We start from the raw sequence: 121,896 nt of genomic DNA, 5'->3' as shown, positions 1-121,896 counted from the left end.
GATAGGCTCTCCCATTGTAGTTGTCTTGAATGAAACTGGGCCCATTCCGGGGCTGGCATGCAAGAAATGACTGACCCAAGAAATGACATTGCTTTCCTCAGAAGGTTCAATTCTATCTACATACAGCTATGCCGTGTTTGCTGCCACCTGCTGGTGAACCAGGCACATTACTTGTGAACATAACAGTTGCATAACAAAATAGGAATGCACATTGTATAGGACCTGGAATAAATACACAAGATGACATGAGGTTAGACCAATAAAGACAGTAGCAGGGTGCAGAAGTGGCAACACCACTCTGGGGTGTTACACGTCTGCTTCTGGTCTGACAGAAAAGACAGAAAATCCAATAGGGTGCTACTAGAGCTCTGTACAGAAAAGAGGATGGCATATTTTTAATAAAGACCAATTTAATAAAATATTTTTAGCTCAAAATGAGTACAATGCAATAATAAAAAACTGACCCCAAAGGTGTACATAGCCTTTAATTCTTCTTTACTGTGTTATCTAATAACTGATAATATTGTATAGTTCCATAATGTTCTATAATACACTGTAATCACCCAAAGAACAAATAATTCCAGTTGCTCTACACAGAAATGCAGCATAGTTCATACATAGAGTTGAGCGAACCCAAACTGCAAAGTTCGGGTTCGTACCGAACTTTGCGAGTTCGGGTGCCCGGACCCGAACCTGGACTTTTTCACTGAAGTTCAGGTGATTTTATTATTTTCCGTTATAAAATGGTTATAACGGAAAATAATAGCATTCTTAAAACAGAATGCTAAATAAAATGTCTACTGAGGGGTTAAAAATAAAAAAAACTCACCTCATCCACTTGATCGCGCAGCCGGTATCTTCTTTTCTTCTGGACCTGCGGTGATGTCACCGCAGGTCCTGCTGAATGAAGGTAGAAGGACCTGCGTTGATGTCACAGCGTTCACCACGTGGTGAGCGCGGTGACGTCACCGCAGGTCTTTCTATCTTCATTCAGCATGACCTGCGGTGACGTCACCACGCTCACCATGTGGTGAGCGCGGTGACCTCATCATAGGTCCTTTTGCACGTCCTGAAGAAAAGAGGATACCGCTTGCGCGATAAAGTGGATAAGGTGTGTTTTTTTTTTTTTTTTAACCCCTCAGTACACATTTTATTTAGCATTATGTTTTAAGAATGCTATTATTTTCCGTTATAACCATGTCATAACGGAAAATAATAAAGTGAAGTTCTGGGCCCCATTGACTTAAATGGGGTCCGGGTTCGGGGTGAAGTTCGGGTCCCGAACTTGAACTTTGACCTTAAGTTCGGCCGAACCCGAACTTCCACAGGTTCGCTCAAACCTATAAAACTGTAGATATGTAAGAGATTCTATTCTTTTGACCTATGTTCAATGAGAGTAAATGGTATAATTTATGATCAAAGGTTACACAGCTTAATTTAATTTTTTTTTAAGAAAAACAAAACAAATAAATTAACATATGACATACATACAACTTTTATCGTACAGTTTCTCCACTATATATATTGGAGTATATTAGCAGTATATTAAATGGCTCTTTGTTATGTTATAAACATTGGTTCATTGCTATTTTATACCTAAATAAATGGACAATTTCTGGCCGCAGTCAAGATGAGGATCTTGAATTGCCTTCCACATGACTAACATCTGATATGGTATAAAACGATGCACCATTAAAAGTTCTCTATAATAACAAGGATTGAATGAATCCAGTTTGGCAGAAGGTACATGCACCCCCACTGTCCTCATGCCCATGTGTGAGGATGGGACAAGGCCAGCCTTTGCAAGACACATGCCTAGATAAACATCATCAATAGGGAACAACTGGATGTCCTGAGATTTATTGTGGATGGCATGGGCAGTATATCTGGACATGAGAATTCCTCCACCACCACAGTACATTGGGTAGGCGTTAGAAGCAGTAACTTGTATTGGTACATAATATTTGCTATTAGGTTCACGAATAGGTCCAACATTAGCTATCAGCTGACCTACAAAAAGGTGCCTATCTGCTTCATTACCACGTAGGTAGGCGACTACATTAATGGTGTTGACAAATACATCATCATCTCCATTAAAAATAAAGTTTGCTCCTGGACAGTATTCATCCAGCCACATGTGGAATAGGAACTGTTTCAGTGTCAGGTTAAAAAACGTGTCATGGAAGTCCCACTGTAGGATATCCCTATATGTTTCACTCTCAATTTTTTGAAGTTGTCTTAAATGTTTGTCTTCACGCTCATTTTTTGAAGTTCCAGAGACAAAAATTCTTCTCACATGAGCACCACCATAACTAGTTTCCTCCCCCCATGTCTGACGAATTACAGCTCTTCTTTCGTAGTTACCTGGAGAAGATTTTATGGCAAGTAGAAGGAAGATGTCTTTTGACAGTGCTGCACCTCCACACTTCTTTGGCGAGTTAAGGATCTGGGGAAAGCTCCTGCAATGCCTATACCGCAGGAAATCCTGAATATGTGCTGGTAGATTTAAAAAACCTTCAATACTTTCCATGGTTTTGTTCTCCTGGCATTGTGGGAGCCACACAAGTTTTTTTATCACAGTCGGAGCAACAGTAAGGTGGGATGGAATGACAGGCTTATGATCCTTTTTGTTCAAAGTTAGTGGTTCATCTCTATCTTCACCTTGATACATGATAAATAGAAGTCCAGCAAAACCCACACCTAGAAGGAGAACGCTCTCCAGCTTAATAAACGATAGCCTCATAGTGACACTCTACAATAAAAAAACAAAAAAGCAAGTCACATAACAGGATTCTAGGTGTATAAACATTAAGACCTAGGTTACAATTTGTCTTTTTGTAGTGCTACTGACTGATTTTAACTATTGAGTGACAGCTGTAGTCCACAAGATTACATACTGACCAATGTATTACTTTGGGCTTCAGCCGTGGCTCAATAGTTAAAGTGTCCCTTCTCTATTCTTAAAAAATAAAATAAAAAAATTGATATATCATAGTGACATTTCAAAGGTTTTTATCAATGGGTGTCCAAGTGCTGAGACACCCACCAATTGCTACAACAAGGAGACAGAAGAGCTCACACGAGTCCTCTCTGCAGGAGACAGGCTCAATACAAAATCTATGGGGCACATTTATCATGCTAGTATAATTGTACACCTATTTTTGTATCCTTTTTTTAAAATTTTCTTCAATGTATCCTGCGATTCTATTTGGGTCGATAAGTTTGTTGCCATTCTTTTTAGATTGGCTAAAGGTGTGTCGTAATTTGGAATCAAGGAAGATACGTTTTAAGTGGCGAGTGCCGCAATCTTTATTTTCTCTTCCACATTATATTGTTGTGTCATAATTAGTGATGTCGCGAACATAAAATTTTCAGTTCGCGAACAGCGAACGAGAACTTCCGCAAATGTTCGCGAACTGGCGAACCGGGCGAACCGCCATAGACTTCAATAGACAGGCGAATTTTAAAACCCACAGGGACTCTTTCTGGCCACAATAGTGATGAGAAAGTTGTTTCAAGGGGTCTAACACCTGGACTGTGGCATGCCGGAGGGGGATCTATGGCAAAACTCCCATGGAAAATTACGTAGTGGACGCAGAGTCGGGTTTTAATCCATAAAGGGCATAAATCAACTAACATTCCTAAATTGTTTGGAATAACGTGCTTTAAAACATCCAGTGTGTGTATACGATCAGGTATGATGTTGTATCGATCAGGTAGTGTAAGGGTTACGCCCGCATCACAGACATTGACAGACCAAACTCCCCTTTTAATGCACCGCAAACAGTTCATTTGCACAACCGCAAACTCCCCATTTGCACAAGGTTGGATACCAAGCTAGCCACGTCCCGGTGATGTCATTGAAGGTTTCTTCCTCCACCCAGCCACGTACAACACCAAGGGTCCCCGAAAGGTCAATTGAATTGATTTTTCGAACGGGGAGATGGTTAAAAAAACGCTGGCTCCCTCCCCTTTGTTTTTATCCACGGTGACTGCGTCTGCGCCGTGCAATTTACTGTCACACCCGATATGAGTGGTATTTTCTGTAGTACTATTCTCATCAGTTTAATCCCTCTAACGTCCCCAATCTGGGTGCCATTTATTGAATAGATTTTTCGAACGGGGAGATGGTATCAGTGGTTGGCACTGGCAGTGGGCACACTACAGTCAGTAGAAGCGGGCCTGACACACACTGGCAGCAGGCAAGCAACTGAAATTACACTAAAGTGTAAAAATTAAATGCCTTATTTATCGGCAAGCTACTGTGCCACCCGGTATGAGTGGTTGGCACTGGCAGTGGGCACACTACAGTCAGTGGAAGAGGGCCTGACACACACTGGCAGCAGGCAAGCAACTGAATTTAGACTACTGTCTAAAAATTAAATGCCTTATTTATCGGCAAGCTACTGTGCCACCCGGTATCAGTGGTTGGCACTGGCAGTGGGCACACTACAGTCAGTGGAAGCGGGCCTGACACACACTGGCAGCAGGCAAGCAACTGAATTTAGACTACTGTCTAAAAATTAAATGCCTTATTTATCGGCAAGCTACTGTGCCACCCGGTATCAGTGGTTGGCACTGGCAGTGGGCACACTACAGTCAGTTGAAGTCGGCCTGACACACACTAGCAGCAGGCAAGCAGCTGAAATTACACTAAAGTGTAAAAATTAAATGCCTTTTTTATGCAAAGTCCTGTGCCAGCCGGTATGAGTGGTGGGCACTGGCAGTGGGCACACTACAGTCAGTGGAAGTCAGCCTGACACACACTGGCAGGCAACTAACCTTAGATTAAAGTGTAAAAATTAAGTGCCTATTTTTTAAGCAAAGTCCTGTGCCACTCGGTATGACAGGGGTGGGCACTGGCAGTGGGCACACTACAGTCAGTGGAAGTCAGCCTGACACACACTGGCAGGCAACTAACCTTAGATTAAAGTGTAAAAATTAAGTGCCTATTTTTTAAGCAAAGTCCTGTGCCACTCGGTATGACAGGGGTGGGCACTGGCAGTGGGCACACTACAGTCAGTTGAAGTCGGCCTGACACACACTAGCAGCAGGCAAGCAGCTGAAATTACATTAAAGTGTAAAAATTAAATGCCTTTTTTAAGCAAAGTCCTGTGCCAGCCGGTATGAGTGGTGGGCACTGGCAGTGGGCACACTACAGTCAGTGGAAGTCAGCCTGACACACACTGGCAGGCAACTAACCTTAGATTAAAGTGTAAAAATTAAGTGCCTATTTTTTAAGCAAAGTCCTGTGCCACTCGGGATGACAGGGGTGGGCACTGGCAGTGGGCACACTACAGTCAGTTGAAGTCGGCCTGACACACACTGGCAGGCAACTAACCTTAGATTAAAGTGTAAAAATGAAGTGCCTTTTTTTTAAGCAAAGTCCTGTGCCAGCCGGTATGAGTGGTGGGCACTGGCAGTGGGCACACTACAGTCAGTGGAAGTCAGCCTGACACACACTGGCAGGCAACTAACCTTAGATTAAAGTGTAAAAATTAAGTGCCTATTTTTTAAGCAAAGTCCTGTGCCACTCGGGATGACAGGGGTGGGCACTGGCAGTGGGCACACTACAGTCAGTTGAAGTCGGCCTGACACACACTGGCAGGCAACTAACCTTAGATTAAAGTGTAAAAATGAAGTGCCTTTTTTTTAAGCAAAGTCCTGTGCCACACGGGATGACAGGGGTGGGCACTGGCAGTGGGCACACTACAGTCAGTGGAAGTCAGCCTGACACACACTGGCAGGCAACTAACCTTAGATTAAAGTGTAAAAATGAAGTGCCTTTTTTTTAAGCAAAGTCCTGTGCCAGCCGGTATGAGTGGTGGGCACTGGCAGTGGGCACACTACAGTCAGTGGAAGTCAGCCTGACACACACTGGCAGGCAACTAACCTTAGATTAAAGTGTAAAAATTAAGTGCCTATTTTTTAAGCAAAGTCCTGTGCCACTCGGGATGACAGGGGTGGGCACTGGCAGTGGGCACACTACAGTCAGTTGAAGTCGGCCTGACACACACTGGCAGGCAACTAACCTTAGATTAAAGTGTAAAAATGAAGTGCCTTTTTTTTAAGCAAAGTCCTGTGCCACACGGGATGACAGGGGTGGGCACTGGCAGTGGGCACACTACAGTCAGTTGAAGTCGGCCTGACACACACTAGCAGCAGGCAAGCAGCTGAAATTACACTAAAGTGTAAAAATTAAATGCCTTTTTTATGCAAAGTCCTGTGCCAGCCGGTATGAGTGGTGGGCACTGGCAGTGGGCACACTACAGTCAGTGGAAGTCAGCCTGACACACACTGGCAGGCAACTAACCTTAGATTAAAGTGTAAAAATTAAGTGCCTATTTTTTAAGCAAAGTCCTGTGCCACTCGGTATGACAGGGGTGGGCACTGGCAGTGGGCACACTACAGTCAGTGGAAGTCAGCCTGACACACACTGGCAGGCAACTAACCTTAGATTAAAGTGTAAAAATTAAGTGCCTATTTTTTAAGCAAAGTCCTGTGCCACTCGGTATGACAGGGGTGGGCACTGGCAGTGGGCACACTACAGTCAGTTGAAGTCGGCCTGACACACACTAGCAGCAGGCAAGCAGCTGAAATTACATTAAAGTGTAAAAATTAAATGCCTTTTTTAAGCAAAGTCCTGTGCCAGCCGGTATGAGTGGTGGGCACTGGCAGTGGGCACACTACAGTCAGTGGAAGTCAGCCTGACACACACTGGCAGGCAACTAACCTTAGATTAAAGTGTAAAAATTAAGTGCCTATTTTTTAAGCAAAGTCCTGTGCCACTCGGTATGACAGGGGTGGGCACTGGCAGTGGGCACACTACAGTCAGTTGAAGTCGGCCTGACACACACTAGCAGCAGGCAAGCAGCTGAAATTACATTAAAGTGTAAAAATTAAATGCCTTTTTTAAGCAAAGTCCTGTGCCAGCCGGTATGAGTGGTGGGCACTGGCAGTGGGCACACTACAGTCAGTGGAAGTCAGCCTGACACACACTGGCAGGCAACTAACCTTAGATTAAAGTGTAAAAATTAAGTGCCTATTTTTTAAGCAAAGTCCTGTGCCACTCGGGATGACAGGGGTGGGCACTGGCAGTGGGCACACTACAGTCAGTTGAAGTCGGCCTGACACACACTGGCAGGCAACTAACCTTAGATTAAAGTGTAAAAATGAAGTGCCTTTTTTTTAAGCAAAGTCCTGTGCCAGCCGGTATGAGTGGTGGGCACTGGCAGTGGGCACACTACAGTCAGTGGAAGTCAGCCTGACACACACTGGCAGGCAACTAACCTTAGATTAAAGTGTAAAAATTAAGTGCCTATTTTTTAAGCAAAGTCCTGTGCCACTCGGGATGACAGGGGTGGGCACTGGCAGTGGGCACACTACAGTCAGTTGAAGTCGGCCTGACACACACTGGCAGGCAACTAACCTTAGATTAAAGTGTAAAAATGAAGTGCCTTTTTTTTAAGCAAAGTCCTGTGCCACACGGAATGACAGGGGTGAGCACTGGCAGTGGGCACACTACAGTCTGTGGGCCTGCAGCTCCTCACACACAGGCAGGCCAGGCAACTGCAATATGTATATAAAGGAAAAAAAAAAAGCAGACTAATGTTGCAGCCCTAAAAAGGGCTTTTTGGGGTGCTGTCAGGACGCTGTCCTTACAGCAGAGATCAGATGAGTCTTTCAGGACTGGAGTGGACACTGAATTCACTAGCCTAGCTATCGATTTCCCAATTAAATCAGCAGCAGTTACAGTCTCCCTCCTCTCACTAAGACTGCAGCTTCAGAATGAATCTAAAATGGATGCTGTGCAGGAGGTGGGAGGGTCTGGGAGGGAGGGTATGCTGCTGATTGGCTGGAATGTGTCTGCTGACTGTGAGGTACAGGGTCAAAGTTTGCTCAATGATGATGTATAGGGGGCGGACCGAACATCGCATGTGTTCGCCCGGCAGAGGCGAACGCGAACAAGCTATGTTCGCCGGGAACTGTTCGCCGTCGGATAGTTCGGGCCATCTCTAGTCATAATTTGTATGTGTCATTTATGGCCGCTGTGCATTTAGACAGTTGCAAATGTAATGTATTAGAAAGTCACATTTTTGAAAGACGCAAATATATTTTAAAAAGCTGCATGCATTAATTTTTTTTTTGCGACTTCACCATGATCTGAGTCACAAAAGATCTAGGAGAAGCAACATACACCAGCCAGGAGCTGGTGGAGTTTTGAGCACTTTTACAAAATCACATTCATGTGTGTAAAAAAAAAAAGTCGGAAATACATAAATCACACTTTGCCAGTGAAAGAACACTTAGCCCCATCAATGAAACAAATGGAAAAAATTAACATGCACAAATACCATCTAAAATCTTAGACAAGTTGCAATCATAATAATAAATGCGACTAAAGAGAAATGTCTGCCCAACACACATGAAATACGACCAAAACATTTGCAAATCGCCATGATAAATGTGCCCCTGTGAGTTTGTCTCCAGTCTGTCTCCTGCAGCGAGAAGAGCACGCTCTGTGTGAGACCTTCTGTCTCCTTGTTCTAGCAATCAGTGAGGGTCTCAGCATTTGGACACCCACTAATATCCAAGCTTTTTGTTTTAAGTACACAGACACTTTAAACATCTTTTTAAGCACTTTAAGTAGTTGTTTAGTCCTAGCCTAAAATGGTTTCCCACCATTTTCGATTTTTGTTTCCAGCTCCAGTGGCTTCCTTAAACTGCTGATCCGATATTGAAGGCCTGTCCAGGTCTTAAATATCAAAAAGGTGGTAAACCCCTTTAAGAAGTAAAAAAAAAGCACAAAATGAAAGTACTGCTGCATTATTTCAATAAATGGCAAATAATACAGACTTCTTGAAAACACAAAGGATTTATTTTAAATATGTGGAACGACAGGAGAAATGCATCCACACAGAAGGTACATGCCCGTTGCGAGATATGGGGCAAGCGACTGAACCATGCCTGGATTTTGAGCCTAAAATCTTTGGTAGAAAACCTTCATAAATCATTTACATCTGAAAGTCATATCTCCTTTTACTGACACGCAATGGCAGCCACTGTTTGTGGACCAGCTTCAAAAGCCCTTCACAAATATAGGTTTGGTAGAAAAGCCAATCTTTTTAATAAAATTACACTAAAAGACTGTAAATATGATAAAATAAGACTCACAGGAACTAAATACAAGAATTATTTGGCATAGTTAATAGACCAGAAGTTGTCAGACTAACCTGACTTGAGTGGAAGCCCGGACAGAGGGGCGGCTGTGGATGTAGTGTTCTTGGATTTTGCATACTGTCACCAATGGCGTAGCTATAGGGGAAGCGGCTGCATTGGGGCCTGATCTCAGAAGGGGCCCACCCAGGAGGAGGACTAAAAGACTTTATTGTTAGGGTCCCCTCAACAGTATTATACAATGACAGTATATACAGTGACAGTATACACAGTAACATGACATACACTATATACATGTAGGAAACAGATGGACTGGCTGCTGAGTCTCATCTGTGAGAGCAATCTTGAGTGGGGGTTGCATGGGAGGAGAGGGTTTGCGAAGAACTTGCAGGGGGAAGGTGGGGCTAGCATTCAAAAATTTGCTACCGTGTCCAGAGAGTTGTGGTGAATGCTTCCTATTGCGAATAGTAACATAGTTTATAAGGCTGAAAAAAGACATTTGTCCATCCAGTTCGGCCTGTTATCCTGCAAGTTGATCCAGAGGAAGGCAAAAAAAAAAAAACCCTGTGAGGTAGAAGCCAATTTTCCCCACTTTAGGGGAATAAAAAATTCCTTCCCGACTCCAATCAGGCAATCAGAATAACTCCCTGGATCAACGACCCCTCTCTAGTAGCTATAGCTGTAATATTATTACACTCCAGAAACACATCCAGGCCACTCTTGAACTCTTTTAGTGAACTCACCATGACCCCCTCCTCAGGCAGAGAGTTCCATAGTCTCACTGCTCTTACAGTAAAGAATCCTTTTCTATGTTTGCGTACAAACCTTCTTTGCTCCAGACGCAGAGGATGTCCCCTCGTCACAGTCCTGGGGATAAATAGATGATGGGAGAGATCGCTGTACTGACCCCTAATATATTTATACATAGTAATTAGGTCTCCTCTGTCGTCTTTTTTCTAAAGTGAGTAACCCTAATTTTGATAATCATCCGCGCAGAGAGAGAAGCAGCGCTGGCCATGCGGGGACCAGGTAGCAAGGCAAGTATATTGTGTGTGAGGGGCCGGGCATATGGGGGGCATTTCAGGGGTCAGATAACCCCTTTAATAGCACCATTTCTATTTTTGCAGATGACACTAAGCTATGTAGTACTGTACAGTCTATGGAAGATGTCCATATACTACAAGCTGACTTCAAGACTCTGTGTGATTGGACATCAACTTGGCAAATGAGGTTCAATGTGGACAAATGTAAAGTGATGCATCTTGGTAGTAATAATCTCTGTGCTTCATATGTCCTAGGTGATGTAGCACTGGGAGAGTCACTTAGGCTACGTCTACACGACGACATTTGTCACGCGACATTTTGTTGCACTAATGTCGCGCGACAATTTTTATAATGGCAGTCTATGGTGTCACACTGCAACATGCAACATACTGCGACGCAACAGTCACAGAAAATCCATTCGAGATGGATTTTTCTGCGACTGTTGCATCGCAGTATGTTGCATGTTGCAGTGCGACACCATAGACTGCCATTATAAAAATTGTCGCGCGACATTAGTGCAACAAAATATTGCGCTACAAATGTTGCAGTGTAGTTGTGCCCTATCTGTCATCGTGTAGACGTAGCCTTAGAGAGAAGGATTTGGGTGTCCTTGTAGATGGTAGATTAAATAACAGCATACAATGTCAATCAGCTGCTTCTAAGGCCACCAGGATATTGTCATGCATTATATGAGGCATCGACTCGCGGGGCAGGGATGTAATATTACCACTTTACAAAGTGTTGGTGCAGCCTCATCTGGAATATGCAGTTCAGTTCTGGGCACCAGTCCATAAAATGGACGCTCTGCAGCTGGAAAAAGTACAGAGGAAAGCGACTAAACGTATAAGGGGCATGGAGAGTCTTAGTTATGAAGAAAGATTAAAAGAATTGAATTTATTTAGTCTTGAGAAGAGACGTCTAAGGGGAGACATGATTAACCTATACAAATATATAAATGGGCTATACAAAAAATACTGTGAAATACTGTTCCATGTTAAATGCCTTCAAAAGACAAGGAAGCACGGCCTCCGACTGGAGAAGAAAAAGTTCAGTCTCCAGAAGCATCAAAGCTTCTTTACTGTAAGAACTGTGAATGACAAGTGAAAAGTAAATGACATTAAAGGGAATCTGTCAGCTGGTTTGAGCATATTCAGCTGTCACCATTGCCATGTACAATAAACTACCTCATTTCCTGCAGTAGTCTTCTTTCTTCTTTTCATGGTTTCATTTTGATAAAAAAGCACTTTTGGTGTTATGCAAATGAACCTCCAAGGTGCCCAAAGGGGTCTTATTCTTCATCTCTTGAGCCCAGTAACGCCCCCCTGCAGTGCCCATCCCACCTTAATTTCGAGCCCAAGCACATCTACATATTATGAAATATCGTCCCACAGCCGAGGTCAACAGCGCCGCCCCCTCCGCTACGTCAACTAATACATTCAAGCTACACCCCTGGCTTCTTTCTTTCGCCAAGCCCAGTTACACTTTTGAAGCGGTTGCCCTCAGGAGCTATTCGATTGCACAGGCGCAGGCAGTCGGCGGTGCTGCGCCTGCGTTGGATTTCCAGTGGCCGAAAGAAAGAAGCCAGGGGTGTAGCTTGAATTAGTGAAAAGGAAACGTTCCAGCACACAGGTAAATCCACACGGTTGTTCGTCTTTTTTGGTCTTCAAAATAAAATCACATACAGCATGTATCTACACCCACCACCGCGGATGGTTAACATGTTTCGGACCTTACATGGTCCTTAATCATAACCTGTTCAGAGTGAGTGTCCACAGGAGTATATATTCCCCCACCCCCCTCATTGGGTGGATACAGTATAGAGGTTCCACCCCTCCTGGAGGCACACCCTTAAACACCTTCACCTGTCATAGAAAAGTAAGAAAGTTTGAACACATAAATACCAACCTCACTCACAAGCCATATGTATCTGTATAACACAGATGGAATATTTGCAGAGGAACATATAATTAAAAATACTCAAAAAAACTGCAGCATAATACCCAGCCTGGAACAGCCACAATAAATCATGTGGACTAAAAAACGCACACCATGTGAACAGGCTTCACATGGTGCACAAAAATCTCCATACCAGGTCCATGGTGGGAATGCACAGGTACTTTCTATGAGCGTATGACATATATACAAATGGCCTGTACTGCAGTTGTTAGATACATATAATTTACATAACCACCATGCATTACATTAAATTGAATACCATTCCTGTAGAAATTCCTCAAAGATACACAGGGTTTATAGGAAAAACACTACTGGTAATAATGTATTAATTCTCTCCTAAGGTTCAATCCCATCGGATGACATGTTTTTAGCCTAAACATCCAGAAAGCCTCCCATAGAAGGATCTTATTTTTTTTGACCCCTGCTCTGGGAGAGGGTGTCACTTTTTCAATAACATAAGCCCTGAAATTGTCTACTCTTCTGTTGTGTACCCTAATGAAGTGACTCGCTGCACTGGAGATCCCGGTAGCCAGGGGGTTGGAAATGTAGTTAAGATGTTCCCGTAGTCTAACCTTAAGTTGCCTCCCAGTGCTGCCGACATACATAAGATCACAGCTAGAACATTTGATTATATAGATAACTCCCGTACTGTTACAGTTTATATAGCTCTTAATAGAAAACTGTTCAGTATGCATGGAGTTATCAAAAGTGGTGGTTGGATATGCGTAATTGCAAATTTTACAGGGATGCCCTCCACACCTACTAAACCCCTGATACTTCATCCACGTTGTCCTAGTCTGAACCCCAGACGGGGTAAACAAAGATGGAGATAGTACATTTGCTAAATTACTAGGGCGTCTGGAGACAATCCTACATCCATTTTTTAACAAGTTGTAGCAAAGATGATCTTCATATAAGATCGGGAGGCACCTTTTGATAGCCTGTTCAATTTGAGGGAATTGTCTACTAAAGGTGAGAACCAATGTCTGTTTGTCTGGGGCAATCGACTTCTTTTTGTGACCATATCCCCCATCATCCTTTTTAAATAACAAATTCTGCTCTAGATTTGTTTTTAACTATATTTAAAGCTCTGGTAAGCATCCAGTTTGCATAGGCCCTTTGTTTTAAACAATCCCAAATCACCTCACATTCCCTCCAGAAAGACACATCTGTACTACAATTCCTACGGGCCCTCATGAATTCGCCCACCGGTATAGCTTTAACGGTATGACCCGGATGGTGACCATTAGCCCTTTATATCGAATTGCTAGAGACTTCCTTGTGGAAAGTCTCCGTCATTATAACTTGGCCAGGTACACCTGTTAATTTTAAATCCAAAAAAGGAATGGACAAAGCATGAAACTGGTGGGTGAATTTCAAATTATAGGGGTTATCATTGACTTATGCAATAAAGTCTGGTATGGCAGACACATCGGCCCTCCAGATGAGGAGCAAATCATCGATGTATCTGCCATACCAGACCACAGAACCAGAGAAAGGATTGTTCTCCGAGAACATAAACCGCTCTTCCCAATATGCTACATCTAAATTAGCAAGGGATAGTGAATACCTAGCCCCCATTGAAACTCCATTCACCTGTAAATATTTTTTTTTTATTAAAGACAAAATAATTAGTAGTCATATGTAGTGATGTAACTTCTACTATAAAATCTATAAATTCCGGTGAATAGGAGCTGGATCTGTGTAGGTGGTATTCCAGCGCTAACAGGGCTATATTGTGCGGTATCGAGGGGTACAAGGAGATCACATCTAATGTGAGCCAAATGTATTCTTTTTCCTAAGGTTGATCAAAAAATGCCCTTAAAACATCAGAGGTATCTTTGACAAAACTAGGTAATCTCCTGACCAGAGGCTGGAGAATAGCATCCAGCCACTCTCCCGGCCTCTCAGACAGAGAACCGATGCCTGACACTATGGGACGGAGGGTATATCTTTTTGTGTCTTTGGTAACGCATGTATGATAGGTGTGACGGGCTTGTCCACATACAGGAAATTGTACTCACTATTTTGGGGAAAAAAAACTGTCCCTCCCCCAGGGCCGGTGCAAGGATTTTTGCCAACACAAGCAAAGCTAAATTTTTGCGCCAACACAAGCAAATGGTGATGGACCATGTGACGGACCATGTGATGAGCGTAGTGACGTCATCAAAGGTCCTATTCCTCAAAGAAGAAGACAGAAGAGATGCCGGCTGCGCGAACAAGTGGATTAAGGGGAGTTTATTTATTTTATTTTTTTAACCCCTTCAGCCCTATTGTACTATGCATTCTGTATTCAGAATGCTATTATTTTCCCTTATAACCATGTTATAAGGGGAAATAATACAATCTACACAACCTTGTACCCAAACCTGAACTTCTGTGAAGAAGTTCGGGTCTGGTCTGGGTACCACATTCAGTTTTTTATCACGCGTGTGCAAAACGCATTGCACCCGCGCGATAAAAACTGAACAACGGAACGCAATCGCAGTCAAAACTGACTGCAATTGGGTACCTACTCGCGCGGTTTTGCCGCAACGCATCCGGACCTTATCCGGACACGCTCGTGTGAAAGAGGCCTTAAGCTGTGTAGCTTGAATGTATTAGTTGACGTAGCGGAGGGGGCGGCGCCGTTCACCTCGGCTGTGGGACGATATTTCATAATGAGTAGGCGTGCTTGGGCTAGAAATTAAGGCGGGATGGGCACTGCAGGGGGGGCGTTACTGGGCTCAAGAGATGAAGAATTATGCCCCTCTGGGCACCTTGAAGGTTCATTTGCATAACAGAAAGCGCTTTTTTGTCAAAATGAAACCATGAAAAGAAGAAACAAGACCACTGCAGGAAATAAGGTAGTTTATTGTACATGCCAATGGTCACAGCTGAAAATGCTCAAACCAGGTGACAGATTCTCTTTAATGCTTATAGAAATGTGTAGAAATCTGAGTCTCACTTCCTTCTGGGATTCACGTCCCCACCTATACCTTGGTTGAACTTGATGGACTAGTTTCTTTTTTCTACCATATTAATTATTTATCTAGTTAATATTTAGTATAATTAAATATTCTGCTATTCAGCGGACATTAAACATGTATCCGTCATATTTTTATCAGCATTTGAATTTTATTAGAACCTAAATCAGGCTTGTTTAGACTAGTTCTAAAGAATTAGAAGTAAAGAATTATCTAGCAGAAGATTTTGCAACTACAGATAAAAAGTTATGATAGCACTTTGTGCAAGAATAGTGACTCAAATTACTCAGGATGTGGTGAGAAGATAAAACAGTTAAGGAGTATACTAAAGCCAATGTAAATTAAACTTGTAAGGCCTGCTGCTGTTTTTAGATCTAGCAGGCTGTTCCCGGCATTGCCAGAAGCTACCGCATCTCACCATTTATCCCAACTGTCCCTTATCAGCAAATAGAAGCTTGCAGTTCCATAACAACTGATCACAGGTTTTAGCAGTTTGCAGGTCCTTAAATATTCAGTCATATGACGTATAACAGCACAACTACACTGCTACATGCATGGGGGGCAGGGGCCACAATTAAACAGATGGGCGCTGTGGAGTTCACTGTAAAAGGGGCAGGCACTGCGGAGGTCACTGTTAAAGGGGCGGTCACTGTTAAAGGGGCGGGCACTGTGCAGGTCACTGTTAAAAGGGCGGGCACTGTGCAGGTCACTGTTAAAGGGGTGGTCAATGTTAAAGGGGCAGGCATTTTGGCATAATGGTACGTCATGGTGATCGGGCGGGCACCTGAGCGGTGCACACCCGATCACTGCAGGGGTCCGGCAGTCCCTGGTAGTAGGGCTCCTGCTGTATCTGCCGGCATCACTGTTTAAAGCGATGCTGGTGGATTAACCCCTTCTATGCTGCAGTCAGCGCTGACCACGACATAGTAGTGGTTTGCGGCGGGGGAGAAGGAGCGCATCGAGTCTCCGAGCTGCTTTGGCGGGGACCCGATGCATGACAAGACAGCCCGATGCCGTGCAGAGGCTGCCCAATGCCTTGCACAGCATCAGGACCTGCCTTCTACGGGTGCCCAGGAGATCCAGCCTCAAGCTGGGTCTCCAAGGCAACCTGTTAGTGTATGACTCAGTGTCATACACTAACAGGCAATGCATTACAATGTCTTAGTCTGTGCCTACTTCTGCTCCATGTTATAAGGCTTAGATGTTTTCATATTTATCTGTGAGTATCCCAGAGCTTTCACCATGCGTCCGCTCCCTTCAGTGGTTGCCCCTGGATTTAGCTGTTGGAATTCTTAGCTCATTCAGCATCATGTGTGTCCCGACTATCTTCTACACATATCTCCATACTTGATTTTTGGTATGCTCAACTGCACTTTCCTCCTTATCAACTTCTATATATATATGTGGGGCAAACTCCAGGCCCTGGCTTTTTTCCTTATATATGTCAAACTCATATGTCTGTGGGTAAGGGTCTACCCTATAGTTGGGAACTATTTGTACGCATTTTATTTTTATTTATTTTTTTATATTTAGTATGCGTCTGCTTGAGCATCCCAAACTGCATTCAACTAGGCTAATTTATTTCCACTGCATTATTTGGCTCACCTCAATAGTGTCTCCCACTTCTCTCCCCAAATACATGGCCTTGATATGTACGTGGCGCTCACTAGACGTGTACAACAGATACATGAGGCCTTTATGGGATTAGACATCCTCTACCAAATGGCCTTCATTGTTGTATTTTTCTTTTTTCTTACTAGGTCTTGCCGTAGAGTAGGTTGCTCTATTTTTACTGAATTATATTGTTTACTATTTTGTTATTGTATATTTATGATGTTATTTTCATTTTCTTTCTTCCTAGGTGGGGATCATGCTTACAGGAAGGACGAGTATGTGAACCCCTCATTCAGGCCTCTCGGGGATATACTGTTAAGCAGGTAAATCCATTTTGTTTCTTCCTGTTGGAGTTTTTTATCTATATCTCCTTTGCGTGGGCCTGATTTTACCTTCATCAGTCCCCAAAATTTGAATTCTGTGTTTTGATTCTTATGCTTTTCTCTCATATGTCTGGCCAGGCTAGTGTCTTCTCCTGTATTGATGCTGCTCAGGTGTCTTGAAATTCGCCTTCTTAGCTCCTGGATAGTCTTCCCGACGTATAATTTGGGACATTCACATCTAATGACGTATACTACCCCCTTTGTCTTACAGTTGATGTAATCTCTAATTTCGTAATTTTTTCCATCCACTGGGGTTGTGAAGGTTTTTGTGACCTTCATGCGGCTGCAGAAAGTACAATCCCCACAGGGATATGATCCCTTATGGGACAGCCAGGTAGTTTTTTTGGCTATTCCGTGGGGTTGATAGTGGCTGTGAACCAGCATTTCTTTCAAGTTTTGTCCTCTTCTGTATCGGCCTGCAAGATGTGCCAGTGCCGTCTCAGAATTTGTTGTATGACACTATGTTCTGTATCATATGTTCCTATACACCGTATAATTTTCTCTCCCTCTTTTGTTTTTCCTATCTGCCAACAGATCAAATCTTCCTATCTTCCTGGCTTTATTGTAGGCTCGATGTAAGCATTTTTTGGAGTACCCTCTATCATAAAAACGTGAGTATAAAATGCTGCATTCTTTTTGGAATGCTTCCTCGGTGGAGCAATTCCGCCTGGCCCTAAGGTATTGCCCCACCGGGATTCCTTTTTTGAGGGAGTCAGGGTGGAAGCCTTGCCAGTGCAGCAGGTTGTTGGTAGACGTTGATTTACGGTATATTTCAGTTTGGATTCTGCCGTCAGGTTGCAAAATTATTTTGAGATCCAAGAAATTAAGTGTACTCCTATGTATTTCGGCTGTGAACTTCATGCCAATCTGGTTGTCATTCAATTGACAAACAAACTCATGAAATTGTGCTTCAGTGTCATCCAAAAAATTAGAACGTCGTCAATATAACGACCCCAAAATAATATGTGCTGCGTGTACCTCTCCATAGTGTCCGTGAAAACTATACTGTCTTCCCACCACCCTAAAAATAAATTAGCAAAACTTGGTGCACAAATCGTGCCCATAGCGGTGCCAGTGACCTGTAAATAATATTTACCATTAACCATAAAGTAATTGTGCTCCGACAAAAACGTTAATAGTGAAATAACAAAACTATTGTGCTCGTGATACTGTGTCCCTTTTGTGTTCAAATAATATTGTACTGCTTGTATGCCCAAGTGATGTTGAATACTTTTGTAAAGTGCCTCAACGTCAAGGCTTGCTATAAACGTATGTGAATTTACCTGGATCTCCTGCAACCTGATGACAGTATCCTTGGTGTCCCTAAGATATGAGGGTAGTGTCTTAACAAATGGGGAGATGACCTGTTCCACATACTCACTGATACTTTCACATAGACTCTGGTTACCAGAGACAATGGGTCTCCCTGGGATTGGTTCCCTTTGTTTGTGAACTTTAGGAATAGCATAAAAAGGTTGCTATGGTGGGTCGTGGTCTGTACATGACTTTGTACTCTTCCTTTGTGATTAGATTACGATCTTTGGCATTTTTCAGGAGTTTTTTTAGTTCCAAGACATATTTTTCCGTGGGGTCTGTTCTTAACTCCCTATAGGTACTGCTCTCATTAAGGAGAACCATTATCATTTGTTCATAGTATTTTCTTTCCAGTAGCACAATGTTTCCTCCTTTGTCCGAAGGTTTAATGACTAAGTTGTCATTACTTATTAGATCTCTCATAGCTGTCTGCTCTTCCATAGACAAGTTGCTATGCATATTCCTTTTAGGAGCTTTAATTTTTTGTAAATCTCTAGTGACCACATCAACAAAGGTTTGGATATTTGCATATTTCCCAAATGGAGGGGTAAATCTGGACTTGGGAGTTAGCGTACTAAATGGCGGACTGGGGGCTATTAGTTTGCCTTCTCCTTCCCTCAGCAGGGACTCAAGTGTATCAACTGCTTCCCTCTCGCGCCTCTGTATACTCGCTATTTCATGCTCACTGGAATTAAATTCCTTGTGTAGTGCCAGTTTCCGGGCAAATAGGTTGATGTCCTTAACCCACAGGAAACAGTTAAAGTGCGGTGCTGGGGTAAAGGAGAGGCCTTTTTGTATAAGACTAATATGCTCAGATCTGTTCTATCTCAGTTTTGTTAATAATCTGCATTGCCCCCTCATAAGTTGCATTCCGTACTGGATTGGGGTCTATATTCCCTTCTCCTACCTGTGGTGCTCTTAATATCATATCTTTTGATTGTAGCCCCATTTCTCTCTGTCTCGTAGTTGTACTCCCATTCCTAGCCCTAAAAAAAACCCTGTGTTGTATTTTGGGGTAGTGGGCCAATGTTTGTTGATGTGGACAAGGAGGATGATTGCGGATATTGTGGAAATTGTGAGTACTGTGCTTGCAAATTTTGCACTGGTTCTTGAATTGTTGTCCATGCTGTATTCACAATCGAACTCTGGTTATTATTGGAGGTGGGATTCCTTTGAGGATTTTCTCTGTGAGTAGGGTAGTTTGTTTTTAGGTTTACGCTTGGTGTTTGCTGTAGTTTGGGTATAGCTGCCCTCTATTTCGGAGGTCTCTGATTCTGATATATCCGTATACTCTCTCCAATTTTCCCTTTGTCTGAATGGGAATCATCCCCCTTGTTTTCTGGGATAAATATTCCCGGTATCAAAATCTTTTTTATCCCGGTTATATTTCCTATGATTCCGTTCTTTAATTTCTCCCTGATCCTTATCACGCCCCTAAGTGAATCCTATAGGAATTACGTCACAAACAAAAGGTCTTATAAAAAGGTAGCCGGGAGGCGGACACGCTCACACTCTGCCCTAACCCCTGAAGACGCCGGTACTCGGCGAAACATGTCGGTGGGCAGTGTGAAGCTCTAATTTTAAAACAGCACATCACAGCCTAGTACTATAGTGTCAAGAAATCACACAGTGCCTACACACTACACTGGCAGCGCGCAGCCAGTTAGGCACTAGTGTGTATCTGCCTAGTAGCAGGCAACCTGGTCAGGTGATATCCTGACAGGGCAATTCAACTGATACAAAAGGCCAGTGATTACTGGAAGTTTTAATGATTCAGTTATTAACATAAGTATTATTAGCAACAAATAATAAAAGTTAAGTCTTAGTTATTTAGGTAGGTGCAGGATTAATTAAAAAGGCGTATGCCCCCCAAAATAGTACCAATCAAACCGTCCCCTCATCCCACAAAAAATGAGACCCTATCTAAGACAATCGGTCAAAAAATAAAAAAAGCTATGGCTCTCATACTATGGAGACACTAAAACATCATTTTTTTGTTTCAAAAATGCTATTATTGTGTAAAACTTAAATAAGAAAAAGTATACATATTAGGTATTGCCACGTCCATTATGATCTGCTCTATAAAAATATCACATGACCTAACCCATCAGGTGAACTCTGTAAAAATAAATAAATAAAAACTGTGCCAAAATTAACAATTTTTTGGTCACCTTGCCCCATAAAGTGTAATAATGAATGATCAAAAAATCATACGTACCCAAAAATGGTACCAATAAAACTAGCAGCTTATCCCACAGTTTCCAAAATGGGGTCACTTTTTGAGAGTTTCTACTGTAAGGGTGCATAAGGGGGGCTTCAAATGGGACATGGTATCTAAAAACCAGTCCAGCAAAATCTGCCTTCCACAAACCATATGGCGTTCCTTTTCTGCTGCGCCCTGCCATGTGCCCTTACATCAGTTTACGACCACATGTGGGGTGTTTCTGTAAACCGCAGAATCAGGCTTGTGGCGAAACCAACCTCGCCACTGAGTTTTGGAGGGGCCTGGCTACTAGCCTCTTGCCCCAGGATTATGGGCCCTCTCATCAGCCAGGCCTCATTTGTTCACAAAGGACTTGGACTAACTTGAACTCTCACCCCCACGAATTAGACAAGGGTTCAAGTTAGTCCATTACGTTTGGTAATTGTATTTTGTGGATTGCGTCTCAGACAATGCTCATTGTATTTTGTTTATTGCGTTACAGACAGAGGGAAGGGGATTTTGTGTACAATTGCTGGGGAGGTTTGAATACTGTAAATGCATGTGACTGGCTGTTTTTACAAAACCCTGTGGGTGGTGGCCTTGTTGGAAGAGGTGTATAAAATGCTTGTGTGTTAGAATAAAGTGGTTGCTTTTATACCTTCATTAAGTTTTGGCTCATGTTTGGGGAATGCGATAACTACACTCTTGGGGATTGCTATATCACAATACTCCCCTGAGTATAAGCTCTTGTAAGAGCTTGTTCATGGTTCCTGCTCTCTGGATGTAGGAGAGGTTCACCCACTGGAAGCTGAAGCCCAGTCTTGGGTCCAGCGTGGGGGGAGGACGGTGAGACCCCAACCAAGCTGCGGCGGTTCGTGGGGTCTGCAGTGCGTACGGTGTCAAGTGGAGTGCTTGGAGTCTGGAAGCACTAGGAGCATATATCGACGGAGGTACCCGGTCGGGGTGCTAGGCGTTCCGTTACATTGGTGGCAAGCAGTGGGATGGCGTCCTAGTGTGAGGAGAAGCAGCTCGGAGACACCGTTTGTGGAGTATATTGAGGGCAACGCTAGTATCCGTACAGCGCCCCTGGCTACAGCAATATGGATGCCGTTGGTTCCTGCACAGCATTCCATGAGGAAGATCACCTGGATTACAGGGATGCCGAGCGGAAAGGCGTATGGCACCAGGCCCTGGAGGACGTGCAGCGTCGGAGGGGTGAGAGTCTTCCCAGTGAGGAGCAGGGATTGCGAATGCGATTGGCGCTGCGACTACCTCTACTGGGAGAGTAACCATTGATGGAGTGGGTGTCAGAGCTTGAGACACTGGTATGGCTGGATGACGCTTACCAAGCACTATGGTGGGACACAGTACGACAGGCTCCATGGATGGAGGAGTACGCCAAGCCCGAAGGGGAGGAAAATAATTGCCCTGGTTTATTGTGGGAGTCTTTTGAAGACATTGACTTTGGGAGCACAGAAGAGTCTAGATTTTGGGACGTTACTGAATACAGGTGGGACTTGCACAATTGGCCTACAACTAGTGGGGTGAGGGCAGATCTGACCTTTCTGGTCCAAAGGGAGTGGGAACTGGAGCAAGATTATCAACAGTTGTTTCGCTCCATTCAAGCCCAGCGCAAGATTCAAGACAGTTGGATACCAGGCCCAGACCTGCAGCCCTACCCCTGGCAAGTCACAGCTGAGGTATCCCCTACTTCCTCACCAACTGTGGAGGTAGGGGACTTCATAGACTGGTACGGGGAGGAACCCCAGTCGGCAGGTGCAGATGGGACCGCAGTCTCTGCACCAGGCCTACCGGGATACTGGACGGCCGGTACGGATCCCCCACCAACCCTGCAGGAATGCCAGGAGGAGGAGGTAAACGATCCCTCCTCTCACAGCTGATCCGCAACAAGGTCCTGGGGGCAGGATTCCCTGACCCCATCCCAGCGGAAGAGCTGGCATCTGGGCAGAGCGCAGTCTGCCTCTGCCCTCCCCTATCCTCGTGTCCAGAGGCTGACTCCCCACTGGCTACCCCAGCGGAAGAGCTGGCATCTGTCCAGAGCGCAGTCGGCCTCTGCCCACCAAGTACCTACAGCTCCAAGGTAGAGAACCACAAGGAAGCAAGGAGTTGCAGATGCCCACTCAACAGCTGGGGACATACAGAACAGAGCCAGGCCCCAAAATTCAACAGGTACAGTATTGGGTTGTGGTTGGACTGCCAGACTAACTCAGGTACTGACCGTGAGGTCAGGTATCTGGTTAGTCTTCCCTGGGAGGGGGAGATGTGTGGCGAAAGCAACCTCGCCACTGGGTTTTGGAGGGGCCTGGCTACTAGCCTTTTGCCCCAGGATTATGGGCCCTCTCATCAGCCAGGCCTCATTTGTTCACAAAGGACTTGGACTAACTTGAACTCTCACCCCCATGAATTAGACCGGGGTTCAAGTGAGTCCATTACGTTTGGTAATTGTATTTTGTGGATTGCGTCTCAGACAATGCTCATTGTATTTTGTTTATTGCGTTACAGACAGAGGGAAGGGGATTTTGTGTACAATTGCTGGGGAGGTTTGAATACTGTAAATGCATGTGATTGGCTGTTTTTACAAAACCCTGTGGGTGGTGGCCTTGTTGGAAGATGTGTATAAAATGCTTGTGTGTTAGAATAAAGTGGTTGCTTTTATACCTTCATGAAGTTTTGGCTCATGTTTGGGGAATGCGATAACTACACTCTTGGGGATTGCTATATCACAATACTCCGCTGAGTAGAAGCTCTTGCAAGAGCTTGTTCCTGGTTCCTGCTCTCTGCATTTAGGAGAGTTCACCCACTGGAGCCTTGTCGTAGGTCCAGGGTGGGTAGAAGACGGCGAGACCTCCACCAAGCTACGGCAGTTCGTGGGGTCTGCAGCGCTGACGGTGTCAAGTGGAGTGCTTGGAGTCCTCTGGAAGCACTAGGAGCATCTATCGACGGAGGTACCCGGTCGGGGTGCTAGGCGTTCCGTTACAAGGCTTATAAATATTTAGTTTTGTTTGGCTGTTAACCCTTGATGTGTTAAAGAAAATAATTGATTAAAATGGAAAATCTGCCAAAAAAAGTGAAATTTAGAAATTTGATCACCATTTTCCTTTAATTCTTGTGGAACACCTAAAGGGTTAACAAAGTTTGTAAAATCAGTTTTTAGTAACTTGAGGGATGTACCGTAGTTTATACAATGGGGTCATTTATGAGGGCTTTCTACTGTGTAAGCCCCACGAAGTGACTTCAGACCTGAAATGGTTCTTAAAAGTGGGTTTTGGAAATTTTCTTAGATTCTAAACTTCTATGCCTTCTAACGTCCTAAAAAAATAAAATGACATTTACAAAATGATGCCAACATAAAGTAGACATATAGGGAATGTTAAGTAATAAATGTGTTATTAGGTATCACTTTCTGTTTTAAAAGCAGAGAAATTAAATAAAATTTCTAATTTTTCAAATTTTTTGGTAAATTTGGGATTTTTTCATAAATAAAGATAAAATATATTGACTCAAATTTATGACCATCATGAAGTACAATGTGTCACGAGTAGAGTTGAGCGGACACCTGGATGTTCGGGTTCGACGGGTTCTGCCGAACTTCGGAAAAAAGTTTGAGTTCGGAACCCGAACTTGACCCCGAACCCCATTGAAGTCAATAAGGGCCTGAACTTTTGAGCACTAAAATGGCTCTAAAAATGTCATGGAAAGGGTAAGAGGGCTGCAAATGTCGTCAAAATGTGGTTAAGAGCATGGCAAATGCTCTGCAAACAAATGTGGATAGGGAAATGACTTAAAATAACATAAAATACCTAAAAATAAAAAATAATAATCTTGATCTAGGAGGACCAGGTCCATATGGAGTAGGAGGTTGAGGAGGCGGTGGATGTGGTGGTATAGGTGGAAGCGGTGGTGGAGGAGGAGGAGGTAGTCTACACTGCTTTTTGGTTTTAAATTTTATTTTTAAAATTAGGGTACACCCCAAAACATTGGGAAATATAACTGTGATAACCCCCTCCAGTCGTGCTAAACACACGTTCAGACAATACACTGGCTGCAGGGCAGGCCAGCACCTCCAAGGTAAAAGGTAAAGGGCAAGCTCAGGCCATGTGCCCAATTTGGAGACCCAGAAGTTGCAGGGGCTGACCCCTGTCAGTCAGTTCGTGTAGGCGTGTGCACACTTAGTGCCCCACCATGTCGCACGTCCCCGTGATGTTCACGTTCCAATTTGATAGCTGCTCTATCAACTTTCGATGTTCTTTTATGCACCTACCATGGTGATCACGGGTGGAGGGGAATCAGGGTTCCAGGCCAAAGAGGGAGCGTTAGAAAGAGAGACCACATCCAAAGTAGGATTCACTTTTTCAAATTAAAAATTATAGAGTTGAAATATGGGAGAAATTATTAAAGCGTAAAAGTGTGACAACTTTTCAAAGTTTAAGCATTGAATGAAAGGATGTGGCGCGCATGAATTACTGAATAATATATTTAATTTTATTCCCTGTCACCTATGCATAGCAGGTGTTTATTCAAGTCTAAAATTGTATAATGTCAACCCAAGAATGTAACAGAAAAATTATTGAAATTTATTAAGCTGTCAACTAGGTAGAGGAGGGGTATATTACACCCAAAAATTTGTGAATTTCACCAGAATATATAACTGACATATTTTTTTTTGTTTAACCTGTCTACTAGGTATAGCAGTGGTACTATACACCCAAAAATTGGTGAATTTCACCAGAAAATGTAAATGACAAAGTAAACACACGTTCAGATAATACACTGGCTGCAGGGCAGGCCAGCAGCTCCAAGGCGTAAAGGGCAAGCTCAGGCCATGTGCCCAATTTGGAGACCCAGAAGTTGAAGGGGGCATGCCCAATTTGGAAACCCAGAAGTTGAAGGGGGCAGACCCATCATTTAGTACGTGTAGGCGTGTGCACACATACTGCTCCAACATGTTGGTGAAATGCTGCCTCCTGCTAAGACGTTCCATATCAGCTGGTGGTGCTGGTTGTTGTGGCGTGCTGACAAAGCTTTTTCACATTTCGGCCATGCTAACCCTGCCTTCTGAGGTGCTGGCGGTGCCCCAGCTGCATTGGCGACCTCTTCCTCGTCCTCTGCCTTCACCTTGTGCTTCCAATGTGCCCCCGCTGTCAGGTGGGAATGCCACCAGCAGCGCGTCTACCAGCGTGTGCTTGTACTCGCGCATCTTACGATCACGCTCCAGTGAGGGAACTAAGGATGGTACATTGTCCTTGTAACTGGGATCCAGCAGCGTGGCCACCCAGTAATCAGCACAAGTTAGAATGTGGGCAACTCGGCGGTCGTTGCGGAGACACTGCAGCATGTAATCGCTCATGTGTGCCAGGCTGCCCAGAGGCAACGAAAAGCTGTCCTCTGTGGGAGGTGTATCGTCTGTGTCCTCTGCATCCCCCCATCCACGCACCAGTGATGGCCATGAGCTGGTCTGTGTGCCACCCTGCTGTGAACATGGTTCCTCCTCCTGCATCTCCTCCTCCTCATCCTCCACCTCCTCATCCTCCAGAACTGTGCCCTGGCTGGACAATCGTGTACCTTGGGTTTGTGGGTGCAGGAACCCACCCTCGGAGCCACTTGGGAATGACTGGCTGGAAACCCTACGAAATGATCCCTCTTCCTCCTCCTCCGGTGCCACAGCCTTTTCCATCATCGCCAGGAGCGTTTTTTCAAGGAAGCATAGAAGTGGGATAGTAACGCTGAGAACGGCGTTATCGGGACTGGCCATGTTGGTGGAGTACTCGAAACAGCGCAACAAGGAGCACAGGTCTCGCATGGAGGCCCAGTCATTGGTGGTGAAGTGGTGCTGTTCCGCCGAGCGACTCACCCGTGCGTGCTGCAGCTGAAACTCCACTATCGCCTGCTGCTGCTCGCACAGTCTGGCCAGCATGTGCAATGTGGAGTTCCACCTTGTGGGCACGTCGCATATGAGGCGGTGAGCGGGAAGGCCGAAGTTACACTGCAGCGCTGACAGGCGAGCAGCAGCAGGGTGAGAACGTCGAAAGCCCCGCACTTTATGCAGCAGCTCTGACATATCGGGGTAATTTTTAAGGAATCTCTGCACCACCAAATTCAGCACATGCACCAGGCAAGGGATGTGCCTCAAACCGGCTAGTCCCAGAGCTGCTACGAGATTTCGCCCATTATCGCACACCACCAGGCCGGGCTTGAGGCTGACTGGTACAAGCCACTCATCCGTCTGTTGTTCAAGGCCCGTCCACAGCTCCTGCGCGGTGTGCGGTTTGTCCCCTAAACAGATACGTTTTAAAACTGCCTGCTGTCGTTTACCCCTGGCTGTGCAGAAGTTGGTGGTGAAGGTGTTACGCTGACCGGATGAGGAGCTGGTAGAGGATGAGGAAGCAGAGTAGGAGGAGGAAGCGACAGGAGGCAAACTGAAGCGCCCTGCAATCCTCGGTGGTGGAAGGACATGCGCCAAACTGCTATCCGCCTCAGGCTCAGCCGCCACTGCATTTACCCAGTGTGCTGTTATGGAGATATAACGGCCCTGACCGTGCTTACTGGTCCACGTATCCGTAGTCAGGTGCACCTTGCCACAGATGGCGTTGCGCAGTGCACACCTGATTTTGTCCCCTATTTGGTTGTGAAGGGAAGGGATGGCTCGCCTTCAAAAGTAGTGGCGGCTGGGCACGACGTACTGTGGGACAGCCACCGCCATAAGGCCTTTAAAACTATCCGTCTCCACCAGACGGAATGACAGCATTTCAAAGGCCAGTAATTTAGAAATGCTGGCATTCAGGGCTAGGGATCGCGGGTGGGTAGCGGGGTACTTCCTTTTCTTCTCCAGCGTTTGGGATATGGAGAGCTGAACGCTTCCGTGGGATATTGTGGAGATGCTTGGTGACCCAGGTGTTGGTGTTGCTGGCAGATCCTCTGTTTGCGGGGTGGCAGGTGGCACTGTCACTCCAGAGGTGGATGAAGAGGCCGTGACTGCAGCAGAAGAGGAAGCAGAAGGAGCCAGAGACCTTTCTTGGTTTTTGAGGTGTCTACTCCACTGCAGCTCGTGCTTTGCACTTAAATGCCTGGTCATGCAGGTTGTGCTCAGGTTGAGAACATTTATGCCTCGCTTCAGGCTCTGATTGCACAGCGTGCAAACCACTTGTGTCTTGTCGTCAGCACATTGTCTGAAGAACTGCCACGCCAGGGAACTCCTTGGAGCTGGCTTTGGTGTGCTCGGTCCCTTGCTGCGGTGGGCAGTAGAAGGCGTACTGTCTAGAGGACGGCCACTCCGCTTTTGCACCCTGCTCCCTCTTCTGCTGTGCTGGTGGCTCTGTGCGACCACCGCCTCTTCCTCCGAACTACATAGGTCACTCGCATGATTCCATGTGGGGTTGAGGACCTCATCGTCCTCCACATCATCTTCCACCCAGTCTTCACCCCTGCCTACCTTGTCAGTCTGCACACTTTTGAAAGCCCCAGCAGTTGGCACCTGTGTTTCGTCATCATCCGAGACGTGCTGCGATGGTCCTCCCATGTACTCATCTTGAAAGATAAGTGGTTGGGCATCGGTGCACTCAATCTCTTCCACTTCTGGGGGCAGGGCTAGGTGGATGTCCCTGGGAAACCCTGCTAACAGAGTCATCAAAAAGCAGAAGAGACTTCTGCATGACTTGGCGCTCAGACTGCTCGGCTGATTTGCAAGGGGGTGAGGTGAAAGACTGATGGACATCGGCTGCAGGTGCCAATTGTGGTCTTTCAGCAGGAGACTGGGTGGGAGACAATGTGAAGGAACTGGATCCACTGTCAGCAACCCAATCTACTATCGCCTGTACTTGTTCAGGCCTCACCATTCATAGAGCAGCATTAGACCCGACCAAATACTGCTGCAGGTTTTGTCGCCTACTCGCACCTGAGGAAGGTGTTTCACTTGTGCGTGTAGCTGGCACAGATCGACCACGTCCTCTCCCTGCAACAGGAGCTCCACCAGCAGCACCACGATCTAAGGTATACAATCCGCCAGCTATCTATCAGAAAAGAAAAAATAGATAGTAAGAAAACGGCAGGGGTATCGACAATCACATGACACATAAGGGAAGGTAATCAATACTAGGCGCAGCAATATATATTTTTAGCGCAACCTGCGCTAAATAGCTTCCAATTGTTTGGCCGCTGCAGACAGCGACATTATCTGCACTACATCTCCTGTGTAACGTGTGCGCAGCCTAGAAATATCTGTGACATCCAGTGTACTTTTTCCGTAGACTGTGTCCGCTGCGGACAGTTACATTACCTGCGCTACATCTCCCGTATAACGTTAGCGCATCCGAAATATCAGTGATATTCAGTGTAATTTTTTTTGCCACTGGTGACAGCGACATTACTTGCGATATACCTCCTGTTTAACGTGTGCGCATCCTAAATATCAGTGACATTTATTCAGTGTAATTTTTTATTAGGAGGTGGTAAAAAAAGCGACATTACTTGCGCTATACCTCCTGTTTAACGTGTGTGCATCCTAAATATCAGTGACATTCATTCAGTGTGAGATCTCATGCCCTGATTAACAAACTCTGGAGCATCCACAGTCAGAAGATGACGGTGGGGAACGGCAATTAGTGTTTCATGAGGTGGATGATGATGAGACAGTTGCCAATAAGTCAACCGCAATTAGTGTCTCAAGAGGTTCATGATGAGGATGAGACACAGTTGTCAATAACTGAGGTTGTTTTTAGGTCAACAAGTCAGGATGATGACCAGAGTGAGGAAGTAGAAGAGGAGGTGGTGGACGATGGGATCACTGACCCAACCTGGGAAGGTGGCAAGCAGAGAGAGGACAGCAGTACAGAGGGGGAGCAATCTGCAGCACCACAACAGGCTGGAAGAGGCAGTGGGGTGGCAAAAGGGAGAAGGCGGGCCACACCGAACAGGCCCGCAACTGTTCCCCGGAGCAACCCCCCTTGCAGCAATCTCCCTTGCCAAGGGGTAGGTGTTCCACAGTCTGGCGCTTTTGAGGAAAGTGCGGACGATAAAAGAATTGTCATTTGCAACCTGTGCCGTACCAAAATGAGCAGGGGTGTGAACACTAGCAACCTCACCACCACCAGCATGATCCGCCACATGGCATCAAAGCACCCTAATAGGTGGGCCGAACACCTGGGTCCACAACCAGTGTTTGCGGAGGTGCTCCATTTAATATTGTATGCAGGTGGGGGCCGTGTAATATTGTATGCAGAGGGGGTCCGGTTTAATATTGTATGCAGGGGTGTGTCGTGTAATATCTTATGCAGGGGGGGTCGTGTAATGTATGCAGAGGGGAGGTCCCCTTTAATATCGTATGCAGGGGGGTGTCGTGTAATATTGTATGCAGGAGGGGTGTCATGTAATATCGTATGCAGAGGGGGGCCCCTTTTAATATTGTATTCAGGGTGGGGGCCCAGTTTAATATTGTATGCGGGGGGGGTCATGTAATATTGTATGCAGGGGAGGGCTTCTAATATTGTGTGCAGGGGAGGGCTTCTAATATTGTGTGCAGGGGGGAGGGCTTCTAATATTGTTTGCAGGGGAGGGCTTCTAATATTGTGTGCAGGGGAGGGCTTCTAATATTGTGTGCAGGGGGAGGGCTTCTAATATTGTGTGCAGGGGGAGGGCTTCTAATATTGTGTGCAGGGGAGGGCTTCTAATATTGTGTGCAGGGGGAGGGCTTCTAATATTGTGTGCAGGGGAGGGCTTCTAATATTGTGTGCAGGGGAGGGCTTCTAATATTGTGTGCAGGGGGGAGGGCTTCTAATAATGTGTGCAGGGGGGAGGGCTTCTAATATTGTGTGCAGGGGAGGGCTTCTAATATTGTGTGCAGGGGAGGGCTTCTAATATTGTGTGCAGGGGAGGGCTTCTAATATTGTGTGCAGGAGAGGGCTTCTAATATTGTATGCAGGGGGAAGCTGTAATATTGTTTGCAGGGGGGGAGGTTGAATAATTTTGTATGCAGAAGTGTGGGGGCTGGGTAATATTGTATGCAGAAGGGGAAGGTGTAATATTCTTTGTAGGGGGGTGCCACTGCAGTGCAATATTGTGTGCCGAGGGGGTGCTGTGTAATATTGTATGTGGGGGGGAGGCTGCGTAATGTATGCAGAGGGGGGCTGTGTAATATTCTATGCGGGGTAGAGAGCTGCGTAATGTATGCAGAGGGGGTGCTGTGTAACATTGTATGCGGGATGGGGCTGCGCAATATTGTATGCAGAAGGGGAAGGTGTAATATTCTTTACAGGGGGGTGGGGGGTGCCGTGTGATTTTGCATGCCATGCAGAGGGGAGGGTGCCGTGTAATTTTGTATAGGGGGGGGGGGGGCTGTGTAATATTGTATGCGGGGAAGCTGCGTAATTTGTGCAGGGGGGGCGTGTAATATTTATGGAGGGGAGGTGTAATATTGTATGCAGGGGGGGTGCCGGTGCCGTGTCATTTTGTGTGCGGGGGCTGGGGGGATGCGTGCTGTGTAATTTTGTATGCAGGGGCGGGGGTGCTGTGTAATTTTGTATGCAGAGGGGGGGTGCTGTGTAATTTTGTATGCAGAGGGGGGCGGTGCAGTGTGATTTTGTATGCAGGGGGGCGGTGCTGTGTAATTTTGTATGCAGAGGGGGGGTGCTGTGTAATTTTGTATGCGGGGGGGTGCTGTGTAATTTTGTATGTGGGAGGGTGCAATGTGATTTTGTATGCAAGGGGGGTGCAGTGTGATTTTGTATGCAAGGGGGGTGCAGTGTGATTTTGTATGCAGAGGGGGGGGCTCTGTGTAATTTTGTATGCAGACGGGGAAGCTGTGTAATTTTGTATGTGGGGGGGGCAGTGTGATTTTTGTATGTGGGCTGCTATCTGGGAAGGCCACATTGTATGTGACATGTTTTACTGAATACAACAAGTTTTCAGTATGTTCTCCGCATATTTATTCATATATATTTTCTACTGTACAAGTCGAAGTGAAAGCTGCCGGTTTTACTGTTTTTAATAAAAACTTATTGTTGAACAAAAAAAAAATTTCTATATATTTTTGTTCATTTCTCTATTTTTTAGGCTACTTTCACACTTGCGGCAGAGTGATCCGGCAAGCAGCTCCGTCGCCGGAACTGCCTGCCGAATCCGGCAAAACATATGCCAACTGATGGCATTAGTAAGACTGATCAGGATCCTGATCAGTCTTAAACATGCCTGATCAGTCCAAAAAAATGCATTGAAATGCCGGATCAGTCTTTCCGGTGTTATCTGGCAAAACGGATCCAGCATTAATTTTTTTTCACCTTTTTTTCGGTCTGCGCAGGACGGATCCGGCATTCCGGTATTTTGAATGCACTAATACATTCCTATGGAAATAAATGCCGGATCCGGCATTCAGGCAAGTCATCAGTTTTTTTTTCGCCGGAGATAAAACCGTAGCATGTTGCGGTTTTATCTTTTGCCTAATCAGTCAAAATGACTGAACTGAAGACATCCTGATGCATCCTGAACGGATTACTCTCCATTCAGAATGCATGGGGATATGCCTGATCAGTTCTTTTCTGGCATTGAGCCCTTTTGACAGAACTCAGTGTCGGAAAAGAAAAACGCTAGTGTGAAAGTACCCTTATTAATTTGTAGTTTTTTTTGTTTTTTTATTTTTAATTGGCATTCTTCTGTATTCTAGGCGCTTGTATAGCTGTGCATAGAGATAGGCGCAGACGTCTATAATAGTGTCGAGCGAAGCGAGCTTCAGATGCTTTATCCAAAGTTGCTTCATTTAGAACTTCGGAATAATACTGTACGGAGCCGAAGTAAGTTATTCACGAAGTTGCGTGAGACTTCATTGAATAACTCAGGTAATTGATTTTTAAAGTGGAAAAACATTTTAAAACTTTAAACTGAACTCAGCTTCGGTTCAGTGGTACTAGACAGGACCGAAGCCGATTTCAGTTTCAAGTTTTAAAGTGGTTTTCCACTTTAAAAATCAAACTACCAAAGTTATTCAATGAAGTCTTGCGTGACTTCGTGAATAACTTACTTCAGCTCCTTGGAGCCCATACATTCTAATACTGTACGGGATGAATCACTGTACAGTATTATTCCGAAGTTTTAAACGAAGCGACTTTGGATGAAGCATCTAAAGCTCACTTCCCTCGACACCAACAATGGCCTAACAGACACGCACATTACACCGCCCTGCGGATCTGTGAGGAGCAGCATTTACTGCTACAAGGGGACTCCCTGTACAATGCTTTAACCCCTTCCTGACCACCCAGCGTAAATATACCTCGGTGGGTGGGTATTTAAATATGGCGGCCGCTTGCGGGCACCATAGCTGCTGGGTGCTGTTTTAAGCAGCAGACACCTGGGGCTAATGTATGTGATTGACGATAACATTGATTGCATACATTTAACCCCCTCAGGTGCCTTGGTGAAATGTGACCATGCATCGGCTCCCCCTAATTACCCTTGGTGCTCCTGAATGATCCAAGGCTGCAACAGCTGTCTTCCTATGTAGACCCTACCTGTGCATTGAAGACTATTGGGGGAACTATAAAAAAAAATAAAAAAAAAAAATATATATATATATATATATATATATATATATATATATATATATATATATATGATTTTTTTTTTTTTTTCATATACACACACACATATAATATATATGCTTTTGCATAGCTGTCACTGCATGCAAAAACACCCATATTATTAAAATATTTATCCTATTTGGCGAATGGCATAATGTAAACAAAAAACATCAAAATCACTTTTTGTCATCTCACCTTCCCAAAAGAACAGGTCAGTTTTATCTCATAGGGAACGCTGTAAAAACAAAACCCATATAACTATATAAATGTGGTATCACTGTAATCGTACTGACATGTTATGAAATTCGTTCACGCTTCGTTTGGTCATAAAAGCAGAATTGCGTTATGGATTCAGTTACCACGGACCATAACGCAATTCTATGACGGAATGCATAACGGAATGCCTTTAGAGGCATTCCGTTATGATAGAAGTCTATGGGCTGCAAAATGGATCCGTCCCATTTCCGTTATGCAGGAAAGGAGTCCCCTGCACAACAGAAACAGGACGGATCCGTTTTGCCATAGACTTCTATTATGACGGAATGAATAACGGAATGCCTCTAAAGGCATAGAATTGCGTTATTGCGTTATGGTCCGTGGCAATTCTGCTTTCACCAGCAAACGAAGCATGAACGAATTTCAAAATATGAAATTCGCTGATCTCTAGTTGTAAAAACAAAACCCATAAAACTATATAAATATGGTATCACTGTAAGGCCTCATGCACACGACCGTTGTTGGGTTCCGTGTCCGTTGTTCCGTTTTCCGTGATTTTCTGCGGACCCATTGACTTTCAATGGGTCCGTTGAAAACTCGGAAAATGCACCGTTTTTCATTCGCGTCCGTGATCCGTGTTTCCAGTCCGTGAAAAAAAAAATTACCTGTCCTATTTTTTTCACGGACAACGGTTCGCGGACCCATTCAAGTCAATGGGTCCGTGAAAAAACACAGAGGCACACAAGATTGTCATCCGCGTCCGTGATCCGTGTCCGTTTTTTCCTATCATTTTCAAGGCAAACTTGACTTCGATTTTTTTTTCACTTTTCATGTCAGGTGATCCTCCAAAAATCAAGGAAGACACACGGAAAAAAAAACGGACACGTATCCCGGAACAACGAAACCCCGTTTTGCGGACCGGGAAAAAACACTGTCGTGTGCATGAGGCCTAATCGAAATGAGCCAGAGAATGAAGAGAACAGGTCAATTTATCTCATAAGGAACACTGTAAAAACAAAACCCATAAAACTATATAAATGTGGTATCACCGTAATGGTACTGACCTGGAGAATGAAGAGAACAGGTCAGATTTATCTCGTAAGGAACACTGTAAAAACAAAACCCATAAAACTATATAAGGGCTCATGCACACGAACATGATAACCCCTTTAACCCCTTCCCGACATATGACGTAATAGTACATCAGGATGGCAAGTGACTTGCAGCATTTTTAAATACTATTACGTCAAGGTGATCGGGCGGGCACCGGAGCAGTGCGTGCCCAATCACTGCAGGGGCCCGGCAGTCCCTGATAGCTGAGCCCCTGCTGTATCCGCCGGCTTTTCTGTAAAAACCTATGCTGGCGGATTAACCCCTTCTATGCCGCGGGCAGCACTGACCGCGGCATAGAAGGTGCATGCAGCGGGTGAGGTAGCTCATCGTGTACCCGCGTTGCTATGGTGGGGACCCGATGGGTGACAAGGCAGCCCGATGCCATGCACAGGCTGCCCAATGCATGGCATCGGGACCTGCCTTCTACGGGGGCTGAGGAGATCCAGCCCCAGGCTTGTCTCCTAGGCAACCTGTTAGTGTATTACTCAGTGTCATACACTAACAGGCAATGCATTACAATACAGATATATTGTAATGCATTGCAGAGGGGATCAGACCCTCAAAAGTGAAAGTCCCAGAGTGGGACAGAAATGAAGTTTTTTTTATTTAAAAAAAAAAAAAAAAAGCCCATTTCTCCTGATTTTATAATAATAAAAAAAAAAAAAAAAAAAAAAGGGAAAAAACACATTAGGTATCACCGCATCTGTAACGACCGACTCTATAAATATATCACATGATCCACCCCGTCCGATAAACACCATAATTTATTTTTTTAACTGTCTAAAAAAGCCATTTTTGTCACCTTACATCACAAAAAGTGCAACACCAAGTGATGAAAAAAAGGCGTATGTCCCACAAAATGGTTACAATAAAACAGTCGCCTCATCCCGCAAAAAATGAGCCCCTATATAAGAAAATCACTCAAAAAACAAAACAAAAAACTATAGCTCTCAGAACATGGAGACATTGAAACATCATATTTTTTGTTTCAAAAATGCTATTATTGTGTTAAAGTTAAATAAATTAAAAAAGATACATATTGGGTATCGCCGCGTCCGTAACAACTAGCTCTTTAAAAATATCACATGACCTAACCCCTCAGCTGAACATCGTAAAAAAATATATATAAAATGTGCCAAAAAAAGCCATTTTTTGCCACCTTACATCATGGAAATTGCAACAAGCGATCAAAAAGGCGTATGCCCCCCAAAATAGTACCAATCAAACAGTCACCTCATCCAGCAAAAAATGAGACCCTACCTAAGACAGTCGGTCAAAAAAAAAAAGCTATGGCTCTCAGACAATGGAGACACTAAAATATAATTTTTTTGTTTCAAAAATGCTATTATTGTGTAGAACTTAAATAAATAAGAAAAAGAATACATGTTAAATATTGTCACGTCTATAACGATCTGCTCTATAAAAATGTCACATGACCTAACCCCTCAGGTGAACGCTGTAAACAGAAATAAATAAAAACTGTGCCAAAACAACCAATTTTTTTGGTCACCTTGCCCTATAAAGTGTAATAATGAATGATCCAAAAAATCATATGTACCCAAAAATGGTACCAATAAAAACGTCAACTCTTCCTGCAAAAAACGAGCCCCTGCATAAGAGGATCGGCAGAAAAATAAAACAAATATGGCGTTCAGAAAATGGCGACACAAAAATATAATTTGTTTTTTTCAATGCTTGATTAGGTAAAACTGAAACAAACAAAGAAAGTAGACATATTTGATATCATTGCGTCTGTAACAACCTGCTCTATAAAAATAGCACATGATCTACCCTGTCAGATGAATGTTGTACAAAATACAAAATAAAAACAGTGCCAAAACAGCCATTTTTTGGTTACCTTGCCTCACAAAAAAAAATTAATATAGAGCAATTAAAAATCATATGTACCAATGAAACTGGCCCCTTATCCCTTAGTTTCCAAAATGGGGTCTGTTTTGGGGAGTTTCTACTGTAAGGGTGCATCAGGGGGGCTTCAAATGGGACATGCCATCTAAAAACCAGTCCAGCAAAATCTGCCTTCCAAAAACCATATGGCGCTTCTTTTTTTCTGCGCCCTGCCGTGTGCCCTTACATCAGTTTACGACCACATGTGGGTTTTTTCTGCAAACTGCAGAATCAGGGTAATAAATATTGAGTTTTGTTTGACTGTCAACCCTCGATGTTAAAGATAAAATGGATTAAAATGGAAAATCTGCCCAAAAAGTGAAATTTAGAAATGTCATCTCCATTTTCCTTTACTTCTTGTGGAACACCTAAATGGTTAACAAAGTTTGTAAAATCAGTTTTGAGTAACTTAGCGGTGTAGTTTCTACAATGGGGTCATTTATGGGGGGTATCCACTATGTAAGCCCCACAAAGTGACTTCAGACCTGAACTGGTCCTTAAAAATTTTAAGAATTGCTTCTAAAATTCTAAGACTTCTAACGTCCTAAAAAATAAAATGACATTTACAAAATGATGCCAACATAAAGTAGACATATGGGGAATGTTCAGTAATAAATATTTTATGAGGTATCACTTTTATGTTTTAAAAAGAGAGAAATAAAAATTTAGAAAATTGCTAATTATTCCAAATTTTTGGTAATTTGGGGATTTTTTTATGAATAAAGGTGAAATATATTGACTCAAATTTATGACTATCACGTGTACAATGTGTCAGGAGAAAACAGTCTCAGAATGGCCTGGATAATTAAAAGCGTTCCAAAGTTATTACCACATAAAGTGACACATGTCAAATTTGCAAAACATGGCCTGGGCAGGAGGGAAAAAAACTGGCCCGGGGTAAAAGGGGTTAATCATGTTTGATTGCAGCACTGAATGCGTTCTGGCTAGAGATGAGCAAACTTCTGTTTTAAGTTCGGCATCTAAAGTTCGGCTTCCGGTTAACGGAGGATCCAGATAGGGATTCCGAATTCCGTTGTGGTCCGTGGTAGCGGAATCAATAATGGCCATTATTGATTCCGCTACCACGGACCACAACGGAATTCGGAATCCATATCAGGATCCTCCGCTAACCGGAAGCCGAACTTTAGACGCCGAACTTAAAACAGAAGTTCGCTCATCTCTAGTTCTGGCGGCATCCGCGATACCCAGAACAGTGCCATCTTGTATGGAAGAAAAAAAAGAGACCAGGCGGCATCATATACAGTATGTGAAAGTATTAAAAATACTAATAATCAATAAAAAAAACATCCACAGAGCAGACAGACATAATGAGAAGAGACGCATCAGGTATGTGCTAATCTGCCAACAGAGAAAGTATAAAATACTAATTATCAGTATAAAGCATCCACAGAGCAAACAGAGATCATGAGAAGAGATAGTTAGTAAGAGCTAGATAGATTTAGAGAGCAAAAATAGTTGGGGTCTGTGGGGGTTTTAACTCAGTCACTGTTCACACACACAGGTGTCAATTTAGTCTTCACCACAGGCAGAGTTTATTCCAACAAACAATAACAAACATGTCCAAGCTTTAGCTTCAAGCTTTCTTCAGCCCACACATATTTGATAACATAAAGTCCCACACTTTGGGTTCAGTCCAAGCAGGGTAACAAAACAGTAGAATCTCACCACTCTTTGGGATCTTTCTGAGACCAACTCCCAGCCCAGCTTGTTTAGCTTTCAGATGACCCATCCACACTTGAACTCCCTAGCTGAGATCTCCCCAGCCTCTTTAACCACACCTTTAGGAAAAAACCCTGCATGGAGTACAGAAGTGACCTGTCCCACCCAAACTCTCTGGTCACTCCTAAAACCCGGACCCAAAATCCACTTTAATCAAAACCTCCCAGCAACCTAATGTTACTGGCGTACTACTTCCCGGGTATTATATGACTTACCGACCATCCACGATTCTCCCCTCTAGGTTATTACATAACCTCCCCCTCTGCCCAAAGCCGAGGGGCTGGGCACCTGTTGCCATAAGACAATGTACACTCAACAGGGCATCTGCATTTCCATGCAATTTCCCGGGCCTGTGTTCTATATAAAAATGTAAATCTTGTAATGTCAGAAACCACCTCGTTACTCTGGCATTATTCCCTTTCTTCTCAGACATCCACTTTAGTGGTTTCATGATCCAAAACTAATCTGAACTTGCTACCAAGTAGATAATATCTAAGGGAGTCCAGTGCCCCCTTTATCGCCAAGCATTCTTTTTCCACAATAGAATAATTTTTCTCGCAGGGGGTAAGTTTTCGGCTCAGGTATAACACAGGGTGTTCTTCCCCCCCTAACCTCTTGGGACATTACAGCGCCTAGGCCTACCTCTGAGGCATCTGTCTGAACTATGAATTCCACACTAAAATCTGGGGCCACTAACACTGGCTGCTGGCGCAACTGTAGCTTAAGCTTGTTAAATGCCTGTTCTGCTTCTGGGATCCACCTAGTCATTACTGACGTTGTACCTTTTGTAAGCTCCGTTAGCGGGGCAGCTATTGTGGCAAAATTCGGTACAAATCATCTGTAATAGCCCACTATTCCCAAAAAAGCTTTTATCTGTTTCTTCGTAAGTGGACGTGGCCAGGTTTGAATTGCTTCAACTTTGTTGATTTGAGGTTTAAAGGGTTTCTAGCACTTCGTTTCACATAATTAGCTGTCAGACACTAGCTATCCGCTAGTGTCTGCTCTGCCAAACCATCCTAATATAATAGCTTTTGGGGCAGCCGTTTTGCTTAAAAAAAGAACTTTTATTAATATGCTAATGAGCCTCTATGTGCTATGGGGGCGTCATTAGCACCTAGAGGCTCCGTCTACCTTCAGAAACTGCCGCCGCCCAGCGCGTCCCTCCAGCCCGCCCATCTCCTCCTGAATGCGATCCTCCCTGTGAGCGCCTGTATTCGGCGCATGCGCAGTGAATGTCTGACCGCTTCCCTGCTCAGACATCTCCACTGCGCCTGTTCCTCGGAGCACTATGACATCATCGCGCAGGCGCAGTGGAGATGTCTGAGCAGGGAAAGGTATTTTCAAAGGTCTAGCTATTGTGGTGGTGGCATTTTGGTTAACGTAGGCCTCTTATCAGGACAAAGTAGTGATATCCCCCCCGGATTTTCTGATTCCCCCCCCCCCCCCTCCATCAACATTAATCCCCCCTACCCCCCTCCCCCCCCCCCCCAAAAAAAAAAAAGAACTCCCAAAAACCTTTGGTCTCTAAAGTCAGGAAAACTTCCTGCTTCCCTTATTAGGGGAGACCCGCTTCTGAACCTTACCAGCAAAAGGGACATATTAAAGTAAAACGAGATAAGTGTCCCCCTTAGTAGCAACCATAACATAGTATATAATTGTACTTGTTGAGCAACACAGATCATATCAGTCTTACATTAAAATCGACTCAACTCAACTAGGCGGATTAAGTACTGAATTGAATTTCCCGCCATTGGGCGATAGCAGCAGAGAGCTGCCACTTGCCCATCATTATATACTTAAAATGGAACAGTAGTAGTAAACATTATCAGGTAAACCTACACTCTGAGCATAAAAACATTATTATACCAGTTTTATATTCAATTCAACCAGGCGGTTGAGGTAACGGTCCTTCCCGTCGGCGGACCATGGTCTCCACCATCTGCCAGCTGACGGTCACCCGCCATTATGTCCTTCCAACTAGAACAGTATTGAACAGTTTAGGTTTATAGTGTCGCTCCGAGGTAAATAACATTACTAGTCCAGTGTAGTACTGGAAGATGTAATACTTATCCCCCTGAGAGGAACCTTTTCAACCGCTTAGCCTGCGTCTCGAGGGTTTGCAGAGATAGCTGGCCCTTCTCGGTGTCCTGGTGCCGAGCCGGTATTTGCATCCATCGCCGCATTTCTCTTGGTTGTACGGAACGGGGTGTCCTCTGGAAGTGTGATCACCAGCAGCGGCTTGCGTCCTTGACTGTGGTCCGTCAGGAAATGCTTCGCCTCTTCAGGTGATTTATATGTAGCTGATGATCCGTCTGGTAAGAAGATCTTTAAGATGGCAGGAAATAGCAGGGAGAAGCGCATTTGGTTCTTATATAAAGCAGTACATATAGGAGTAAAGGCTCACCTGTGTCTCGATACCTCTGAAGAGAAGTCACCAAATAATAGGATACGATGACCGCTTAACATCACTCCGCCTCCTTGTTTGTAGGCTCTTAAAATGGCAGCTTTATCAGAATAGTCCAGGTATTTGAATATCACTTGACGGGGTCGGTTACCTCGGTCTGATTTGCTTGCCGCCTGAGCCTGGTGGTATGCCTTGGCCCACTGTGTGCGCTCTCTCGACTTTGCAGTGGGACGGTAGGCCCAATGACCCTGGTAAGTCGACTTTGCATATCTCAGTGAGCTCTCTCGCTGATATCTGTTCTGGTAAGCCCACTAAACGTATATTGCTCTTCCTGGAGCAGTTTTCAAGATCATCAATCTTGCTCCATAGTTTTGCATTTTCAGATACTGCTCGTGAGAGTTGGTTAGTCATCACCTCGTTTTCGGACTCGACTGCCGCTAGTCTGGTTTCTAGATTGTCCAGGCGCGTGGTGTGATGCGCTACTTCTGTCTGGAGAGCCGCAAAGGACTGCACGACTGTTGAGGAGAAAGCTTCCTGGAGATCAGGTATTATGCGGGACGCAACTTACAGTGCTAAATGTTTATAGTCTATATTAGACTTGCCTTCCTCTGTGTCTGTTCTGACGTCGCTCTCATCCGGAATGTATGGAGGCTGTGTCCCTTCGTCTTCCTCAGGTCGCACCGCCATCTTGGGCGCCATTGGCGCCTTCTATGATCTCGTTGTGTTTCTTTGTTTTGCTTCCCATGGAAAATACGAATCGGTCCAAAGACTGGGGTCTGTCTGATTGCAGTATTATCCCGACTGCTCACGGTTCTGAGCAGTCCGTGTGGCAGGGTAACTGGTTGTTGGAGGCACGGAGCTACTAGCGCGTGCTGCCTTTCATGCTGGCACCGGAACAGGAAGTCACTCTCCCAAGTCACTCTCCCAATCTTGGCTAAAGATGGTGATATCATCCAGGTATGCAGCTGCATACTTTTTGTGAGCGCCCAAGATCCTGTTCATAGCTCTTTGGAATGTAGCTGGGGCACCTTGTAAACCGAAAGGCATCCTCACATATTGGAAACACCCCTCAGGCATGGAAAAAGCAGTTTTTTCTTTAGCGTCCCTTGATAGAGGGATTTGCCAATACCCTTTCGTCAGGTCAAATGTAGTGATATACCGAGCAGGACCTAACCTCTCAATGAGTACGTCCACTCTTGGCATAGGGTAGGCATCGAACTCCGAAACCTCATTGAGTTTTCTGTAATCATTACAGAACCGCCATTCTCCAGATGGTTTTGCCACCAATACTATCGGACTGGACCACCCACTCCGGGACTCCTCAATCACTCCTAGCTCTAGCATCCTTTTGATCTCTTTTGACATAACTTCCTTACTGGCCTCAGGAATTCTATAGGGTTTTTTATGTTTACCCGAACATGTGGTTTTGTTCGAACCTCATGCTCAATAATATAAGTGAGGCCTGGCAAATCTGAGAACAGGTCCCTATTCTGTTGTAGCAGTTCCTTGCATTGCTGTTTTTGTGATTTGGACAGGGTCAAACTAATCTTATAGATTTTTTTGATTGGGTGACTAAAATAATAGATGGCGGAGGTGCAGCAGACATCGCTTATCTGGACCTTAGTAAGGCTTTTGATACTATCCCACATAGAAGGCTTATCAATAAATTGCAGTCTTTGTGCGTGGACTCACCTATTGTTGAATGGATTAGGCAGTGGCTGAGGGACAGACAACAGAGGGTTGTAGTCAATGGAGTATATTCAGACCATGGTCTTGTTACCAGTGGGGTACCTCAGGGATCTGTTCTGGGACCCATATTGTTTAATATCTTAAATCAGCGAAATTGCAGAAGGCTTCGATTGTAAGGTGTGTCTTTTTGCTGATGTAACAAAGATTTGTAACAGGGTTGATGTTCCTGGAGGGATACACCAAATGGAATGGATTTAGGAAAACTAGAGGAATGGTGAAAAATCTGGCAACTAAAATTTAATGTTGATAAGTGCAAGATAATGCATCTGGGGCGTAAAAACCCAAGAGCAGAACATAAAATCAGTGATACAGTCCTAACCTCAGTATCTCAAGAAAGGGATTTAGGGATCATTATTTCAGAAGATTTAAAGGTAGGCAGACAATGTCACAGAGCAGCAGGAAATGCTAGCAGAATGCTTGGGTGTATATGTAACATCCCAGAGTATGTCACTAAACTCTTTCTCCCCGCTACAACATGTTAGGTGTACATTTATTGTCATCTTGTGTAATCGAACATTGCATCTTTCTGTATATGTATTTTCTAGGCCTGTTGTATGTATTTTGCTGTAATTTCCATGTGCACCAGCAGGTGGCAGCAGTATGTAGCAGGACCTTATCCAGTTTATTATTGCTAGACTGGAATAGTACATTCCAGTCTAGCTCCCCCCTCTTTGAGCAGAAGTGGGCTGGCCCATGTCCTGTCTCATGGGGACGAAGGAAAGTTCTAGTTAGTGTACCAGCCCCCCTGCTTGGGGTAGGCTGCTGTAATGACCGGCGTCACGCAAAGGGAGGGAAATGGGAAGGCCCTGTCCAAGGGAGAGGGAAAGATGGTGACCCCTGACTCACCTTGCGGCTGGCACCTGACTGCCCTGACGTCCCTAGACGGGTTCCTCACCCGTACGCAGATCACGTGCCTAAACCCTGGCTTTCCCTAAGATGAGCCCTATGTAGTGAACGGGGGGGATCACTAGTCCGCACCACTGACACTAGAGGAAAACACCAAGGAGAGGACAGACAATACAGACAAAACATATAATCCCAGGTGGGCGAAAACAGCAGACCACCAAGGCCCAACAGGGATCCGGAGGGTAACGTTCTGGAACAACAACCAAGGAACACAGCCACACAGCTCCAGTGGGTCAGTATAGAAGTCCAGGCAGGAAGCTCTATATCTGGCAACCAGAGAAGTGAGAGATGGGAATATAAGGAGGTTGGGATTGCTGGACAAGAAACAGCTGAGGAGGAGAAGCTACGGATCCCTGAGTGAGCCAAAAAGGATTGCAAGGCAAACCCAGAAAGCTACCATTAATAAACAGCACTGTCTTTAGACATAGAGCGCGCAGCCACCCGCTGTGACTTCCTGACCCCGGGTATAACAGAGTCAGGCGTGGCTCTTGACACCCTCGTGACAGTACCCCCCTCTCTACGAGGGGCCTTCGGACACTCAGGACTAGGTCTCTCAGGATGAGAGGCATGAAAAGCCCGAACTAACCTGTCGGCGTTTACCTCAGACGCTGGAACCCACATTCTTTCCTCGGGACCGTAACCCCTCCAATGCACCAGATATTGAAGAGAGCGGTGGACCCGACGAGAATCAACAATTTTGGATACTTGAAACTCTAGATTACCATCCACAACAACAGGAGGAGGTGACGGTTCTAGAGGTGGAACATACTTCTTGAGTAACGACTTATGGAAGACGTTATGGATTTTAAAAGTGAGGTAGCTCCAGGCGAAAAGCCACGGGGTTACTGAAGGCTACTATTTTGTAAGGGCCAATGAACCTAGGACCCAGTTTCCAAGAGGGAACCTTTAATTTAATATTCCTAGTAGACAACCACACATAGTCATTCACTCCTAGGTCCGGACCTGGGGACCGTCTCTTATCAGCCATGCATTTATATTTACCTCCCATATTTTTCTAATTAGCTTGCACTTTCTGCAATACAGAAGAAAGATGACGAAAAACGTTCCTCTTCGGGAACCCCAGAAGACCCCCTCTCTTTGAAAGTACAGAATTGGGGATGAAAACCATATGCACCAAGAAATGGTGACTTGCCAGTAGATTCCTGACGGCGATTATTTATGACAAACTCGGCTAACGGTAAATATGATGACCACACCTCTTGGTTTTCAGACACAAAACATCTTAGATATTTCTCAAGGTTTTGGTTGGTACGCTCAGCCTGTCCATTCGACTGAGGATGGAAAGCTGAGGAAAAGGACAAGTGTACCCCCAAACGGGAACAAAAAGCTTTCCAAAATTTAGAAAAAAACTGGGTTCCCCGATCCGAAACAACATCGGAAGGGACCCCGTGAAGCTTCACGATTTCACTGATGAATACCTGAGCAAGAGTCTTAGCATTAGGTAGTGCGGGTAACGCAATGAAGTGTACCATTTTGCTAAACCTGTCCACTACTACCAAGATAACTGTTTTACCCGCAGACAAAGGTAAGTCAGTGATAAAATCCATTGACAGATGTGTCCATGGCCTATTGGGAATGACAAGTGGCAATAAAGACCCTGCAGGACGTGTATGAGAGACTTTCGCGCGCGCACAAGTAGAACAGGAAGACACAAAATCCATTACATCCTGACGCAACCTTGGCCACCAAAAACGACGAGACAATAGCTCCAAGGTTGCTTTACTACCCGGGTGCCCAGCAAGTGCCGAATTATGATGTTCCTTTAATAATTCGAGACGCAGGTTTAACGGTACAAACAATTTCTCTGAGGGGCAAGAGACCGGGGCGTCCCCCTGGGCCTCTAACACCTTCCCCTCCAGAACAGAGTGTACCGCAGAGACAACCACTCCTCTTTGTAGAATGGGTACCGGATCACTCACATTACCCCCTCCAGGGAAACAACGAGATAGTGCATCTGCCTTGGTATCTATTGCATTTTTGCCCCAGGACGATAGGTAATAACAAAGTTAAACCTGGTAAAAAATAGCGACCACCTAGCTTGTCTAGGGGTGAGACGCTTAGCTGATTCGAGGTACAGATGGTTTTTGTGGTCCGTAATCACAGTGACGGGGTGGATTGCCCCCTCTTAAAAGTGACGCCATTCTTCAAACGCTAGTTTAATAGCTAATAGTTCCCTATTGCCAATATCATAGTTCTTCTCTGCTGCAGATAGTTTTTTTTTAAAAGAACGCACAAGGACGCCATTTGCCAGGAGACGGACCCTGAGACAGCACAGCCCCCACTCCCACCTCTGACGCATCAACTTCAACAATAAAAAGGCTGGGAGACATCAGGTTGGATTAGTACAGGTGCCGAGGTAAACCTCTCTTTTAGAGAGGAAAAAGCAATTTTAGCGGCGTCAGACCATTTAGAAAAATCAGTCCCCTTCCTAGTCATGTCAGTAAGGGGTTTTACAATCACCGAATAATTTTTAATGAACTTTCTATAGAAATTTGCGAAGCCCAAGAACCGTTGCAGTGCTTTGAGGTTCTCAGGAAGATCCCAATCTAAAATTGCCTGGACCTTCCTAGGAACCATACGGAAACCTGATGCAGATAATAAATAACCTAGGAACTGTATTTCCTGAACGGCGAAGACACACTTTTCAATTTTAGCATATAATTTATTCGTCGTTGGACCTGCAGTACCTGTCTGACATGCACCTGATGTGTTTTCAGATCAGACGAATAAATTAAAATATCATCTAGGTATATCACCACAAACCTGACGATAAGATGACTAAAAATGTCATTAACGAAATGTTGGAAGACAGCAGGAGCATTGGTCAGACCGGAAGGCATGACTAGATTTTCATAATGCCCCTCAGGGGTGTTAAAAGCTGTCTTCCACTCATCCCCTTCCTTGATACGAATCAGATTGTAGGCCCCCCTAAGATCAAGTTTGGAGAACCACCTAGCACCCGCAATCTGATTAAACAGGTCAGGAATGAGAGGAAGAGGGTATGGGTCTCGGATGGTTATCCGGTTTAATTCGCGAAAATCTAGGCAAGGACGCAGGCCCCCATCTTTCTTTTTAGCGAAGAAAAACCCTGCAGCCACGGGTGAAGAAGAGGGTCTGATGTGTCCCTTAGCCAAGCTCTCGGAGATATAATCTTTCATGGCTTGTCTCTCCGAACCAGAAAGATTATATAACCTGGTCTTGGGTAATATTGCACCGGGAATCAGGTTAACCGGGCAATCATAAGGACGGTGAGGTGATAACTTCTGGCAACCCTTTTCAGAAAAAACGTCCACAAAGTCTGAAACAAATGTAGGTAGGGTAGCTATGGAGGCGACTAAGCAATTGCTATTTAAGCAATTTTCTCTGCAATGCTCACTCCACTCCAATATCTCCCTGGCCTGCCAATCCACCACTGGATTGTGCTCTACCAACCAGGGAAGACCCAACACCACAGGAGTGGGAAGCCCCTCCAGAACATAACATGAAAGCCACTCGTTATGGTGGTCCCCTACCCGAAGGTGTAAGTTATGGACAATGTGAGTGAGGTTTCTCTGAGACAGAGGAGCAGAATCAATAGCGAATATGGGAATAGGTCTCTGTAGCGTACAGAGAGACAAACCCATAGTGTGGGCAAAATGGGCATCTATCAAATTTACTCCTGCTCCACTGTCTAGAAAAAAAGAAATAGTCTCCGTCTTAACACCAAAAACAACAACCGCTGGCAACACAAATTGCGATGTTCGTATGGAGGAAACGTATACCCCCCGGCTGACATCCTCCACACAGCCTGGGGTTAGTAGTTTTCCGACGGTCTTTTGTTTTTGAGAAAGGAAGGGCAGACATTAATAAAATGACCCCTCTCCCCACAGAAGAAACAAACCCCACGCCTACGGCGAGCCTCAGGAGGACGGACCTGACGAGTAGTTCCTCCTAGCTGCATAGGCTCGTCTAAGTCCGTACAGACTAACTGCTGCTTGGGAGGGGTTACCAGTTGCTCCGGATTTTTCAATCTGTCCCTAAGACGTCTATCTATCCTGATAGAAAGGGACATAACCGCATCAAGGGAAAAGGGAGTCTCATACAGCGCAAGCGCATCCTTAATCCTTTCGGATAACCCAGAGCAGAACTGACTCCTGAGAGCCGGGTAGTTCCACTGGGTATCCGTAGCCCACCTACGGAACTCTGAGCAATACTCCTCTACTGGCCGCCCTCCCTGTAGGAGTCTCCGTAACTTTGATTCAGCCAGTGCGATTCGGTCAGGGTCATCATATATGAGACCCAAGGCCCCAAAAAATTCATCCACTGACCGGAGAGCCTGGGAATCAGTGGGTAAAGAGAACGCCCAGGATTGCGGGTCCCCCTGAAGCAGGGAAATAACAACCCCCACCCGCTGTTCTTCATTACCAGAGGAGTAAGGGCGCAGTTTAAAATATAATTTACAGGCCTCAGTTTAAAATATAATTTACAGGAAGAGCAACCTTGGGTTCCGCAACAACCTGGTTACCTGTAGCAACCGCTGGGCTTGCGGTCTGTAGCAATTGCTGCTGTTGCTGGAGGACCGACGCCTTCAATCCTGACACCTCCAAAGACAGGCCTTGAAGTTGCTTTGACAAAGCAGCAATTGGATCCATACTGGATTCTAAGTAGGTAGAAAGAAAAAGTTTTTTTTTGTTTTTTTTTGTTTTTTTTTACCTACACAAAATAAGGGCCAGATATAATGTAATGACCGGCGTCACGCAAAGGGAGGGAAATGGGAAGGCCCTGTCCAAGGGAGAGGGAAATATGGTGACCCCTGACTCACCTTGCGACTGGCACCTGACTGCCCTGACGTCCCGAGACTGGTTCCTCACCCGTACGCCGATCACGTGCCTAAACCCTGGCTTTCCCTAAGATGAGCCCTATGTAGTGAACGGGGCGGTGGGATCACTAGTCCGCACCACTGACACTAAGAGGAAAACACCAAGGAGAGGACAGACAACACAGACAAAACATATAATCCCAGGTGGGGGCGACAACAGCAGACCACCAAGGCCCAACAGGGATCCGGAGGGTAACGTTCTGGAACAACAACTAGGGAACACAGCCACACAGCTCCAGTGGGTCAGTATAGAAGTCCAGGCAGGAAGCTCTATATCTGGCAACCAGAGAAGTGAGAGATGGGAATATAAGGAGGTTGGGATTGCTGGACAAGAAACAGCTGAGGAGGAGAAGCTACAGATCCCTGAGTGAGCCAAAAAGGATTGCAAGGCAAACCCAGAAAGCTACCATTAATAAACAGCACTGTCTTTAGACATAGAGCGCGCAGCCACCCGCTGCGACTTCCTGACCCCGGGTATAACGGAGTCAGGCGTGGCTCTTGACACCCTCGTGACAATAAGTGTATTGATAATTGGAAAGAGAAGTTGTTGAAGGATAATAATAGGCTGGTAATTGGTAATGCATCAGCAGACTGTGAAGATACTAACCTGTGTTATCTATAAGATCTTCCAGACAGGGCTCCAGTATTGGATTAGATCCAATGATGTTTGCAAAAATAACCTTTCCAAATTGTATGTTCTGATGGTTTAAAATGTGCCTGCAGTGATTATTCCCATGATGCTAATTGGAAGTGTCCAATCCTATCAATCTAAGGTTGCACCAATTCTAAGTCCTTATTCAGATATGAGTAAAAGTTTGAGGAACATTTGGGACAGTTGAACGTCCTGTGATGGATTGCTTTACTTCCCCTGCCTGAACATTCCTGAAATAAGAAAAGCAAGGCAAAGGAAATGGGGGAAGGGGAATTATATAGAATAAGTGGCGATGTGTGTAACACTAAACTAAAACCACATGGCATATAAGATGATTTGAATTTTAACAAAATGACTGTATGATTATAACATGTATATTGTCTTACAGCGACAGACCATCAGCAATTCTGTGTGTGGTGTGGCTATCTGTTTCCAGGAAAGCTGTGTTTGTCTGTGCTGCAAATTTTGGAATGTAACAAAGAAATTGGGTGATTGGGTGAAAGATACATGATTCAGTGGAATGTGAATGGGTATGGCTCTGAGTTGTAAGTGGAATTGAAAATGTACGAAGACTGAGATGTTTTTAGCAGAGCTGTGTGTGCAATTCAGTTTTTATGTGTAAGGGCGTGGTTATGAGTTGTTTGTGAAAATGGGTACATGAAAATGTGAATAATATGCGCATTGAGAATTTTATTTTTCTTGGAAGTTTTTGGTTTTTATTGGTACCAACAGCATTGATCAAGCTGTACATTTTTATTTATTGAAGTCAATGAAAAGTTTTTATGGGCGCTTTGTGTGTTCATGCCTGTATTGTCAAATCTGTTCGTTTCAATGTTTGCAGTTACGTGTTACATGTTAAGTGTTGTGCTTAACATCAGAGCTCTGTTCTTATGGACAGCTGGGATACTAATGATTGACAGAAGGAGGACCACAGCGTCCGACTAAAAGGGGTGGACTTAGATGACTCAGAGTGGGAGGAAGGAAGTGTGAGCCTTCTATGTGAATTAATGGGGTTTTGAAAAAAAAAAAACAACAACTTTAAAAACTGACTCACTACCACTCGAGACCATGGACAGGGAATACATCACAGATAATGTATTTAGCATTATACTAGATTGCCCAGTCAGCCTATTAGGGAAAGATTTGTTCATTAAGCTCGACTTGCAGGTATCAGCGAAGAATCAGGACATAGGAGTACACTCAGATCTCATTCCAATCTCTACACCAGTGTCACTGATTCTTGCAAACATACAGGACCACCCAGAACTCAATAACATTAACCCTGCATTATGGTCTTCAAATGAATATGACACAGGATTCATAGATTGCACACTTTACACAGCTACTGTGAAACCAGGTGTCATCTCAGTGTTCCAGAAACAATACCCGCTGTCAAAAGAGAAACTTGATGCACTTAGGCCAATGATAGAAGAATTCCTACAAAAGGGAATCCTGGAAGAGGTGATTTCACCCTACAGCACGCCCGTGAATCCAGTGACAAAGGCAGATGGTGCTACCCGCTTTGTACAGGATTTAGGGGCCATCAACAACATCATTGTGCCTATAGCCCCTGTTGTACCTGATGTCACTCAATTATTATCTGCCATTCCAGCAGACGCTGTTTGGTTCAGTGTGATAGATCTGAAAAATGCATTCTTTTCTATCCCAGTTGATAAGATAACCAGACTACTTTTTGCTTTTTCCTTTGACGACGTCAACTGACCTGGTGCAGAAATGCCCCAGAGATATGCTGATTCACCTGTAGTGTACAGCATAGTCCTCCAAGCGATGTTAAAACCATGGTACTCCCCCCCCCACAAAGTGACACTTAAGAAAATGCAATGGTGTAAAATGCTGGTTGAATACTTGGGCTTTGTCCTCACAAAAGGTGAAAGGAGAATCAGCGCAGAAACAGTCCAGTCTATTGCGGGTTTGGTCGCCCCGCACACCAAGAAATAAATGTTATCTTTCCTTGGTATGATAGACTACTGTAGACAATGGATTCCTGATTGCTCCTATTATGACAATGTTTTGAGGCAAGCCACTCTGGAAGAAAATCCAGATTTGATTAAATCGTCTTCTGAAATGTACAATGCATTTGATTATCTGAAATGTTTACTCATGTCGAGTCCAGGGCTGGGCCTCCCTGACTATAATATGCCCTTCCACATGTTTGCACGCCGAAATTGTAAAACCATGGTGGGTGTACTGACACAAGAAAACGGAGGCAAGTTGCGTCCTTGTGTGTTTTTCTCAAAGGTAATGCCCACCCCTGTTCAAGGGATGCCGGCATGTCTGTGTTCTCTTGCAGCCTGTGCTATGATGGTAGAGTCGGCAACTTCTTTCACAATGTGACATTACACCATTCTGCACACCACTCATGATTTTGTAGACCTACTCAAGGGCATCCACACTCAACACAGCAGGCAGCTGAGCTCATTGCACTCACTAGAGCATGTATTCTACATACTGATAGACCTGTCACCATCTATACTGATAGTAGGTACACACATGGGGTAGTGTGGGACCATGGTATGATTTGGCAGAGGAGAGGATTCACGGCAGCAGATGGTAAGGATCATGTCTCACAGGGCAATGCACTGGCAGTTAATGTGGCGAAATGAGTGGCCAAATGCAACCTCACAGGTTTGTGTAACCATTGGGAGATGCCATGTTTGGCACCTCCAACCCCTGAGATATTGCAAATGCTTACTGATCTTCAGTGGTATGCCACTGAACAGGAACAGTAAGACTGGTGTTATTCAGTATTGCAGAAAAATCCTGAGATAGGATTAGTCTGCAAAGAGGGGAAGCTATGCATTCCCCAACACAGTGCTTCCATCTTAATAGCACATTTCCACGGAGTAGGACATAAACAGCATTGAGATACTCATGGGTAGGCCTTTCCCCACACCATGGGCAAGACGCCCCCTGGTAGTGCAGGAAGGGGACTTGGACCTGATCAGAGAGGAGTAATAATCTGATCAAGGTCCTCAGTAAAACTGAAGAATAAGTTGCTTGTAAGTCTCCTTCTCTTTCACAGGAACCAACCCGTCCATTCCGGGTAGGCGACCAGGTGATGATCAAGATCTTAAAGAAGGGAAAGGAACCAGGAAGCTTCACCTACGGACCACCTACCGAGGTAGTCGCAATCATCAGAACAGCAGTCCTCACTGAACAGTCGCCCACATGGATCCACGCCACAAGGATTAAGTTGGTGAAGAAAAGAGAGGTACTAACGGAGGCAGACAGCCTTGACCTCGAAGAAGATACAGAAGGGGTACTAACGGAGGCAGACAGTCTTGACCCCCAACGAGATGACGCAGTCGGGAAATTCCTCGAGATGGCTGAGATGCAGTGCCTTAATAATTGCAATTTTGTGTCTCCTACTTACTGTCCAATGGCTGTGGAACAGACAGACATACCTGAAAACAGAATGCAGAGGGGAAGACAATCTATGGAAGACAAAGGAGAACTTATGGCTGTACCTGGCCAAAACTCTGAACTTAACTGACTTTTGTCTCCGAACCACTTTATCTGCATTTAACATTTTGGAGACATGTCTGGTAGCAGTCCCCACCCCAGTAGATGTATGGGCGGGGCTCCTACGTTCCCAATGGAATCACACAGATTTGGAGGATCATGATGTTAAATATGGATATGTAAATCCTTATCATGCTTGTTATGACTGTCCTACATTTGAGACTCTGCAAAGTAATATGATATAAATAATTACAGGTCTTGTCACAGCAGCAGGAATATGTTACAAGTTCTCCTGTGATGAGACACTATTGCCTCCCTGCATACAAGCAAAAATGCAGAATAAGACTAATCCAAATATTTGTGGTAGAGATTTAGGTAGTTGTAAAAAGATAGTATCAGGAAAGAATATGCAATGTAATATTACAAAAACAGTACCATCCCTAGACAAACATGTACCTCTACCAGCAGGATGGGTATTGGCCTGTGGGAATACTAGTTACACATACATACCGGCCAATATTACAGAGGGACCCTGTACAATAGCTAGGTTGACATTAGCAATGATACCACTATTCCCAGCAATGCAGACACGACACACGAGAGACACTTCCCTACAGTTACCAGAAAATTGTGATTATAATGTGAATCTCCTCTCTAGAGGAGAATACATGAGGTTTAGGGGTATCTATGATAGGAGTACCAGGTTTGGCCATATATAACCACAGGACAATATCAAAACTTGCCTGTTTTATGGTAAAACAGATAAATGTCACTAGTGCAGTTCTGCAAGATATGCTGCTGGATATACAATCATATAAAAAGGCTATCTTACAGAATAGGGCAACTATTGACTATTTATTGCTCCAACATGGTATAGGATGCTCAGCGTTCGCAGGGATGTGTTGTTTCAATTTATCAGACCACTCCCGTGGAATAAAAGATAAAATAGGCCAACTAGAAGAGATGATTAAACATATAAAACAGGATGGTGACCAAGGTTGGTGGGACTGGCTTTTTGGCTGGATACCGGACTTTGGTCAAATAAGATATGTTTTAGGAGTGGTACTCGCCGTGGTCGCTGCAATAGTGTGTCTCTGCTGTTGTCTACAGTGTGTGCCCTCCCTTCTTGCCGTATGTAAAAATGTGGCCGAAAGAGGGGTACACTCAACATTCCTCTATACTCCGGTAGAGGTAGAAGAGGTAAACACAACCTCAACAAAGCCTGAGGATTATACTCCTGAAGGGTATATGGAATACCTAAAGACTTACAAGCAAACCAAGGGAGAACAGAGAAAGAACCATATAGTATAAGGTATATATATATATATAAGGTTCTAAAGAGGGGATTGATGGAATATAAGTAACTCCATTTTGTCCTTTCAGCAACGTACATTACATTTGGCCAGTGCACTTACTAAATTTCCCTTCCCCCTTTTGGAATGTGAGAAACTTCCTGTGCGGTTTCAAGATACCCATACATTCCTTAGTTTGTAAGTTTGAACAGTCTTACCTTATAGGGTCATCTTGGCTCAAATGCATGCTGGCCTATGTGTGTATACCTGATTGGTCAAATGCTGTTACCATGAGTCATCTATTATGTTAATGCAGAGCTCATGTGTGATCATACTATAGGTCAAACTAATGCTAACATATGATTGGATGTCAAGGAAGCTCAACCCCCTCTATTATAAAACTGTTTGCCAACTGTGAAATAAACCAGAATGGATTAGAACTAGACATGTGTTCATCTGATTCATTCTCCCGGTACCGGAATAGATTTAATTCAAGCTGATCACCAAAATCATGTGTCAGGGACACGTTAGGCAAAAGAGTCTATATTGCCTTACAGTTTCACATCTCTATATACAGTGGTGGTGGTGGTTACACATCACTGCATACAGTATACAGAGGGTCATACATCTCTATAAACAGTGGTGGTGGTGGTCATATATCACTGCATACAGTATACAGAGGGTCACACATCTCTATATACAGTATACAGTGGTGGTGGTCATATATCACTGCATACAGTATACAGAGGGTCACATCTCTATATACAGTATACAGTGGTGGTGGTCATATATCACTGCATACAGTATACAGAGGGTCACACATCTCTATATACAGTATACAGTGGTGGTCACAGATCACTGCATATAGTATACAGAGGGTCACATCTCTATATACAGTGGTGGTGGTGGGGTCACATATCACTGCATACAGTATAAAGAGGGTCACACATCTATATACAGTATACGGTGGTGGTGGTGGTCACATATCACTGCATACAGTATACAGAGGGTCACACATCTCTATATACAGTATACGGTGGTGGTGGTCACATATCACTGCATACAGTATACAGAGGGTCACACATCTCTATATACAGCATACAGTGGTGGTCACAGATCACTGCATACAGTATACAGAGGGTCACATATCTCTATGTACAGTATACAGTGGTCACATATCACTGCATACAGTATACAGAGGGTCACACATCTCTATATACAGTGGTGGGGGTCACATATCACTGCATACAGTACACAGAGGGTCACACATCTCTATATACAGTATACAGTGGTGGGGGTGGTCATATATCACTGCATACAGTATACAGAGGGTCACACATTTCTATATACAGTGGTGGTGGGGTCACATATCACTGCATACAGTATACAGAGGGTCACATCTCTATATACAGTGGTGGTGGTGGTGGTTACATATCACTGCATATAGTATACAGAGGGTCATACATCTCTATATACAGTGGTGGTGGTCATATATCACTGCATACAGTATACAGAGGGTCACACATCTCTATATACAGTATACAGTGGTGGTGGTCACATATCACTGCATACAGTATACAGAGGGTCACACATCTCTATATACAGTATACAGTGGTGGTGGTCACATATCACTGCATATAGTATACAGAGGGTCACACATCTCTATATACAGTATACAGTGGTGGTGGTCACATATCACTGCATACAGTATACAGAGGGTCACACATCTCTATATACAGTATACGGTGGTGGTGGTCACATATCACTGCATACAGTACACAGAGGGTCACACATCTCTATATACAGTATACAGTGGTGGGGGTCACATATCACTGCATACAGTGGGTCACACATCTCTATATACAGTGGTGGGGGGGTCACATATCACTGTATGGGGGGGACATATCACTATATACAGTGTGCAGGAAGGAGAGGGCACAGATTTACAGATGAGACCAGTGACTGCTGCTATCACTGACCTTAGCCATATTGACAGCTCAGAAGGGGTTAAACTGTTGGTCTGGCTGTAATAGTCCCTAGTCTCCTGGGTTGTGGGAGAACATGCACAATACATAGTGTCAGGTAACATTAAGGATGAACCATTCATATACTGGTGGCTGTTACACAGGAATGAACCACTGGGCTTCTATAGTGTCAACAAAAGTCAGACTGCAATTGTGCTTGCAGAGATATCTTGCTCGACGCGTTTCTACACACAACTTAATTGTTGGTTCATCAGGAGCAAATCACTAGGTCAACTGTCACTACCGAATGTCACCCCCCTCACACTGGGTGTACAATAGAGCGACAGAGGACCGAGTGACATCTGACTATAGATGAGCTGCACGCCACTGATGTCGTGTGTGCAGCACTAGAATAGATCTCCAAGACCACTGCTGCTGCTAAGTATTCCCCCACCCACTGGGTGCAGCGACTAACAGGGAAATCAGGAGTATCTAACTTAGAATTTAAGCTGCACGCCACTAATGTCGTGCATGCAACAATAAGCCTCCGGCATGTGTGGCCGTAACCCACGCGTAGCGCGGACTTGTTTAAATGGAGGAAACTCGCATTGAGTAACCAATCGAGAATAGAATACGTCACCCGACTGCGCACCATTCCTTCCGTCACAGTCAGATGACGCACGATCCATCATCTCGTCAGTCCAGGACTAAACAGAAGCCTGGCTCCACCTACCCATGAGCGTCACTCATAGGGAGGGGGAATGACCGATGACGAATACCTTCTCCCTTCACTGCATTAGTCAATACAACAGGAGGGAGGAACTATAAGGTCTGTGACGCACGCTTGGGTTCAATATTGAACGGGGACATTAACTATATGTAGATACATGATACTACATCCAAATTCCTAATACCTACAACGGAGACCAGAATCTGGCCCCCGCAACAGGCAACAAGGAAAAGGGGACAAAGAAATACGGAGGATATATTAGGAAACACACACCAAACTACCTAGATGGACAAAAGATTATTATTATTGTCCAAAGATATAACGTTGAAAGTATGATTTTGAAAATATAACAGGGACGCAATAGTCATATTCGCAAATAGATATATCACATCACATAGTATATTATATGATATAACACTATATGATATAATATATATAATAGAGAGTGAGAAAGCTATCCTTAATGGGAATTCATTCAATAAAGCAGGCATATGAAATAGCATCATTGAGGCCATTAGGTTTGACAGTATTATTGGTGAATATCCACTGTGCCTCTTTTTTAAGCAACAGTGTATCGATATCACCACCCCTGGGTCGTGGCCTGACATGTTCTATTCCTTGGAATTTAAAGCAGTCCAAATCACCAGGATGAAAAGTGGCCACATGTTGTGCCACAGGGGTATCTCCAGCATTTTTAATTTTTAGGAGATGCTCACCTACGCGCCTCCTGAATTCACGTTTGGTTTTTCCTGTATATTGTATACCACAGATACAGGTGGCCAGATATACCACCCCGACTGTCCTACAATTAATGAAGGACTTTATGGAATACTCATGTCCTGTGGTCGTGCTCTTGAATTTTGTACTTTTCCAGATAGCTTTACAAGCTATGCAGTTGCCACACTGATATGTACCGTTAGGTCGGTTGGCCCCCAGCCACGTGGGATCCCTAGGGGTAGTAAAGGCACTGTGGACCAGCCTATCCCTAATATTTCCCCCGCGTCTATATGTAATCATGGGGCGACTACCTACTAGGTGACCAACATCCGGATCAGTTTTTAAAATGTCCCAATTTTCAGTGAGCAACGCACGTATCTCACTACTTGCTGTATCAAAAGTGCCAATTATTCGTGTCTGTGCCTCATTAGATGTTTTATTCTTGGGATGCAGAAGTTGCTCTCTATTACATGCTGATGCATGTTGGTATGCTTCCTTCAGAATTGGTTTCGGATAGCCCTTTTCCGTAAACCGTTTTTTGAGGTCATCAGCCGAGGTCTTAAAATCACACCATTGAGAACAGTTACGTCTCATTCTAAGGTATTGTCCCTTAGGGATGCCCCTCTTGAGTGGGTAAGGATGTCCACTCTCCCATCTCAAGAGGGCATTGGTGGCTGTTGGTTTTCGGAACACTTTTGTTTTGATATAACCAGAGGGGTCAATCTCAATTGAGAGGTCCAGAAAAGTGATCCGTTTCTCATCACTTTCTGATGTAAAAAACAGGCCCAAGGAATTGATGTTCAATCTTGACACAAAGTCCAAGAAACTTTCCTTTGTGCCTTTCCACAGAATGAGAATGTCATCAATGAACCTCATCCATAATAATATGGACGAGGTCCATTGTTCCATTTCCTCGTTGAAGACAACCTCTCTCTCCCACCAGCCCAGGTAGAGGTTGGCAAAGGTAGGGGCACAAGGACTACCCATTGCCACCCCCCTGAGCTGGCGGTAGAGAGAACGGTCAAACAAGAAAATGTTGTTATGTAGAATAAAGTTCAACAGTGTGATCACAAATTCATTATGTTCATAGAATTGTGACCCTCTTTCCAGTAAAAATGCATTGGCTGCCTCACAGCCACGCTGATGTGGGATGGAGCTATATAAAGCTTCAACATCCAAACTGGCAAGTAGGGTGTCTATCACATCTGATGTCATTTAATCCTTTGAGAACATCCATCGAGTCTCTCACAAAAGATGGTAGGCTGGATACAAATGGTCTCAAAATTCTGTCAACATAGACACTAATCCTTTCTGTAAGGCTACCAATACCCGACACTATCGGCCTCCCCTTTAAAGGGTTAGTCTCCTTATGTATTTTGGGCAGACTATAAAAGGCCGGTAGTGTCGGGCAGGTGGGCATAAGATAAGCTAGTTCATTTGCACTTATCAATTTACGCCATTTTGCCCTACTAAGAATCTGGCCTAGTTCCTTCTTATAGGCCTCAAGGGGGTTCTGATCCAATTTCGTGTAACAGGTGTTATCGTCAAGAATCCTCCTACACATCTGAACATAGCAAAGGACATCAAGAACAAATATATTGCCCCCCTTATCTGAGGGCTTGATTATAACAGTGGGATCTTGTAGTTGCATTAACGCCAACTGCTCATGTTCAGACAACTGTTCTCAATGGTGTGATTTTAAGACCTCGGCTGATGACCTCAAAAAACGGTTTACGGAAAAGGGCTATCCGAAACCAATTCTGAAGGAAGCATACCAACATGCAGCAGCATGTAATAGAGAGCAAATTCTGCATCCCAAGAATAAAACATCTAATGAGGCACAGACACGAATAATTGGCACTTTTGATACAGCAAGTAGTGAGATACGTGCGTTGCTCACTGAAAATTGGGACATTTTAAAAACTGATCCGGATGTTGGTCACCTAGTAGGTAGTCGCCCCATGATTACATATAGACGCGGGGGAAATATTAGGGATAGGCTGGTCCACAGTGCCTTTACTACCCCTAGGGATCCCACGTGGCTGGGGGCCAACCGACCTAACGGTACATATCAGTGTGGCAACTGCATAGCTTGTAAAGCTATCTGGAAAAGTACAAAATTCAAGAGCACGACCACAGGACATGAGTATTCCATAAAGTCCTTCATTAATTGTAGGACAGTCGGGGTGGTATATCTGGCCACCTGTATCTGTGGTATACAATATACAGGAAAAACCAAACGTGAATTCAGGAGGCGCGTAGGTGAGCATCTCCTAAAAATTAAAAATGCTGGAGATACCCCTGTGGCACAACATGTGGCCACTTTTCATCCTGGTGATTTGGACTGCTTTAAATTCCAAGGAATAGAACATGTCAGGCCATGACCCAGGGGTGGTGATATCGATACACTGTTGCTTAAAAAAGAGGCACAGTGGATATTCACCCTTAATACTGTCAAACCTAATGGCCTCAATGATGCTATTTCATATGCCTGCTTTATTGAATGAATTCCCATTAAGGATAGCTTTCTCACTCTCTATTATATATATTATATCATATAGTGTTATATCATATAATATACTATGTGATGTGATATATCTATTTGCGAATATGACTATTGCGTCCCTGTTATATTTTCAAAATCATACTTTCAACGTTATACCTTTGGACAATAATAATAATCTTTTGTCCATCTAGGTAGTTTGGTGTGTGTTTCCTAATATATCCTCCGTATTTCTTTGTCCCCTTTTCCTTGTTGCCTGTTGCGGGGGCCAGATTCTGGTCTCCGTTGTAGGTATTAGGAATTTGGATGTAGTATCATGTATCTACATATCGTTAATGTCCCCGTTCAATATTGAACCCAAGCGTGCGTCACAGACCTTATAGTTCGGAGGCTTATTGTTGCATGCACGACATCAGTGGCGTGCAGCTTAAATTCTAAGTTAGATACTCCTGATTTCCCTGTTAGTCGCGGCACCCAGTGGGTGGGGGAATACTTAGCAGCAGCAGTGGTCTTGGAGATCTATTCTAGTGCTGCACACACGACATCAGTGGCGTGCAGCTCATCTATAGTCAGATGTCACTCGGTCCTCTGTCGCTCTATTGTACACCCAGTGTGAGGGGGTGACATTCGGTAGTGACAGTTGACCTAGTGATTTGCTCCTGATGAACCAACAATTAAGTTGTGTGTAGAAACGCGTCGAGCAAGATATCTCTGCAAGCACAATTGCAGTCTGACTTTTGTTGACACTATAGAAGCCCAGTGGTTCATTCCTGTGTAACAGCCACCAGTATATGAATGGTTCATCCTTAATGTTACCTGACACTATGTATTGTGCATGTTCTCCCACAACCCAGGAGACTTGACACACTATATATTGTTTCAATCAGGTGCATTCAGTTTGGATGTCCATTTCTTCCCATTGCTGGTAAAGGATTATACCAACATAATATACTCCTTATATTTTGGAGTTCTAGTGGTAGGAGTGTTAGTAGGGATCAGCATCATCAGTCTGAGATACCCCCCTTCACTCTACCAAGCCTATTTTGTAGAGAATTTTAATATAAAACAATAAACTGTTTTTAACGTACTTTATCTAGGCAGTAAACATGTAATAGTCCCTCCCAGAATTCCAGAGGAGCATATATGGCCTATAAATCTCCTCACACTGATTAAGGCGCTCTCCCTAAGGAGAGTTAGTTCCCCCTGACCCAGACTTAGGCCTCTCACCCAGTTAAGCCAGTACTCTCTGCTCTGCACTGATGAGGGGCAATCACCCCGAAACAGCTGTCTGCAGATGAGGTTCTGGCTTATTTAATATCCAAGTCATGTCTCAAGGCTTATTTTAAGAGCTGAACATTGACTTATAGAATAGCTGCCTTACATCTGGTGGCATTAGAGGCAGAGCTTGTTAAGAGCTCATTTGCATCCCTTCCCTCTCTGGCTGTAATAAACATGTCTGTGATAACATCGGGCCATAAACAGGACAGACACTTTTGGGATTGCTCACAGTTTGTGTTCCACAGCACCTTCCTGGCTCTGCTACATCCTCACATACAGCAGTAGCCTCTCAGTACAGGAGACAGAGTGGATGGAGTCTACAGACAGTCAGCTTCCATCAGCCATCACAGCTTCTCCTCACAGTCTCCCTTTCTCCTGCAAAAGTTTCTTTATTTCTGCTTGAATCTTCCTGCTAAGCCTCTCCAGCCCTGCACAGCCAGGAGTGTCAGTTACAGAAGGAAAGCACATCTGATACAAGCTTTAGGACCCAGGGAGCAGCACACTCCTTCAGGCATGGACAAGTTTGCTCCTCCATGGCACCTGTAGCTATGAACCAGACCACAAGCTGTGAGAGCAGGACAGGAGGGCGCGTGGCTGCCAACAGCAGGAAAACCAGGCAGATCTGCTTAAGGGTACTTTCACACTTGCGTTTTTCTTTTCCGGTGTTCTAACAAAAATCCTTACTCGTGAAAATACCTTACCCCTCGTGACTTCCGGGGGTGTGCTCTTCAGCGCAAGCGCACTACCACGGCACAGGTAGGGTAAAATTACACCGCGCGTGCGCCCTCAGGGGTAAGGAGATCTGACGGTCTTTTCTCCTCACCCTCACACTGCGCACGCGCGGATTGTGAAATCTCCTTACCCTCACAAGGGTTCGGGTCATGCCCCCCAATATGCTGCACCCCCCCCCCCCCCCCCCCGAGTGCTGGGAGCAAAAGAAGATTTCACAATCCGCGCGTGCAGATACACCCCCGGAAGTCACGAGGGGTAAGGTATTTTCACGAAGTAAGGCTACTTTCACACTTGCGTTGTTCTTTTCCGGCATAGAGTTCCGTCCTAGGAGCTCTATACTGGAAAAGTACTGATCAGTTTTATCCCCATGCATTCTGAATGGAGAGTAATCCGTTCAGTTTGCATCAGGATGTCTTCAGTTCAGTCGTTTTGACTGATCAGGCAAAAGAGAAAACCGCAGCATGCTACGGTTTTCTCTCTGGCGAAAAAAACTGAAGACTTGCCTGAACGCCGGATCCGGCATTTTTTCCCATAGGAATGAATTAGCGCCGGATCCGGCATTCAGAATACCGGATCCGTCGTTCCGGCATGCGCATGCGCAGATCGGTAAAAATGTACAAGACGGATCAGTCGGTCCGCATGACAAGCGGAGAGACGGATCAGTCCTTGCAATGCATTTGTGAGACAGATCCGCACCCAGAGCCGTCTCACAAATGCTTTCAGTCAGCGGCAGATCGGCGGATCCGGCGGGCAGTTCCAACGACGGAACTGCCCGCCGGATCACACTGCCGCAAGTGTGAAAGTAGCCTAAAGTTAGAACACTGGCATAGAGTTCTGTCCTAGGGGCTCTATACCGGAAAATAACTAATCAGGTATATCCCCATGCATTCTGAATGGAGAGTAATCCGTTCAGGATGCATCAGGATGTCTTCAGTTCAGTCTTTTTGACTGATCAGGACAAAGATAAAATAACAGCATGCTACAGTTTTATCTCCGGCCAAAAAAACTGAAGAAGAGTTGCCTGAAGGCTGGATCTGTTTTTCCGGATGACACTGGAAAGATGGATCCGGCGTTTCAATGCATTTTTTCTGACTGATCAGGCATTTAGACTTACAGTCTTACAAATGCCATCAGTTGGCATACATTTTGCTTGCCGCTGAGGTGAAACGCGCGTCGAGGTCTTGCGCTTAGGGCCTTCACATCTCTCCTGGGCTAGATTATGTCTTCAGGTACGTCCCCAGGTTAGGTGTGTCTATTAAGACACCACCATACACAGTACTCATATTAGGCCTATGATATTGACTAGGCTGTGTTATATACCATCATTATGCTGTGTCCATAGACTAGGCTGTGAATATATTACTATCATGCTACTTATATACATGTTGTCTATGGTTACCACGGATGCAGGCTATGGATCTCACAAATATCCAAGGGATCATTTTCTGATACACCGTGGTACAGTTGTAGAATGCCCTATTGGGGTGTCTGACACATGGTATTATCTTTTGTGGTACATCAATTGGGCGGTTGTGAGATACAGCGTATGGCCTGGTATCCGGAACGTGCCTACTAGCTCTGTGGGGATACATGGTTGTCCAGTTGAGGGAATGCCCTTCGCTTCTCTGTTTACCTTTTCCATCTTGCCCTTTTTTCTTCATATTTTTATATGCAATAAAGTTGATATTATTTTTGATATATTATTTCCACTGGTTCTTTTGTTATGACATTGTGTGCTGTCCCAGGTGGAGTGTTGAGCTGTCGACTATAGACAGAGAGGTTTTGTAGGTTCGCAAGTGTGAAAGTAGCCTAAGAAGATATATTAGTAAGTGTAATATCTCCCTACTTTCTTTACAGTTGTTATAAGTGCTAACAAAGTGGCCAGCCCCTTTAATGTCTAATACAAATACAGGAGTCGGTGCCCAGGCTATATGACCGGAAGCTGCGATCAGCTGCAGCAGTTAACCCCTCAGGTGCGGCACCTGAGGGGTTAACTGCTGCTGCTGATCGCAGATCACTGTCAGAGGCAGGGTGCCGGCTATGCGATTCTGCGCCGACACACCCGCCTCCTGTATTAAACGTTAATTATCATTGGTGGCGCAGAACGCCCTCCCACTATTAAAAACATTGGTGGTGCAGTGCGCCCTCCCCCCCACCCCCAGTATTAAAAACATTGGTGGCGCAGTGTGCACCCCCCCCCCACAGTATTAAAATAATTAGTGGCAGTGACCACAGGGTCTCCTCCCCCCTCTTCATTGGTGGCAGTTCCGATCGGAGCCCCAGCAGCGTAATTGTGGGGCTCCGATCGGTTACCATGGCAGCCAGGATGCTACTGAAGCCCTGACTGCCATGGTAAGCTCCCTGCTGCTGTGTGTACAAAGCCATGGGCAGCAGGGACAGTGTAAAGTCCTATTCACCTTAATAGAGCTCTATTAGGGTGAATAGGACAAGGGATTAAAGATCCCAGGTTCTAGCCCCTAAGGGGGCTAATAGTTATTAAACAGTAAAAAAAAAAAAATATTAAGTATAAGTCACCCCCTTTACCAATTTTACATATAAAATATATGAATAAATAAATAAACATATCACATACTGCCACGTCCAAAAAGTCCAAACTATTAAAATATTAAAATAAAAAAAAATCCTATGTGGTGAACGCCGTAACAGAATATTTAAAAAAAAAAAAATGAAAATGCACAGAATATCGGTATAAGTTATCGGCTATTGGCCTGAAAATTCACAGGTTATCGGTATCGGCTCAAAAAAAATCAATATTAGTCGATCCCTACTATAGAGATAACAGTGTCTCAGAGCGAGCGCGCTGTCTGTCCATCACTCTGTTGCTAAGTTGCAGAACAGCCCAGAAGCGTTCTACATTTCATCTATCATAAGATGACAGATGGCACTGACGATCTGTATCGAGGTACATCGCTATTGTGAGCGAACGGTGGCCGTAAACCCTAGAAACGAGCATTATATAGGATGAATTTAAACAAGCAGAAGAGGCAATATCAACAATGAATGTACATTAGGGCGCATTCACACGACCGCAGTGTTTTGCCCATGTGCGTTCTGCAATTTGCGGACCGCACATGGCCGCAACTATAATAGAAAATGCCTATTCTTGTCTGTGATTGCGAACAACAATAGGACATGCTCTATGAAAATGAATGGGACAATTGAAATGAATGGGTCCGCACTCATTCTGCAAAATTGCGGAACAGATGCGGACTCATTCATACGGCCACCTGAATGAGCCCTTAGTAAGTGGATTATATTAACTTTATGTAAGTGATAAATGTCATTTTCACAAGATAGATGTAAAGGGGTGATGGGTCCGCCTGTCAGTGCTCAGACCATACGTCATCATGTACTGTGACATACTGAAGCAGAGCATGATCCCTTCCCTTCAGAAACTTGGCTGCAGGACTGTATTCCACCATAATAACGACCTCAAACACACCTCCAAGACGACCACTGCCTTGCTAAAGGAGGTAAAGGTGCTGGACTGGCCAAGCATGTCTCCAGACCTAAACCCTATTGAGCATCTGTGGGACATCCTGAAACGGAAAGTGGAGGAGCACAAGGTCTCTAACATCCACCAGCTCCGTTTTGCTGCCAGCGGTTTAGACATTAATGGCTGCGTGTTGAGTTATTTTGAAGGCACATCACATTTACAAGTTATACAAGCTGTACACTGACTACTTTACCTTGTATCAAAGGGTCATATCTTCAGTGTTGTCCCATGAAAAGATATAATAAAATATTTACAGAAATGTGAGGGGTGGACTCACTATTGTGAGATACTGTAGATGAATGGAACGGTTTTGCAGTCGCATAATCTCATAATTTAGAGTCATATAAACAATTTCACAATAAAAAAATATGGTATGAGCTGGAAGTTAATAATTAAATGCTTCTTCAATGTTATCTATTGTTTGACCTATTAGAATTCATTTTCTTCTACCTTTGCTCCACAGACGGAAACGCTATCACGCCACGCCTATAAGTGACCTTTGAGAAAGAACAGCCAGTGTACTTGGATTATTGTGAAAGTCTCCTTTTGATTTTGTGATATAAAAATAAGAAATCTAAGACAATGGGGCAGATTTCCTAATCCTGTAGACGGCGTAAGCTAAAGACAGGTTGTCTAGATCTGCACCAGGTTTACAACAGGGGCTCAGAGGGGATGATGAACCTGGTACAGGGATAGATCCTTATCTGACTCTATACCAACCATTGGCTGGCTTAGTTTGAGACAATTATACAGCAGAATTGTGGTGCAATTTTGGAACAAATGGTACATCTTAGACAATGGCCTCTTGGCAAGCAAGGCACACTGGATTTTTCTAAAACTAGATGCGCCAAATTGTAAAATTTGGCTCAATTTAAGACAATGTCTAGGTGCACTCACATTAGTAAACAGGAGACAATAAAACTATGGCACCGTCTGTTTACTCTTTAGCCATCCCCTCCCTTTCCCAATTCTTGCATAAAACAGTAAACAATATAAAATAAAAATAATTGATATCACTGCATCCAAAAATGTCCAAAGCATTAACTTGTTAGTGACTGCCAATAAGCCTTTTTACGGCAGTCACTAACAGGCTGTAGGCTAAGCTGCCACCTTTTTATGACGGCCCAGTCTATGTGCTGTCGGGTCTCCCATGCAGTTGAGAGCAGTAGCTCGGTTCTCTTATGACAGCCAGGGTTTTGCTCTAATGGCTTGGAATGGCACTTCTTCTCAAAAGTGACCGTGGCATCTAAGGGTTTTAGAAGGACGGAGCTCCCTCTCTCAGGCATTGTGGGGCGCCGATGTCTTAGTATGGCAGAGGTGCTGCCTGATAGTATAGAATCGTATATTGATATTGCTAGAATTGTACTGACCCAGTTATGTTATTTAAGGCAAAAATTGCAGTATGGCTGTTTTTCTCATCACCTCAAGGAAGCATTAATAAAATGTAATCAGTAAGTTATGTGTACCCCACAAAGCACAAAACAAGCCCTCATATAGCTATATCGACCGAAGAAAAAATAAAGTTGTAGCTCTTGGAATGCGACAATGAAAAAAAATGGCTTGTTCCCTAAGGCCCAAAACAGGCTGGTCAAGTACCTGCTGCATTCAAGTGAATGGAGTGAGTACTTGTAATTACACTGTGCCACTGCTCCACAGGAGATGAGGCGTAGTGAAAAGAGCACAAAGCGGCGTTCGCATGGAGAGCCACCTCCTCTTTAAACAGTTGATCGGTGGGGGTGCCGGGTGTTGGACCCCCGCCGATCAGATATTGATGACCTATCCTGACGAAAGGTCATCAATATTAACATTAATGGCTGGATAACCCCTTTAAGTGTACCCTAAAGCAGTCTGCACATGTCGGTAACCGCACATAAGATGTGGATCTGGACTTTTGGTGCAGATTAGATGCAGTTTTGCAGCAGATCTCATCTTTCATTGGAAAGGGTGAAATCCGTAGCTAAAACTGCAAATATAATTGACATGCTGCGGATTTGGAAATCTACACTGGAGGTTAATTTCCAAATGGAAAAAAATCTGCAAAATGTACATGAGATTTGTGTAATCTCTTACACTTTGCTAGTACTGTACTATGCTACAGGTTTTTCTGTGTGAGAATCCGTGTTGAAAAAAACCGCAAATATTCTACAATGTGTGCAGCTGGCCTAAGGGTGCTATCAAAAATAGGCATTTGTAGCATTTTTCCTGTGGGTCCCTTCACACGCAAATTTGTTCTGGCATTTTTTGCTCACTAAAAAAAGGCCACAAAAGGTTTTTTTTTTTTGGGAGGGGGGGGGATTTTTTCCTTATGGAGGAGATCTAATAATGCCAAATAAAATAAACTAAATTGCATATTACTCGGACACAGCTCATCTGAAAATTTATTTCCTGAGCATCTCCTACTAATGGTCTGTGAACCCAACAGACCTATAGACTTCAATGGGTATTTTTGCTCCGGATCACGGACCAAAGTAGTGCATGTGATTTATCCATGGACCATGGTCAGTGGAAAACCACTGATGTGTGAACATACACATTAAAATCAATAGACACGTGTTCTGTCCATGGAAAATGTGGATAGAAGGCGTCAGTTAAAAAACAGAAATGTGAACGAGGCCTAATTAACAAAAATGACCGTAGCAAAAAATGCTTGTGTGTCGTACGTTTCATACGGTATTTCCCATAGACTTTCAGCTTTTGGAGCTGGGGTTTTTACATAAAAAATAAAAAAAAGACAAAAAAATAAAACTAAAAAATAGCAGGTGCCTTAACCACCTTAGCCCCCCTAGCTTAAACACCCTTAATGACCAGGCCACTTTTTACACTTCTGACCTACCCTACTTTCAACATTTATTGCTCGGTCATGCAACTTACCACCCAAATGAATTTTACCTCCTTTTCTTCTCACTAATAAAGCTTTCATTTGGTGGTATTTCATTGCTGCTGACATTTTTACTTTTTTTGTTATTAATCGAAATTTAACGATTTTTTTGCAAAAAAATGAAATTTTTCACTTTCAGTTGTAAAATTTAGCAAAAAAAACGGCATCCATATATAAATTTTTCTCTAAATTTATTGTTCTACATGTCTTTGATAAAAAAAAAAATGCTTGGGTAAAAAAAAAAATGGTTTGGGTAAAAGTTATAGCGTTTACAAACTATGGTACAAAAATGTGAATTTCCGCTTTTTGAAGCAGCTCTGACTTTCTGAGCACCTGTCATGTTTCCCGAGGTTCTACAATGGCCAGACAGTACAAACACCCCACAAATGACCCCATTTCGGAAAGTAGACACCCTAAGGTATTCGCTGATGGGCATAGAACTTTTTATTTTTTGTCACAAGTTAGCGGAAAATGATGATTTTTTTTTTTTTTTCTTACAAAGTCTCATATTCCACTAACTTGTGACAAAAAATAAAAACTTCTATGAACTCACTATGCCCATCACGAAATACCTTGGGGTGTCTTCTTTCCAAAATGGGGTCACTTGTGGGGTAGTTATACTGCCCTGGCATTCTAGGGGCCCAAATGTGTGGTAAGTAGTTTGAAATCAAAATCTGTAAAAAATGGACAGTGAAATCCGAAAGGTGCTCTTTGGAATGTGGGCCCCTTTGCCCACCTAGGCTGCAAAAAAGTGTCACACATGTGGTATCTCCGTACTCAGGAGAAGTTGGGCAATGTGTTTTGGGGTGTCATTTTACATATACCCATGCTGGGCGAGATAAATATCTTGGTCAAATGCCAACTTTGTATAAAAAAAATGGGAAAAGTTGTCTTTTGCCAAGATATTTCTCTCACCCAGCATGGGTATATGTAAAATCACACCCCAAAACACATTGCCCAACTTCTCCTGAGTACGGAGATACCACATGTGTGACACTTTTTTGCAGCCTAGGTGGGCAAAGGGGCCCACAGTCCAAAGAGCACCTTTCGGATTTCACCGGCCATTTTTTACAGATTTTGATTTCAAACCACTTCTCACGCATTCGGCCCCTAAAATGCCAGGGCAGTATAACTACCCCACAAGTGACCCCATTTTGGAAAGAAGACACCCCAAGGTATTTTGTGATGGGCATAGTGAGCGGAATACCTTGGGGTGTCTTCTTTCCAAAATGGGGTCACTTGTGGGGTAGTTATACTGCCCTGGCATTTTCCAGGGGCCCTAATGTGTGGTAAGTAGGTAAATGACCTGTGAAATCCTAAAGGTGCTCTTTGGAATGTGGGCCCCTTTGCCCACCTAGGCTGCAAAAAAGTGTCACACATGTGGTATCGCCGTATTTAGGAGAAGTTGGGCAATGTGTTTTGGGGTGTCTTTTTACAAATACTCATGCTGGGTGAGAGAAATATCTCGGCAAAAGACAACATTTCCCATTTTTTATACAAAGTTGGCATTTGACCAAGATATTTATCTCACCCAGCATGGGTATATGTAAAATGACACCCCAAAACACATTGCCCAACTTCTCCTGAGTACGGCGATACCAGATGTGTGACACTTTTTTGCAGCCTAGATGCGCAAAGGGGCCCACATTCATTTTATGAGGGCATTTTTAGACATTTGGATCCCAGACTTCTTCTCACGCTTTAGGGCCCCTAGAATGCCAGGGCAGTATAAATACCCCACATGTGACCCCATTTTGGAAAGAAGACACCCCAAGGTATTCAATGAGGGGCATGGCGAGTTCATAGATTTTTTTATTTTTTTTGGCACAAGTTGGTGGAAATTGATATATATTTTTTTTTTCTCACAAAGTCTCCCTTTCTGCTAACTTGGGAAAAAAATTTCAATCTTTCATGGACTCAATATGCCCCTCACGGAATACCTTGGGGTGTCTTATTTCCGAAATGGGGTCACATGTGGGGTATTTATACTGCCCTGCATTCTAGGGGCCCTAAAGCGTGAGAAGAAGTCTGGAATATAAATGTCTAAAAAATTTTACGCATTTGGATTCCGTGAGGGGTATGGTGAGTTCATGTGAGATTTTATTTTTTGACACAAGTTAGTGGAATATGAGACTTTGTAAGAAAAAAATAATAATTTCCGCTAACTTGGGCCAAAAAAATGTCTGAATGGAGCCTTACAGGGGGGTGATCAATGACAGGGGGGTGATCAATGACAGGGGGGTGATCAGGGAGTCTATATGGGGTGATCACCCCCCTGTCATTGATCACCCCCCTGTAAGGCTCCATTCAGACGTCCGTATGTGTTTTGCGGATCCGATCCATCTATCAGTGGATCCGTAAAAATCATACGGACATCTGAATGCAGCCTTACAGGGGGGTGATCAATGACAGGGGGGTGATCAATGACAGGGGGGTGATCAGGGAGTCTATATGGGGTGATCACCCCCCTGTAAGGCTCCATTCAGATGTCCGTATGTGTTTTGCCGATCCGATCCATGTATCAGTGGATCCGTAAAAATCATACAGACATCTGAATGCAGCCTTACAGGGGGGTGATCAATGACAGGGGGGTGATCAGGGAGTCTATATGGGGTGATCACCCCTCGTCATTGATCACCCCCCTGTAAGGCTCCATTCAGACGTCCGTATGCGTTTTGCGGATCCGATCCATCTATCAGTAGATCCGTAAAAATCATACGGACATCTGAATAGAGCCTTACAGGGGGTTATCAATGACAGTGGGGTGATCAATGACAGGGGGGTGATCAGGGAGTCTATATGGGGTGATCAGGGGTTCATAAGGGGTTAATAAGTGACAGGGGGGTGTAGTGTAGTGTAGTGGTGTTTGGTGCTACTTTACTGAGCTACCTGTGTCCTCTGGTGGTCAATCCAAACAAAAGGGACCACCAGAGGACCAGGTAGCAGGTATATTAGACGCTGTTATCAAAACAGCGTCTAATATACCTGTTAGGGGTTAAAAAAAAATCACATCTCCAGCCTGCCAGTGAACGATCGCCGCTGGCAGGCTGGAGATCCACTCGCTTACCTTCCGATCCTGTGAACGCGCGCGCCTGTGTGCGCGCGTTCACAGGAAATCTCACGTCTCGCGAGATGACGCATATATGCGTTACTGTGCGCAGGGCTGCCGCCTCCGGAACGCGATCCTGCGTTAGGCGGTCCGGAGGCGGTTAAAAGCCACCAAAACAATAAAAAAATAAATTACAAAAATGCTATTAAAAACTAATGAATGAATGCACCCTAAGAAAAAAATGCCAGCTCCTAAAATTCTATGGCACCTATGAAATTCTATGGTGTTTTTGTTTTGTTTTTAACACAGCATGGTGAAGGAATGGCACTTACTTTCAGGGATTTTTTTTTCCATCCTATTCTCTATAGGGAAAAAAAAAAAAACTATCTGAAAAATGCCATTCAAAAACACTAATACATAGCGGCGTCGCTACAGGGGGGTAAAGGGGGCAATTGCAGGGCTGTGCACAGCGTGAGGGCGCGGTCAGTGAGTGATGCAAAAGGGAAAGAAATTTAATGTGTATATATTCCATCATAATAATATATATTAAAAAAAATATTATTTTGTAATTTCATAAAATATCAAAAATACCCAAATAGGGAGGGACGACCAAAAAGTTGTATGTGCCCCAGTAACCAATGGTTATTAAAGTGCTAAGTGCCGAAATGTATACATTAACATATATACTGTACAAACAGTGAGCAATAATGATGGGAAACAGGAGGAAGAAGTCCACAGTTCAATAAGTCCTGCATTCCTGTGTCGTCGAACCTTGAAACCTTCATGGCACTCACAGAGCGGCACGGGCATGGGGTCAGGCCAGGGGGGGGGGGGTGACTGTGTCTGTGAGTCTGAGTCACACACAGTCAGATTGCCGTAGCAGCAGGACAGATGGGTAGGTGATCACTGATGAGCCCACTAGAGCCAGAGTGCACGGCATAAATGTGTTTAAAAAAATGTATTACACAAACAACAATCATAAATGGAGGAGGGGGGGATGGTGACTGTGACATGATGGGAGGGGGGACAATGTCTGTAGTCTGTAACATGGGGATGGGGCTAGGGCCATACAGGGGGGGGGTGATGTGCCATGGGGGGGAAGAAATGTGACACAATAGGGGGTAATGATGTGATCATGATGTGACACGAAGGGGATGATGTGACATGGTTTGGAGGGGGAGAAATGTGACATGGATGGAGGGGGAGAAATGTGACGTGGATGGAGGGGGAGAAATGTGACATGGATGGAGGGGGAGAAATGTGACATGGATGGAGGGGGAGAAAATTGACATGGAGAGCTGATGTGACATAGATGATTTGACATGGAGGGGGAAAATGTGACATTGAGGGGGAAAATGTGACATGGAGGGGGGAAAATGTGACATGGAGTTGATGTGACAGAGGATTATGTAAAAAGGAGGGGGAGAAATGTGACATGTAGGGGGGAAATGTGACATGGAGGGGGAGAAATGTGACATGGAGGGCTGATGTGACATAGGGGGGTGATTTGACATGGAGGGGGAGAAATGTGACATGGGGGGCTGATGGCTGACATGGGGGTATGATGGCTTACATGGGGGGCTGATGGATGGGGGCTTATGGCTGACATGGGGGGCTAATGGCTGACATGGGGGGCTAATGGATGACATGGGGGGCTAATGGATGACATGGGGGCATGACGGCTGACATGGGGGGCTGATGGATGGGGGCTGATATCTGACATGGGGGTCTGATTGCGAGTCTGACCTGAGGTGTAATGGAAAATATTTTTTTCTTATTATCCTCCTCTAAAACCTAGGTGCATCTTAGAGGGCGAAAACTACGGTCCTCAAACCAGCAATTGTCTGAAGCAGAGAGAAGATACCAGGACCACACAAAGGAGAAGCCAGCTGCTGCAGATGGGACCAGGGCTAGGTGAGCTGCGAAAGGGGGGGGCGCCAAAATGTAGCTTTGCTTGTGTTGGCAAAAATCCTTGCACCGGCCCTGCATCCACAGATGCCCCCATAAGGCTTATTGCACACGACAGTATATTTTCACGGTCCGCAAAACGGGGTCCCGTTTTTCCGTGATCCGTGACCGTTTTTTCGTCCGTGGGTCTTCCTTGATTTTTGGAGGATCCTCGGACATGAAAAAAAAGTCGTTTTGGTGTCCGCCTGGCCGTGCGGAGCCAAACGGATCCGTCCTGAATTACAATGCAAGTCAATGGGGACGGATCCGTTTGACGTTGACACAATATGGTGCCATTTCAAACGGATCCGTCCCCATTGACTTTCAATGTAAAGTCTGGAGTCCCTTTTATACCATCGGATCAGAGTTTTCTCCAATCCGATGGTATATTTTAACTTGAAGCATCCCCATCACCATGGGAACGCCTCTATGTTAGAATATACTGTCGGATATGAGTTAGATCGTGAAACCTCATTTCCGACAGTATATTCTAACACAGAGGCGTTCCCATGGTGATGGGGACGCTTCTAGTTAGAATATACTACAAACTGTGTACATGACTGCCCCCTGCTGCCTAGCAGCATCCGATCTCTTACAGGGGGCCGTGATCAGCACAATTAACCCCTCAGGTGCGGCACCTGAAGGGGTTAATTGTACTATCCTATCCCCCTGTAAGAGATCAGGGCTGCCAGGCAGCAGGGGGCAGACCCCCCCTCCCCAGTTTGAATATCATTGGTGGCCAGTGCGGCCCCCCCCCCCCTTCCTCCCTCTATTGTAATAATTCGTTGGTGGCACAGTGTGCGCCCCCCCCTTCCTCCCTCTATTGTAATAAATCGTTGGTGGCACAGTGTGCGCCCCCCCCCCCCCCTTCCTCCCTCTATTGTAATAAATCGTTGGTGGCACAGTGTGCGCCCCCCATCGGCCCCCCCTCCCTCTATAGCATTAACAACATTGGTGGCCAGTGTGCGGCCTCCCATCTCCCCCCCCCCCCGATCATTGGTGGCAGCGGGTTACTAGCAATAGTACAATAGTAAAAGATTCATACTTACCTGGGAGCTGCGATGTTCGTGTCCGGCCGGGAGCTCCTCCTACTGGTAAGTGACAGTTCATTTAGCAATGCGCCGCACAGACCCTGTCACTTACCAGTAGGTGGAGCTCCCAGCCGGACACGAACATCGCAGCAGCCACCAGCAGGTAAGTATGAATCTTCTACTATTGTACTATTGCTAAGTAACCATGGCAACCAGGACTGTAGTAGCGTCCTGGTTGCCTGTAGTAGCGTCCTGGTTGCCATGGTTACCGATCGGAGCCCCAGCGATTAAACTGGGACTCCGATCGGAACTCAGCTGCCACCAATGATGGGGGGGGGGAGATGGGAGGCCGCACACTGGCCACCAATGTTGTTAATGCTATAGAGGGAGGGGGGGCCGATGGGGGGCGCACACTGTGCCACCAACGAATTATTACAATAGAGGGAGGGAGGGGGGGGGCGCACACTGTGCCACCAACGAATAATTACAATAGAGGGAGGGGGGGGGCCGCACTGGCCACCAACCTATTATTACAATAGAGGTGGGGGGGGGGCCGCACTGGCCACCAATGATATTCAAACTGGGGAGGGGGGGAGGGTCTGCCCCCTGCTGCCTGGCAGCCCTGATCTCTTACAGGGGGATATGATAGTACAATTAACCCATTCAGGTGCCGCACCTGAAGGGGTTAATTGTGCTGATCACGGCCCCCTGTAAGAGATCGGGTGCTGCCAGGCAGCAGGGGGCAGTCTTGTACACAGTTTTTAGTGTATTCTAACTAGAAGCGTCCCCATCACCATGGGAACGCTTCTGTGTTAGAATATACTGTCGGTTCTGAGTTTTCACGAAGTGAAAACTCAGCTATGAAAAAGCTTTTATGCAGACGAGTCTTCGGATCCGTCTGTATAAAAAGTAACCTACGGCCACGGATCACGGACACGGATGCCAATCTTGTGTGCATCCGTGTTCTTTCACGGACCCATTGACTTGAATGGGTCCGTGAACCGTTGGCCGTGAAAAAAATAGGACAGGTCATATTTTTTTCACGGCCAGGAAACACGGATCTCGGATGCGGCTGCAAAACGGTGCATTTTCCGTTTTTTCCACGGACCCATTGAAAGTCATGGGGTCCGCGAAAAAAAACGGAAAACGGCACAACGGCCACGGGTGCACACAACGGTCGTGTGAAAGAGGCCTAACAGTGTGTCTTCCACAGATCCACCATAACAGTGCGCCTGCGCACTGACAAGAGACAGAAAGCAGGGGAAAGAATCTGCGGAAGCAAGCAGAGGACGGCACAGCAGACGACTGAATAGCTTCTTTTGTAAGTAAATAGTTTTATTATAAATGTATCCCTGCATACCGCAATTCTCTCGTATTTTGAAATCTTATTTATATATACTTAATTTGTTTTTGCCGCCCCCCCATTTTTGACTGTGGTATCTTTGTGCCCCCCCCTATATATTGTTCCTAAAGTCGCCACTGCTAATACACAAACATAATACAAAATGTATGTGTATGCAGAAATAATTCTAGTGTTTTTTAATGGCATTTTTTTAGTGGTAACATAATGACAGAGCAAATCTGTGTATGTAGAAAGCCTAAAGCCTATTTCAATTGAGTGATACAAATTGTGTCAGGATGTGGTCAGGGAAAAACTGAAGGTTTTGCACGCAAGTTCAATTAGTTTTGTCTGTGATTGCGTTTTTTTCTGTCTGGATTCTATGCTTGAAGAAAAACTGAAGACTAACAATCTGCATCTACCAACCATCAGTGAAAAATACATTGAATCGGAAGACGTCCGTTTTTCAAGCAAGTCCCAGTCACATCTTTGGAACCAGACCTACGTGAAAAATGCACAATATAGAACATGCTGCGATTCTTCCTGAATGCAAAGATGATGCATGAAAAATGACGGTTATGTGCACAGACCCATTGACAAGAATGGGTCACGACTCTATGCTATGCTTTTATTACATGCATTTCATCCAGACGAAAATCTCGCTTATGTCAGTGTTATCCAATATATTCCAGAACTGTAAGGCCCCTTTCACACGGGCGAGTTTTCAGCGTGGGTGCAATGCGTGAGTTGAACGCATTGCACCCGCACTGAATCCCGACCCATTCATTTCTATGGGGCTGTGCACATGAGCGGTGATTTTCACGCATCACTTGTGCGTTGCGTGAAAATCGCAGCAAGCTCTATTTTGTCAGTTTTTCACGCAACACAGGCCCCATAGAAGTGAATGGGGCTGCGTGAAAATCGCAAGCATCTGCAAGCAAGTGCGGATGCGGTGCGATTTTCGCGCACGGTTGCTTGGAGACGATCGGGATGGGGACCCGATCATTATTATTTTCCCTTCTAACATGGTTATAAATGGGCTGGAGGGGTTAAAAAAAATAAAATTATAATTTAACGCACCTTAATCCACTTGTTCGCGCAGCCCGGCTTCTCTTCTGTCTTCATCTGTGATCAAAGGTCCTATTCCTCACAGATGAAGACTGTCAGCTGCGCGAACAAGTGGATTAAGGTGAGTTAATTATTTTTTTTTTTTTTTAACCCCTCCAGCCCTATTGTACTATGCATTCTGTATTCAGAATACTATTATTTTCCCTTATAACCATGTTATAAGGGGAAATAATAACATCTACAGAACACTGAACCCAAACCGGAACTTCTGTGAAGAAGTTCGGGTCTGGGTACCACAGTCAGTTTTTTATCATGCGCGTGCAAAACACATTACACCCGCGCAATAAAAACTGAACAACGGAACGCAATCGCAGTCAAAACTGACTGAAATTGTGTACCTACTCACGGGGGTTTGCCGCAACGCATCCGGACCTTATCCGGACCTTATCCGGACACGCTCGTGTGAAAGAGGCCTAAGGGTTACATAGCATCATAAATCAATATAATGCTATACAACCCTGGCAGTGCTGGGAGTTCAGGGTGGGTGATGCGCTGCGAGTCCGCAGCGTAACACTCGCTAGTCTAAAAGCGGCTTTAGGCTGGTTTCACATGGGCGTTGCGGGGAAATGTGCGGGTGCATTGCGGGAACACTCATGATTTTTCCGCGCGAATGCAAAACATTGTAATGCGTTTTGCACTCGCGTGAGAAAAATCGCGCATGTTTGGTACCCAAACCTGAACTTCTACACAGAAGTTAGGGCTTGGGATCGGTGTTCTGTAGATTGCTATTATTTTCCCTTATAACCATGTTATAAGGGAAAATAATACATTCTGAATACAAAAAATAGCGCTGGAGGGGTTAAAAAAATTAATAATAATTTAACTCACCTTAATCCAATTGATCGCGGAGCCGGCATCTCCTTCTGTCTTCATCTTAGCTGTGTGGAGCAACAGGACCTGTGGCGTCACCACCAGTCCTGTTCCTCCACACAGCTAAGATGAAGACAGAAGGAGATGCCGGCTCCGCGATCAAGTGGATTAAGGTGAGTTAAATTATTATTATTATTTTTTTAACCCCTCCAGCGCTATTTTACTATGCATTCTGTATTCAGAATGCTATTATTTTCCCTTATAACCATGTTATAAGGGGAAATAATAATGATCGGGTCTCCATCCCGATCGTCTCCTAGCAACCGTGCGTGAAAATCGCACCACATCCGCACTTGCTTGCGATTTTCACGCAACCCCATTCACTTCTATGGGGCCTGCGTTGCGTGAAAAACGCAGCATATAGAGCATGCTGCGATTTTCACGCAACGCACAAGTGATGCGTGAAAATCACTGCTCATGTGAACAGCCCCATAGAAATGAATGGGTCGGTATTCAGTGCAGGTGCAATGCGTTCAACTCCCGCATCGCATCCGCGCGGAATACTCGCCCGTGTGAAAGGGGCCTTAGGCTGATGTCACTCACAGGTTTGTTTGGCATTTTAGATAATTTTTTTACTGCCATTTTTGCTGCATTTTTAGTCAGCGCCACAAGTTACATGGAAGTCTATGAGAAATATTACAAGCATTACACGTGCACATTTTTTTTTTCTACTGGCGTTTGACATTTGAGATGCATTTTTGTGCCAAGGCATTTTCTGAAATTGCAGCAAGTTTTGGGTGTGGTGTTTTTCGCCCTCATTATCTGGCATTTTTGTCTCATAGACCCCAATTGGTTTTTATGTCCTACTTTAAAAAATGCTAGTGGCAATGTGTGTTCCATTTCTTTTTTTGTGCTAATTTTCTATACTACAGAGGAAATTACCATATTTTTCGCTCCATAAGATGCACTTTTTCCCCCAAAAAATGGAGGAAAAAGGGCAGTTCATTCTATGTAGCAAATACTAATAAGCCCTTCCATTATGGAAGCAGGTGAACAGCGCTCTGGGTGCTGGCTTTACTCACCAGTCTTCTGATGGCCTCATGCTGTGTCCTGACTGTGCACAGCATCAGGACATAGTGTGCATAAGCGCGCGCTATGACCTGACGCTCTCAGACGTTAGGTCACAGCACAGTGCTGCAGGAAAAGCGCACTGGATCTCCCAAGTGGCAGCGCCGTCTAAAGCTGCAGAGGTAAGTTCTTAAATTTTTCTCTGATCTGAGGTCTGATGAAAAATATTTTTTTCTTATTTTCCTCCTCTAAAACCAAGATGCATCTTATGGTCAGGTGCGTATTATAGAGTGAAAAATAAGATACAGTACATTATATGAGGGTGGTGGGGGTTCAAAATACATTCTTATAAAAAAATAAAATAAGAATTAATGATAAAAATACCATTAAACAGCACCAGGTTCTCAAACACACTGGGGAAGAAATACTAATACTGGCGCTACAAACAGTATTAAATAACTTGGTGCAAAATGTGCCAAATTTATTAAGACACAGGCCTCTTAATAAATATGGCATATCAGACAGTAGTCCGTGTACCAGAAATTCAAATGTAAGCCAGCTGTGAACTGGCGTAGATTACACCTAAAATTTATGCCACTTTTAGGCAGAGCTGTGTGAGGCCACGTCCTTCTTCATCGCCCCCTCATTCCTTTCCATTTTTTACATGTGGCAAAAAGAGTAAAAAGTCGCAAATTATTGTGCAACTATGGTGTGTGCCATAATTAGCAAATTTTTTACACCATAACAGTTAAAAACTTAATATTCCTCACTGTTTGACCAAAATGCCACAAAACCACCTAAAAAGGTTATAAAAACTGATTTGGTTTTACACATGGCTTAAAAAAAGCTACAGTTTTCGTGGCAGTTTTTCAGAGCCAAAATTCAAAAGGGACGGGGAATATATAAAGTCCTCTACTTTTCCATCCTGCTGGATCCATTCATGGCTTTGGTTAAAACAAACAGCATAAAAAACTGCCTTTTTATTTTTTTGTAACGCCATATATGAAACTACCCTTTGCGTGATAATAGTTTCAAATAGCTACCCAGCATGAACATTTGCAGGGACTGAACAGCAAAAGATACTTCATATCCTTTACACAAATCCACACAGGTAGACAGGCATCTGATTACTCTACAATGTAAATGCAAATCTTGTGATCGGCAGTCACTGCATACTTTAAAAATGTTTGTGTCCTTGTAAAACTAACTATCATGCACACTCTGCTTGCCTCGACTTACGGCTTCTTCACATTGGCATTGTTTGCCCTAAATCAGTATACAATAAACACAAATGCAATGTGTACAGGTACTGACAGAACAGAGCACAATAAATCCACTAAAAGCATACCGTTGTTACTTACATGTTACTTGCTGCACTCTGGACTACTCTGGGATCTTGTCTGCTCACGTACTTTCATCCACAGAAGAAAAAAAGCAGACAAACTTCTCTCAGTGTCCCCAAGCCAAATCTAAAATGCTCAGCCTGACTGGTTTAACAACTAGCAGTCGCCAGAGATGGTAAAATCACACACCTATAGGAGGAGCTTTGTACTGCTTGAAAACTGGTCGTGCCGTGCCCATCCTGGACCGATGCAATTTCTAATACAAACAGATCAATTAATATTTGGGTTCAGATGAGATATAAACACCTTCATGACGAAGATCTGACTACTACACTAGTCTACACCTTTACCTGGATCATCAGTCACTTTCTACAGAATTGGAAGGGAGACATAGGAGAAGGTTTATCTCGAGGAGAATTTTTATCTCCTTTGTGACTGAACTTAGTGACCAAACATTTATCTTTTTATTGCTGTTGCATTCCAAGAGCCATAACTTTGTTATTTTTCCGTCTATATAGCTGTATGAGGGCTTGCTTTTTGCGGGACAAGTTGTCGTTTTTAATGTCCCCATTTTGGGGTACACATAACTTACTGGTTAACTTTTATTAACTCTTTCTTGGGGGAGAAATGGGGGGGGGGAAACGCACACCTCTGGCATTGACTTTTTTCATTTTAAATTTTGCATCGTTCTCTTTGTGGCATAAATAACTGTAATGACCAGCGTCACGCAAAGGGAGGGAAACGGGAAGGCCCTGTCCAAGGGAGAGGGAAAGATGATGACCCCTGACTCACCTTGCAGCTGGCACCTGACTGCCCTTACGTCCCTAGACAGGTTCCTCACCCGTACACCGATCACGTGCCTAAACCCTGGCTTTCCCTAAGATGAGCCCTATGTAGTGAACGGGGCGGTGGGATCACTAGTCCGCACCACTGACACTAAGAGGAAAACACCAAGGAGAGGACAGACAATACAGACAAACATATAATCCCAGGTGGGCGACAACAGCAGACCACCAAGGCCCAACAGGGATCCGGAGGGTAACGTTCTGGAACAACAACCAGGGAACACAGCTACACAGCTCCAGTGGGTCAGTATAGAAGTCCAGGCAGGAAGCTCTATATCTGGCAACCAGAGAAGTGAGAGATGGGAATATAAGGAGGTTGGGATTGCTGGACAAGAAACAGCTGAGGAGGAGAAGCTACGGATCCCTGAGTGAGCCAAAAAGGATTGCAAGGCAAACCCAGAATGCTAACATTAATAAACAGCACTGTCTTTAGACATAGAGCGCGCAGCCACCCGCTGCGACTTCCTGACCCCAGGTATAACGGAGTCAGGCGTGGCTCTTGACACCCTCGTGACAGTACCCCCCTCTCTACGAGGGGCCTCCGGACACTCAGGACTAGGTCTCTCAGGATGAGAGGCATGAAAAGCCCGAACTAACCTGTCGGCGTTTACCTCAGACGCTGGAACCCACATTCTTTCCTCGGGACCGTAACCCCTCCAATGCACCAGATATTGAAGAGAGCAGCGGACCCGACGAGAATCAACAATTTTGGATATTTGAAACTCTAGATTACCATCCACAACAACAGGAGGAGGTGGCAGCGGTGACGGTTCTAGAGGTGGAACATACTTCTTGAGTAACGACTTATGGAAGACGTTATGGATTTTAAAAGTCTGAGGTAGCTCCAGGCGAAAAGCCACGGGGTTAATGATGGCTACTATTTTGTAAGGGCCAATGAACCTAGGACCCAGTTTCCAAGAGGGAACCTTTAATTTAATATTACTAGTAGACAACCACACATAGTCATTCACTCCTAGGTCCGGACCTGGCGACAGTCTCTTATCAGCCATGCATTTATATTTACCTCCCATATTTTTCAAATTAGCTTGCACTTTCTGCCATACAGAAGAAAGAGATGACGAAAACCGTTCCTCTTCGGGAACCCCAGAAGACCCCCCCTCTTTGAAAGTACAGAATTGGGGATGAAAACCATATGCACCAAGAAATGGTGACTTGCCAATAGATTCCTGACGGCGATTATTTATGGCAAACTCGGCTAACGGTAAATATGATGACCACACCTCTTGGTTTTCAGACACAAAACATCTTAGATATGTCTTAAGGTTTTGGTTGGTACGCTCAGTCTGTCCATTCGACTGAGGATGGAAAGCTGAGGAAAAGGACAAGTGTACCCCCAAACGGGAACAAAAAGCTTTCCAAAATTTAGAAATAAACTGGGTTCCCCGATCCGAAACAACATCGGAAGGGACCCCGTGAAGCTTCACGATTTCACCGATGAATACCTGAGCAAGAGTCTTAGCATTAGGTAGTGCGGGTAACGCAATGAAGTGTACCATTTTGCTAAACCTGTCCACTACTACCAAGATAACTGTTTTACCCCCAGACAAAGGTAAGTCAGTGATAAAATCCATTGACAGATGTGTCCATGGCCTATTGGGAATAACAAGTGGCAATAAAGACCCTGCAGGACGTGTATGAGAGACTTTGCGCGCGCACAAGTAGAACAGGAAGACACAAAATCCATTACATCCTGACACAACCTTGGCCACCAAAAATGACGAGACAATAGCTCCAAGGTTGCTTTACTACCCGGGTGCCCAGCAAGTGCCAAATTATGATGTTCCTTTAATAATTCGAGACGCAAGTTTAACGGTACAAACAATTTCTCTGAGGGGCAAGAGACCGGGGCGTCCCCCTGGGCCTCTAACACCTTCCCCTCCAGAACAGAGTGTACCGCAGAGACAACCACTCCTCTTTGTAGAATGGGTGCCGGATCACTCACATTACCCCCTCCAGGGAAACAACGAGATAGTGCATCTGCCTTGGTATTTTTTGCCCCAGGACGATAGGTAATAACAAAGTTAAACCTGGTAAAAAATAGCGACCACCTAGCTTGTCTAGGGGTGAGACGCTTAGCTGATTCGAGGTACAGAAGGTTTTTGTGGTCCGTAATCGCAGTGACGGGGTGGATTGCCCCCTCTAAAAAGTGACGCCATTCTTCAAATGCTAGTTTAATAGCTAATAGTTCCCTATTGCCAATATCATAGTTCTTCTCTGCTGCAGATAGTTTTTTAGAAAAGAACGCACAAGGACGCCATTTGCCAGGAGACGGACCCAGAGACAGCACAGCCCCCACTCCCACCTCTGACGCATCAACTTCAACAATAAAAGGCTGGGAGACATCAGGTTGGATTAGTACAGGTGCCGAGGTAAACCTCTCTTTTAGAGAGGAAAAAGCAATTTTAGCGGCGTCAGACCATTTAGAAAAATCAGTCCCCTTACTAGTCATGTCAGTAAGGGGTTTTACAATCACCGAATAATTTTTAATGAACTTTCTATAGAAATTTGCGAAGCCCAAGAACCGTTGCAGTGCTTTGAGGTTCTCAGGAAGATCCCAATCTAAAATTGCCTGGACCTTCCTAGGATCCATACGGAAACCTGGAGCAGATAATAAATAACCTAGGAACTGTATTTCCTGAACGGCGAAGACACTTTTCAATTTTAGCATATAATTTATTCGCCCGTAGGACCTGCAGTACCTGTCTGACATGCACCTCATGTGTTTTCAGATCAGACGAATAAATTAAAATATCATCTAGGTATATCACCACAAACCTGCTTATAAGATGACTAAAACTGTCATTAACGAAATGTTGGAAGACAGCAGGAGCATTGGTCAGACTGAAAGGCATGACTAGATATTCAAAATGCCTCTCAGGGGTGTTAAAAGCTGTCTTCCACTCATCCCCTTCCTTGATACGAATCAGATTGTAGGCCCCCCTAAGATCAAGTTTGGAGAACCACCTAGCACCCGCAATCTGATTAAACAGGTCAGGAATGAGAGGAAGAGGGTATGGGTCTCGGATGGTTATCCGGTTTAATTCGCGAAAATCTAGGCAAGGACGCAGGCCCCCATCTTTCTTTTTAACGAAGAAAAACCCTGCAGCCACGGGTGAAGAAGAGGGTCTGATGTGTCCCTTAGCCAAGCTCTCAGAGATATAATCTTTCATGGCTTGTCTCTCCGAACCCGAAAGATTATATAACCTGGTCTTGGGTAATTTTGCACCGGGAATCAGGTTAACCGGGCAATCATAAGGACGGTGAGGTGGTAACTTCTGGCAACCCTTTTCAGAAAAAAACGTCCACAAAGTCCGAAACAAATGTAGGTAGGGTAGCTATGGAGGCGACTAAGCAATTGCTATTTAAGCAATTTTCTCTGCAATGCTCACTCCACTCCAATATCTCCCTGGCCTGCCAATCCACCACTGGATTGTGCGCTACCAACCAGGGAAGACCCAACACCACAGGAGTGGGAAGCCCCTCCAGAACATAACATGAAAGCCACTCGTTATGGTGGTCCCCTACCCAAAGGTGTAAGTTATGGACAATGTGAGTGAGGTTTCTCTGAGACAGAGGAGCAGAATCAATAACGAATATGGGAATAGGTCTCTGTAGCGTACAGAGAGACAAACCCATAGTGTGGGCAAAATGGGCATCTATCAAATTTACTCCTGCTCCACTGTCTAGAAAAAAAGAAATAGTCTCCGTCTTAACACCAAAAACAACAACCGCTGGCAACACAAATTGCGATGTTCGTATAGAGGAAACGTATACCCTCCGGCTGACATCCTCCACACAGCCTGGGGTTAGTAGTTTTCCGACGGTCTTTTGATTTTGAGAAAGGAAGGACAGACATTAATAAAATGACCCCTCTCCCCACAGAAGAAGCAAACCCCACGCCTACGGCGAGCCTCAGGAGGACGGACCTGACGAGTAGTTCCTCCTAGCTGCATAGGCTCGTCTAAGTCCGTACAGACTAACTGCTGCTTGGGAGGGGTTACCAGTTGCTCCGGATTTTTCAATCTGTCCCTAAGACGTCTATCTATCCTGATAGAAAGGGACATAACTGCATCAAGGGAAAAGGGAGTCTCATACAGCGCAAGCTCATCCTTAATCCTTTCGGATAACCCAGAGCAGAACTGACTCCTGAGAGCCGGGTCGTTCCACTGGGTATCCGTAGCCCACCTACGGAACTCTGAGCAATACTCCTCTACGTGCCGCTCTCCCTGTAGGAGTCTCCGTAACTTTGATTCAGCCAGTGCGATTCGGTCAGGGTCATCATATATGAGACCCAAGGCCCCAAAAAATGCATCCACTTACCGGAGAGCCTGGGAATCAGTGGGTAAAGAGAACGCCCAGGATTGCGGGTCCCCCTGAAGCAGGGAAATAACAACCCCCACCCGCTGTTCTTCATTACCTGAGGAGTAAGGGCGCAGTTTAAAATATAATTTACAAGCCTCACGGAACGTCACAAATTTATCCCTTCCCCCAGAAAATCTGTCAGGAAGAGCAACCTTGGGTTCCCGCAACAACCTGGTTACCTGTAGCAACCGCTGGGCTTGCGGTCTGTAGCAATTGCTGCTGTTGCTGGAGGACTGACGCCTTCAATCCTGCCACCTCCAAAGACAGGCCTTGAAGTTGCTTTGACAAAGCAGCAATTGGATCCATACTGGATTCTAAGTAGGTAGAAAGAAAAAAAAATTTTTGTTTTTTTTTACCTACACAAAATAAGGGCCAGATATAATGTAATGACCGGCGTCACGCAAAGGGAGGGAAATGGGAAGGCCCTGTCCAAGGGAGAGGGAAATATGGTGACCCCTGACTCACCTTGCGGCTGGCACCTGACTGTCCTGACGTCCCTAGACGGGTTCCTCACCCGTACGCCGATCACGTGCCTAAACCCTGGCTTTCCCTAAGATGAGCCCTATGTAGTGAACGGGGCGGTGGGATCACTAGTCCGCACCACTGACACTAAGAGGAAAACACCAAGGAGAGGACAGACAATACAGACAAACATATAATCCCAGGTGGGCGACAACAGCAGACCACCAAGGCCCAACAGGGATCCGGAGGGTAACGTTCTGGAACAACAACCAGGGAACACAGCTACACAGCTCCAGTGGGTCAGTATAGAAGTCCAGGCAGGAAGCTCTATATCTGGCAACCAGAGAAGTGAGAGATGGGAATATAAGGAGGTTGGGATTGCTGGACAAGAAACAGCTGAGGAGGAGAAGCTACGGATCCCTGAGTGAGCCAAAAAGGATTGAAAGGCAAACCCAGAAAGCTACCATTAATAAACAGCACTGTCTTTAGACATAGAGCCCGCAGCCACCCGCTGCGACTTCCTGACCCGGGGTATAACGGAGTCAGGCGTGGCTCTTGACACCCTCGTGACAATAACATGATGACTCTCTGGTCAGTACGATGACAGAAAAACGATGGGTATAAATGTTTTTTAAGTTTTATTACTTTTCCACAATAAAAAGCTTTTTTTCAAAAAATATTATGTTTTTGCATTGGTACATCCTAAGAAGAATAACCTTTTTATTTTTATTTTGACAGAGTTGTTTGGGAACTTTAGTTTTTGCAAAGTGACTTGTAGTTTTCGCTGGTATCATTTTGGGGTACATAAGACACATTATCCGCCTCCGGACCGCCTAACGCAGGATCGCGTTCCGGAGGCGGCAGCCCTGCGCAGAGTCACGCATATACGCGTCATCTCGCGAGACGCGAGATTTCACTCAAAGCCGGCCCGTGCATCGCGGGCCGGCAAAAGTTAGAGGACAAGTTCGTCATCAGCCTGCCAGCCAATGATCGTGGCTGGCAGGCTGGCGATTTTCAAAAAAACAAATGAAAAGCCAGATAACACATCATATTAGTAAATATGATGTGTTAAATGGCTTGTCTGCTCCTCTGCTGGTCCTTTTCGTCGGTTGGTTCCAGCAGAGGAGCAGACATCACAGTGAGTAGCACCAAACACTTCACCTTAGCCCCATATCACCCCCATCACCCGAATTAACCCCTTGATCACCCCTTGATCGCCCCTGTCAATCACCTAGTGAAAGGAAAAAAGTGATCAGTGTAAACTGTCACTTTTTTTTTCACTGGTATTGACTGTTAGGTTTTAGGATAGTTTAGGCCCCTTGGTTAGGTAGTTTAGCATCAGTTAGCGCCCAGCCCACCGCACCGCAGTCACTGATTCGCTGATTAGCGTATCGCTAATCAGCATTTGTACTTTTATAGTATCTGTAAGTGATCAAAACTGATCACAGTCAGATCTATAATTGTATTAGTGTCACCTTAGCTCGCCCTCCACCCAAAATGCAGTGTTTGCCTGATCAGGCCTGATCGGTCGCCCACACGTGCGTTCACCCACACCCGCCCCGCCGCAGTGACAAAAAATATATATTTTTTTGATCACTGCACAATAACTTTCCAAGCGCTCCGGCGATAAAAAAATCAGTTTTGATATTTTTTATCAACCGCAGCGGCCTCCGGTACTTCGCTAGCCTTCCCTTTGTAAGACAGGCTTGCTTTTTTTCTTGTGTAGTCTCAGGGAATACCCCTAAATTTAGTAGTCCAAATGTCAAACAGGGGGTATTCTTCTGAAGAGGCCTACAGGATTCTGACCCAGTCGGATGAGAAATGGGAACCCTCATCTGACGAATCTAGCGGGTCAGAATATGAACCTGTAGAAAGCAGTGGCAGTCTGACCCAAAGTTCGAACGAGGAGGTGGAGGTCCCTGATAGAACCAGGCGTACCCGGCCCTGTGTCGCTAGACCACAGGTTGCGCAGGATCCGCTTCAAGAGCAGCAGAGTGGGGCTGGCGCTGTCGGATCACGTGGTGAGGCATACACCAGCAGCACAGCCCTCCCTGGACCTAGTACCAGCACTGCCGTACAACATGGTGAAGTGGCGAGCACCAGAAGGGCAGTTGAAGCTGGTACGGTGGCACGTGCAGTAGTTACCCCGTCGCAGCCACCGCACAGACAGGCCCGTAGAGCCCCTAGAGTCCCTGAGGTGCTGGCAAATCCTGATTGGCAGTCACCAACTTCAGCCGCACCATTAGTTCCCCCTTTCACCGCCCAGTCTGGAGTTCGGGTTGAGACAGCTCAGATCGGTTCGGCCCTGGGATTTTTTGAGCTGTTCTTGACTGCGGAGCTCTTGGACTTAGTCGTGGCAGAGACAAACCGGTATGCCACACAATTTATATCCGCCAACCCGGGAAGCTATTATGCCCAGCCTTTCCGGTGGAAACCAGTCCAAGTTTCCGAAATTAACATTTTTCTGGGCCTTCTCCTCAACATGGGTCTAACCAAAAAGCATGAATTGCGGTCATATTGGTCCACGAACCCGATTCATCACATGCCCATGTTCTCTGCTGCTATGTCCAGGGCACGATTTGAGGCCATCCTGCGTTTCCTGCACTTTAGCGACAACACCACCTCCCGGCTTAGAGGCCACCCAGCTTTTGACCGGCTCCACAAAATTCGGCCTCTCATAGACCACTTCAACCAGAAATTTGCAGATTTTTCTATACCCCAGAGAAAAACATCTGCGTAGACGAGTCCCTAATACATTTTACCGGGCGCCTTGGCTTCAAACAATACATCCCAAGCAAGCGCGCCCGGTATGGGGTCAAATTGTATAAGCTCTGTGAAAGGGCCACAAGCTATACCCACAAATTTCGGATCTATGAGGGAAAAGATCAGACCCTGGAGCCGGTCGGTTGCCCTGACTACCTGGGGAGCAGTGGGAAGACAGTCTGGGACTTGGTGTCACCCTTATTTGGCAAGGGGTACCATCTTTATGTGGACAATTTATACACAAGTGTGGCCCTCTTCAGGCATTTGTTCCTAGAACAGATTGGCTGCTGTGGCACCGCGCGAACTAGTCGCGTGGGCTTCCCCCAACGGCTCGTTACCACCCGTCTTGCAAGGGGGGAGAGGGCTGCCTTGTGTAACGAAGAACTGCTCGCGGTGAAATGGAGAGACAAGCGTGACGTTTACATGCTCTCCTCCATTCACGCAGACACGACAATACAAATTGAGCGAGCAACCCGTGTCATTGAAAAGCCCCTCTGTGTCCACGACTATAATTTGCTCATGGGAGGGGTGGACTTCAATGACCAGATGTTGTCTCCATATTTAGTTTCCCGACGCACCAGACGCTGGTATAAGAAGGTGTCTGTATATTTAATTCAATTGGCTGCATATAATAGTTTTGTTCTCTACAGTAAGGCTGGGAGAACGGGATCCTTCCTCAAATTTCAGGAAGAGATCATCGAGAACCTCCTGTATCCAGAAGGTTCCGTGGCCCCATCCACCAGTGTAGTTAGCCGTCTACACGAGCGACATTTCCCCAGTGTCGTTCCTGGTACCTCAACCCAACCGTCACCCCGAAAAAGATGTCGTGTCTGTAGCAGGAGTGGAATAAGGCGTGACACCCGCTATTTCTGTCCTGACTGTCCTGACCACCCTGCCCTATGCTTTGGAGAGTGTTTCCAGAAGTACCACACACAGGTACACTTAGCATAGGAATTGAATCTCACAGGACAGGCACACAGGGCTATTAGGGCCCTTTTACTCACAGCTGCTGCAAACCTCTCCTTTTACCTGGGATAAAGTGCATAATGTACTTCGCCACATCTTTGGGCGATTTGCGCTTTGCACATTGTCCCATGGGGAAGGAGAGGTTTGTCCTATAAAAGGTAACAAAAAAAAAAAAAAAAGTTAATAAAATTTATTGCGTTGCGGCCTGGTTTTTTCATTTTTTTTTTACCTTCCAGGTGGACCAACCGGTCGACTAGCTGCAGCACTGATGTGCATTCTGACAGAAGCATTGCGCTGCTGTCAGATTACACACAAGTGGGTGTTCCAAAATGGGGTCACATGTGGGGTATTTATACTGCCCTGGCTTTTTAGGGGCCCTAAAGCGTGAGAAGAAGTCTGGGATCCAAATGTCTAAAAATGCCCTCCTAAAAGGAATTTCGGCACCTTTGCGCATCTAGGCTGCAAAAAAGTGTCACACATGTGGTATCGCCGTACTCAGGAGAAGTTGGGGAATGTGTTTTGGGGTGTCATTTTACATATACCCATGCTGGGTGAGATAAATATCTTGGTCAAATGCCAACTTTGTATAAAAAAATTAGAAAAGTTGTCTTTTGCCGAGATATTTCTCTCACCCAGCATGGGTATATGTAAAATGACACCCCAAAACACATTGCCCAACTTCTCCTGAGTACGGAGATACCACATGTGTGACACTTTTTTGCAGCCTAGGTGGGCAAAGGGGGCCACATTCCAAAGAGCACCTTTCGGATTTCACCGGCCATTTTTTACAGATTTTGATTTCAAACTACTTACCACACATTTGGGCCCCTAGAATGCCAGGGCAGTTTAACTACCCCACAAGTGACCCCATTTTGGAAAGAAGACACCCCAAGGTATTCGCTGTTGGGCATAGTGAGTTCACAGAAGTTTTTATTTTTTGTCACAAGTTAGTGGAATATGAGACTTTGTAAGAAGAAAAAAAAAAATAAAATCATCATTTTCCACTAACTTGTGACAAAAAATAAAAAATTCTAGGAACTCGCCATGCCCCTCACGGAATACCTTAGGGTGTCTTCTTTCCAAAATGGGGTCACTTGTGGGGTAGTTATACTGCCCTGGCATTCTAGGGGCCCAAATGTGTGCGAAGTAGTTTGAAATCAAAATGTGTAAAAAATGGCCGGTGAAATCCGAAATGTGCTCTTTGGAATGTGGGCCCCTTTGCCCACCTAGGCTGCAAAAAAGTGTCACACATGTGGTATCTCCGTACTCAGGAGAAGTTGGGCAATGTGTTTTGGGGTGTCATTTTACATATACCCATGCTGGGTGAGAGAAATATCTCGGCAAAAGACAACTTTTCTAATTCTTTTATACAAAGTTGGCATTTGACCAAGATATTTATCTCACCCAGCATGGGTATATGTAAAATGACACCCCAAAACACATTGCCCAACTTCTCCTGAGTACGGAGATACCAGATGTGTGACACTTTTTGCAGCCTAGGTGGGCAAAGGGGCCCACATACCAAAGAGCACCTTTCGGATTTCACCGGCCATTTTTTACAGATTTTGATTTCAAACTACTTACCACACATTTGGGCCCCTAGAATGCCAGGGCAGTTTAACTACCCCACAAGTGACCCCATTTTGGAAAGAAGACACCCCAAGGTATTCGCTGTTGGGCATAGTGAGTTCACAGAAGTTTTTATTTTTTGTCACAAGTTAGTGGAATATGAGACTTTGTAAGAAGAAAAAAAAAATAAAAAATCATCTTTTTCCACTAACTTGTGACAAAAAATAAAAAGTTCAATGAACTCCCTATGCCCATCAGCGAATACCTTAGGGTGTCTTCTTTCCAAAATGGGGTCACTTGTGGGGTAGTTATACTGCCCTGGCATTCTAGGGGCCCAAATGTGTGCGAAGTAGTTTGAAATCAAAATGTGTAAAAAATGGCCGGTGAAATCCGAAATGTGCTCTTTGGAATGTGGGCCCCTTTGCCCACCTAGGCTGCAAAAAAGTGTCACACATGTGGTATCTCCGTACTCAGGAGAAGTTGGGCAATGTGTTTTGGGGTGTCATTTTACATATACCCATGCTGGGTGAGAGAAATATCTCGGCAAAAGACAACTTTTCTAATTCTTTTATACAAAGTTGGCATTTGACCAAGATATTTATCTCACCCAGCATGGGTATATGTAAAATGACACCCCAAAACACATTGCCCAACTTCTCCTGAGTACGGAGATACCAGATGTGTGACACTTTTTGCAGCCTAGGTGGGCAAAGGGGCCCACATACCAAAGAGCACCTTTCGGATTTCACCGGCCATTTTTTACAGATTTTGATTTCAAACTACTTACCACACATTTGGGCCCCTAGAATGCCAGGGCAGTTTAACTACCCCACAAGTGACCCCATTTTGGAAAGAAGACACCCCAAGGTATTCGCTGTTGGGCATAGTGAGTTCACAGAAGTTTTTATTTTTTGTCACAAGTTAGTGGAATATGAGACTTTGTAAGAAGAAAAAAAAAATAAAAAATCATCTTTTTCCACTAACTTGTGACAAAAAATAAAAAGTTCAATGAACTCCCTATGCCCATCAGCGAATACCTTAGGGTGTCTACTTTCCGAAAAGGGGTAATTTGTGGGGTGTTTGTACTGTCTGGCCATTGTAGAACCTCAGGAAACATGACAGGTGCTCAGAAAGTCAGAGCTGCTTCAAAAAGCGGAAATTCACATTTTTGTACCATAGTTTGTAAACGCTATAACTTTTACCCAAACCATTTTTTTTTTACCCAAACATTTTTTTTTTATCAAAGACATGTAGAACAATAAATTTAGAGAAAAATTTATATATCGTTAAATTTCGATTAATAAAAAAAAAAAGTAAAAATGTCAGCAGCAATGAAATACCACCAAATGAAAGCTCTATTAGTGAGAAGAAAAGGAGGTAAAATTCATTTGGGTGGTAAGTTGCATGACCGAGCAATAAACGGTGAAAGTACTGTAGGTCAGAAGTGTAAAAAGTGTCCTGGTCATTAAGGGTGTTTAAGCTATGGGGGCTGAGGTGGTTAAAGGGGTTGGTCACTTTCCGGCTACTGTTGATCAATGTGTTTATAAGGTAACTATATGGCACTTACTAATACAGACTTTGTTGATATTCTGTGCTATTTGCTATATTTCATAAGCCCTTGTTGACCAAATCCTCTGTGCTTCCTGCATAGAGGTCCTGTCCATAAGATGGCTGCCAATAGAGGGTCATGTGACACATCACAAAGCCTCCTCCACTCTAACACATTGCACGAGCACTAAACTCCCCACAGTGCAAGTACAGATGGCAGGTGCCGGGGATTTGAATGGAGGAGGCATCAGATGGAAGGTCATGTGACCAGGCAAATTACCTCCATCAGCAGCCATCTTATGGACCTCTGTGTGGACAGCACAAAAGACTTTATAAATAAGTGGGCATACCTTATAAAATATAGAAAATAGTGCAGAATTTCAACAAAGGCTATATTAGTAACTGCCATATAATCATCTTACAAACACATTGTTTAACAGTAGTGGCCAAAACCTTTAATTGCGTTTTTATTTTAGTTTTTTCTTTTTAACTCTGTTAACATTAGACAGAGCTATTGTCACGGTAGGCGAGGGAAGGGAAGCAAACCAAACATAAAATTAAACAAAACAGCAGGCTAGGCCTCACAGCTAGGGAACAGGAAAGGTCAGCTCCTGACTATCCCTGAGCCTTTCCCTGACTGCTACCAACATGAACAAATCTCGATGGTAGAAGTGTTCATGCACTCCAACCTAAGCCCTTTCTGAAACTGACACAAACCCTCAGCTAGGGAGCAGGCGAAAAGACAACCGGTTCCTTTCACAAGATGAAGAAATCAGCATCTACCTAAGGCCTAGCCAGTACAAACAACAGAAGGGAAGGAAAGAGGACTTAACTGAAGACGAACAGGGAGCAGGAGATCCACCAATCACCAGCAGAGATCTCCAGAATAAACTATAAACCGCAAGGGCTATAGTGAGAGGCAGGTGTAAATAGCATCACTAACAAACTAATGAGCAGAACCTGTGAGGAGGTGGGATCCTGCCTAAAGCCACAACAAAGCAATCTGTCAGATAGATCTTCTCAGATCACTCACAGGGCAGGGCGTGACAGCTATTTGAGGGCTTTATTTTTGTGGGATGACTTGTAGTTTTCATTGGTACCATGTCAGGATACATAAGACATTTTGATTGCCTTTTTATTCCATTCTTTCTGTGTAGTAAAAAAAATATGGAAATTCTGACATTTTTTTTTACACCATTCACTTGCTTTGTTACGGATGCAATAATACCAAATATAAGGAAGGGGTTTATTTTCAATATTTTTTCCATTTTAAGGCCTCTTGCCCACGACCACATGCCCTCCGAGATATACGGTCCGTGAGCAAGCCATATGTCCAGGAGTGGCATTCATCGTGCGCATGGGAGCACACAGCATCCTAGATTACAATGATGCTGTGCACGTCTGGCCACCCGCGGGACTATTGTCCCGCACTCATAAGATCATATGAGTGTGGGACAATAGCCCCGCGGGCAGCCGACGTGCACAGCATCATTGTAATCTAGGATGCTGTGTGCTCCTGTGCGCACTATCAATGCCGCTCCGGGACATATGGCCCACTCATGGACCATATATCTCAGAGGGCATACGGTCGTGGGCAAGAGGCCTACAATTTTTTTCAGGACTAAGGCCCCCTTTCAGACGAGTGAGTTTTCCACGCAGGTGCAATGCGTGAAGCGAACGCATTGCGCCCGCACTGAATCCAGACTCATTCATTTCAATGGGTCTGTGTACATGAGCGTTGTTTTTCACGCATCACTTGTGCGTTGCGTGAAAATCGCAGCATGTTTTATATTCTGCGTTTTTCACGCAGCCCTGGCCCCATAGAACTGAACATAATCGCAGACAAAACTGACTGAACTTGCTTGCAAAATGGTGCGAGTTTCCCTGAACGCACCCTGAACGCATCCAGACCTAAACCGTATCGTCCGTGTGCAAGAGGCTTAAAGCCCCTTCCAGACGAGCATGAGCGGATTAGGTCCGGATGCGTTTAGTTAAAAATGCGCAATTTCGCAAGAAAGTTCAGTCAGTTTTGTCTGTGATTGCTTTCAGTCGTTCAGTTTTTATCTCGCGGGTGCAATGCGATTTGATCCATTTTCACGCGCGTGCTATAAAACTGAAGGTTTACAAACAACATCTCTTAGCAACCATCCGTGAAAAAACACATCACATCCGCACTTGCTTGCGGACGCGATGCGATTTTCACAAAGCCCCATTTACTTCTATGGGTCATGGGCTGCGTGAAAAACACAGAATATAGAACATGCTGCGATTTTCACGCAACGCAGAAGTGATGCGTGAAAAACAGCGCTCCACAGCCCCATTGAAATGAATGTGTTCGGATTCAGTGCGGGTGCAATGCGTTCGCCTCACATATTGCACCCGCGCGGAATACTCGCTCGTGTGAAAGGGGCCAAAAGGTGGATGTTTTTTTCTGGCTGTTTTCACCCAGTCAGTATTTGATCAGTTATTGTGAGCCAAAACCAGGTGCGGGTCTAAAGCACAGAACAAGTCCACATTTTTCGACTATACTTTCTCTCTATGTAAGCTTCACTTCTGGTTTTGGCTCACAATGACTGATGCAGCACACTAACCAAACAAATGGCCTTACTTGTTTTTTTTTTTTACAAATAAAACTTTATTTAATTCCTATTTTTACCACTTAAATGGTCACTAATGTTTCACATAACTTTGCCGAAAACAATAGTATAAGCTACCCTAAAGACGGCCATACAAGTACAATATACAGCATGTGTCGGCTATCTGTCACTTCTGGCTCTGCCATACACATTCGGCAGGGAGAAGGCCGTTGCCAGACACCACTGGCAGAGGCTTATCTCCCACAAGAACAAAAGAATGGGGTTAAAATAGGGTCTTCACATGATTCTTCTCTCCCCTGACATCATCTGTCGGGTGAGAGTCGGGAGCTCTCCATACACATTGTGCTGTTCCTTTCATATTGAATTTCTGCACTGTATTATTTCTTGTTTTACCTATGTTGTTTAAGTCTATTGTTCTCTGCTGCCATCTGCTGGCCGGAATTTGTATGCTGCACGCCTTCGTTCTTGTTAAATAAAGTTTTTTCTCTGGGCGTGGTTTTAGCAGCCTTGGGCCTGGTCACTTCCTGTAGCCTTTTTTAGTGCTGCATTTCTTTGTGACTGGAGACACACACCTTGGCTTGTGAAGGCATCAGTTTTTGACCAGCAGTTGCCTCAGCAGTTAGCCTCAGAAAAGACATCCACATGACAGCATCTACTGCATTCCTGTATTGCATCACTGTATGTCACTGCTCTGGATCAATAAACCCACGTTTGATTGCATCCTCATGTCCACGTCTGGATCCATCTAACCTGAGCGTCTGCCGGTCCGGTCTGCTCCACTGCTTGGATACGAAGGTAGGCCAGTCACAAAGTCATTATCAGTTACACCTTCATTCGCCTTCACAGGGCTCCAGACGGCGACCAAAATGGTCGCCAATGCGACTTAGAATTGCAAAATGGCGACAAGACTTTGTAGTCTTGTCGCCATTTGCGCCTAGAGCCTCCGCTGCTCTGCCGCTTTAAGAAGAACGGCATTTCATCCAGCAGGCAGGCAGCAATCCAATAACAGAGCTCCGCACAGTATAGAGCTCTGTTATTAGAGAGGAGGCTGCTGATTGGTCAGTATCAGTGTGCTGCTGTACCATTGGATGCTCCTCTCACACCCCCATTCGCCCGCGCTGAACACAGCAGCAGCTTCAGAGTCATGAAGACAGGGAGCCGCTCCATAGAACAGAGGTTAGCTTGAGAAGCCACAGACTGTCACAGTCTTCCCTGCGCTGCCGCTGATAAAGGCTAATCCTTATCGTCTTTACAACCCTGATAACACTCAGGGGGCCGCTGCTGGTGCTCCGTGTGAGCTCCCTGCCTGGGCTCACAAACATTCTTAATAAGGGAATAAAAGGGTTAATAGGAGCCGCTGGTCAAGACCCTAAAAAGCCAGTGAACCATATCTCTTTCAATAGTCCGTGCTTAGTAGGAGGAGAGGTTATCTCCTGGAGGTTATCTCCTCCTCCTAAGACTTTTGAAAGAGATATGGTTCACTGGCTTTTTAGTGTCTTGACCAGCGGCTCCTATTAACCCTTTACATACTTAACATTAGCAAGTGGTGAGATGACTGATGATCACCTCACCACTTGCTAATGGCTGCTGCTGCCCAGTATTCCCCCCGCCTACCTACCTACCTACCTAACTTTCTCTGCACATCTCCTATTTTATGCTAAAGTGGGGGGGAACCTTTTCTGGTGTGAGCCTGATAAGTGTGATTGTGACCAGTTCCATCAGTTGGCACACGTGCAGCGGTATGAGGGAGCACTCTGCCATTTGTACAGCCTACGATGCGGAGATGCCACCACGCTGGGGAGGCTCAGGTGTGGCTGGCAGTGAAGGTGTTAAGGCTGCCGGTCGTTAAAGTAACGTTAGGCTGATATAAGGGGCAGCCGCGCAGCCCACCTGCTCCTTGCAGGACTCTGATCATGCACCCTCCCTATCCGCCCTTCCCAAACTATGGGCCCACTTACTGGCTACAGCCCCCCTACTACAAACCCAAGGGGCCCTACTGGAAGCCTCCCTACAAGGGGGCCCATGAAGTCTGCCCTTCTCTTTAACTGCCTGGATAACTACCGGATATGGGCTCAGCTGTAGGCCTTGCTCAGCCAGCTGGGGCCGGAGCTGGGACTGAGCCGCTCTTACACCAAAGTAGTAGGGGTTCAGGTGAACCCCAGAGTGGACGCATCTGTTCAGTGTTCACTGGGGCCCCGTACGCTGAAGAGCCGCAAGGGATGGGCCCTACTGTGCCATGCCACACCTGGGCAGCATGCCGGACTGCGTAACGTCACCCCAGTCCGCTTTCCCCGCACTGTAGCCAGACAAGTCTTTTATTATAATTATATGTATTTTACATTTGGCGACTAAAAAATTCATTTGGCTCCTAAATTTTTCAGATTAGGAGCCAATGGCTCCTTGAGATTTTTTTTTGTCTGGAGCCCTGCTTCATGTGGGGACAGAACAGTCAAAAACTGCCTTAAAGCCTTATACCCCAGTCAATACCCGTCTGAATGTCCTATGCCCGGCTACAGATCCCCTCAGAGCCCAGCGCCACACTCAGGAACCTCCCCTGCAACAGGCCCACTCGCAGCAAATCTGCCCAGCAACAGTGCACGTCCCATAAGCCTAAGGGGAAGCACGGCGTGTCCGCTGTAGATATACTCTCGCCTGGAAGTCCTCCACTACTCGCCAAGCCACTTTCTACATCCCATATTAACCCTTGCTCGCATGATATAAGAACTGTACACGCACGCGGGGCCTCCCTCAAACCAAAACCCCGCAATTCACTCAAAACACCTTGGGAAACTCATCGGGGTGCCTCATCTGAGCCGCACTGCAATTTTCAGCCCCCAATTCAAAAGTTCGATTTCTTAAAGAGACAGCGCACCTTAAATCAAAATGTCCAAAAAGGACCTTGTACAGTTCCCCAGTGATGAAACAAAGCAAATGCAACCTGATACTGATCATTATGAAGAGCTGGAGGTAGAAACCACACTTCCAGCAGACCAAGTCACGCGACCAAGGAGCTCTCTCAAACCAACTATAAAGATCACAGAAAACTATCACACCATGAAAGATGAGCTATGTGACAACCTGGAAGAGCTATGGGAACGAGTTTCCTCCCTCATATCAGGACTTAAGTCCTCCTCAGGCGATGCCACCAGTTTACAAGTCGCCGTCGGGCGGCTGAACGCAGCCCATGAAAGATACAAGAGACTGTCCACAAGGTATATAACCTTTCTAAAAGACTCTAATATTGAAGAAGCCCCGTCAGAATTGTGCAAGGCAGAATCAATAGACAGACAAAGAGACGCCATGGTGCTGGACGCTAAAGATAAAGTGGAACTCCGCATCTCTCATTTGCAAGAAACTAGATCACACAGATCGCATTCATCCAAAAATTCCTCGCGGTCCTACAGATCATCATGCTCTAGAAGCTCCACCCTGAGCGAAAGATTACTAGAGGCCCGCATAAATGCAGAGCAATCCAAAGTGAGGCGTTCCTTCACCGAAAAAGAAGTCCTTGCGAGGGCAGAGGCACAGACGGCGGCCAAGAGGGCAGAAGCGGAAGCCAAGAGGGCAGAAGCGGAGGCTCGAATAAAGATCCTTGAATCAGAGAGGGAAGAGGAAATTGCATTAGCAAAAGTAAGACTACTTGAGCAAGCATTGAGCCAAGGCCTTGATTCAGTCTGCTTACCACCAGAGGAGATAGACGATCCAGCTGATCGCACCAGTGACTACGTACTGAAACAGTTATCTGCACCACCCCCAGTGTGCAGTACTGTCCAAGCCAACAACACTGAAACCTCCAAGTCAGCTCTACCTGCAGGTCCAGTGACACCCACAGCACCCGAGCAATCCAATAACAGTCGCCCAGATGCGCCCTCTCAAGGGCAGTTATTACAGCAAGATGGCTACCAGGTGTTTCCTGGCCTACGTCCACAGCTCAAGCAGCAGTCATCAGAATCTACAGAGGCTAGACCACAGCTCAACCCTGCAGCAACATCATTCTACCCGGAAGCATCTCACCCTTTCACGCCACGCAACCTATACGCCCCAGGGGCATCACAAGTTGTCATGGCAACAAGCAGTGAGAAATCAGATATGTCTGAGTTTGCCAGGTTTATGGTGAGCAAAGAGCTAATTAACACCAGTCTCTCAAAATTTGATGACCGTGCGGAGAGCTACAGAGCCTGGAAGGCAACCTTCAAAGCTGCCATCGCCAACCTCAACCTAACCGCAGAGCAGGAGCTCGACCTCTTGATCAAATGGCTGGGCCCAGGCTCCACAAATCGCATCAAGAGCCTTAGAACTGTCTATGTGGGACAAGCAGAAGCAGGTCTCGCTGCAGCCTGGCAGAGACTCGAACGCACCTTTGGCAGTGCAGAAGCAATAGAGAAGGCACTATTCAGGAGACTGCAGAACGTCCCCAAGATCAGTCTCAAGGATGTCCACAAGCTTCAGGATTTAAGTGATTTGCTCATGAAACTGGAGCTCGCCAAAAGAGACCCTCGTCTGTCCGGGCTGTGCTACCTGGATACAGCCCATGGGGTGAACCCAATCGTCGTGAAGTTACCATACAGCCTGCAAGAGAAGTGGACGGCATCAGTCTCAAGGTACAAAAGAGTGCATGACGTCACTTTTCCCCCATTTATTCATTTCTGCAGATTCATCGATGAACAGTCCCAGATGAGGAATGACCCCAGCCTTGACTTCCTGGAGTTCAATACTACAGCCTCAGTGACACCATCATCAAGGTATGAAAGTATTGTGCATAAACACAGAGACTTTAAGAGCAGCGTGAATGTTAGAAAGACTAACCTACCATCATCTGCAGTACCCACTGGTAGACAGTACACTACCTCATCAGGAGACAAGGCCTTCAATCGTGAATGTCCCATTCATAAAAAACCACACTCACTGAACAAATGCAGAGGATTTAGATCCAAAACCATACAGGAGCGCAAGAAAGTCCTCACCGAGCTTGGGGTATGCTTCAGGTGCTGCGCTTCATTGGAGCACATGGCTAAGGACTGTAAATCCATTATCAAGTGTGAGGAGTGTCATAGTGAAAGACATGCCTCAGCTATGCACCCAACTCCACTCACAAGGGATTCACCTGCTGCTGTCACCACCAGTCCTGCTCAAAGTCATGGCGGGGAGCCCCAGAACCACGCTAACACAGCCACTGCTGTTTCCTGCTCATGCTCGGACGTATGTGGGGAGGGCCAGAGTGAGAAATGTTGTGCCCGCATATGCCTAATCAAGGTCTACCCGGAGGGGCTACCAGAAAAGGCAGTAAAAATGTATGCCATCATTGACGACCAAAGCAACCGCTCCCTAGCAGGACCTAAATTCTTTGAAGCCTTTGGACTAAAGGGACCGTCAGAACCCTACATCTTAAACACCTGCTCGGGTCGCATAGAGACTAGCGGCAGGAGGGCACAAGTATTCATCGCTTGTTCCGTCAGTGGAAATACGGAAATACCTCTACAGACGCTGATCGAATGCGATCAAATACCCAACCATAGGGATGAGATTCCTACCCCGGAAGCTGCATTTCACCATCCACACCTAAGGCACCTAGCCAACGTTATCCCACCTATGGACAACAACGCAGAGATTCTACTCCTGCTTGGCAGAGACAATCTAAGGGTACACAAGGTGCGTCAACAGTGTAATGGTCCCAACTATGCACCATATGCCCAGAGACTGGACTTGGGATGGGTAGTCATAGGAAATGTATGCTTGGATCAACCAAGAATCCGCTCTTTCAAAACGTACGTGCGTGGAGATGGACGCACAACTTGCATTAAGCCTTGCCCTCTTCACTATGAGGTGAAAGAGAAGCCTCCAGACCTCATACAACCACCTGACGACATTCCTCCCTTTGCCGACAACTTGGGAAGATTAGTCTTTCACACAAGCAAGGACGATGATAAAGTAGCTTTGTCAGTAGAGGACAGAGAATTTATCAAGATAATGGACAATGAGTTCCTTAAAGACGAAACCAATCACTGGGTTTCTCCAGTACCCTTCCGAGCTACCAGGGTGAGACTCCTGAACAATAGGGAACAAGCTCTGTCTAGATTTAACTCTCTTCAGCGTACCATGAACAGTAAGCCTGAGATGAGAGAACACATCGTTGCCTTTATCGACAAAATATTCCGCAACAACCATGCAGAACCAGCTCCTTCCTTAGGGAAGAACGACGAGTGCTGGTACTTGCCTTCATTTGGAGTGTATCACCCACGGAAACCTAATCAAATTAGGGTTGTTTTCGACTCAAGTGCCAAACATCAAGGTGTATCTCTTAATGATGTCCTTCTCGCAGGTCCTAATCTGACGAATAACCTAGTTGGAGTGCTGATGAGGTTCAGAAAAGAGCTCGTTGCCATCACCGCTGACATTGAACAGATGTTCCACTGTTTCGTATTCAGAGAGGACCACCGGAATTTCCTCAGGTTTCTGTGGTACAAGAATAACGACACCAACGCAGAGATGGCAGAATATCGTATGAGGGTACACGTATTTGGAAACAGCCCTTCACCTGCCGTGGCAACTTACGGCCTTCGGCGCACTGCATTAGAGGGAGAATCCAAGTACGGTAAAGACGCCAGAGACTTTGTAGAAAAGGACTTCTACGTAGACGATGGACTCAAATCACTACCGACTGAAGAAGCGGCTATCGATCTGCTTAAAAGGACTCAAAGTATGTTGTACCAAGCTAAACTTAGACTACACAAAATTGCTTCAAACAGCCTGGCCGTTATGAGGGCCTTCGAATCAGGCGATCATGCACCAGGATTCAAGGACATTAACTTGGGACTGGACAGTCCACCTGTGCAGAGGAGCTTGGGCCTCAGATGGGATCTCTCAGCCGACTCCTTCGGTTTTCAGATAAGTTGTGCAGACAAGCCATTCACAAAACGAGGCATCCTATCAGTAGTAAACAGCCTATTTGATCCGCTGGGATTTGTAGCGCCCATCACCATACAAGGTAAATCTCTACTGAGACAGTTTTTTTGAAACAGTCAAGGATTGGGATACCCCACTTCCCTCCGAGAAAGAGCAAAAATGGGAAACCCGGAAGCGATCCTTGTGTGCCTTGGATGAGATCCACATCCCGAGATGCTATATTAAAACTTCACTTTCCTCCAGCATAAAGAAAGAACTCCACGTGTTCTCGGACGCCTCCACGGAGGCCATCGCAGCGGTTGCCTATCTGAAAGTCACAGAACCCAACAACCAAAATCACGTTGGATTCGTCTTTGGTAAGGCTAAGTTAGCCCCCAAGCCAGATCATACTATTCCCAGACTGGAACTCTGTGGGACTGTGTTGGCAGTGGAGATTGCGGATTTCGTACAACAAGAACTGGGTGTCGACATCGCCGAAGTCCAGTATTACACCGACAGTAAGGTCGTTTTAGGATACATCCACAATCGGACCAAGCAAATTTATGTGTACGTTAGTAACCGCATAGAGAGAATCAGGAGGTCCTCCAAACCTGTACCATCCAAACTTAATCCAGCAGATCATGCCACTAGGCCTATGTCTATAGGTTCCTTTACTAACTCTACTTGGCTTGCAGGTCTAGAGTTTCTGCTTGGAGAGGCAGACGAATGTGTACAGGAAGTTTTCAGCATCCAGGATCCGGATAATGATCCAGAAATCCACGCTGAAGTTAGTGCATTAGTCACTGGAACAAAGCAAACTGCCAGCTTCAGTTGTCAGCGCTTTGAACGTTTCTCCAGTTGGACGAGACCCATCGAGAACGTCCCTGATGGGTGAACAGGACTATATCTAGCTTCGCAGATCTTCTCCATTCCAAGTTGGAAAACAGGACTATCTATGTTTGCATTCTAACATATTTTCTTTTACAGGTTGTTTATATTTTATGGACATTCGTCATAGTGAAATCCCCTAAGTGAATTTCAGACGGGGAGTGTGCTGTTCCTTTCATATTGAATTTCTGCACTGTATTATTTCTTGTTTTACCTATGTTGTTTAAGTCTATTGTTCTCTGCTGCCATCTGCTGGCCGGAATTTGTATGCTGCACGCCTCGTTCGTTGTCTATAAAGTTTTATCTCTGGGCGTGGTTTTAGCAGCCTTGGGCCTGGTCACTTCCTGTAGCCTTTTTCAGTGCTGCATTCCTTTGTGACTGGAGACACACACCTCGGCTTGTGAAGGCATCAGTTTTGACCAGCAGTTGCCTCAGCAGTTAGCCTCAGAAAAGACATCCACATGACAGCATCTACTGTATTCCATCACTGTATGTCACTGCTCTGGATCAAATAAACCCACGTTTGATTGCATCCTCATGTCTATGTCTGGATCCATCTAACCTGAGCATCTGCCGGTCCGGTCTGCTCCACTGCTTGGATACGAAGGTAGGCCAGTCACAAAGTCATTATCAGTTACACCTTCATTCGCCTTCATGTGGGGACAGAACACACATTAAAGGGTAACTAACATGTTTTCATTAAAAAAAAGGCAATTTTAGCATATGTTACTGATGCAGCAGCATTATGCATAAAGCAATCTTTAGTTTCTTCAGATACTGCTGTTTTCCTTGAGTTTTTCCCTTAGTTACGGCTGTGTAAACATTTACAATATGAGGACCTTCTCAAGATGGCTCCTTTGCCAGTTCTCTGAGGCCAAAACTGCTTTCCCTCACTTCCCATACACACTTGGTGTAGCCAGCAGCTCCATGCCAGCCAATCAGATTGGATTACTGAGAGACACGCCTCCTCACTCTGAAGCCTAATGCAGGTGTTCTGTCAGAAAACCTTACCTCGTCAGATTCCCTTATCCCACGTGACTTCCGGGGGTGTGCGCCTCCGCGCAAACGCAGTACCAGGGCATGGGTAAGGTAAAATTACAGTGAGCGTTGACTCATAGATGAGCGCACGGACAACACGTGTGTGTGCTGTGAGGGTAAGAAGATTTTACAATCCGTGCGTGCGCAGTGTGAGGGTAAGGAGATTTAACAAGACAAAAGACCGTCAGATCTCCTTACCCCTGAGAGCGCACGCACTGTGTCCGTGCGCGCGTCCATGAGTCAACGCTCACTATAATTTTACCTTACCCAAGCCCCGGTACTGCGCTTGCGCGGAGGCGCCGTGCCGTGTTATTGGCTTGCGCGGAGGCGCACACCCCCGGAAGTCACGTGGGGTAAGGGAATCTGACGAGGTAAGGTTTTCTGACAGAACACAGGCATGCAGTGTGAAGGACCGCCCCTCCGTCTTCCTGGATTTTTAGCCAGAGACGGACAAGCCCTAGTAACTGTCTTTTAAGGGAGCAGTGGAAAGGGACAGGGGACATTAACCCCTTAAGGAAACAGCCTTATTTCACCTTTAAGGACCAGGCCATTTTTTGCAAATCTGACCAGTGTCACTTTAAGTGGTAACAACTTTAAAACACTTTGACTTATCCAGGCCATTCTGAGATTGTTTTTTCGTCACATATTGTACTTCATAACACTTTTTGGCAAATTTTTAATTTTAATCAATTTTTTCCAGTAACAAAGCAAGGGTTAACAGCCAAACAAAATGCTATATTTATTGCCTCGATTCGGTAGTTTGCAAAAACACCCCATATGTGGCCGTAAACTACTGTACTGGCACACAGTAGGGCGTAGAGGGAAAGGTGCGCCGTATGGTTTTTGGAAGGTAGATTTTGCTGGACTCGTTTATTTACACCATGTCCCATTTGAAGCCCCCCTGATGCACCCTTAGAGTAGAAACTCCATAAAAGTGACCCCATCTAAGAAACTACACACCTCAAGGTATTCAAAACTGATTTTACAAACTTTGTTAACCCTTTAGGTGTTGCACAAGATTTAATGGAAAATAGAGATACAATTTCAAAATTTCACTTTTTGGCAGATTTTCCATTTATTTTATTTTTTTCCAGTTACAAAGAAAGGGTTAACAGCCAAACAAAACTCATTATTTATGGCCCTGATTCTGTAGTTTACAGAAACACCCCATATGTGGTCGTAAACTGCAGTACGGGCACACGGCAGGGCGCAGAAGGAAAGGAATGCCATACGGTTTTTGGAAGGCAGATTTTGCTGTACTGTTTTTTTTGACACCATGTCCCATTTGAAGCCCCCCTGATGCACCCCTAGAGTAGAAACTCCAAAAAAGTGACCCCATTTTAGAAACTACGGGATAGGGTGGCAGTTTTGTTGGTACTAGTGTAGGGTACATATGATTTTTGGTTGCTCTATATTACACTTTTTGTGAGGCAAGGTAACAAGAAATAGCTGTTTTGGCACCGTTTTTTTTTTTGTTATTTACAACATTCATCTGACAGGTTAGATCATGTGGTATTTTTATAGAGCAGGTTGTCAAGGATGCGGCGATACCTAATATGTATCCAATTTTTTTATTTATGTAAGTTTTACACAATGATTTCATTTTTGAAACAAAAAAAATCATGTTTTAGTGTCTCCATAGTCGAGAGCCATAGTTTTTTCAGTTTTTGGGCGATTATCTTAGGTATGGTCTCATTTTTTTGTGGGATGAGATGACGGTTTAATTGGCAATATTTTGGTGTGCATATGACTTTTTGATCGCTTGCTATTACACTTTGTGATGTAAGATGACAAAAAAATGCCTTTTTTTTTTTTACGGTAGTCATCTGAGGGCTTAGGTCATGTGATATTTTTATAGAGTCGATACGGACGCGGCGATACCTAATATGTATACTTTTTTTTATTTATGTAAGTTTTACATAATGATTTCATTTTTTAAACAAAAAAAAATCATGTTTTAGTGTTTCCATAGTCTAAGAGCCTTAGTTTTTTCAGTTTTTGGGCGATTATCTTGGGTAGGGTATGATTTTTGCGGGATGAGATGACGGTTTGATTGGTACTATTTTGGCGTACATGCGACTTTTTTGATCACTTTTATTACCTTTTTTGGGAAGTAAGGTGGGCAAAATTTCAATTTCCTCATAGTTTTTATTTTTTTATTTTTATGGCGTTCATCGTGCGGGGAAAGTAACATGACCGTTTTATAGATTAGGTCGTTACGGACGCGGCGATACATAATATGTGTAGTGTATTTTATTTTTTTATTTTTTATTCAGAGATAAATGTTTTGTTTTTTTTTATCTTTACTTTTTTCACTTTTTTTTACATTTTTTTTTTTTACCCAGACCCACTTGGTTCTTGAAGATCCAGTGGGTATGATGTCTGTATAATACAGTACAGTACACTATATAGTGTATTGTACTGTATTTTACTTACACTTTGAACAGATCTATGCCTTTAGCACAGATCTGTTCAGCACCATGGACAGCAGGATGCCTGAGAAGGCGTCCTGTTGCCATGGGAACCTTCCCCATCTAGAGGAAAAAAAGGAGACAATGCAGCAGCACTCTGCAAATCAGACAAAGTACAACAATGCTTACAAAAATTATGGTGCTAATACTACGCTTATTTATAAAAGCGAGATGCTTGGTCAATGCATTTTGTACAAAATCATCTAAGCCTGTATGCCAAACGTCAAGGCGATCTCTGTTACACGGGTCCTAACACTAAATACTACCTGTTATGCGCCATAATGACCGCCATAAAATTCAGGGAGTGTTGGACCCACATGCGTGTTGGATCCACTCTGCCTTTTTCCATTTTTTGTGCAAAAATGGCCTCCATTACAAGGGATGCAGGTACCAACATGCATACTGAGCCCACTCTATACCCTTCCTGGTGCTAGACAGCTTCCAATGAATGCAGTGAGAGCAGGCCACAGCTATAGAGTGGGCTCAGCATGCATGTTGGTACCTGCATCCCTTGTAATGGATGCATTGACCAAGCATCACGCTTTTATAAATAAGCGTAGTATTAGCACCATAATTTTTGTAAGCATTGTTGTACTTTGTCCGATTTGCAGAGTGCTGCTGCATTGTCTCCTTTTTTTCCTCTAGGTCTTTGCCATGGTGGCGTGCACCTGCGCACTGGGAGGTGCTGACTAACCCCTCCTTTTTTTGAAACCTTCCCCATCTGCCACAACTGAGCAGACGGGGAAGGGGAAGGAGGGAAGCTCCCTCCCTCCCTCTGTGACCTCATCCTGTCTGGGGGCTGCAAAGGCACAGCAGCCCCCCGATGGAAGAGGGAGGGAGCTCCCTGACTGTTAACCTTTTCCATACAGCGGTCCGTACGGACCGCGGTATGGAAACGGTTAAACGGCTGACATCACAGATGTCAGCCATTTATACCAGAGTGTCAGCAATGTGCTGACACTCTGGTATAACCACTGGACGCCAATGAATATTCAAGAGGAGGCGGGCGGGGGATCGCGATCCCGCCTGCCGCACCGCCCGTCTCCCACACCGCCCGCAACCCCCCACCTGCACCACCCGCCGGCATAAAATCATTCAGGGGTGCAGGGGGGGTGAAAAAAATCTATATTTCCATTACGCCCCATGACAGCACCTGTGAGAGATCCTCCTCCTTCCGGACAGGAAACAGGAACTTCCCAGATCTTTAAATTGGTCCCATGCCTTCCACCTTCAGTTCTTTCCTGTTTCCTGTCCAGGGACAGGAGGATTTCTTTCCAGGTCTATTTTGTGGCTGCAGGACCTCTAGGGTTAAGACGAAACCTAGTGGAGGTACCTGTCGGCGTAAGTCTCCACTAGGAGCCGCTGAGAAGTCCGGCGTCTGCATTTTCTTCCCTTCTTCAGAGCCATGGGGGGATGCCTGGGCTGCCTCGTGTCCCTGCCTGCCGGCGAAGTCGCGGCATGAGGGGGGAGCTGCGTCTTCCCTCTCATTGAGGCTGGCTGTGCTGGACACGCGCGTCGCGCCGGAAGTGACGCGTGCGTTCCACCGGCCGGAAGGGGAGGAGCTAAAACATGGCGGGCGCTGCGCGGCCCATTTGAAAAAGGGAACGCCGGCCAGCCAGCGTCGAGGGAGTAGCAGCAGGATCGACTGGCACAAGCGGCACCTACAGCCCTCGATTGCCCCCCTTTACACAGCACGATAATGCAGGAAGAAGGGGATGTACAACAGCGCACCGACAGACAGGAGCAGCTTTTGGAACCCAGCATGGTACTCCTGGGGGTAAGAGGGGTTAACCCCCACCATCTCCCTTTGGGGAGTTATTATTTTGGCCAGGTTAAACTGATGGGATGTTTTATTAAATGCAGGCTAAAGAGGCCCCAAGGAAAGCTTCCCACAAAAGAGCTAAGGAGTGTGGAATCTGCAAGAGGAAGTTGGATTCATCTTACTCCAAGACATGTTGTCAGCCATGTCTGGATAAGTTAGTGGCAGAGGAGTCGCCATCTTTATTACAGAGTATCCAGAATTTAGTAAAAAATGAAGTCCGTTCGTCCGTAGAGGAGCTTAGAAAATCCCTGCCTAGCTCATCCAGGCATAAGAAGGCCCAGGCGGTAGCGGAGGATACTACGGACTCCGAGTCTGAGGAGGGCGCTATTGTAGACTCAGATTCCTCTTCCGAGGATTTGACAGGGAAGCCGTTGTTTAGAGCTGAAGATACGGACCTATTATTGAAGGCGGTTAGATCCACGATGGAGCTGGGGGAGGAAAAGGAGTCCAGGTCTAGACCAGAGCTGATGTTTGAGAGCCTTAAGCCCAAAAGGTCTAGAGTTTTCCCCATTCAGGACTGTATAAAGGACCTGATTAAACGTGAATGGGAGAAGCCCGATAAAAAATTCTTTATCCCTAGAGCGGTCAAGAGAAAGTACCCCTTTGATGATCAGGAGGTCTCAGCTTGGCAGGAGGTACCAAGGGTAGACGCTCCTGTAGCTAAAATAAATAAAAAGTCAGCCCTTCCGTTTGAGGATCTAGGGTCCCTTAAGGATCCCATGGACAAAAGGGCTGACGCATACTTAAGGAAGAATTGGGAAGCTTCCACCTCTGCCTTTAAGCCAAATATAGCAACTACCTCGGTGGCTAGGTCATTAAAGCTCTGGTTGGAGGAATTAGAGTCTCATATAGAGAATAAGACTCCTAGGGATCAGCTGCTTGAGGCAATACCAACTATGTCCAGGGCAGTGGACTTTATTTCTGATGCCTCTGCTGATGCATTGAGGCTTTCCGCTAGGGCGGCTGCCCTATCCAATTCAGCCAGAAGGTCCTTATGGTTGAAAGGGTGGAGGGGCGACGTAGCTTCAAAATCTAAGCTTTGCGCCTTGCCTTGCCAAGGAGATTTTTTATTTGGATCAGCCTTAGATGACATTTTAGATAAGGCATCCGATAAAAAGAAAGGATTTCCAGCACCGTCCTTTCCTAAACAGGGGAAGCCATTTCGGAATAATGAAAGAAGGAAGGCTTTTGGGGATCCAAAGAAAAGGAGGGAGTGGAGATCTGATAAATCAAAAAGTGTCCTGTTTAAACCCAGACCTCAAACATCAGGTTCCACTCAACAATGACGCCAGACCCCAGGTGGGCGGTCGTCTTTCTTTATTTTTTCCAGCCTGGCGAAATATTACCGCAAGCGCCTGGGTAAAGGATATTATAAAGGAAGGCTATCGCCTAGACTTCAAGAGACTACCACCCAGGACATTCAAAGTTACTTCTTTAAATCAAAATTCTCCAAAACAGGTGGCACTTTCGGAGGAAATAAACAACCTCCTGGGAAAGGCAGTCCTTGTCCCAGTCCCCATGGACGAACAAGGAGAGGGTTTCTATTCAACCCTATTTCTGGTCCCCAAGCCCAACGGTACGTTCAGACTGATTATAAATTTAAAAGGTCTCAACCAGTATCTGTCCTACCAGAAGTTCAGGATGGAGTCCATCTCCTCCACGGTCCTCCATCTGTTTCCCAACTGCGTGATGGCCTCAATAGACATAAAGGACGCCTACTACCACGTGCCCATCCATCCCTCGTCCCAAAAATACCTGAGGGTGGCAGTGAAGATGGGGGAATCAATCGTCCATTTACAGTTCAGAGCACTTCCTTTTGGGGTATCACAGGTGCCGAGGCTCTTCACAAAGCTGATGGCGGAGGTAATGGCGGAAGTAAGGAGGTCGGACATCATTATAGTCTCATACCTGGACGACCTTCTCCTGGTAGGGCAGTCCCCAGAGCAGTTGAAATCTCACATACAGAAGGTCCTGGGGATCCTCATGAGCCTGGGCTGGTTAATAAATTGGGACAAATCATCCCTGATTCCAACATCCAGATGCGTTTTCCTCGGCATCCTGTTAGACTCTCAGACTCAGAAATCTTATCTTCCAGCAGACAAAAAGGAGGGGATTCAGCAGAAGATCAGGTCTTTCAGCAAGGTCAAGGAAGTCCCCTTAAGAAAAGCTATGTCTATTCTGGGTCTGATGACGGCTTGTATTCCGGCTGTGAGGTGGGCCCAATTCAGGTCCAGAATACTGCAACGGCTCATTCTATCCAAATGGGATGGGAGGTCGCTATCCCTGGATCACAAGATTGTGGTCCCGGGTTCAGTAACCCGGTCCCTAGCTTGGTGGCTAAAGGCTTCGAACCTCGGTCAGGGGGTAGAGTGGGTGAGACACGATCCCTTGATAATTACCACCGACGCAAGCCCTTGGGGATGGGGGGCCCATTCAGTTTTGGGGTTTTTCCAAGGTCCTTGGTCAAGAGACCAGAGTGCTCAGTCCCAAAATGCCAGGGAATTAAGAGCAGTCCTGTGCGCACTAGAGAAAAGTCTCCCTTTTTTGTCCCAAAAGCATGTCAGGATCCTATCAGACAACGCCTCGGTGGTGGCTTATATAAACAAACAAGGGGGGACAAGATCCTATCGACTAATGGAGCTGGCATCCAGGATTTTCTTGTTGATACAGAGGAAAGTTCTGTCCCTCTCAGCGGTGCACCTGAAAGGCTCAGAGAATCACCAGGCGGACTTTCTCAGCAGACACAGATTCAGTCAGGCGAATCGGTGTCTGAATCAGGAAGTGTTTCACCAAATACAGGCCCTATGGGGATCCCCTACGATAGATCTATTCGCCTCAGTGGAAAACAAAAAGTGCAAAAAGTTCTTTTCTCTCAGCAGGGAGGATCAGTCGATAGGCACAGATGCGCTCTCACAGTCGTGGGGGAAAGGCCTAGTCTATGCGTTTCCTCCCATCAGTCTATTGCCCAGAGTGATCCAGAAGATCAGAGGGGAGCAGGCGACGGTGATACTAATAGCACCATTCTGGCCAAGAAGAGTCTGGTTTGCTTGGTTGAGGAGACTATCAATAGCCGATCCTTGGGTGCTTCCGGAAAGACAGGACCTATTATATCAGGGCCCTCTACATCATCCGGAAGTCAAGAACCTCCACCTGACGGCTTGGATTTTGAGAGGACATTCTTCAGGTCTAGAGGCCTATCAGAACAGGTCATCGGGACTCTCCTAGCTAGTAGGAAGAAAGTCACCTCCGAAATCTATCTGAGAGTATGGAAAACCTTCCTTCGGTTTGCAGGTCCAGGCTTAGACTTGAGCTCACCCAACATCCCGTTAATTTTGAACTTTTTGCAGGGAAGGCCTTAACAAAAAGCTTAAACCCAGCACTCTCAAGGTGCAGGTCTCAGCTCTGAGTGTCCTGTTTGACTTTCGATTGGCTACTCATCCTTGGGTCAAAAGGTTCATTAGTGGGTCCTCTAGACTATGTCCTATAGTTAGATCTAAGTCAGCCCCCTGGGACCTTAACCTGGTTCTTTCTGCTCTTACCAAGGCTCCGTTTGAGCCTCTGGGGGACATCCCCTTAAAGATGTTGTCCTATAAGACCGTATTTTTAGTGGCCATTACATCTGCCAGACGAGTAGGAGAGCTGTCCGCCTTGTCCTCTTCCCCACCATATACTCAGATTCTGGAGGATAGGATTGTTTTCAAACCAGACCCTGCATTCCTGCCCAAAGTAGTGTCTGTATTCCATAAGTCTCAGGAAATAGTTCTCCCTTCCTTTTGTCAGGACCCAAAGAATGAGGGAGAAAGATCCTTTCATACTTTAGACGTTAGAAGGTGTGTCTGTGAGTATTTAGAGTCTACAAAGGACTTTAGAAAGACCCCGCAACTCTTTGTTCAATTTCAGGGTCAGAACAGGGGCTCAAAGGTTACAAGCCGTACCTTAGCCAGATGGATCAAGAGAGCGATAGGTTTGGCATATTCACTATCAGAGTGTCAGGTCCCTTCAGATTTTTCAGCCCATTCTACCAGGGCAGTAGCCTCTTCCTGGGCAGAAAAATGGTGTGCTACTATAGAACAGATCTGTAGGGCTGCAACGTGGAGTTCTCCCTCTACGTTTTACAAGCACTACAGGTTGGACCTTTCATCTGTGCAGGATATGTCTTTTGGGAGAAAGGTGCTGCAGGCTGTAGTCCCTCCCTAATAATTATCTAGTCTAGTCTCTCACAGGTGCTGTCATGGGGCGTAATGGAAATACTTCAATTACTCTTACCGGTAATATGTTTTCCATGAGCCCATGACAGCACCTACATAATTCCCTCCCTTATTTAAAAAAAAAAAAATATATATATATATATATATATATATATATATATATATATATATATATATATATATATAATAATAAGACTTTTATTTATAAAGAATGATGATGGGAAAAAAGAAAAAAAAAAAAAAAAGAGAGAAGGAGAAATTTACTCTTTAGTATAGTGCCAAAGAAGAGATATGCCTGGCATATATTTGGCGCAGAGTTTTTTCTATTATGTTTTCTCGCCTATGTTGTTAGTTTTTACTATATATAGGTGCGTTGCTGGTCCCAGGAATCTTGTCAAATACTGAAGGTGGAAGGCATGGGACCAATTTAAAGATCTGGGAAGTTCCTGTTTCCTGTCCGGAAGGAGGAGGATCTCTCACAGGTGCTGTCATGGGCTCATGGAAAACATATTACCGGTAAGAGTAATTGAAGTATTTTCGGCATATTAAGGTTTCTGATCCCGCGGTCAGGGACCGCGGGGATCAGAAACTGCAGAAAGCGCAGCAAACCACAGGTCTGAATTGACCTGCAGTTTGCTGCGATCGCCGACACGGGGGGGGTCACGGGACCCCCCCGCGCATTTAGCCGAGGTGCCTGCTCAATGATTTGAGCAGGCACCTTGCTCCGATCACCGCCGCCCGGCGGTGATCGGACCAACGCATGACGTACCGGTACATCATGTGTCCTTAAGGAGTTAATGAGGTTGTCCGGTCCCAAAATCAAAATTCTTTTTATGTGCTTCTAACACCCCTCACCATGCATACATATGCCCCCAATACCTGTTTTTCATGTCCAAGCTTTCCTTCCCCCCCTGGAAGACGTCACATAAGGCTACTTTCACACTAGCGTTCGGAGCGGATCCGTCTGATGTTTCATCAGACGGATCCGCTCCGATAATGCAGACGTTTGCATCCGTTCAGAACGGATCCGTCTGCATTATTACTTAGAAAATTTTCTAAGTCTGAAAGTAGCCTGAACGGATCCGTCCAGACTTTACATTGAAAGTCAATGGGGAATGGATCCGCTTGAAGATTGAGCCATATAGTGTCATCTTCAAGCGGATCCGTCCCCATTGACTTCCATTATAAGTGTGGACGGATCCGCTCGCCTCCGCACGGCCAGGCGGACACCCGAACGCTGCAAGCAACGTTCAGGTGTCCGCTCACTGAGCGGAGGCTGAGCACTGGCAGGCGGATACATTCTCAGTGGATCCGCCTCCACTGAGAATGCATTAGGGCCAGACGGATGCGTTCGGGGCCGCTCGTGAGCCCCTTCAAACGGAGCGCACGAGCGGACACCCGAACGCTAGTGTGAAAGTAGCCTTATCCTGGCAGATCTGTTTACTTTCTCCCCTGCTTGTTTTGTTTAATACATAACTTAGAGGACCTTTCACCGATTATTACACTATGAACTAACTATACAGACATGTAGAGCGGCGCCCGGGGATCTCTCTGCACTTACTATTATCCCCGGGCGCCGCTCCGTTCTCCTGCTATGCCCTCCGGTATCTCTGTTCCCTAAGTTATGGTAGGCGGAGTCTGCCCTTGTTCTTCTGTAGCGCTGGCCAATCGCATTGCAGAGCTCACAGCCTGGGAGAAAATAACCTCCCAGGCTGTAAGCTCTGCGCTGCGATTGGCCAGCGCTACAGAAGAACAAGGGCAGACTCCGCCTACCATAACTTAGGGACTGGAATCTCCGCCTACTATAACTTACTGAGCGGAGATACCGGAGGGCATAGCAGGAGAACGGAGCGGCGCCCGGGGATAATAGTAAGTGCAGAGAGATCCCCGGGCGCCGCTCTCCATGTCTGTATACTTAGTTCATAGTGTTATAATCGGTGAAAGGTCCTCACTACACAAGCCTGGCTGCACTGCACAGAGATGAGTCACAGGCTGGACACGCCCCCCACTCTGCTCTGCCTGCAGCAGCCACACCCACTACAACTCCTGTGTCTTTCTACACCCATACATGAATCTACTTCTCATCCAGTGTCTAAATCCCATTACTGACTGTCCACAGGCTCTGCCCTCATGTGTATCTAATCCTATCCTGTGTGATACAGCCTGCTGAGCGGTGTATCGAATTCCATCACTGACCGTCTTCAGGCTCTTCCTTCACCATCTCCAGAGTGATAAACAGCTGGAATCAGCAAGCGTATCTAATCACATCTGTATCTAATCCTATCCTGTATGTGTGCCTGATACACATCCTATTGTGTTCGATACTGCCTGCTGAAGTGTGTATCTTATCCCATTTTGTATGATGCTGCCTGCTGAGCTGTGTATCTAATCCCATTTTGTATGATACTGCCTGCTGAGCTGTATATCTAATCCCATTTTGTATGACACAGCCTGCTGAGTGGTATATCTAAGGCTACTTTCACACTTGCGGCAGGACGGATCCGACAGGCTGTTCACCATGTCGGATCCGTCCTGCGGCTATTTTGCCATGCCGCCGCTCCGTCCCCATTGACTATAATGGGGACGGGGGCGGAGCTCCGGCGCAGCACGGTGGTGCACGGCGAAAGGCCGCCGGACTAAAATTACTGCATGTCAGGCTTCTTAGTCCGGCGGCTTTCGCCGTGCACCGCCGGAGCTCCGCCCCCATTATAGTCAATGGGGACGGAGCGGCGGTCCGGTGGCACGGCGAAATAGCCGCAAAACGGATCTGACATGGTGAACAGCCAGTCGGATCCGTCCTGCCGCAAGTGTGAAAGTAGCCTAAGCCTATCTTGTATGATCCTGCCTGCTGAGCTGTGTATCTAAACCCTTATGCACACGATCGTATCCATTTTGCGATCCCATTGAGTTCTATGGATTTGAGGTCCTCATTTTGAAGACCAGAATAGGACATGTTCTGTCTTTACTGGAACTGACATACGGATGTAAAAAACACACTGATGACGTCCCTGTGCTTTCCACATCCGTATGTCAGTTCTGCGAAAGATAGAACATGTCCTATTCTGGTCCTCATAATGCAGATCTAAAACCCACAGAACTAATGGGGCTGCAAAAAAATGTGAATCGCACACGGACAGTAACCTTAATTAGTGGATCTGCAACTTGCAGACCGCAAAACAGATACGGTTCTGTGCACGAGCCCTATCACTTATACTCAGCGCCCATAACAGTGACGTCCACAGTGCCCCCATAACAGTGACGTCCACAGTGCCCCCATAACAGTGACGTCCACAGTGCCCCCATAACAGTGACGTCCACAGTGCCCCCATAACAGTGACGTCCACAGTGCCCCCATAACAGTGACGTCCACAGTGCCCCCATAACAGTGACGTCCACAGTGCCCCCATAACAGTGACGTCCACAGTGCCCCCATAACAGTGACGTCCACAGTGCCCCCATAACAGTGACGTCCACAGTGCCCCCATAACAGTGACGTCCACAGTGCCCCCATAACAGTCACGTCCACAGTGCCCCCATAACAGTCACGTCCACAGTGCCCCCATAACAGTCACGTCCACAGTGCCCCCATAACAGTCACGTCCACAGTGCCCCCATAACAGTCACGTCCACAGTGCCCCCATAACAGTCACGTCCACAGTGCCCCCATAACAGTCACGTCCACAGTGCCCCCATAACAGTCACGTCCACAGTGCCCCCATAACAGTCACGTCCACAGTGCCCCCATAACAGTGACGTCCACAGTGCCCCCATAAGTGACGTCCACAGTGCCCCCATAAGTGACGTCCACAGTGCCCCCATAACAGTGACGTCCACAGTGCCCCCATAACAGTGACGTCCACAGTGCCCCCATAACAGTGAAGTAGAAAAAAGTTTTTGTCGCACGTTTTTATGTGCGTTTTTTGCAATAGTAAACGCGCGTTTGACGCGCGTTTGTGTGATTGACTGCAGTGTCCTATGGCCACAAACGCGCGTCAAAACGCCCCAAAGAAGCTCAAGAACTTGTTTGAGCGTAGGGCGTTTTTCAGCGCGTTCAAACGCGCTGTAAAACGCTCAAGTGAGAACCAGGGCCATAGGGAAGCATTGGTTTTCATGTGTTGAGCGTTTTACAGCGCGTTTGAACGCGCTGTAAAACGCTCAAGTGTGAACCCAGCCTGAAGGTAAGCATCCAAATAAAGCAGAGGAAAAGTCCAGCTTCCAAACAATCGTGGCAACTTTATTATTTCAGTGCATTAAAAACCAAGAAAAACAGCCCATAACAGTGACATCCACAGTGCCCCTAGTACCATCCAATGCCCCCTTGTGTCATCCAATGCCCCCTTGTGTCATCCATTGCCCCCATTGTTTATTCATTACCCCCTTGGGCCATCCAGTGCCTCCTGTTTGCCATCCAGTACCCCCTTGTGCCATCCAGTGTCCCACTTGTGCCATCAATTGACCCCCTTGTGCTATCCAGTTCCCCTATTGTGCCAACCATTGCCCCCTTGTGCCATCCAGTGCACCCTTGTGCCATCCAGTGCCCCACTTGTGCCAATTGACCCCCTTGTGCCATCCAGTTCCCCTATTGTGCAAACCATTGCCCCCTTGTGCCATCCATGGCCCCCATTGTGCCATTCTTTACACCCTTGTGCTATCCAGTTCCCCTATTGTGCCAACCATTTCCCCCTTGTGCCATCCAGTGCCCCCTGTGCAGAGGCGACTCTAGGAACAATATATAGAGGGGCACATAGGATACCACAGTCAAAAATGGGGGGGCACTAATAATTTTCACCACTTAATCATACTACTGAAGAAAACAAAATAAGTATATATAAATAAGATTACAAAATACAAGGGTATTTCGGTATGCATGGATACCTTAAGTCATGTGATATTTTTATAGAGCAGGTTCTTACGGATGCGGCGATACATTTTTATTTCACTTTAGCACAATAATAGCAGTTTTGAATTTTAGTGTCTCCATTGTCTGAGAATGATAGATTTTTATTTTTTTTTGATCGATTTGTCTTAGGTAGGGTCTCATTTTTTGCGGGATGAGATAGTGGTTTGATTGATACTATCTTGGGGGGCATACGCCTTTTTGAACGCTTGGTATTACACTATTTGTGATGTAAGGTGACAAAAATGGCTTTTTTTACCCTTTTTTTTATTTATTTTTTACTGTGTTTACCTGAGGGGTTAGGTCATGGGATATTTTTATAGAGCAGGTACTTACGGATGCGGCAATACCTAATATGTATACTTTTATTTATTTATTTTACCACAAAAGCGTTTTAGAAAAAAAAGAAACGTGTCACCGCCAGCTCTCTGAGAAGCTGTGGCAGACGTTCTTCTGTACCTCTTGCATGATGTTCTTTGTTTTGGTTTCACTTTGTCATCTCTTTTCCTTCTCCCAGCTGTCATCTATTTACACTGATTGCCTCCCTTTATATTCCCTCCCATACTGCCTCACTTTGCGGTTTATACTACTTCCTGGATTGTGTTCACTGCAAGAGGCTGCAACTGCTGGTTCCTCAGATAAGTCTTTTCCTTTATTTGTGTTTCCGTTCTGGCTTGATTCTAGGTGACCCTGACTCCCTCCATATTAAGTGCAGGGAGCCGGTGGTCGTGTCCCCTCACTATTATAGGGTTTTCAGGTGTCACTCAGTCTAGGTACGAGGGCATGCAATTTTCTATCATAAAGATCTTTGCATGGGCAAAGCAGTCAGGGAGAGCTCTAGGGGTTTTATAGGGCTCACCCATATGTTCCTTAGTTTGGGATCAAGTCAGTCGGATGTTTATTTATAACTTCCAGTTTTCTGCAACACCATCCGTGACATTATTAACCGCCATAACCGTCTTAAGCATGGATCCGGTTTCAGCCTTGATTGACCGCATGCAGGGTCTTTCACTGGAGGTAGCAGATCTCCGTAAAACTGTGTCTCAGTTTCAGGTGACCGGTTCTGCTTGCGTTCATGGAGTTTGTTCCGAGCCCAAGATCTCGCTTCCGGATACGTTCTCCGGGGGTAGTGAGAATTTTGTTCGTTTTAGAGAGGCTTGCAAACTCCATTTTCGCCTACTTCCCCATTCCTCTGGTGATGAGGAGCAGAGGGTGGGGATCATCATCTCGCTGCTCAGGGATAACGCTCAGTCTTGGGCCTTTTCGCTGCCGGTGGGGGCACGGCCCCTCCGATCGGTGGATGAATTTTTTGTAGCCCTGGGGCAGATATATGATGACCCGGATCGTATTGCTCTGGCTGAATCTAAACTGCGTCTTTTATGCCAGGGTAAACAGTCCGCAGAGATATATTGTTCAGAATTTCGGAGATGGGCAGCTGATACTGGTTGGAATGATGCTGCACTCCGAAGTCAATTTTGCCATGGTCTTTCGGAGGGATTGAAAGATGCATTTGCCTTTCATGAGAGACCTGCCTCCTTGGAGTCTGCCATGTCTCGAGCTGTTCGTATTGACAGGCGTCTTAGAGAGGAGAGATCACTCCTTCCTGTCATATTCAGTTCAAGGACAGTGGGGCGGTCGCATTCAGTGCGCAGGGGCCTCAGCCTCTCTCAATCCCCTCTGAGGAGGATGCCATGCAGCTGGGTTTTCTTGCCTCTAACAACAGAGGATTCAGCTCTCAGAGGAGGGTTTGTTTCTGTTGTGGAGGTATAAATCATTTGGCAAATGTTTGCCCCTCTAGGAGATTCAGGGAGTTTTCTGAGGGTAATAAAGAAACAAAAAGAAAAAACCCTCTAAAAACTTTCCATCTGTTACTATTGGCAAGGTTGATGCGGAAATTGAAGGTTTGCCGTTTGCTTGTAGTTCCCGTTTTGTCCTACCTGCCAGGGTGGCGCTAGATGGCAAGAACATTGTTTGTGAGATTTTTGTAGATAGTGGAGCAGCTGTCAATCTCATTGATAATCAATATGCTATAACACATGGTTTCCAGGTATGCACTTTGGGAAAGGATATACCTGTTTTTGCTATCGATTCCGCTCCACTTTCTCAAAAATCGTTAAAGGGCATAGTTCACAATATCCGTTTGACTGTGGGTGATACTCATGTTGAGGATATGTCATGTTTCGTCCTAAGCGGATTACCTACTCCTCTAGTGTTGGGGCTACCCTGGCTCACTAAACATAACCCCACCATTGATTGGCAAGCAAGGCAAATAAATGGTTGGAGTGACTTTTGCAGAGAGAATTGCCTCACTGCATCTCTTTCAGAGGTTTCTACCAAGACTGTACCATCTTTTCTCTCTGAATTTTCGGATGTGTTTTCAGAGGGTGGTGTCCAGGAGCTGCCCCCTCATCGGGAGTACAATTGCCCTATTAATCTCATCCCAGGCGCCAAGCTGCCAAAATCACGTTTATATAATCTCTCCCAACCTGAAAGAGTCGCTATGCGTACTTATATCTCGGAGAGCCTGAGAAAGGGACACATCCGACCCTCGAAGTCACCTGTTGCCGCTGGTTTTTTTTTTTTGTTAAGAAAAAAGATGGTTCTTTAAGACCATGTCTGGATTTCAGGGAGCTGAACTGTATCACAATTCGTGACCCTTATCCGCTTCCTCTGATCCCGGACCTGTTTAACCAGATTGTTAGGGCTAAAGTTTTTTCTAAGTTGGATTTAAGAGGGGCATACAACCTAGTCAGGGTCAGGGAAGGGGACGAATGGAAGGCGGCCTTCAATACCCCTGAGGGCCATTTCGAGAATTTGGCTATGCCCTTTGGTTTGATGAATGCTCCAGCCGTCTTCCAACATTTTGTGAACAGCATTTTTTTATCATTTAATGATAAGTCTTTTCCTTTATTTGTGTTTCCGTTCTGGCTTGATTCTAGGTGACCCTGACTCCCTCCATATTAAGTGCAGGGAGCCGGTGGTCGTGTCCCCTCACTATTATAGGGTTTTCAGGTGTCACTCAGTCTAGGTACGAGGGCATGCAATTTTCTATCATAAAGAACTTTGCATGGGCAAAGCAGTCAGGGAGAGCTCTAGGGGTTTTATAGGGCTCACCCATATGTTCCTTAGTTTGGGATCAAGTCAGTCGGATGTTTATTTATAACTTCCAGTTTTCTGCAACACCATCCGTGACAACATGTTTTAGTGTCTCCATAGTCTGAGAGCCATTTTTTTTTTTTTTTTGGGGCGATTGTCTCATGTAGGGACTCATTTTTTGTGGGATGAGGTGACGGTTTGATTGTTTTTGGCACACATACGACTTTTTTTATCACTTTTATTGTTTTTTTTTTGGGAAGTGAGGTGGGCAAATTTCAATTTCATCATAGTTTTTTCTTTTTTCTTTTTTTATGGCGTACACCGTGTGGGGAAAGTAACATGACCCTTTCAGAGATCAGGTTGTTGCGGTGATATTAAACATGTGTAGTGTAATTATGATTTTTTTTTTTAATCAGTGATAAATGTGCGGCTATAAGAAGAAATTATAATTTATATTTTTTTTTTATAACTTTTTTTACCCAGACCCACTTGGTTCTTGAAGATCTGATGCCTATATAATACCCTACAGTGTACTGTAGTGTATTGTAACTTTACACTAGCCTGATCAGGCTGCTGCCTTTAGCAGAAGCCTGATCCGGCTTAGCTATACGATGGCGGATCCAGGGGGGGGGGGGGCAATTGGCCTGCAGCCAATCAGAGGCCGATGTAGGTGGCGCGATGATGTCATCGCGCCGCCTGAGCCATACAGAGCGGGACACAGGCCGGAAGAGGCCTGCATCGCAGTGTCATGGAGGTAAGTATAAGTGTTTATTGTTTTAATTATTTTTAGTACAGTATGGCTAGAAGGGGGGTGGGGCCCTATATACTGGCAAATTATGGGGGGAGCACTATGGGGGCATCTAATGGGGGCCCTATATACTGGCACATTATGGGGGGAGCACTATGGAGAAGGGGGGAAAAGAGCACTATGGGGGCATTATATAGGGGCATTTAATACTGGCACCCATTTTGGTGCCACTATGGCGAAGGGGGGAGAGAACCATTATGGGGGAATCTATGTGGGGCAGTCTATAAAGGGCATTTTATACTGCCACATTATGACGGGCTCTATGGGGGCATCTTCTGGGGGCACTATATAGGAGTATTTTATACTGGCACAAATTATAGGGGCACTAAGTGTTTTTTGTAGTGGCACACAGTACGGGTCATTGGATCACATGAGGGCACTCTGGGGATATTGACTGGGAGCACTAAGAGGAGTTTTTTTGTTTTGTTTTTTTACTGCCACACAACAGAGCATTTTATTTGTACTGGCACACATTATAAGGGAGTTTTATTACAACTGGGGGACTATGGGAGCATTATTACATCTGAGACACAATTACTGTTGGGGGCACTGTAGGATTTTGGAGAGCACTATTACTGTGGGGGCACCCTGGCACACTATCAGCTTAGCACAGTTATTTTTGGGGGATATTATGGTTACACTATTAGTGTCAGGAGCACTATTTGCTGGGTGCAGTTATTTTTAAGGGCATTGTGTTTCAATAATTATTGAAGGGTGCGCTATCTGTGTGTAACTAGTATTTTCAGGGGGTTTATCTGTTTCTACAGTATAGATTTGGGGGGCACAGCGTCTCAGTATTGGGGGTGTTGAGAAGGTGAGAGGAAGAGTAGGGAACTAAGATGTCTGTCTGTCAAACTCTGCAGAGATGAGAGATGGCTGAAAGAAATCATCATGGTGGTCTGGTCTGAATGGAGAAGATGAAGAAAGAACATCTACATCAAAGGAGACGTCACTGGATGTAAGAGGTATGGGCGCGATATATGGGTGGGGCTGTGTGTGGGTGTGGCATGAGGGTGGGCGTTGACACAGGGGCCCCATAATC

The 121,896-nt window shown here is 45.3% G+C and overlaps 1 protein-coding gene across 2 annotated transcripts; it reads right to left on the bottom strand.

The window, feature by feature from the left end:
* Nucleotides 1–996: 996 nt before the first annotated feature.
* On the bottom strand, nucleotides 997–79,756 carry B3GNT3 (UDP-GlcNAc:betaGal beta-1,3-N-acetylglucosaminyltransferase 3). 2 transcript variants are annotated; one of them, XM_040417461.1, is made up of 2 exons: nucleotides 8,683–8,792; nucleotides 997–2,752 (listed from the first exon to the last, which is right to left on the bottom strand). In XM_040417461.1, exons 1-2 carry the CDS (start codon nucleotides 8,683–8,685, stop codon nucleotides 1,586–1,588), a joined length of 1,170 nt encoding a protein of 389 aa, XP_040273395.1. In that variant the 5' UTR covers nucleotides 8,686–8,792; the 3' UTR covers nucleotides 997–1,585. The 2 variants fall into 2 exon arrangements, with proteins under 2 accessions (XP_040273395.1, XP_040273396.1); XM_040417462.1 differs by lacking the exon at nucleotides 8,683–8,792 and adding an exon at nucleotides 79,630–79,756 and having other exon boundaries at nucleotides 1,001–2,752.
* Between the last annotated feature and the right edge of the window lie 42,140 nt (nucleotides 79,757–121,896).

The sequence above is a fragment of the Bufo bufo genome, chromosome 2, assembly GCF_905171765.1.
Source record: "Bufo bufo chromosome 2, aBufBuf1.1, whole genome shotgun sequence".
In the NCBI taxonomy this organism is placed as follows: domain Eukaryota; kingdom Metazoa; phylum Chordata; class Amphibia; order Anura; family Bufonidae; genus Bufo; species Bufo bufo.
Note: the sequence above shows the minus strand (reverse complement) of the source record. Positions and strands in the feature narration are given on the sequence as shown.